This window comes from Sorghum bicolor, chromosome 10 (genome assembly GCF_000003195.3).
Source record: "Sorghum bicolor cultivar BTx623 chromosome 10, Sorghum_bicolor_NCBIv3, whole genome shotgun sequence".
NCBI lineage: Eukaryota > Viridiplantae > Streptophyta > Magnoliopsida > Poales > Poaceae > Sorghum > Sorghum bicolor.
Genome location: NC_012879.2, coordinates 4,726,439 through 4,867,921, shown reverse-complemented (window position 1 = coordinate 4,867,921; position 141,483 = coordinate 4,726,439). Strand labels below are relative to the sequence as shown.

Sequence of the window (141,483 nt, the reverse complement as noted above, 5' to 3'; positions counted from 1 at the left end):
GGCATCTCTAGCGAGCGACAGCATGGACATGCGGAGGACGGCTCCAACATCTATGGCGGCTTCCCTGACTTCACTGGTGGCGAGTATATTAGTGAAGAGCACGAGGTCGCTGGATCTGGAGTTTTGTGCCTCCTCTGGGTCTGGTCAAGTTCGTCTTTTGCCCCTCCCTTATCTTCTTCGGTGATGGCACTGTGTGACTCATCTCGCAAAGATGTTGGAGGTATGTCCACAAACTCGTCGTGAAAACCGAGTTGGTTCTTATCTACCATATGCTCTAGTGGTTTCATTCCCCTTTTGGGTGTGCCGCCATCTAGTGTGGGGGAAATGTTGGTAGCTCTTGATGCGCCAGATTCCTTGTAGTGGCTAGCTGTCACTTTTTTCGCTCTAGGCATTCAGCGGTCACAAAGTTATGACATACTTCCTCTATCCCAAATTGTAAGTCATTTCAAGAATCTTGAAGAGTCAAAGCATTTTTACGTTTGAACAAAAGTATAGAGTGAAATACTAATATTTGTAACGTAAAGTGAGTATACTATAAAAATATAATTAAAGAAGAATCTAATGATATTTAGTTGGTATCATAATAATTATTATTTTATTATATGAATTTGGTCAAACTTTGAAAAGCTTGACTCTCCAAGATTCTTGAAATGACTTACAATTTGGAATGGAGAGAGTACTACTTTTGGTGCCAATAAAAGCTTATGTTGAATCGTCGAGATGGAGGTCGGCTTCAAGCTCCAAGTTGCTCCAACCGCCTGTGACGAGGACGTCAGGAAGGTGACTATGCAAGGACTATGCTGTAATTTTTCCTTTCTTCTAGGGTGACTTTGCAAGTCTTGGAATGTAAACTTTATGAAATATATGAATACGAATCCGTTTTTTCATCAAAAAGATAAAAGAGCTGCTGTAAGCACCGAATTCAGTTATGGGATTAAGTGAATCCCAAAACTATCCCCCAAACCGTCTTCTTCCTCGCCTGTCTCCCTGCTTGTTCTTGCTATTCCTCTGCTTCCCGACACTAAATTATTGCTAATCTGCCTCAAATTCCGCTTCCTGCAATCTTGCTTCTCTGTATCACGGTGAACGTGACAATGACCACGCCGGCTTGGCTCATGAGTCCAAGCTGCCACGTGCAGCTCCTCGCCGAGATGCCGCAGTTTCAGATTCCTGCCGTCGACGGCGGCGTGCAGCATCATAGTTCATAGCTACAACGCTGATCACGCCGCTGTTGCTGCAGAGTCGATGGTGGATTGGAACCTGCTGCCGCCCGCGCAGCTGAATTTATAGTGCAGGCATGAACGCCAATGGACAAATGATGGTAGTAATACCCCCGTACCCACCAGTTCCCGACCTGCTTCAAATGGATAAACCCGTACGTAAGTCTGGACGAAAAATTCGAAGCTTGTATCGCTCGGTTCGTGGCTAGCTCGGTTCAGCTCGGCTCGTTAGGATAACGAGCCGAGCCGAGTCAAGATTTTAGCTCGTTAGCTATAACGAGCCAACTCGAGCCAGCTCGCGAGTCTAATGAGCTACAGTATTAGAGAAAAAATCATCATAACTTATAATTATTTTGTATTATTTCATGTCTTATACTTTATAAATGGTTGATATGTTAGCTCATATGAATATTTTATTGAACTTAAAACAATTAGATATATTATTATTTTATTATTACTATTTTTAAGCTTTAGATGAATATAAATATTATATTTTATATACTCTTTATATCTGGCTCGCGAGCTTAACGAATCAGCTCGAGCTTTTAACGAGCTAAGACAAACAGGCTTTTTAGCTCGTTAAAATAATAAACCGAACCAAGCTAATTTATTATTCTAATGAGCCAAAACGAGCCGAGCTAGGTAGCTCGTGTTTCTTACAGGTTTGGATATGGGGAACGGGTATAGATACCCAACGGCATCGTTAATGCAACAGAATTGCTATATGTCATCCGGTTGATTTGTGGTTTGCCATCAACCGAATTTCTTGGCCTTTAGATCTGAATCGTGTGGCTCTTCTTTGGTTTGCATCTTGCCTTTCTTTTTGTGTGTCTGTCATGTGGGGCTCATCTGTCGGCACCACTGTTTGATTTTTGGGACTCGCGCCCGGTAGTGATCGTTCTGTTCCGCTTCTCACTCCTCATTTCATTTCGTCCGTTCTCTCTCCTGTCGTTTGGGCTGCTCTCGGTGGCGACTGGCGATTTTGCTAGGATTTCCGAGGTTCGTCCGTCTTCCCATTTCGTGATTCCTTTTCTCCGAGGTTCGTCCGTCTTCCCATTTCCTGATCCAACATCTCCGAGGTTCGTCCGTTTTTTACGTTATTTTTTGGTTTTGAATCTCTTCTGTGTGTTGGTGGATGCGATGTCTTTGTTCATAGATTGCCGCTTATGGTTTCATGTGGTTAGTGTAGGGTTTTTTCGTAGATTTCAGGTTTTGATGCCCCGTGTAGAGGAGGTGTTGGATCTGTTGTTTAGTTTGGGGTATGTCGTTGTTTGATTCATTAGGATGCGATTGGGGATTTGGTTCTGTTCTTACCGGATATGTTGATAGATTTACCTATATTGCTGTGATTTCGCCCTAGGTTGGATGGTGATTTCGTGTTTGTGTGCTCAGATCTGATAGCTGATTGATGATATTTATAGTTTCATTAGTAATGATTCGTTATCAGGTCGTTGTGCCGCCTCTGGTTATGTTTATGTTGTCATTGAGTGTTGGTTTGGACTGAATCTTATTTTTGTTTATGGGTATTTGCCTAATTGAATGGATTCAGGTTCAGTTAATGGGAAGACAAAATTATTTCTGTTCGTGGGTTCAGATTCAGTTAAGTGTACTTTTTTATTTTTGTTCATGTATTGTCTATGTAGCATGTTTTCAATTTATTTGTGGTGGCACTTTTACTTCCATTGGTGTTGAAGTTGGATAGAGGTTTCGTGGTTTATATTGTGGTGATGGTGTGCTGATAAATTTTGTAGACGGCTGCTTTTTGGTTGTTAGGAGTTGTTTTATATCTTTGAATGAACTGTGCATATTTATGTTGTTATGGTTATCTTTATTTTACATTTTGGTTGTGTTTATGAACCTATAATTTGTTTGGTGTAATGATTATTGTTTAATTTTTATTCTTTTTCTACTGAATTTGTAGTAGAATTGACATAGTCTTAGTTTAGTTAACTGATTATTTTACTACTTATTAGTATATTTTTATTTCTTCCTTTATTTGTTTTATTTCATATATGTCCTAATAATTTTGTAGTTAATTTTTGGTTTAATGTAGTGAAGATGGTTCGGAAAAGGCCTAGTGGTGTAGTTGATTTGTCTAGCTCTACTGATTCAGAAACTGATGGTTCTGAAGATGTTCAATGTTCTCAGTTACCTTTCATGGATGATGATTCGTATCCATCACTTTCAGGATCAGAGCTTTTTGCAGAAGTGTGTTTATTGTTTGTTATTTCTTAGTTATTTGTTCATTGTAGTTGCATTGTGTATACATTTATAATTTCTTTTTTTTGCAGGATGATTCGTCCAGTGACAATTCAAGCTTTGACTATGATTTGTATGAGAAGTGTATAAGAGATGTAAGTCTGTTTTTTATGTTAATTTCTCTTAAATTTTGTATTTTTTTTCTAATTATTTTTTTCAGTATAAGAAGATTAAGAGTATGAAGAGAAGACTTCAGATGACATTAAAGCACAAGGTTACTTGCATTGTTTTTTTCTAATTTTTTTTTGTTCTTCAAAACTTATTGTTTACAATTACTTTGTTTTTTTCAGTCGAAGAAGCTGAAAACTGGGAACAAGACTAAAGATGGGTTTTCAAGGTTTTCTGCCACTGCTTTCTCAAATGTGATATCTGCTTTGTCCCCTAAGGAGAAGGGTGTAATTGAGAGATATGGTTTTGGTTCTTTGTTGCTGTTCAACAAGTGTTTTGTCCCAAATAAGTTTGCTAACTGGGTTGCCCGTTTAGTCGATTCCAAATCTGGTGACATTATTCGTGAAGGAAAGGTTATTTCTCTTAGTGTGGAGTCAATTCATCTAGTTCTTGGGCTTCCTTTGGATAGAAGAGCATTTCCTGTTGATCCAAGTGCTGGAAAGGATGTTGTGTTATCAAAGTTTGGGAAGGATAAGATTCCTCCTATTTCTTTCTTTGCTGATAAGTTGATTAAGAAGGAAAATTTATCTGATGAGGATATGTTCATTTGCTTTATGGTAGTTGCTTTGAGTAGTTTTTTGTGCCCCAACACCAATATTGTTCCAAGTCCTAAATATTTTGGTGTTTTCCAAGATATTGATCATATCAAAGATTTCAATTGGTGTGGTTTTGTTTTGGACTGGTTATTGGATCACATAAAGGCCTTTAACCGTGGGAAGAATGATAGACTGAAAAGGTGCCAAGGTCTTGGAGGCTGCTTGTACTATCTTGTGGTAAGTTTTATATGCTTCAGTTTGTTGTATGTTGTTTCTTTTTTTAGTTCTTGGATGTTTTAATTATTACATTTGTTTTTAGGTTGTTTACCTCGATCACATTGATTTTAGTCAGAGACAAGTGGATGATTCTATTCCTCGAATTTCAGTTTGGAAAGATGATATGATTAAGTTTTACTCTAATCTGGATCTTAAATCTCCTAGTGTTTATGGTTACAGACCATTAATTGAGTTTGAGAGAACTTGCTACTACAAGGTTAGTTGTATACATATATGTATATATATTTCTTCTTTTCTTTTATGGCGAGTGGGTGTATATTTTGTTTAATTGTTTATTTATTTTTTCCACAGTCTCTCCATGTTGCATCAGTTTCCTGTGTTGATGATCTTGATGTTGTTTTCTTTGAGAAGATGGAATCTGTATCTGGCTGTAAACTTCCTTTTGCTTTGAAGATGAAAATAGCAAGGTTGATTGAGGAGCATTCATTTAACTGTGGTTTGTCTTTGAAGTTGGATGTGAAATCTCTTGGCAATGTTTCTGTAACACTCTCGTGTTAAGCGAACTAAAAATGGGACATGTCATCATGAGCATTGCATCAAACATATGTTAAACACACACTAATGCATTAACCTAAAATAAGTTTATTTTGGATGAATGTGTTTAGGAATTTAAGTGTGTTTATTTTTGGATGCTTGTTTTGGAGTTTAAAAACCTTGGGTGAAAGTTTTTCCGAAAAGCTTAGGGGGGAAAACCCTAGTTTGCAAAACCCTAGATTTACCCCCTTTTGTGTAATTTAAAAACTAAGCAAAATTTGAAGTTGAGTTCAAAAGCAAAGTTGTAGATCTTGTCAAGATGTACAACTTTGGTGTTTTGAGTTTTTGAAGTTTCAGTACAAAATTTAAAGTAATTTTGAAAATACAGATTTCCGAAAAGTGTCCCCTTTTCAAACTTAAATCTTCAATTCAAAATCTGTTTGGAATTTTGAAAAGTGGTCAACATGAAAGTTGTAGAGCTTGAAGAGTTGAACAACTTTCATGTTGGGAGTTTTTCAAGTTGTTATGCAAAATCAAAAGTAATTTTGGAAACTCTGTTTTGTCCCAATTCAAAAATTTGGAATTTAGATTGAATTTCAAAACTGTTTTGGCAAAATCACTAGTTTCCACTCAGAATCAGTTTGGGACACCTAAATATGTTTTGTAGCTCACAAAATTTTGCACAAGTTTCTTTTTGGTGAAAATTTGACTTCTGTTCAAATTTTGGTTGTTTTTCGCTAAAGGACAGAAAGGGCTTTTGGGGAAGGGGGGGGATAAGTCCTAGCCCCTGTTCACGGCGGTGGACCGCCGAGCTTGGGCCGGCGTTTGCCAGCGCGTGAGCGCCGTGTCACCTCGTCCCAGCACGCATCCGTCTCCGTGGCATCGAGTAGCAGCTGCTGGCGCCTCTGCTTGCTTCGTGGCGTTCCATCCTGAGCTTGCCGACCTTGTCTTGCCACCGGAGCACCGACGGGCAGCGACTCGTTCAACTCCAAATTCACCGCAGCGGTTGATCCTCATCCAAATTCACCTAAGCCATAAAGTGGTTACCTCCTTGTGCACCTTCCGAACCTATCCTTTCTGTCTCTCTCGCACCAGGGCGCCGGAGTTCGTCGTCTTTCTCTCCGCCGGCGACAGAGCGCCGCCGTGGGCACTTCATCGTGGCCAGGCCATCCCGTAAGGCTTTGAGTCGAGGTGAGGGGCGTTGGAGCTTCATCTTAATGTCCTTCAACTCATGCTCTCTCTCTTTTTCTTTGGGCGCGAGCAGGATCACCGGAACGACGCCTTTGAGCTCGGAGCGTCCGCCCGACGGCACCGCCCCCGTCGCCCAAAGCTTCGGTTAACTCCCCGGGTCTCGCAATGTGAGCACCGTGCTCCTCTATCTACCCCGAACCTCCCTGTCTATTTCGTTTGCTCTCTACCGGGCCCTAGTGGCCGGCCAACAGTCGGCCATGGCGGCCGCCCGCTCTTCTCGTGACCGAGGTGGTAGAGATAGGGTAGAGTGCGGTTAGAAGGTGCCAACGGGGTCGCTAATTCGAGGCGAAGCTGATGCGCGCGCGTGCGGGGGTCGAAGGCCTCGCTACCGGCCGTTGGAGCGGCGGCAGCGTTGCCGTGCGCGTTGAAGAAGGAACTGACGGGTGGGGTATTCCCGTCAGTGTCTTGCAGAGAGAGGGGAGTGGGCAGGTGCAGCGCGCGGGCCAACTTGGGCCGTGTCCAGGCAGGCCGATCTGCGGGCCGCTTTGGGCCGGGTCCAAGCAGGCCGACAGTGAAGCAGTGCTGTTTTTCTTTTTTCTTTTATGCAGATTTTGTGTTATATTTGAAATTGTGTAGTAAATTTTGTGCTGGTTCAAAAATCATGGAAATATTTGTGTGGGTTCCAGATGATGTAAAGAGTGTAGGAAAAATATTAAATTTTGTTTTATGATAGTTTGTATATATCTTTAAATTGCCTTTGTTTATTAATGAATAAACCTTCCATGATTTTTAGTAAATTATGGGTATATCCAAAAATCATGAAATTTAATATGTGATCTTGTGTTAGTATTATTTAGCTTCATGATTAATTTCAGCTCTGTTTGATAAAATATGCTCTGTCTATTAATAAAGTTATTTAAAATGCTTATAAAAGAAATAGAAATAATTAATCCCTTTAGGGTTTGAGTGATATTTTGGATTGTTTGACAACCATGGTTACTCAGCATAATATGCTCCCTGGTTATGATTTATTTTCATATAAATAATCTTTATGATATGATAGATTCACAATATTGCCCAATAAAGATGATAAAATTTGTTTAGAAATAATCTATGTTTTTGGGTAGCTAAGTTAGTTGTTTCTATACCGTGAAGGTAAATTGTACTCGAAATAATCATAGTTTGTTGTTATTATTCAAGCACATATAACTTGTCTTTATCATACTTTGAGTATATCATAATCATGCATATGCACTTTTACGTATAGAATACGCTCCGGAAGAATCTGATCCCCAGTGGGTTTCTTCCGAGTTTGTGGATTCTTCGAGTGTTGTTGAGTTGCCGAACGTCCCTTCCGGTCAAGGCAAGCCCCGGACAGTTAACCCTATCCTTGTATTTTCATAAAGTTATTTATATCACTTGAGTTAATATGATGCATTAGGTGAATAGGAGTTGAGTGAATCCTATTTGCTGCATTATCTACCTTGATGATTTCCATATTAACCTTGATACCCGCTTTATGAAAATGCTTAGTATGCTTAGCCATGCTTATTAGATAAGTTTTCAAATGAGAAAGTTTGAAGGGTTGTTGTGGAATACTTTTATGGTTAATGATGTTTAACTTGAGACCGGTTGGTGGACTTGCTTTAAGAATGGAGTCTTAAAGTAGTGTCTCCAACTGTGTCGATTAAGGACCGTACCGTTGTTGGCCTGTTGTGATTGGGACCTTTGAGTACAGCCCACATGCGCTGGTAAGCCTTACCTATAGCTATTCCGATACTTGAGAACGGCTAACCGCGTACTGGGAGTGGAGAGATGGCGAGAGTAGCGTGTACCCACCTTACGAATCTGAGATGACCGGGAAACATCTAGATTGGCTGTAGGATGGTGGTGTACTGTACTCTCGGGTGACGCTGGACCCGTTCTTGTATGGGAGGATCTATAGAAAAGGTTGACATATGCAAGATTAAGTTCTACATATGTCGTGTGGTACTGAATCCCCAGCTGGGTTTAATCGATTCGAATCGCCGTGTTTCCTCGGATATGGAGCCTCAATCCTCACACCATCATCGTAGTAATAAGTGAATCTTTGGTATAAGAAAAAGGTGTTTTGCTTATGAAAGTTGGATAATGATATTGGCTAGTTATAAGTAATGATCTTGAGTTAAAACTTGAAAGTAGGCTTTACTCGTAGTAAGCTTTTATGCAAAAAGAAATACTTGATCTTGTTAAAGCTTTACCTTGAATCCCCATAGCCTGCATACCTGAGTCTTCACCTCTTTTATAGTCGGTTAAGTCTTGTTGAGTACTTTTGTACTCAGGGTTTCTTAACCCATGTTGCAGGTGAACCTCTTGATTATCCTTTTGATGGTCATGGTTATTTTACTCTTGTGGAGGAGAGTGATGAGGATGAACCTGATGTGTGACCTTGGGCAAGTAAAAGTTGTTGTGTGAACCTACGGTTTATGTAATATAAAGTTCCGAAGCTTTTATGTATTAAATACTTATGGTTTGTAAACCTTGAACTTAAGTTTTAATCTATGTTATGTAACCTTTCCGCTTTTACTCTGATTTCTCTTATCTATGAAATGTTGTAATACTGTGATGCTTGATGAGGGAAATTCCTGAAAGGAATGTTACGTGGATGATTCGGGTTTCCCGAGGACACCCGACAGACTCCTTGAGTCATTTGGAACTCGTGCACGCCGATCAGAAGTCTTTGGGACAATGATGTGTGCATGTGGGCCACTTAATTCAGGAGGTTCTGCCACAGCTGGTATCAGAGCAGGTTTCCCTTAGAAAGTATAGCAGTATTCGATTTTGAAAACTTCAAAAGCTTTTGAGTCAAACTAAATTCCAAATTAGTTTGGGTCCAAATTGCTTCTAAGCTTGTCTTATGCTTCTAACTTGTCTCAATTCATTCTGTAGACTTATCCTTCTATCTAAATGGATATGTTCTTAGTATAATTATGGTGATATTTATATACAAGGAACAATGCTTATGATATTATAATATTGCCCTATTTATGAAAAGAACGTTTATGCACTTTTATATCAAGTGACTAATTTAAAGTTAATTACTTGTTTGATGTATGCTTTGTTCGTAAGTACGCTTCATGCATCATTAATGATAACATGTAATTAACTTTCCTCCTTAAAGTTGTTAATAACTAGGGGTAATATGTCCATCTAATTGTAAAACTCTATCCTTTAACCTTGGAACATATATAGTTCTAATATTCAAAATAAAAATATTTTGGCAGATGGCACGTACCCGCCTAACCGCTCGCAAGTCAACCGGAGGTCGTGTTCCCAGGCACCAGCTGGCACCAAGGGATCCGCCACCCTCCGATAGTAGTGACAGCAGCTCTGACAACTCCAGCGATGGAAACGGAAGTGACACCAGCGGAGGTCCTCCTTCGCCAAGGACCTACAGGCTTATGAAGAATGATCTGCGCCTGATGCTCACTGACAACATCAACATGGAAGTTCAGCTGTACCATATGGCAGGGTATGTGGTCACTCTTGAGGCTTATGCCAACACCCTCCATGAGGAAGTGCACCAGCTGCAGGATGCCCTCAATCCACCCGAGGCTCCTGAAGCAGCAGAGGAAGGACCAGTTGTCATCCAAGTGGATAGTGATACTTCTGAGGATGAAGCAGAGGAGCCAGGAACCCCCACTCCAGATGAGGGTGTTACCACCAGTGACTCGGAGATGGATGACGACTAGGTGTTGAGAAGGCAAGAAGTATGACCGAGTGTGATCTTCTGACTTTGTAACTTAGTTAGTCAGAAAACCTCTAGTATGGGAAGTGTGTAAGATAGTGGTTTCAAGTAGTCCTGCCCGGGAGCGGACTTGTATGATAAATAAGATGAACTGTTTGTGCTATGTAAGCCATGATGTATGATGGTTAAGTATGCATGTTAATTAAAGTGTGATGTGTTTTTAAACAGATGTCTGCTAACAACCATGGAGCTAGTTCTTCCCAGGGTGGGGATGATTTTCCTAATGCACCACCAGTTCCACCCTCTTTGGCTGATGCAATTGCAGCATTGGTCAATGCAACAACTCTATTAGCACAAAATCAGAATGCTGGTCAGCGTGGCCGTGGTCGCCATAACAGAGAAGAGACCACATATGTTGACTTCACAGATACTCGTCCCCCAGTATTCACAAAAGCTGATGAACCTCTTGAAGCTGAGGATTGGCTTCGCACTATGGAGCAAAAGTTCAGTCTCATCAACTGTACTGAAACTCAGAAGCCAGTTTTTGCCGCTCAGCAGTTAAGAGGAGCAGCAGGAGTTTGGTGGGAAAACTTACTGGCTGTTCAACCAGCCCGTCACCGAATCACTTGGGGAGAATTCAAGGAAGCCTTCAGGGCTCATTACATTCCCAAGGGAGTTATGAAAATGAAGCTCGAAGAGTTCTTAGCTCTCCGTCAGGGGGATGACTCAGTTATACAGTATATTGGAAAGTTTACTCATCTGTCCCAATATGCAATTGAGCAAGTCAACACTGATGAAAAGAAGAAGGATTGTTTCATGAGAGGCTTGAATACAAAGCTTCAGCTGATGATGGCATCGTGTGGCAATATATCTTATCATGAGGCAGTGAACATTGCTATCTCCAGTGAAGAAAAGAACCGCAAACATAAGGAGGCTAAGAAGAAGAAGGGGTTTGTCTCAGGGTCTGGATCATCTGGCGGCAACAAGAAGCGTCAGAGGCTTGTATATCATCCAGCTCAACAGTTCCGACCATCTTATCGTCCTTCTTATCAGCCACCTCAGCAGCAGAATATGCAGAGGAATTTTGCAAGGCCGCCAATGCCATTCAATGTTCAACGTCAGCCAAATGTTCCTACCATTCGTCCGCCAATGCCACAAGCTGCAAACAACCCTTGTTACAATTGTGGGAAGAGTGGACATTTTTCTCGTGAATGTCCATATCCAAGGCAAAATATTCCAAATGCCAATGCACCAAGACCAGTTGGAAATCAGCAAGCAAATTCCAACAAGGGTAATGCCCAGAATCAGCAGAAGGGTAAGGGTACTCAGAAAACAGGAAGGGTTTTCCATACTCAAGTTGAAGCTATACCTGAGGGAGAACCAGTGATGCTTGGTATGTTCCCTGTTGCCCAACACCCAGCACTTACACTTTTTGATTCTGGTGCATCACATACTTTTATGAATAGAGCATTTGCAGAAAAGTATAATATACCTATTGGTGCAACCAAAGATGAGTTCTTTATACAGTCACCTGGGGGTCGACTATGCACTAAAGAAATGGTACATCAGGTACCAATAGACTTGGGTGGATATATATTTCCAACATCCATGATAGTGTTAAAAGATCCGAGTATAGATGTGATCTTGGGTATGAACTGGATGAGTCAGAGAGGTGCAGTTATAGACACCTTAAATAGAACTATCAAGGTCAACTTACCTAATAGCAAATCTCAACTTCTTATCCATCTTCCTACCCTTAAGAGAGCAGTTGAGCAAGTATGTGCTACCTCTGTTAAGGAAATCAAGGATATTCCAGTGGTCTGTGAGTTTCCTGATGTGTTTCCAGAAGATTTACCTGGTCTGCCACCGGATCGTGATGTGGAGTTTGAAATAGAGCTCAAGCCAGGGACAGCACCAATATCTAGAAGAGCTTATAGAATGCCACCAAAAGAGTTAGCAGAATTAAAAACTCAGTTGCAAGAATTGATGGATAAAGGTTTTATTCGACCTAGTTCATCACCCTGGGGTTGTCCGGCAATCTTTGTGAAGAAAAAGGACCATACCTTGAGGCTATGTGTAGACTATCGTCCTTTGAATGAGGTAACAATCAAGAATAAGTATCCTTTGCCCCGTATTGATCTTCTATTTGATCAACTAACTGGTGCTAAGGTATTTTCAAAGATAGACTTGAGATCTGGGTATCATCAAATCAAGATCAAGCCAAAAGATGTTCCGAAAACAGCATTCACTACCCGATATGGTCTGTATGAATATCTGGTTATGTCTTTTGGTCTGACAAATGCCCCAGCACATTTTATGTATTTGATGAATTCAGTGTTTATGCCAGAGTTAGATAAGTTCGTGGTGGTATTCATTGATGACATTCTCATCTATTCCAAAACTAAAGAAGAGCATGAAGAGCATCTCAGGATAGTGTTGACTCGCCTGAGAGAACATCAGTTATATGCTAAGTTTAGCAAGTGTCAATTTTGGATAGATGAAGTTCAATTCTTGGGCCATGTCTTGTCAGCTGAAGGTGTTGCAGTAGATCCAAGCAAAGTTCAAGAAGTTCTTGACTGGAAGTCACCAACTTCAGTACATCAAGTTCGGAGTTTCTTAGGATTAGCGGGGTATTATCGCAGGTTTATCCCTGACTTCTCCAAGATCTCTAAACCAATGACAACACTGCTGAAGAATGATACCAAGTTTGTGTGGTCATCCGAGTGTGAAGAAGCTTTTCGGACTTTGAAAAAGTTGTTGACCACTGCACCAGTGTTAGCTCAACCTGATATTGAAAAATCTTTTGATGTGTATTGTGATGCTTCAGGCAAGGGCATTGGGTGTGTACTAATGCAAGAAGGCAGAGTTATTGCATATGCTTCACGACAACTTAAGCGTCATGAAGAGCATTATCCAACCCATGATCTAGAGTTGGCAGCTGTAGTCCATGCTCTAAAGATCTGGCGACATTATCTATTGGGCAATACTTGTCACATATATACTGATCATAAGAGTTTGAAATACATCTTTACTCAGTCCGAATTGAATATGCGTCAGAGAAGATGGTTAGAACTGATAAAAGATTATGATATTGAAGTACACTATCACCCAGGTAAAGCCAATGTAGTGGCAGATGCACTCAGTCGAAAGAGTCATTGCAATTGTCTGGAAGTTAAGCCGATAAACCTTACCTTGTGTTATGAATTTGAGAAGTTAAGTCTTGAAATGATTCCACAAGGAAGTCTTGCAAATATGACAGTTCAGTCATCTATCAAAGATCAGATTATTACCGCTCAGAGAGAAAATAAGGGTATAATCTTTTTGAAAAGAAAGGTTCAGTCTGAACCAAATTCCAAGTTCAGGATAGATGAAGCTGGAGTAGTTTGGTTCAAGGATCGTTTAGTGGTTCCAAAAGTTCCTGAACTTAGAAAACAAATTCTTGATGAAGCTCATGCAACAAGACTTTCAATCCATCCAGGCAGTAATAAGATGTATCATGATTTGAAACAAAGATTCTGGTGGACTAAGATGAAGCTTGAAATTGCTAGTTATGTGGCTAGATGTGATACTTGCCAAAAAGTAAAAGCAGTTCATCTTAGGTCTGCTGGAGAATTGCAACCGTTGCCAATTCCATCTTGGAAATGGGATGACATTAGTATGGACTTCATAGTGGGTCTACCCAGAACATCGAGAGGGTTTGATTCCATATGGGTCATTGTTGATCGTCTGACCAAATCAGCTCATTTCATTCCAGTAAGAAAGGATTATCGAGCTTCTGAATATGCTAAGATATACTTTAACAGAATTGTGAGTCTACATGGTGTTCCAAAGACTATTGTATCTGATAGAGGGACACAATTTGTAAATGCTTTCTGGAAGCATCTGCATAAGTCCTTGGGTACTAAACTTCTGCATAGTACAGCTTATCATCCACAGACTGGAGGTCAGACTGAAAGAGTCAATCAGATCTTAGAAGATATGTTAAGATCTTGTGTGCTCAGTTATTCAGAGAAGTGGCACGAATGTTTGCCTTTAGCAGAATTCTCTTATAATAATAGTTATCAAGAGAGCATTAAGATGGCACCATTCGAAGCTCTGTATGGCAGAAGGTGTAGGACACCTTTGAATTGGTCAGAACCTGGAGAACATAGTCTCTTCGGGGTTGACTTAGTCAAAGAAACCGAAGAAAAAGTCAGGCTCATTCGAGAAAACATGAAGGTAGCACAGTCCAGGCAAAAGAGTTATGCCGATAAGAGACGTCGATCTCTTAGCTTTGAGGTTGGTGATTATGTATACCTCAAAGTGTCACCTATGAAAGGAGTCACTCGTTTTGGAGTAAAAGGAAAGTTGGCACCTCGATATATAGGTCCATATCAAATCCTTGAAAGATGTGGAAAGGTGGCATATCGTCTAGATTTACCACCACAATTGTTATCAGTACACAATGTGTTCCATGTCTCTCAGTTGAAGAAATGTCTTAGAGTGCCTGATCATATCATTCATGTTGAAGAAATTGAGTTAAAGCCTGATCTGACATATTCAGAGTATCCTATCAAGATTTTGGATCAAAAAGATCGAGTCACTCGTAGAAGAACTATCAAATACTACAAGGTGCAATGGAATCAACATACCGAAGATGAAGCCACGTGGGAATCTGAAGAGTTTCTCTTGGGAAGTTTTCCTGAGTTTCTTTCTTCTGTCTTATCCTTGTAATCTGTAGTGTAATAATCTATCCCTGTTTTTGTAAAGGTTGGTTTTGGAAGTGCTTGACAAACTTCCTTTTCCATTAGTTAGACTTTAAGGTAAATCTCGGGACGAGATTTCTTTAAGGGGGAAAGAGCTGTAACACTCTCGTGTTAAGCGAACTAAAAATGGGACATGTCATCATGAGCATTGCATCAAACATATGTTAAACACACACTAATGCATTAACCTAAAATAAGTTTATTTTGGATGAATGTGTTTAGGAATTTAAGTGTGTTTATTTTTGGATGCTTGTTTTGGAGTTTAAAAACCTTGGGTGAAAGTTTTTCCGAAAAGCTTAGGGGGGAAAACCCTAGTTTGCAAAACCCTAGATTTACCCCCTTTTGTGTAATTTAAAAACTAAGCAAAATTTGAAGTTGAGTTCAAAAGCAAAGTTGTAGATCTTGTCAAGATGTACAACTTTGGTGTTTTGAGTTTTTGAAGTTTCAGTACAAAATTTAAAGTAATTTTGAAAATACAGATTTCCGAAAAGTGTCCCCTTTTCAAACTTAAATCTTCAATTCAAAATCTGTTTGGAATTTTGAAAAGTGGTCAACATGAAAGTTGTAGAGCTTGAAGAGTTGAACAACTTTCATGTTGGGAGTTTTTCAAGTTGTTATGCAAAATCAAAAGTAATTTTGGAAACTCTGTTTTGTCCCAATTCAAAAATTTGGAATTTAGATTGAATTTCAAAACTGTTTTGGCAAAATCACTAGTTTCCACTCAGAATCAGTTTGGGACACCTAAATATGTTTTGTAGCTCACAAAATTTTGCACAAGTTTCTTTTTGGTGAAAATTTGACTTCTGTTCAAATTTTGGTTGTTTTTCGCTAAAGGACATAAAGGGCTTTTGGGGAAGGGGGGGATAAGTCCTAGCCCCTGTTCACGGCGGTGGACCGCCGAGCTTGGGCCGGCGTTTGCCAGCGCGTGAGCGCCGTGTCACCTCGTCCCAGCACGCATCCGTCTCCGTGGCATCGAGTAGCAGCTGCTGGCGCCTCTGCTTGCTTCGTGGCGTTCCATCCTGAGCTTGCCGACCTTGTCTTGCCACCGGAGCACCGACGGGCAGCGACTCGTTCAACTCCAAATTCACCGCAGCGGTTGATCCTCATCCAAATTCACCTAAGCCATAAAGTGGTTACCTCCTTGTGCACCTTCCGAACCTATCCTTTCTGTCTCTCTCGCACCAGGGCGCCGGAGTTCGTCGTCTTTCTCTCCGCCGGCGACAGAGCGCCGCCGTGGGCACTTCATCGTGGCCAGGCCATCCCGTAAGGCTTTGAGTCGAGGTGAGGGGCGTTGGAGCTTCATCTTAATGTCCTTCAACTCATGCTCTCTCTCTTTTCCTTTGGGCGCGAGCAGGATCACCGGAACGACGCCTTTGAGCTCGGAGCGTCCGCCCGACGGCACCGCCCCCGTCGCCCAAAGCTTCGGTTAACTCCCCGGGTCTCGCAATGTGACACCGTGCTCCTCTATCTACCCCGAACCTCCCTGTCTATTTCGTTTGCTCTCTACCGGGCCCTAGTGGCCGGCCAACAGTCGGCCATGGCGGCCGCCCGCTCTTCTCGTGACCGAGGTGGTAGAGATAGGGTAGAGTGCGGTTAGAAGGTGCCAACGGGGTCGCTAATTCGAGGCGAAGCTGATGCGCGCGCGTGCGGGGGTCGAAGGCCTCGCTACCGGCCGTTGGAGCGGCGGCAGCGTTGCCGTGCGCGTTGAAGAAGGAACTGACGGGTGGGGTATTCCCGTCAGTGTCTTGCAGAGAGAGGGGAGTGGGCAGGTGCAGCGCGCGGGCCAACTTGGGCCGTGTCCAGGCAGGCCGATCTGCGGGCCGCTTTGGGCCGGGTCCAAGCAGGCCGACAGTGAAGCAGTGCTGTTTTTCTTTTTTCTTTTATGCAGATTTTGTGTTATATTTGAAATTGTGTAGTAAATTTTGTGCTGGTTCAAAAATCATGGAAATATTTGTGTGGGTTCCAGATGATGTAAAGAGTGTAGGAAAAATATTAAATTTTGTTTTATGATAGTTTGTATATATCTTTAAATTGCCTTTGTTTATTAATGAATAAACCTTCCATGATTTTTAGTAAATTATGGGTATATCCAAAAATCATGAAATTTAATATGTGATCTTGTGTTAGTATTATTTAGCTTCATGATTAATTTCAGCTCTGTTTGATAAAATATGCTCTGTCTATTAATAAAGTTATTTAAAATGCTTATAAAAGAAATAGAAATAATTAATCCCTTTAGGGTTTGAGTGATATTTTGGATTGTTTGACAACCATGGTTACTCAGCATAATATGCTCCCTGGTTATGATTTATTTTCATATAAATAATCTTTATGATATGATAGATTCACAATATTGCCCAATAAAGATGATAAAATTTGTTTAGAAATAATCTATGTTTTTGGGTAGCTAAGTTAGTTGTTTCTATACCGTGAAGGTAAATTGTACTCGAAATAATCATAGTTTGTTGTTATTATTCAAGCACATATAACTTGTCTTTATCATACTTTGAGTATATCATAATCATGCATATGCACTTTTACGTATAGAATACGCTCCGGAAGAATCTGATCCCCAGTGGGTTTCTTCCGAGTTTGTGGATTCTTCGAGTGTTGTTGAGTTGCCGAACGTCCCTTCCGGTCAAGGCAAGCCCCGGACAGTTAACCCTATCCTTGTATTTTCATAAAGTTATTTATATCACTTGAGTTAATATGATGCATTAGGTGAATAGGAGTTGAGTGAATCCTATTTGCTGCATTATCTACCTTGATGATTTCCATATTAACCTTGATACCCGCTTTATGAAAATGCTTAGTATGCTTAGCCATGCTTATTAGATAAGTTTTCAAATGAGAAAGTTTGAAGGGTTGTTGTGGAATACTTTTATGGTTAATGATGTTTAACTTGAGACCGGTTGGTGGACTTGCTTTAAGAATGGAGTCTTAAAGTAGTGTCTCCAACTGTGTCGATTAAGGACCGTACCGTTGTTGGCCTGTTGTGATTGGGACCTTTGAGTACAGCCCACATGCGCTGGTAAGCCTTACCTATAGCTATTCCGATACTTGAGAACGGCTAACCGCGTACTGGGAGTGGAGAGATGGCGAGAGTAGCGTGTACCCACCTTACGAATCTGAGATGACCGGGAAACATCTAGATTGGCTGTAGGATGGTGGTGTACTGTACTCTCGGGTGACGCTGGACCCGTTCTTGTATGGGAGGATCTATAGAAAAGGTTGACATATGCAAGATTAAGTTCTACATATGTCGTGTGGTACTGAATCCCCAGCTGGGTTTAATCGATTCGAATCGCCGTGTTTCCTCGGATATGGAGCCTCAATCCTCACACCATCATCGTAGTAATAAGTGAATCTTTGGTATAAGAAAAAGGTGTTTTGCTTATGAAAGTTGGATAATGATATTGGCTAGTTATAAGTAATGATCTTGAGTTAAAACTTGAAAGTAGGCTTTACTCGTAGTAAGCTTTTATGCAAAAAGAAATACTTGATCTTGTTAAAGCTTTACCTTGAATCCCCATAGCCTGCATACCTGAGTCTTCACCTCTTTTATAGTCGGTTAAGTCTTGTTGAGTACTTTTGTACTCAGGGTTTCTTAACCCATGTTGCAGGTGAACCTCTTGATTATCCTTTTGATGGTCATGGTTATTTTACTCTTGTGGAGGAGAGTGATGAGGATGAACCTGATGTGTGACCTTGGGCAAGTAAAAGTTGTTGTGTGAACCTACGGTTTATGTAATATAAAGTTCCGAAGCTTTTATGTATTAAATACTTATGGTTTGTAAACCTTGAACTTAAGTTTTAATCTATGTTATGTAACCTTTCCGCTTTTACTCTGATTTCTCTTATCTATGAAATGTTGTAATACTGTGATGCTTGATGAGGGAAATTCCTGAAAGGAATGTTACGTGGATGATTCGGGTTTCCCGAGGACACCCGACAGACTCCTTGAGTCATTTGGAACTCGTGCACGCCGATCAGAAGTCTTTGGGACAATGATGTGTGCATGTGGGCCACTTAATTCAGGAGGTTCTGCCACAGTTTCAAAAGAGTTCCAAGTTATGTTTGCGAAGATGATGAAACATATGTGTAGTATTGATGTTATAACCAAAGATTTGGTTTTGGAAATTATGAAAGCTATTGCTGAGACTGATCCTAATGTTGATGATAGTGGTGTTTCAGTTTATGATTCAACATCACAAAGAGTAGGTGTTGTTGGTTCTGGTAGTGCTCCTGAACAAGTTGATGTTCGTTATGCTAAGGTATTATTAGTTTATTTTTTTTGCTCTTATTTGTTTCCTAGTTTTTTATTTGATCTCAATACATTTTTTTTACTTTTCAGGCTGCAGTCAACACTTTTGTTCCTTCCACATCAAAATGTGCTCAAAAGAAAACTGTTCCTGTTGTTCCTGATAATGTATGCTTATGTTTTCTCTTTGATTTGTATTTTAATTATTTTATTGTTCTTTATATCTTTTTTTTCCTTTCAGGTTCATTTGGTTGATTTGGAGGACGATATGCCTAAGATGAAAAAGAGTAATGTTTTTTTCTTGTTTTGTTTTTTATGTTGTCTGGTTAATTTTGTCTTATATATTATAGATTGTTGTCTTTATATTTATTTATTTTAGTGTGTTTATATATATATTGTCATGTTTGTGACACATTTGTTTTCATAATTAGTTTATCAATGATTTTATGTAGATATGTTATTTTTCAGTCAGAAAGTGAATTTTATGCTTGTGCTTTTGTTGTCTAATGTAGCCACTCCTGGGAATACCACTGTCCGTAATCCTTTGCGTGATATAAGCAATAATGGTTCCCAATCTGCTACTCGTGGAAAAAGTTCTGATCTCGAGAAAGATGTGATTCTGATTGATAAAGAGAATATTGTTGTTCCTGATTCTGTTTCTCCTTCTCCTTTTCGGCGTCGCTCTAGATTTGTTGGTTTCAAGGTATTTTTTCACTTTTTTTCAGATTATTTACGTGTTTTTTCTCTACCTTTTGTTTTTATATTGTTGGCTTTTCTTTTTAGATCTCTGAAGATTCTGAGAATGTTTCTCCTACCAATAGAGATGAGGTTAGTAACTTTTTTGTCAGCTATTATTAAAGTTACTTTACTGCTTTGAATTTTTTGTATTAGGTTTCCAAAATGTTTTTATTTGTTTGTAGGGCTGCTTGTTCATGCAATCTATTCCTTTTACTCCTGAAGGATCTCCTCATATTACTCCCAAGCTTTCTAAGAAGTCTTCTATCTTTCCTGTCATTAATAGTTCTGGCAATAGGACTCATTGTTCTTCGGCTAAAGAAAATGTTAGTTTTCCTATGTAATTATTCTTTATTTGTCTTATATTGTATTATTTATTTATTTATTTATTTATTTATTTATTTATTTATTTATTTATTCTTTCTTATTAAACTTTTGTGCTTCATTTCTTTTAGGATTCTTCTCCAGTTATTTGTACTGGTTCTAGGCCTTTTGCTGAATCTGTTCGAGTTCAGATTAAGAAATCAGAGGCTATGTACAATAATAAGTTTGCGAAATCAGATATTAGCATGCATACTCCTGCTGTACCGTTTGGTAATACTCATGGATTTCCAGCTGATTCTTCCATTGATACTCATAGTTTGGCAACTCGTTCAGATTTCAAGGTGAGGAGCTCTTCAACTGGTGGCAAAATTCCTATTCATGGTCCAAGAAGGTTGGTTTGTCCTAGTAGAGGTCTTATTGATGACTTTGTTATTACTGGTGATAAGTTCAAGGTTTCTAAGTCTGAAATTGCAAACTACAAGGCTATGTGTGGTTTGGCAAAATCTCGTTCTAGCAAGTAAATTTCTTTGTCAATTATTTTTTTCTCTGCTTTAATGTTTCATTGTATTTAGCTGTTGAATGTTGTTTCTTATTCGTATTTTGTTGTCTAATGTTACTCTTTAATTGTCTGTTTTTTGGTTCTTTTAGTTTGGATGCTTTGTACTTTGGAGGTGTTCGTGTTACCTATTGGTCTCTTGGAGAATCTATGAAACCTGGTGGTAAAGTTAACAATTTTGTTGTGGCTGCATTTTGCTATCATCTTTTCTGTCGTCCTGATGGCCATCCAGATATTTCTAAGCGCCATTACTTCTTTTCAAATATTTCAGTAAGTGTTTGTTTCTATGTGTATTCAATTTGTTTAATTTATTTGTCGTAAGTAATTCTTTATTTGTTAGGACAATCTTCTCAAAGATCATGATGAAGTTTCTGCTGATGTGATGATGAGAGCTTTTGAGCGTTCTGCAAAGGCTAGGCCTCTTTTCCAATCTGACTTGGTAAGTTTTTTATTAATTTATATTAGTATTTTAAATTTTTGCCACTTTGCTTTGGTTTTGTATTCAATGAATTTAATTATATCCTTATTTTTGTAGCTGTATTTCCCAACTTTTTATGAGGATCACTGGTTTGTATTTGTTGTGGACATCAAGGATAGGAAGTTTGTCTTTCTTGACTCATTTTATTCAGAAGTTCATTCTTACCAAGAATATGTTCGCGAGAAGATGGTAATTATCTTTGTATATGATTTTTTTTACTTAGTGTAAGTTTTTTGATTTATTTATTGTGCTGTAGATTCCTGAGTTTCAATTCTGGTGGGACAAGTTTGTTAAGCGTGACATGAATTTCAAAGATTATGGTGTTTTATACCCAAGTGTGCCCAAGCAGTCTCCAGAAAATAAGTATGTTTTTGTACCATATTTTTGTTGTCTTTTCTAGTTTTTTTGTTTTGATATGATTATTTTTAGATTTCTAGTTGTATTCTCCAGCAGTTTTCACTGATTTGTCATGTAATGTGTTTTTTTGTAGTGTTGATTCAGGCATTTACACTATGATGTTTCTTGAACATTGGACTTCGCCAAGATCATCTCTTTTTACATGTGCCATGTTATAATTTCTTTGTTTTTCTATTGTGCCATGTTATAATTGTCTGTGGTGGTGGTGATTTATGTGTGTTAATTGACTTTGTCAAATCTTCTTATTTATGTTGCTCCCAATTAATTAATATTTATTAGAGCATAATCTTCTTCTAGTTTTTCATATATATTTGTTTCTATATATTTTTGATATTGTTCACATTATTGTTGTTATTGATATTGTATTTTTTTAGATGGCAACCACTGGTGTCTTTGAAAGCAGGGAAGTTTCTGATTATGTCATAGATGTTCTTGGTTTGACTCCTGGCAAGCAGTCTCGTCTAATAGCTGTTAAGTTTAACAAGGCTGTTGCTGATCCTGTGTCTATTGTTGCTCATGCTTTGAAATATATTGAGCACAAGCCATCAACGATGCGAACCATTGTGAATGATAGCAAATTTTGTGTTGATGATAAAGATGGTCTTGTTTATGTTCTAGTTCACTTGGAACATATTCCTTTTCGACTTCGCAAGTGGGTTATAGGAGTTGCTGATGTTGTTGTTTCAGTATTTGAAGTTCAAAGTATTGCATACAGGAGTGGCTCTTGCAAAGCTTTCATGGATATTCCAATAAGGATCAAGGTATGGTTTTTTATTTCTATTTCTTTTTTACTATTTTTTGATTGTTTTGTTGTTTTAATTCCTATATTTATTTTTTTTCTAGGTCGTTTCTGCAAAAAATTCAATTGTTCCTGAAGCTGTTGTACCATTTACTTTAGTAGATGAAGAAGTATCTTTGTTTGTTGTGGATAATCTGGATTTAGTTGTTGGAGATCAATCTCAGCTTATTGCTGCTAAAGGTTTGTGCAGTGGTAACATGCTAAAATTAGTTGCTCGTGTGGTGAAGCAGAATCGTGGTCGTGAGTTCCTTTCTGTGTTTAAGTTTGCCTATGATTCGAAGAATGCTACAGTGTATGTCAAGGTAACTGGAGTAGAGGATGCAAATTTGATGGCTGGTAGATCATTTGAGGTTGCAGGTGAAAAGATGTCTTTCTATCGTGTTTTGAGTATTACTCTTCGTCCAGCAGAAGAAGACTTATATCAAAGTGAAGATTGCCGCAAGATTTTTCCTTTCTAGTCCTTTTGTCAAGTTGGATTGCTTCTTCATGTTATGAAATGCTTCAAGTTATGTATCTGGATCTTTTTATTTTGTACTGTTGAGTTCTGTTTGTAATAATTGAACAAGTTTTACTTTATGGATCAAGTCAGTTTTTATTTTTATTCATGTTTTTTAAGAAATATATTTATTTATACATGCTTGCCTACGCTGGCAAATATTGAGATGGAGCTAGTACAAATTTGTTGTTCTGATTTTGTCCTTAATTGCGTCATGCTTTGATTACTGATTGATGTCCATGGTGATTGTGTGGATGATAGAGTAAGTTCATTGTCCTGTTCTTTGGTTTACATTGTCTTGTAACTATATTTATAGTTTTATATTGCTATATTTACATTGACCTACTCAATGTAAATTTTTGAATAGGTTGATATAAGCTGGGTATAGTTGGCCTTTCTTAGCAAGGTCTCTATCTGTTTAAGAATTTGGTAGTCATGCCTATTGAGATCCATTTGACATCACTTCCCAGGTTAATGTAAGTTTGTTTATATGTTAATTTTTTACATGTTTTTGTTCAAGTTATTTTCTGGTTTTGTTCAGCTCAATTGTATTAGATTTTATCAGGTCCTATAGTAAATCATCATTGACATATGCTTGGTTTTACATTGTGTTCTAACTATGGTTTTTGTTAATTTTTAATGTCTTTTAACTATATTTATATTTTAATATTTCTTTATTTACACTGATTCATGTAGTGTAATTGTTTGGTCTTTTGATTGTAAATTTCTTCTTCTGTTTTTGTAATTTTTTTTGTTATATTTGTGAAGTATCTTCTTTTTTGTCTTTGTATTTGGCTTCCATAGAAAACATTTGGATTGTGGTATTTGTTTTTCTTTTATGATTATATTCATGTTTCATGTACTCCCTGTCTTTGTAGTATTTTTAGCATTCATGGAATGGAAATTGAGATTTTAGAGGCTTTTGCTTCACTAATTTGGAAAGCCTTCCTGTTTCTGAAAGAGTGGTTTGTGTCTCTTTCCATTTATTTCCTGCTGCTCCATTTTATTTATTTTTGTTCATCTCTTAGGTAATAGGTACTGTTTGGAATGTTTGGTTGAGATAGCCATCTTGACATAGTATGATTTAGTTTTACATTGTATTTTAACTATGTTTACATTTTAATATTCATGTATTTACACTGATTCATCTAGTGTATTTGTCTTGTCTTTTTATTGTAAATTTGTTCATGTGTTTTTGTAATTTTTTTGTTATATTTTTGAAGTATCTTCTTTTTTGTCTTTGTATTTGGTTTCCATAGAAAACATTTGGATTATTTATTTTGTCTTTGTTTTCTGATTATATTCATGTTTCATGTACTCACTGTGTTTGTAGTATTTTCAGCATTCATGGAAATTGGGATTTTAGAGACTTTACCTTCATTAGTTTGGAAGGCCTTCCTTTTTGGTGAGAGACTGGTTTCTGTCTCATTTCATTTACCTCCTGCTCCATTTCTTTTATTTTTGTTCATTTCTTAGATAATAGGTATTGTTTGCAATGTGTGGTTCACATAGGTATCCTGACATAGTATGATTTAGTTTTACATTGTCTTTTAACTATGTTTACATTTTAATATTTTTGTATTTACACTGACTCATGTAGTGTAATTGTCAGGTCATTTGATTGTAATTTGTTTCATGTGTTTATGTAATTTTTCTGGCGTATATTTGTGAAGTATCTTCTTTTTTGTCTTTGTATTTGGCTTCCATAGAAAACATTTGGATTGTGGTATTTGTTTTTCTTTTTATGAATATATTCATGTTTCATGTTACTGCCTTTGTTTGTACTTTTTTTCAGCATTCATGGAAATTGGAATTTTAGAGATATTACCTTCACTAATTTTTATTTTATTTATTATGTAAAATTGCTGGTACATTTTTTATTGTTTAGTTATTTTTTTTCATTACAATTTTTTTGTAAGTGTGATTTTTTTCATATGTTTTTTTGATATTTTTTATACTTTTGAATGTTATTTTATGACTCATCGTTAGATTTGGATCAGATGATCTAAAATTCATATGATTTTCTGTCTTTATTCATTTGAATGTTGCTGGACTCAAATTCGGTTGATTTGGCCTCATCCATCAACCGAATGATAGAATAGGCCAAATCAACCAAATGATAGGTAGACAGGTCCTAATGCAAACAGTCCGTGGAATTTCTACAGATTTCAGTGATCTTCTCCGAGACGCGAAAATGACGGCTCGTCTTCATCATCGTGCTAGCTCAGCTGCCAGCATGTTCCACGAATCTGAATTCTTAAACTGCCCGGCCGGATGGGTCCGTGCAAAAAAAAAAAAAAAGATTATTCAGCTAGCGTCTGATCCGTGGTGGCTATCGGTCCACGACCCAGATCAATGTTCTTTCCAGTCTGGTGCATGTGGATAATGTGGATGTCAGTGTCATCATTCCCTTGATGAGGCGATCGGGCCTGTACCATTTGGTCACTCGATCTTGTTTCCACCCTGTAATGTATATGTGTCGTGTCGTATGTATGGGCTTTATTATGTAGTTCCATCAGAGATTGTTGGCAAACTTTGAAGGGTTCTGATTAGCTAGTTTTGGTCTGTGTACCAAACTTCGGTCATAGTTTTGGAAGGTACAAAACTATAAATTGATCAAGTATATATGCTTCGGTTCATGATTATTCTCCCTGTTTTGCTTTCGGCAGGACGCAGGAAGAAGGACTGAGAGAGACAGCAAAGTGAAAGGCCAAGCTGGGCAGCTGGTCCACTTCTGCAGCTCTCTGATTGCGTCCCGTTGCAGAAGAACCATGTGGCCAAAAATAAAATGGAAGCTGGGGGCACGGTGATGATCACTACAAATGGGCACGAAACGAGCTTCTGAAAAATAAACTGAATCTGGACATGTCAAAACTGAAAGGACCATGCCACCCAATCTGACTTAATTTATTAATTCAATCTTAGTATTAGAAGGATTCAAACAGTTACTCTTCACGAGACACACTATTTTAAGTTTGAAATAGTATGCTAGAAAGGTCATGTCACAGCTGTAAGATCTCCTAGGACGCTCACCTGAAATATGTCGTTTATATGGTTAAATTCTTCTTTTGCGTATTCAAGAAACACTATAAGAAAAAATAGATTATATAAATACTCATAAGATTTAAGAACATTTGCTTTTATTGGATACTCCCTCCTTCCCTAAATATTCACGATTAAATTAAAATTACTATATACACCACCATGTGGACCAAATAAATATAGATACAACAAAAAAAATATTTTAATAGTTTATCAATTGTGGAAATATATTTTGACAAACCCACGTACACAGTGGCGGTTTACTTTAAACTATTTCAATACTCCTAGGCAATATTTGCAAACCGTTATCCATCCATTCTAAATTGTAGATTGTTTTTAGCATTATCTTAAGTTAAGCTTCTCTAGTTTTAACCAATTTTTAATAAAAATACATAATCATCTATAACATCAAAGTAGATTCATTAGATACACTCCTGAAATGTATTTCTATAGTGCATTTATTTGATATTTTAGATTTAATATGTTTTGTAAACTTTGTCAAAATAAGATAAGGTTGGATTAGAACACTTCAATTTAGAGGTTCAATTTATTCATAACTTTATATAATGTATAAGATATAAGATTTTAGGCTATACCAAAACATGGCCATACGGTTTCTCGGCCAGATCAAGATTAAGTGGTTTATATTTCTCTGCATTCTAATTCTTTGCCTTCCTTCTTTCTTGTTCACTGTCACCGTTCTTGCCCCAGCTGTCTCCAATGGCTCCCACCACACTTAACAATCAATGTATGTGTAAATCACAAGCTAATACCATCGTTTCTGGTTAGTTGGAGTGATTTTATTTGCTTGCTAGTTGAAACCAACCGTGAGAGGAAGCACACACAACGGAGGACTAACAATGGCCTCCTCGGATCAACAAGCTGGTAGCCGCCACGGGACGCCGCTGGTGTTCGACGAGGTACGGTGGGTGGTCCAGATCCGTCACTCTCTCCAGGACGACGACGCCGCCGCCGGCGACGACGATGACGACAACGGCATCCCGGTGTCCGTTTTCAACGTCCCCAAGCAGCTGCGTGTGCACAAGCCGGAGGCCTACACCCCTCAGTTCATCGCGCTCGGCCCCTACCACCACTGGCGTCCCGAGCTGTACGAGATGGAGCGCTACAAGCTCGCCGCCGCGCGCCGCGCGCAGAAGCGGCTCTGCGCGGGGCTCAAGCTCGACGGCGGCCTCGTCCAGCAGTTCGCGCGCCTTGAGCGCAAGATCCGCGCCTACTACCACCGCTACCTCGACTTCAACGGCGAGACGCTGGCGTGGATGATGGTCGTCGACGGCGCGTTCCTCCTCGAGTTCCTGCAGATTTACGCCGTCGCCGGCGACGGCGAAGGAGACGGCGGCAGGGCGCTGCGGAGGGTGTCGTCGAGGATGGCGCACCTCGTCGACTTCACCGGGAGGAAGTCCGCGCACAACCTCATCCTCCGCGACATGCTCATGCTCGAGAACCAGGTCCCGCTCTTCCTCCTCCGCAAGATCCTGGAGCCGCAGCACCCGTCGTGCGACGACGCCGGCGAGACGCTCGCGCGCATGGTCACCGGGCTCATGAAGGAGCTCTGCCCGTTCAAGATGATGGACAACTTCCCTGCTGGAGGTGCTCTACTACATACTCCTGCCGAAGCCGGCAGCAGATGACCCCACGGAGGAGGCCGACGCCGCTAACGGGACCTTCCGCGACGAGGGTTACGACATCGAGGAGCAGGCCGCGGACGGCGGCGGCGCGGACGAGCAGAAGACGGCGGCCGGCGGCTGCGAGTACGTCAAGCAGCTGTTCCTCGCCGTGTGGGGCATCGTGTCGGGGCTCAACACGGCCGGGCCTATGCGCTACGTGACGAAGCCGATCGAGTTTGCCATCAAGGCGCCATGGAAGATGCTCGCCGTCGTGCCGGGCGTGGGTTCCTTCATGTCAGGCGACGGGAGCAACGATCCCCGCGACCCGAGCTCGTCCGCCGCTGGCGCTGGGTACCTCACCCGTCCGCCGCTGATCGAGGAGATCATGATCCCCTCGGTGTCCGAGCTGGTCAACGCCGGGGTCAAGTTCCTCCCGACCTCCGGCGACCTGTCCACCATCGCGTTCGACGCCAAGACGGCGACGTTCCAGCTGCCCGTGGTGACCCTGGACTCCAACACGGAGGTGGTGGTCCGGAACCTGGTCGCCTACGAGGCGTCGGCGGCGTCGGGCCCGCTGGTGCTGGCGCGGTACACGGAGCTGATGAACGGCATCATCGACACCGACGAGGACGTGGCGCTGCTGCGGCGGCGCGGGGTGGTGCTGAACCGGATGAAGAGCGACGGCGAGGTGGCGAAGCTGTGGAACGGGATGACGCGGTCGGTGCGGCTCACCAAGGTGGCGTTCATGGACAGGACGATCGAGGAGGTGAACCGGTACTACAACTCGCGGTGGCGGGTGAAGACGAAGCGGTTCATGCGAAAGTACGTGTTCAGCTCGTGGCAGCTGCTCACTTTCGTCGCCGCCGTCATGATGCTGCTGCTCACCACGCTGCAGGCATTCTGCTCAGTCTACACCTGCTCGCGGTGGTTCGGCGCCGTCACCGTCGCTAAGGCAGGGTGATTTTAATTTCTACTCGTGCGCCTTTCTTGATCGGGTTACGCGACATGGTTTGCATGGGGGCTTGGCAATTTGCTGCTGTGCTTTTGATGTGCAAAGTAATTGGTTGTGACGATTTTTTACATTATTTGTAGCTCTGATGACTTCTGCAGTGCTAAACAGCACGTGTTAATCGTTGTGAGCTTTCGTGAAAATGGGTGAGAATGTGAGATAATCATACTCCTATGTATGTCCATTTGTAATCTACCTTGTTTCTTCTTAAGATGAAGTCATGAAGTAATTTGTTTATCTGTTGAACATCACGCCTCCTTTTTTTCTCAAATAGGCAAGAGAATTGTGTATCATTGCATTAAGAAGATATGATTTGAGTACAAAAAGACCGGCTTATAGTCGGGGAACCGTGAGGCTACATTTTAAAGTAACTATCAACTGCAAAAAAATGGAGTTTGGACTCTTAACCATCAGCTAACGCCCTTAACCCCAGTGCCCCTGCATCGATCCAGCAGGCAGCCAAAAATTCATACATCATGCACACAAGGTGCTCTGTTTCGTTTTAGAGTTAGGCATTTTAGCATGGGTAAATTAAATTGGTGTCATTACAACTATCGCAAATTTAAAAACTAATTAACATTAGTATTTGTGATATTGAAAACATGTTATTGCAAATTCCTGGGTACTTGAAACCTACCACTTCATACACTTGACGACCCTAGGGCCCATCTGGATGCGAACTAAATAGTCCCTGTTCTCCATGGTCATCCCATTCCCCCCGATCTATCTTCTCCCCCTCCCTCCCTCCGCCATGCAAACTTGCGTCGTTTGCCTCCCCCCTCTCACCGCTGCTATGCTCAAGCTTGCTACCTCCACGGACATACGTGTCACATCTTGTGCTTGTCCACACCGCCCGGTGGCGGCGCATGCTCGTGGACCTCTCTCTCTCTCTCAAGCAAAGAAGAGATGAGATGAGGAGCAGCCACAAAATGAGTTAGAGGGGACGCGTGTCATCCACTAGCATTGGGACGAGGGTGCGGCACTACGGATGCTGACGCATGGAGGAGGGCAAAGCACAACCATTGGCATAGGAGGAGAGTAGGGCCTACGAGAGCACAACCAGCGTTGGATCAGGCAGGACCGCAAGAGCGTCGGTGCCAGCTCTAGAAGAGAATGTAGAGCTCGTCTACCAATGTTGGAGGGGAGTACGAACCTCAGTCGGCTGTGTTAGAGGGGGTGAGATGGAGTGTGACCACTAGCATGAGTGGGGCGGGGACGAGACATGGCTCAGGATGGGCACGTGTGGTGCACGATGCGGTGTGTGGTCCCCGGTGTTGCGAGGAGGAGGGGCTATCAACGTGGCTTGAGCTCTAGGGCAGTGACAGGTCTAGGTCCTCATAGGATAGAGGCAACAATGTGGTCGGGTAAAGAGGCAAGGGCAGCGGTATGCTGAGTCCGCGAGGGGCAAGAGGTAGTAGCGCCAACGACCATGGGCGTGAAGGGTCAAGGACAACTGCCTAGGGCGCGATGGCCTCCATGGCTCAAGCTTTTGAAAGAGAGAAGAGAGCGGTGAGGATATGTCTTATAATGGGCCAATGGCAGTGGCACATGGAACCCGTGCATCGGTGAATGGAAGGACAAGGGAGTAGAGGATTATTTTTGTCTATGCGAAAATACGGTAGCCTAAGAGCGAGTCAAACCGAGTTAACGTGAATCCCAAATCTATAGGTAGTCATACCTCAGGTAGATGATGAATTATAATAGCATGCTTTTGAAGTATAATAGTAATAGTGGTTCTCCAATCTACCATAGTTGTAATGACATCAATCTAATTAACTCTTTTAGCATTTAGTGGGAGGAGTTCACTATTGGTCCGCTTCAAGAGATTAACTTGGGAGGGGGGGGGGGCAATCGAGCGTCTCAGGATGGATGACTCTGTAAAGATGACATGCGATGAACAAACAGTAAGGCGATAAGAGATTTGCTGGTCATGGACGATGGTGAACAATTAGTTTACTGGCGGTGTGACATAGTATTGGTGGATATAGGAGAGAGTATAATATATCTAACTAGAAAAATAAAAAATACTTAGTATCATATATTGTCTAACTAGAAAACCTAAAAATAATTTACACCATATAACTAAAAACAAACCTAAAAGCTAGAAAAGCCAGAAATAATTTACAAAGTTGGGATGGAGAAAGCACGTGATTTGTAGGAGTAATATTTAAAACAGAGGGCTTAGTTATTCCCATGTAAATCTTTTTGGTAATCAAAGTGACTTAGGCTTGAGAAATTTTTTAGATACCACGTACGATTAAAGATAACTCGCGCAAAGCATGCCGCGAGTTCCTAATAATCTTCCCGTCGTCACAACTTGTATTTCCTGAAAGAGACAATACGAAAACGAATTATTAGTTTAGAGCAACTCCAGTGGGCCTCCTAAACAGGCCCCTATTCTAAATTTTGAGAGTTTGAGTAAAAAAACAACTCTAATGGGCCTTCTATCTGGCCTCTTATTTTAGTAGGACTCTCAAATTCTAGTTTCAGACCCCTAAAAATAGGACCCCTATCCTCTCCCTCTCCCTCTCCCCCGATGCCCCCGATGCGGCCACCGCGCCCCGACGCGGCCGCGGCCACCACGCCCCGACGCCACGAATGTTCCAGATGCCCCAACATCAGCGGGTGCTTTAATTCGACCAGTTCTTCCAGATCGAGCTCGCGACGTTCCCCACAGCCATGCCACTGCGCTTCGCCGCCGCTCTGCTTCTTCTCCTGGCCACGGCGACGTCGTGGTGGTGGTTCGTAGAGGTCGCTGCTGCCGGCCGCGTCTTCAACGTCTCGGACTTTGGTGCCGTCGCCGACGGGCGCACAGACGATTCCGAGGCTTTCCTGCGGGCGTGGACCAAGGCGTGTGCGACACCGGGGAGAGCCGCGGTCGTCGTCCCCAGGGGCGATGTCACACCCTGGCTTTTAAAATAAGACCAGAGTCGTCATATGTGTACCCAGGAAGTCCACACATATAACAAAAGAATAGAAATATCAGAATCAATGTTATATATAGCGGAAAACATATTTATAATAACACTTACAAACATCAGAGTACGCGGAAACAGTAGCTAAACTTCTTAGGCTCCATTCTTCTTAGGGACGGTTGACTGGGGGCTCCGTACACCAAGCACTTCTGATATACTTCTAGAAAACTTCATGACATCTTTATCCTTCTTCTGAGCGGCACTTTACTACACACTGGGGGTGTGGGGGAAATAGCAAGGGTGAGTTCATGTCGAACTCAACAAGTACAGACGGAAAGTAATGACATGCAAGGCTTAAAACAAGGTAAAGCTGACTTGGTTTGACTGCGGTAGCATTTTAGTTGATCACTTTTAATTATGACTATTATTAGAACAACCTACTACTAATTATGAGTAGCATAAACTCAACCCTTTATTAGTGTAAGTAGTAATTAGCATCTTTTAAATGACTATCCTAATAATTATAGTAGCCCAGGGAATAACCCCAATTATTAACACAGGATAGCAATCCTGCCAACACGGAATAGCCATTCCGCCAAAACACGAGGTAGCAACCTCACCAAGTTCCGTCTTCAAGTATCCAGTGAATCCAATTTACTCATCAAGTGAGGGTCTGGGCCGCTCGTGACCGTGAGCACGGCTGATATATCAGTTTTACACTCTGCAGAGGTGTGCACGTTCACTCCAAGTCGTGATTCCCATTTGCCCGGGGTCATGACTCCCCAAAACACTGCCAAGGTGAGCAGGCAGGGTCTCACTACGAGACCTTTCACAGGGTCCAACTAATAGGATGCCACTCGCAAGTTTTCGTCGGGGCGCTCGACAGTCGATACCCATAGCCATGGCGTACCGAGCAGCCGCTAACTTAATATTCATTACCCAAGTTACTTCCTCACGCCTACCCGGAAAGTAACACCCTACTAGTGGAGGTCCTGCTAATTAGTCAAGCCAGAGCCATATAGCTTGGAGCTGCACGGTAAGTCCCAGGGGGCCGCTCCCTGACTAAGTCCTTACGGAGAGAAGAGACGGGTACGCCCGGCAAATCGGACCACCAACAGTACCCGCTCCCCCTGTCACCACCATCATCACGATGCTCGTAAGCATCCAACATCGCCATCACCGCAGTGACCAAAGGTTCAGCACAGTTTAAGCATCAAGTTAAGTAGAGAGTAATTCTTGTTTAAGCATGTGTATAAGATGAGTAGAGCAACTAAGCAAACCTAGTATAGCCTAGACTACCCATATACATAACCCCAGGTGAACAAGGAATGATAAGTAAAGCTAGTCATGTCCTTAGGGTTTGCATTCGTTGGACACATGCATGTAAAGTAAATGACATTAATAAGTAGGTTCAAAATGATCAAACGGTGTCTGCACTTGCCTTAATTCCCAGTGTATATCTGCTCAGAATTCTTTGACTTCTTTCTTCTGATCTCCAACTTCTGCTTCGACTGTCGGTCCTCAGCTCCTGGTCTTCACTGTTGACGAACCACGCTTCTACTCGTAGCAACCAAGCAACACAAATAGACAAACAAACAATCACTACTAAGAACAAACATCAATCACAAGTAAAGCTTTGAAAGGGCGCACTAACGACACGACTTATTGCTACGATCGAGACAACGCAAGAACGATTGAGAACGGAGCTACAATTAAATAGACACGACTATCGAGGATCGAAGTGTAACAGAGAAGACGACTATACGCTGGTCGTATTTTATTTAATGAAAAGAGATAATGGTTACTTAATTGAATTAACCAACTTATAAAGAATGGTAAAAGTCATGATTAAACTTTAGTCATATTTTATTTATAAACATTTAATATTTATTATATTACTTTATTATTTATAGTTAGATAATAAGGAATTAGTGACATAAGTTAAACAAGACATTTATGAACTGAGATTGGATTAAGTAGATCACAATTAAAAAGGTATTATGTTGGTATTAATAACATTAATATTTGTTTATGAAAAACCAAAGTTATAAACTTAAATTACTTGCATAGATTAGAAAGGCATTTAATTAGACACTAATCATTTTATATTTATGGCGAAAACCTAAATGGTCAAATGAGGTAACTATTACTGCTAAAGAGTAGTTTACGTCGATACGAACCTAATGTGACAAGAACGGGCTCAATCGGAATTAAAACGCGGATTCTATGGCCGAAACTAGGTCAGTGGCAAAACTGTGAATAAACAGAACTATTTTTCGTATTTTAAATAATTAAAACTGAATTTTAAAAGCATAAAGGACCAAATAAATAAATACTAACGGCGCCAGGGTCCTAACTGTTAAAAACAGGACCTAGATTTAATTAGTTTCGAACTACTTTGGACTGCGGGTTTATTTCAAAAAACGTCAGGGGCCTCTTTGCAAAATGGGCAGGGTCAACAGTGGTTCGCCGGCTGACCGGCCACGTGGCCGCGCAGGAGAGGGCCGGTCCATGGGCTGTTCGTGTGGACCGGGCCAGGGCATGGGTCCACCGGTCCACCGTGGACCGGCGAGCCGGGCGAGGCTCGCGGGCGGCGGCGGCGTGGTCCGCGGCGGCGGCACCAAGGCCGCGGTGCTCCGGCTCGCCGTGGCAACACTACGGGGCACGAGGGGCTGTGCCGAGGGCACGGGTGTGCCGCGCATGCCGAGGCGAGCGCGATGCGCGTGCTGGCCGTGCGAGGGGGAGGCCGAGGAGGATGAACCGCGCGGAGGGGCGGTTCGGCGGCGGCGGTGGAACTACGGCGAGCTTGTTCGCGCGGCAGAGAGGGGGAGGGAGGGAGAGAAAGGCACCGATGCGATCCTCACCTCGTTGCGAAGCTCGGGCAAGTGTTCTCGTTGTCGCGGTCCCGCGGACTCGTGAGATCGACGGTGGCGCGGAGCTCCACTCGACGGCGGCGGCAATGGCGGCGGCGCAGCGGGGCTAGGGCTCGAGAGATGCAGGTAGGGTTTCTAAAGGGGGGCGGGGTGCAGCCGAGGGTCTTTAAATAGGCTAGGGCGGCTCGGCGATCCTCGCAACGCGCGCAGCGCGGACGTCGGAGCCGGTGGTTGCGGCTGTTTCCGATACAGCCGGGGGTTAGGGATGACAGGTGGGTCCCACTCGCGGGGCCCACCTGTCAGCGGGCGGGTGCAGGGTAGGAGGCAGGCGCGTGGGGGCTGGGCCGCGGCCTGGCTGGTGCGCGGGCGAACTGGGCCAGAAGCGCTGGCGGCCCACGCGGCAAGAGAGAGAGGTGGGGGGGAAGGGAGCTGGGCCGGGGAAGAATGGGACGGCCCATAGAGGAAGAAATCCCTTTTTCTTTTTATAAACATGATTTCTAAACTATTTTACTAAACCAAATTTCAAAACCCTTTTTAATTCCTAATTTAAGATTATTTAAGAGCTTGTTTTCCTTACTACTTTTAGAACAAAACATATTTTCTTAATAACACATTTTTAAATTGTTTTTCAACTCAATTATAAATTAGTTTTCAAAAAGGACTTTTAGTGTTTTATTTTTCCGAAAACCGAAAGGACTTAATCGTGGCTCGCTGGAAATTTTATAATTCATTTTTGTCACACAAGCCAAACAAAGCTAGGGCACAAAGCACACAACAACAAACAAAACACTCATCACTTATGTTTATAAAAGTTTTAAAATTCCACATTTTTCTCTCTTTTTGAATTCAATAATTAAATAAATCTTGGAATATTTTAGAAAAAAAATTTAAATTCTTATTTAATTTAGTGTTTTCTAATAACAATCCAAAATTAAAAATTTTGGAGTGTTATAGGCGACTACCTGCTGCACCCGCTGGTGTTCCGGGGCCCGTGCAAGGGCTACGTGGAGGTCCACGTCGCCGGCGTCCTCCGCGCGCCGCCGGGACTCGCCGCCTTCCGTGGCTGCCGCGAGTGGGTCCACTTCTCCAGCATCGATGGGCTGCTCGTCACCGGAGGCGGCACCTTCAATGGCCGCGGCGCCACGTCGTGGCCACTCAATCAGGAGGAGGCGTGGACGCCGCGGTGGACGCGGCGATGGACAGCTACGAGGCCGCGCTGTCGCGGCTGCTGGTGGAGGCCGACGAGCTGAGGATGGCGACGTCACAGACGCTGCGCGGCAAGCGGTGGAGATGTGGCGGCGGACAAGCACCTGCGTGGACGAGAGGGCGCCGAGGGGGACGCTGCGGCGGCGCCGAAGCAGCGGCGGAGGAAGCCCCGGGTAGCGTCGGGCGTCTTGGAGGTTGCGTTGGAGTTGGACTCAATTTTGGGCTCCTATTGTATGTAGCCCAGCATGCAAATGAAAAAAATAGGAGCCAAATTTGCATGCTGGGCTGGAGTTGCTCTTAGTCCAATAAATAGAATAAGGTTTGCTTGCAAGGGTCGATCTGACATTAATAATTCAAGATGTGTTTTGTATAGAGGTTGTTGGACTGGGCCGTATCCGCAAGGCAGACAGATACGTGTCAGCTCTAAAAAAATTAATGTATCCAATATTCATAAAAATAGGGGGGAGGGGAAATCAGATACTTTGAGGATACTTTAATTATCAGCGGCATATCGGATATAGTAGAATAAACATAGAATATACTAATGCTCCATGTTTAGACAGATATTTATATTATTTAGAATATACCATTAGCTTATATTATGTTCAATGTTTTTATGTTTCCCTGTGTTACGTTTTCCTTCTAAACACCTATTATATTTTCCATGTGTTTTTCCATTTCTCTGTTTCTATCATAAGTTCATAACACCCTCTTTTATTCCAGCGGTTTTTTTTTTTTACATTCTTCTGCTTTATATTTCTGTGTTCCATACAGACAAAGAGTAGTACTTGTAGGACGTGATTGTGGGCTGTGTTGACTTCGATCATTGTACACCAATATAATGAACCACAGGCCACAGCGCATAGCTAGAAGGTGGCCGATCGAGAGAGGATGGACGCTAGATGGCCGAGCTGCCGTGGCGCGCAGAGCTGCGCAGGGTCGACCTCCGCGGCGGCGTCCGACCGGGCGCGCCGGGTCGGGTGGAAGCCTGCATGCGCTGCGGTGGCTGCAACTGCATCCATGGAAGAGCTCGGCAGCCTGCGCATCTAGGAAGCCACGAACGCCGTCACGCCGGCAAAGTCCACGCGTTCACCAATCTAGCTCGTTTGGCCCCATGGAGACAGTGCTTCTGGTACGCAAGGATATACCGTATGCTCTTGCAGAATACTCCCTCCATTGACTTACAATTTGGAACGAGAGAGTATATCTGAATTTTGCTGTCATTATGCTGCCTGCTATATATAGCGATCCATGTGATGTTTGCATTGCAGCGACACGGCAGAAGCGTTTGGCAAGGGCATGCTGGACTTAGAACCACACAGTGCAGAAGATGGTTCTGCAGCACGAAGGACTGCAGCATGGTGACCAGACCACGATCGCGCAGCACGAAAGTAGTAGACTGTCATACCGAGTCATCTCTAATAAATTTTAATCAATTTTGTTAAAAACTTTGATGTGCAAATATGAGGCTCTAAATTATATAGGTACCTTGACTATTGACATGGGTTGTAATACTAGGTTATCTCAAACAAATTTTAGTCAAATTAGCTAAAAATAATGTGCGATCACAATATATATATATATATATATATATACTATGTCTAGGTTTTGAAGTGATCTAACATGTATCTATAATAGTTTTGTCATTACTGGATCATTTTAGACGCATTTAGATTTAATAACAGTTTTGGTTGGACTCGACATGAGTCATCCTGTGTTGTGTACAATTGAACTTCATGTTTTAATTGAATATTTCTATATGGATCTGAATTCTAATATATTATCTTGTCTAATTGTACCCAATCAATCTCTACTTAATCGCCAAGCACTATATCTATACATAATAATAAATTGTGAAAATTTCAGTTCACCATATCTTTATATGTTCACCATGTCTTTCATCAGTATCCGTGTATATATATAGGTATCTTTATATGTTCATATCTTTCATCAGTATCCGTGTATATGTAGGATTATATGTGATTTACAATTAGCAGTCTACAGTGTCCCTATACGAGTCCATCGACCGGGCTTTCAAAAGGCAAAATTTCAATCTCTTTTTTGTTCGGAACTATTTTTCGTCTGGCCTCTCCCGTGAACCAGCTTGAACTCGCTCAATAAAGGGTGGCGATGCTCCGGCTGGCCGGCTCCTTCCCTCGTCTGTCCTCTCCCTTTCCCGTGCTTCTCCCCAGCCCTCGCCGCGTCCACGCTCTCGCGTCGCCGCACTCTCCTCCTCCTCCTCCTCTCCTCCTTCGGCATCGGGGCCTTCTCCTGTTACCGTGGTGCTTCCTTTGTAGAGATGGCGGCAGCGCCGCCGGTGGCCAAGAAGGTGCTGTGCCATATCATCGAGCATGGCAACGTCCGCGTCGACAACTACTACTGGCTCCGCGATGACTTCCAATCCGACCTGGACGTCCTCGCGCACCTCTGCACCGAGGACAACTACACCGCCGCCATCATGTCTGGTCAGTCAGGGACTTTGTAACGCCAGATGCATCTGCGCTCTATCGTTTTGACGTCACAAGCGGTGCTTCCAACTTACCTGATTAATTTGTGCTGTTGTTATTATTATATTATCTTTTGGAAATTGGAATGTAGCTGTATATCGTCTGTTCAGACTTCTATCAATCTCAATTGGCAGATCTCGCATTGAATTTGGATACAGTCCTCGCGGTCCGCGTGGGGAAATGTTGTATACGGGGGCATACGCCATACGTCACTTTCAGAGTATTCAAGTTGAGGCAATCTTTTGCTAATTTTCTATGCAAGATTAGTTTTTTATTGCTCTAACATTTGATACGAGCCTTGAAATTATTTGGTCTTAGGTTAGACAAGACACAACTAAATCCAACAAAAAATAGCAGCCTATTATTATTGATAAGAGCACCATACAATAAGTACTATCCATATGTCTTGTTGCAACGCACGAGCATGTTTTGCTAATGAAAAACTTAAAGCCTAACACCAAGACCTGCCGAGCTAAAGTGGGTAGCAACTAACGTCTTAAAGGACCATACCCAATCAATAAACATGGGCTTAGGGCCGGGGGATAGAGAACCATTCCCATCCCTGCCAAATCCTTTGGGATGTCTTTTCCCTTATTTATATCTCAATGGGAGGAGAATAAGCCCATCCCCCATAGATAATATAATTCCCATGGGAAATTGAGATCGGGGCCCTATTGACATCACCATCAATCCATCTTCTTGGCATCAATTCCATCTGACTAGTTTCAAAAAAAAAATCCATCTGACCTCCTTAGTTATTCTGAAAGTCCTATTTTTCCTCTCAATCGAAAAACCTGATTTGTAAATCCATCTAACTTTTGAAACCATCTAATTATTTACCTTATTGAGTGGTTTTGGAAATGATTTTGGCTGATGTGGTAGGCGGGAGTCGTTCTACGTGGCATCCCATTAGTCCCACCTCAAAAAATCAACTTTTTTGATAACTCAAGTGATCAATTAGACTTTACAAAAAACGCTACAAAAATATATCTATTATTTTAAAAATATTTAAATCAAATAAATTAATATTAGAAAAGATTAAATCAGATTTTAGTATTTTTAAATAAAAACTTTTTCTAAAATATATTTGGATAGTGTTTTGGAAAATTATTTCAAGAGTTTTTTTATAAAGAGTCTAATTTACTCACGGAACTATCAGAAAAAACAATTTTAGTTCCCTTGTGGCTGTCGTGGAGTCATATCAACCAAAACCATTTCGAAAATCGTTCAGGATTAGGAAGAAAAACCAGGCAGTTTGAAAAATCAAGGAGTCTAAAAGTCCATTTCTTTAATTAAAAAAGACAAATCAGAACTTTGAGAGCATCCCCAACTATTTTGCATAGTTTATTTGGCAAAAAAAAAGAAAATTTGCCAAGTCCTAAAAATATGGCAAAGATGAAAAAAGACAATCTCTAATGGTTTGACATTAATAACTTGGCAAAATAGAAAATTATGGACCCACAAATTTTTTTTGCCGACCTCTTTTCCTCCTCGCGCGCCGGGTGATCTTTGTGACATTTGTTTGCGCCGAGGTTGCTCGCGTAGGGTCTTTTTGAGTTTTTGTGCGTGGCCGGGCCGAGCCCTTGGTGGCTACAGTTCTTGCCGACAAAGCGATGGCCGGCACAATGGATCGCCCATGCACTCCTCACCGATGGCGCAAACTCAAGGTACAATGGATCGGAGGCAATCTATATCTCTTATATAGATAAACTCCACTAGCTAATTCTCTTGACATGCAAAGCATCTACATCATCATCCACTAGAGCATCCCACTAACTAATGCTCTTGTCATGCAAATTGTCCACATCAACATCTACTAAATCATCCCACTAAAATATTACCCCGTCAGGCAAAGTGTTCACATCATTATCCACTAATAAATTGAACTAACACATATCATTTATCGTACATCTATGTTATTCATATTAGCAAACCACATTATTTTCTAACATATATTTAGTTGTCCATGCTAGAATACTAAAGAATCATCCACTAACATATATTATGATAGTATAATTTTACTGGTAATTTCCGTAACAACGCGGGGGTATTCTCCTAGTACGTAAACAATTGGGAGGACATCTGGAGTACCTGCAGTTGATGTTCCGTCCGTGATCAGTTCGGGGCAAAAACTGGTGGCAGGAGATCAGAACACCAGGTTCCGTCCGTGGCCAGTTCGCGGCAAGAAGGACGCGGACTTCACGCCAGGTTAGGTTTCAAATACCAAGTGCGGACGGTCTAGCATATATACCAATCATTTATTTCTACTTGTTAAATTAATAAAATTACAAAGCTAATTGTTAAATTATTGAATATATTTTTTTATGATTTTTTTTAAATATATGAATACAAGATTTATTTGCAAAACGGTTGAAAAATGCTCTTACATTAGTTGTTTGATTGAGATCAAACGGAACTTTTCCTTGAAAACTTTCGAGCCCACGGGCAGGTCAGCCGCACGGGCCCATCACGCCTGCTAATAATAATCCTTGATCCACTCCACTGCGCCGGCGCGGCCCACAAAAAATCTGCCGCCATCACATCGCAATTCGCAAGCCCTGAGAGAGATCTCGGCCACACGCCGGCCGGTGCCGCCGACCGTCGCCATCGAAAGCTCTGTTTACATCCACTTTCCCCGCTTTTCTTCCCACCTCCGGGCTGCCTCCGGTCCTCCTCCACCCACGCGTCCGTGCGCAGACGGCCCCCCACCGCCACCAACCCAACCCAGCTCCAAGCGAAGCCCATCGCAGCTCCCAAAGTTCCAAGCCCACCCGCCACCGACCACCGTCCGGCGGGGGCGCCCTCGGACAGCCGTCAGGCGTACTGTGCAAACCCCCTCATAAAAAACCCACACCGACCCGCGATCCCGAGTCCCGACCGCAGTTCCCCCTCCCCGTCCCACCTCCGGGCCTCCACTGTAGTGTACATCCACCGCGCACGCTGCCGTCTGCTCCCCTCAGCGAGCGAGATCGATGCGGGGGCCGGCGTCAGTGAAGGCGGGGAGCCGGCCGCCGTGGCTGGGTCTGGGTGCGGCGGCGTGGGTGCAGGTCGCGGGCGGCGCCAGCTCCACGTTCGCGCTCTACTCGCACGCGCTCAAGGTCGCGCTCGGCGCCGACCAGAGCCGCCTCGCGCTGCTCGGGGTCGCCTGCGACGTCGGCGAGAACCTCGGCCTGCTCCCCGGGGTGCTCTGCAACCGCCTCCACCCGGCCCTGCTCCTCCTCATCGGCGCCGGCGCCTGCCTCCTCGGCTACGGCACCGCCTGGCTCCTCGTCTCCGGCGTCGCGCCCGCGCTGCCCTACTGGCTGGTGAGCTGCCGACCCCCACTGTCGATCTTCGTTTTGCTAGTGCTTCTCATCAATTTACTGACCGATTTTTGTTTTGCGAAAGACATTAGTGTTCGATTTTTAAGATCCAGTTTATGCGTTTGTGAAACGGAAGTTGAGTTACTCTAAGTTTTTCGTGGAAGGCATTGTTTTGTGGCAAGTTGTCGCTTTTTTTTGGCACTTTTGCGCTGTGCAAGTAAACATAATAAATGGATTATTATTATATGCTGGTGCTGGGATTTATTCTCCATTACTATATTACTCTAAAAATATGGTGTAATCTTGAGGGAAAATAGATGTCTATTTCTGAGATTCCATAAACAAAAGGGGGCAGTCTACGTGCCATACATCTTATGGTGTACTAAGCTTGAGGGAAAATAGATGTCTCTTTCTGAGATTCCGTAAACAATGGGGACAAGCTGCCTGACAAACGCTAGCAAACAAGTTCTGACTGCACTTGGGTCAATAAAAATGCAGCATTTCACTGCAATAATGCACGTATTTAGGACTTTTACACGCCAGATCTCACTGGAGGATCGGGTGTTCTAGGATTAGCACCACTCTTCTTTCCCCTTTAAGGCTTTAAATGACGTTAGCTTTTTGCTAGTTTCAACTTGAGACAAACTTTGTCACCTACTCTAAGCAGTGTATTTCCAGTCTGGGATTTATTTTATTGGACATATAGTGTAAATTGGCTAATGACCCTACTTACAGATATGGTTTGCGTTATGTCTTGCTACCAATGGTGGTGCATGGTTGGCGACTGCCGTTCTAGTGACCAACATGAGGAACTTCCCACTCAGCAGAGGTGCTGTTGCTGGCATTCTGAAAGGGTACTCGGGTTTAAGTGCAGCTGTTTACACCGCAGTATACACTGGAGTGCTCCGTGATTCTCCCATCAACCTTTTGCTCTTTCTCACTCTGGGAATTCCTGCTGTGTGCCTTCTGGCAATGTACTTTGTTCAGCCTTGTGAACCCTCTCTGGTGGAGACGAATGCAGAGCAAGTCCATTTTTTATTTGCACAAATGGCGAGCATTCTTCTTGGGGTTTATCTGGTTGGGGCTACGATATTGGATCATGTCGTGACTCTCAATGACATTATCAACTATTCTCTGCTTGTCATTATGGTTCTTCTCATTTTTGCTCCCCTGGCAATACCATTGAAGATGACTTTATTCCCAAAGAAAAAACGTCCATCAGATTCACACTCTCCAACAAATGATAATGATCACACAGAAGCACTTTTGCCTTCTTCCTCTGAATCAAACCTTGGTAATCTTGAAGAAGATGATTCCTTTGACATTGATATTCTCTTAGCCGAGGGCGAAGGGGCTATAAAGCCGAAGAGAAGAAGACCAAGAAGGGGAGAAGATTTCAGGTTTCGTGAAGCAATACTGAAGGCCGATTTCTGGCTTCTCTTTGCAATATGCTTTGTTGGGATTGGATCTGGAATCACTGTTGTTAATAATCTAGCACAGATAGGAATTGCTGCAGGTGCTGTCGACACAACCATCTCACTCTCTGTCTTCAGTTTCTGCAATTTTTTTGGCCGGCTGGGAGGTGGTGCTGTTTCTGAGTATCTTGTCAGGTAATAGAATATCTTATATTTTCTCAACTATTTACTCTTTCAGATAATTGATTCCATGTGATGGGCCATTCTTGGCTTTAATAGCTGTACCAAATTTCACATTGTTTTTTGGCCTAGTGGGCACTGACTACTGAGAGATATCTGGTTGCGAACCAATGTGTCTTTATAGCTCCTAACTGCTCAAATTTATTAACCATGTTGACCCCTCTTTGAATTATTAGAAAATTGCATTGCAGTCTCAAGTTTTGAATTTCTGTCCTGAAGAGAAGTTCAGTAGCAGCCCTATGGTTGATTTATCTTTTAATGCATCTCCTCTCATGTTAGTCAATAGCTTGGGTAAAAATTGTGAATAGGGAACATGAAAGCCTGACAAACTAGTGATGGGTCTATTTTCTGAAGGCAAACAGTAATGAAAACCTGAATCCCATGTGTAAAAACATGTAGGGTGTGGCTTTCTTGTTGTGACTGATAGACATGTGTTTGTTGAAATTCGAAATTGTGGCCACTGCATCCTCGGGTCAACTTACAGGCTTCTTTTGCAGGTCCAGGACACTTCCACGAAGTGTTCTGATCATATGCACCCAAGTAGTGATGATAATTACATACCTGCTCTTTGCATTGGGTCAGCTTGCCACACTTTACGTCTCTGTCGCCTTACTCGGGATATGTTATGGTGCCCTGCTGTCCGTGATAATCTCAACCTCATCAGAGCTCTTCGGACTAAAGCACTGGGGAAAGATATTCAACTTCATCATATTGGCAAATCCAGTAGGCGCATACCTGTTTAACACCCTTGCGGGATATGTCTACGATCTCGAAGTGGCAAAGCAGCATGCCACAACATCAGGGTCGGATATTGCATGCCATGGCCCTAATTGCTTCAGACTCACATTCTGTGTCCTCTCTGGCGCGGCTTGCTTGGGCACATTGCTGAGCGTGGTTCTCACAGTGAGGGTCCGGCCAGTGTATCAGATGCTCTATGCGGGGGGATCCTTCAGCCAGCCCAGGAACTCTGGACATTGAGGGACGACGATACGGAGCTGTAGTGTTCTCTGCATCTACATTAAATCCATATGATGTCTGAATAGTTTGATAATGATCTATTGTAATTCATGAGCACGCACCTTATTTCAGTGCTCTGTGTTCTAATTTTGGGTCCCTTTTGGTCTACTATGAAGAGGGGGCGATGGTCACGTGCAGCTATTTGTACCAGATGCTCGTGCTGTTGCTCCAGGTTAATGTGCTGAGGCCTGAATTTTAGGTGTGCATAACTGAAATCCCTACTTATGTAGAACGCTGGTGCTTGTATATTGATAAGACTCTGCATCTTTCTCCAAATCTGAAATAAACTGCATCTCAGGTCTTAATCATGCTATCTTTAAAACTTGGTTTACTTGTGGCCTTGAACTGGGGCAGTGGTCGGCAAGTTAACAGGTCAGCATCAGCAGTTGATCACTGAAATTTTTGAACAGGGTAGTGGTTGAGATCTGACCAGGGTTGGCCAGCTAACCTTTGCTGAATCCGACAGATCTACATCCGTGCATTCAGCAGACGCCATGTCCCCAGTTTGAATCTTTGAGTGGAGCGGCGACTGTCAGTTCAGATCTGGACGATACCTCGGCTCATTTTTGGCGCCACGCTTTGTTTTTTGTCTCGGTTTGGGAACATGGCCCTCTATCTATTCCATCCTGTTGTCGGGGCTCTACACTAACGACAGACGTGTAGTAGTTACTAAAATATTTTCACAGCAGGAACGAAAATGCTGCAGGCATTTCTGATCGTTATGAACTCATGATCCGATCTCACAAGGAACGAGATCCAACAAGGTTCATCATGTGTGCGTGAACATGGATCGATTAATTCCAAGCTCAAATTTTCAGAGAATGACACATGGCATTATTTTTCACACTCATTTACACAGACAGTAGCAATAACAGTAACAGGCAGCAGGTAAGTGACCACTGACCAGTGGCCAACTGCCCATCATGCACGTTGTCTTCGCTCGCTGTACGTACACGGCTGGATGGCGAGCGCGTCTCGGCTAAGTGGGCTTGAGATCCTGGAACATGGACTCCCACCGCATCTCCTCGCCGACGTCCACCACCACCACCTCCACGTCGCTGCCGCTGCCGCTGCCGTCGTCCTCGTCGCAGCTGCAGACGTCCGTGCTCATGAGGCAGGCGGCTATGGACCCAGCGGGCGCGGGCAGCGTCCTGCCCGCCGCGCCGTTGCCGTTGCTCCGCCACTTATCGGCGCGGCTGTTGGTGAGCAGGATGGGCCTGCTGACGACGTGCGTCGGCATCATCGGCAGCGCCGGCAGCGGCAGCTTGCCGCCGCCACGGACCGCCACGGGCGACGCGATCTTGGTCCAGCTGCTGTGCGCGACGACCTTCCCGCCGCGATGGTGCCGCAGCAGAGGTGGCAGGCGCGGCGTGGCGAGGACGGGGACGGGGACGGGGACGGCCGCCGCGCGGTCCCGGTCCCGGGCGCGGGACGACACGGAGGCGCGGAGGCGGCCGAGCGCCGAGCGCGCGGACCGGTGCACGGCCGCGGCGAGCAGCCTGGTGGCGCGCCACGGCAGCGCGGTGATGGCGCCGGCGGCGGCCACGGCGGCCCTGCCGCCGTGGGAGGAGGAGGACGACGAGGGATCCTTCCTGGCGAGCTTGAGGATCTCGAGGCGGTGCTTGGCGACGGCGACGCCCATGCTGAGGAGGAACTCGTGGTCCATGTGGCGCACGTCGGCGGCGCCGAGCTCGTTGCGCGCGAACACCAGCGCGTACTCGAACGCCACGTCCGGGTGCAGCCCCGCCCTGCAGAGCCACGCGTACCAGTCCATTCCCGCTCCGGCGGAGCGGAGCGGTCGGCGCGGCGCGCGCGCGAGCGGCAGCAGCAAGTGAGCGGCAGCAGCAAGTGAGCGGCACTGGGCCGATGGACTGGCTGGCGGGTGGCGTCACGCCACGTGAAGCCGATTTCCTTATAAAAACGGGCGAGCGCCGGCCGGGGCGAGAAGTTGTTGGCGTCTGTTGGCTTGGATGGTGGCAGACTGGTGCCGCCGTGCCGGTGCACCGTGCACGGACCGGTGGGCCGCCCACCCACGGAAGAGGGGGGGCGCGTGCGTGCGGGCGCCCGTTTCGTGGGGATCAGGTGGCGGATACGTGCGCCAACGAGCCGGATCATCCGGAGTGCCGGAGACGCCGGGTGCGCCGCACCGGCAGCGGCAGGCAGTTCCTGCAGCACCGCACCATGTGCACAGCTTCGGGCCTCAGTTCATGCTTTCCGCGCCGCTTGCCACACCACGCAGGTGGCGATTCGAGGCCTTGGGCCGGACCAAAACACATCGTAGTGGCTGGATTCGGGGTCGCCCGGCCCAACCAAACGAGTCCCCTCCTCCTCCTCCCGGGTGGCGAGAGCCCGCGAGCCCATGACGAGGTGGCGAGCTGCTCTTCGGCATCGACGCGACGATTGAAAGATGATATTTCTAAAAAAGAAAAAGCAATTAAAGATGATGCGTCGATTGAACAAAACCAAAAAAAAAAATATGAGGAACACAACTGCATCTCCTTGTGTTTGTATGCTAGTATGCTAGCATTTCCTCTCCATGTCCTGTCATTTGGTACTCCATGTACTTCTGTCGTGAGTGACTCGTATGAAAAAGAAGAAACAAAATAAACAAATGAAAGACAAACGGGGGACGGAAAGCATGAAGAGTATCCGAAAATAAACTCGGCACAAGTACGATACAACCAAATGTGAAATGTGTCCATCCAACTATATATGTATATATAACAAAGCTGTAATAAATTGGAACAAAGCTGTAGAACGTTCTTACGCTTTATTACACTCTACCGGTGCTTCCCTCTGGAAGCTACGGAGTACATTCCAGTAGCTGTAGATCGCGTGCCCCGGCTCGATGTAAACTAGGGGCTTGTTTAGTTGTGATGAGGATATCGTCACGCTAGACACATTGACACTATTGTTTTTTTAAGTTGCAATTTATCTCTAACTTAGCTTTCACGTTATTCTCGAATTTAGCACATACAATATCAGTGTTTTAATCATAACTTCTTTATACGACATCGAAACAGAATGATCTTGGACTCATTGGAAAGGAGACGACGACGACGCCGTCGTTTTGAATCTGGCCCCAGCTCCAAATCATCCGTGGAATAATCTGTGTGGCCACGACAAGGTGCTGCGTCAGCTATTTTGGGCCAACTTGGCCATGTATCGAGTCGGGCCTTAAGCCCAAGTTGTGAGCGCCTCTCCCTAGTGGCCTCCAACCCTAGGATACATCTCTTTTATATTCCACGCAACCGCCGCTGTTTAGACTTGAGTTTTGTTTAGAGTTTAGTTTTCCATCGAAAAACTAAATTGTTCATTGTAACTATGGTGACAAATCCTTTTATAGTGATCCAGGACCCCGTTCTTGATCTCCCCCAGTGTGTCGATTAGTCCTTTGGAACCGAGTTCTCGAACCCTCCATTGATATTCGCGTCATTCATATTTGTAATTTCAGATTGTATGTTTATACCTTCTTGCTTGTGTTCTTCGATTCGCTTGCAGGAACAGCCTTCTTGGCAAGGTCAATCAAGTTGTGCTGGGTTGATAACCAACAGAGAGTGGTGTAATGGTTGCAGGGTTCGAATCGTGTCTGATTTGAAGCCGGATCGCCAACGTCGAGATCTCCACAAATCGAATTTACCATCTACCTCTCGGAAGATTGAGTCTGGTCCTCATCAATTGGTATCAGATATTTCAGGTTTACCACGAGGTATAATCTCGTTTGCCATAGATTCATATTTGTTCATTACCTAGAGTCCACAAAAAGCCAAAAAAATAGTTTAATTTCCGCTGTCCTATCACTCGTTGTGTCTTGCAATTTTGTTTTCAGATTTGCTTTGTTGAGTTTGTGTCCATGGTTGAGTCTAGTTGCTGATTTCAATTGTGTTCGTCGTCGTAGTTCAATGCACCGTTGTTGTTCTTTGTTTCCGCCGCTATCCCATCCACCGTTCGCACACAACAAGCCAAAGCCACCACATTACTCGACTTGCTGAAAGCCCTAGTTTGGTTTTGGATAATTAACGAAACCCTAGTACTAACCTTTATACTAAGTGTGTGTAGACTTAATGAGGTTGGTACATGCCAAGTGATGAGGCAAGAGATGATCATGGTGATAATGGTGATGACCTCAAGATGATCAAGTGCTCAACTTGGAAAAGAAGAAAGAGAAAATCAAAACCCTATGGAGATCAAGGCAAAGGTATTGCTTAGGGTTTAGTTTTGGTGATCAAGACACCATAGAGAGTGTGATCATATTTAGGATAGATAGCCGTACTATAAAGAGGGGAATTTTTTGGCTAAGCGGTTATCGAGTGCCACTAGGTGTCATTGTTCATGTGCATGCATTTAGAATCTAGTGAGTTAACTTAACTTCTTTAAAGAAAATGTTTGTGAAAATGCTAACACACTTGCACTTGTTGGTACACACTTGGTGGTGTTGGCATACTTTTAGAAGGAGGTAGAGTTTGTAGGGTAGAGAGGGTTTGGATTCCTCTCTCCATCCCGCCGAGCAAGCTCGGCGGGATTCGACGTTTTTGAGAAAATGAAATGCATATTTTCTATTGCGCCGGTAGAAAGTTTGGAGAAGTCGCCGGAGTGTTTCTAAAAAAACACTCACCGGACGCTCTGACCGTATGGCACCAGACGCTGAACCTGCGCATCCGGTGAGCGAAGATAGCAGCGTGCACCGGACGCTGAGCACCGGACGCTGCTGCGCCTATTGGCCGCTACTGCGTTTGCCTGCGTGCTTCGCGCTTAGCACCTGCTGCTGTCTTGCTACGGCGCGAGCGTGCAGCCCCGCATCTCGACAGCTTGTGCATGGGGGTCCATTCATCTCCATGCATGCATGCGTGTATCATAACCTGGTGGTGCAAAACACCTAGTTGTGACTGAATTCATTGGGTGTTGGTCCGCTGTAGTATTTTACATGCGTGTACTTTTAACTATAAAATGCGTGGCCATTTTGGCACTGATCGCTCGTTGCGTGCATGCTGGCCGACTACTGGAGGTGGCCCATATAACAAGAGATAGACATCGATAATGGGTGAACAATGCAGCGTGAATGCTCGTGAGTGAGACTGTGAGAGTGTGTGCGGATACAACATATATACTGTAACCAGGTGAAACAATTGAAAAATACCTTTGCAACATGTATATATATATTGAACCGAGGAGGTTTTCTCCCCCATTCCCATGCACAGTGCACATGGAAATACAGCGGGCGCCGGGTTCATTGGTGGACCCAAGGGGGGGCTGGGGTGGCTGCAGCCCCCCTCTTGGACTCAAAAATCTTTTAACAAGTTTTCTTTTTTGCAAAAGATTTTATATATTTAGTATTTTTCTATGCTTATTCTACGAATCTTTGTCTTCGAACACTTTGAATCAATATTGAATTATCAATCTTAGCTATATCTATTAATGTACTGCATTGAGCAAGCAAAAAAAATTTTAGCCTATGTTATTTAGCCCTCCTCTTGGTCCGTTTCTGGGTCCGCCACTGGTCGGGCTTGAACCCGGGGTGGCCATATATATATATATATATATATAATATCAAAATAAAATACTTGCAACATACGTCTGAAATAAGTGAAATATTAAAAATATACAATTACAACATATACTTATAGTTACTAAAACATATGAAATACTAGACTAAAATATACAACATTCAAATAAAACATTAGAAAAACACCATTGCAACATATGTCTATAGCGACTAAAACATTATTGCAATATATATGTGTATAGCGACTAAACGTATAATACAGTTGCCATGTGTGCTCATCTACTTCTTGTTGGCGCCGCAATAAAGGCTGGTTGACGTGGGCACGGAAGCACAGTGCGATACACTAGGCAGTGTAGGCACGAACGGCGCGAGGGAGGAGCGGGGTGCACGGCATGAGGCGTGAGGCGTAGGGGCGCGTTGTGCAAAGCGAGGCCAGAGGCGCAGCCGCGTGTGACATGAGACGGTTTCTTTCCGATGGAAGCATTCAGATAGTTTTTTAATAGGTAATGATATGAGGCGAGCGTCCGTTCCGTCCGGACACCGCGCGCTTGGCAAGCGGCCCAACTAAACCTGCGCGACCGCTATACAGCAGAATAAAAAAAAGACTACGTCAATTCCTCATTCCGCATCGCAACTTCCACCACACGCTGCTTCTTCTTCGTAGCTGTGGCCGTCACCTCTCTCTCCACTCCATGCGGTCGTTCCCCTTACTTCATGATGGCTCAAGCAAACCTCCTCCCCTCCCCTCCATGGATCCAGCCACCCTTCCTCCACGTACAACTTTCTAATCTAGATCTGAGGTCTCTCTCTCCCTCCTTTCCCCACAACATCCATGGCCATCAGAGATGGGGAGCTATGGCGGGTGACTTCCGGTGAGCCCACACGTCTTCCCTTCCTCCCTGCTCTCTCATCCTCGTGCGTGTGACCTCTATGCATCTAGAGACGAGGACGATGGCGTGGCTCCGATGAGGTAGGTAGGGATGGATCTAGATCTGAGGTTTCTCTCCCTCTCTTTTCTCCCACTGGATCTAGATCTGCTCCCTCCTTCTGTACCTCCTCTTCTTCTCCTTCTAGATCTAAGAGTTTGGTGGTAGCTAGTGCTCTGGCGAGTCAGATCTCGTCATTGTTTTGCAATGATTCATTTTTAATGTTGCAACAGATGATGTGGAATGTTGCAACGGTACCTTTTTTTGGTTTTTGCAACAGGCGTTTCTCTGATGTTGCAGAGCAGTTCTTGAGATGCTTTATTTTGCTTTTTTTCGTTGTTGCGGTAGATTCTCCCTCGATATTGCAGTAGATTTTTTTTGTTGCAACAAGTGTTTTTTTCGATGTTGCATTAGTAGTGCTTGAGATGTTGTAATAGCTTTTTCTCATTGTTGCAGCAGATTCTCTCCCGATGTTGCAGTAGATTTTTTTGTTGCAACATGCGTTATGATTGCATTAGTAGTGCTTGAGATGTTGTAATAACTTTTTCTTAATGTTGCAGTTGATTCTCCCCTGATGTTGCAGTAGATGTGTTTTGAATGTTGCAATAGAGTTTTTTTGATGTTGCATTTCATATTTTTGTTTGTTGCATTAGATATTCTGTTCGTTGTTCTAATAGCTACTTTTTGTTTGTTTTAGCAGTTTTTTCTTTTTGTTGCATTTTAGATGTCCTTCGATGTTTGCAATAGCCTTTTTTCATGTTGCAGTTAGATGACAGACTATGGTGGTGACCTGGTGGTTGGATCAGATGTTAGGTTGGCACGGTTGGGGGCGACCAGATCCATGCACGTGATGGTCGCTGTTGTTCTCTGTGCGGGCGTGGGCGGGAGTCACTTTCTGTGGAGGCCACAGTTGGCGGATGTGCTAGAGGGCAGCGAGGTGAGAGGCTGGGCGGATCCTGTGCTCGTGGAGGTGGGGACGAGCTCTTTGCGCGAGGAGCGGACGAAGAAAAGTCCTCCGCACGGGTAGAGTTGGTTGGGGGCGGATGGTTTTATTTTTTTTTCTATATGATGTGGGTGCAGAGCTTGGCGTCCGGATGAGCTGCTGACACCGGACGTCCGGACGCTAGCAGTACCGTTTTTTAATTAAATGGGCCAATAAAACTCGGTCCGCAAGGTCTATGAGCACGCGTCCGGCCGCTCGGACGCTCGGCAGAAAGCATTACTGAATTATAAAGCCAGAAACACCAAAATTCTTTTGGTCAGGTTTTTGACGTGGGCGTCTCGCCGCCATCAATAACTTAGATTTCTTTCAACCTTTAAACCTTATTCCTCTTAATAAAAAATGGATGAAGTCTCAGTCGCGAAAAAAAAAACACCAAATCTGCATACCACCTGAAACTCTCTCGAGCTTAGCTTCGCTGAACACGGCGTCGATGTGCTTCTTCCCAGTGACGACTTTGAGAAGCATTACCCCATATCTAAAAAAAAGCTGAAAATGTCGCTCTTCCTTGATGCTTTACCGGTGAAAGTATACTATGCTATGCTAACATTTGAATGTAGGATTGAATAGGCGATGCTATGTTGATGTTGTAGTAGTGCTACACAACTACAACATTAACACCAATATTGTAGGTCTAGATGTTTTTATTCTTAATTTTCACGTCCAACCAACTCAAGCTATCTACATAAAGGCTCAACTGAACAATTACAACTCTGTTCTCATGGGTGAAGCGGCAGCTCTGGCTCTTAGAGCGACAATCATCAAAGCACTACAATTACATTCTTGCAACTTTCTTTCAGATTCCCAACAACTGGTGCATTTTCTTCACCAAGACCAGTAGGATCACCCTCCACAGTGGAGGATCAAACCATATACACAATCATATTCCAACATTGCAGGCATCTTACAAGCACAACTCTTCAAGATTAGTAGACAGGCAAATGCAACTGCAGATATTTTGGCAAAACAAGCCCAAAGTTCTACTCCTACACAAGTCTTTCATTGTAATATATCTCAATGTGGATCAATATGCTCTCTCCTTCAGGCTCTACTCAATGTAGACCTCACCAATGTAACTATTCTCCCAACAGCTTGCTGTTGTTAATAAAATTTAGTTGTTGTAAAAAAAAAAGCTCAGTAATTATTAGTGTTTCTTTTTGGAAAATGAAATACAGAAAAAATAATTCACGCACAATTTTCTTTTGTCTGCAAAATGCTTTCCGGTTTTCGCGCCATCAAACATTTCGCTTTCCCTCATTCTTTTGGGCCAACGAAACCCATCGCTGCTCCCTAGTACTCCGTATTTCCCACTCCACTCCAGCAGCCGCCGCCGCCACCGCCGCCCATGGAGGCTGCGCCCGCCGCCAAAAAGCAAAAATCCGATCTCAGCCAAGAACCACTGGGGAGTGGCAACGTCGTGGAAGAAAGCAGTCTCGATATCATCAGCCGCCTCCCCGATGAGGTACTGGGCACCATCATCTCCCTCCTCCCCACCAAGGCCGGCGCCCGCACTCAGATCCTCTCCCGCCGGTGGTGCCCTCTCTGGCGCGCCGCGCCTCTCAACCTAGGTGTCGACAGAAACCTCAGCGGCCAGGACCGGAAGCGAATCATCTTCGTCTCCAAGATCCTCTCCGACCACCCGGGGCCAGCCCGCCGCTTCGCCGTCCCCGGCATCCGCCTCCGCGACCGCTACGCCAAAATTGATGGCTGGTTGCGCTCCCGGGCCCTCACCGGCCTCCGTGAGATCGAGTTTCAGTATTTGATGGAGAACCCGCAGCTGCCCTACCCGCTACCGCCGTCCGTGTTACGCTTCGCGCCCACCCTCTGTGTTGCCGACTTTGGCAGCTGCGATTTCCCAAGAGAGATGGCGCCATTGTTCAAGTTTCCCTGCCTCAAGCAGCTCTCCCTGCATTACGTCATCGTGTTGGAAGATGTTCTTCACAGTCTGCTCTGTGGTTGCCCTGTTCTTGAGAGCCTCTTGCTGTTTGGGAGTGTTGGCTTTGGTCGCCTCCGCATTAACTCGCCCACTTTAAGGAGCATTGGCTTCATGGTTTCTCCCTGTCGGAAGAGAAAAGGAAATCATATCACGCTCCAAGATCTTATTATAGAAGATGCCCCTTGCCTTGAAAGATTGTTACCACTTAGCCGGATCCATGGTCTGGCAACATTGCGGGTCGTGCGGGCGCCAAAACTAGAGATATTGGGCGAGCTGTCCGATGGCATCACTAAACTTGATCTTGGAACCAATGTTTTCCAGGTACCAGTAGGCTTCAATTCTTCCATCTTGTATTCTGGATTTATATTTGCTATTGACTAATTGTGATGTCTCCTTATTCTTGTCCAGAAAATGATTGCCCTAAGCTTGACAACCTCGATGCGCACTGTAAAGGTTTTGTCCCTTGACACTTTGGGGCCTAATCTGGACTCAGTTGTTGACTTCCTCAAATGTTTCCCCTGCTTGCAGAAGTTGTATATCATGGTGAGTATTTGTCTATGCTTCCTTCATGTGCCAATATGAAAGTTGATGTATAGTGTAGTCTAGTGAGCTACTGTGTGACATTGCCGACTGCGTAGTAACTACTTTCATAATGTTTTCTTTCTTTATTATCCAGGCTGACCTAGAGGAGAGTAGGAAAAATAAGCGGAGCTATAATCCACTTGATCCAATTGAATGCCTTGAGTCTCATCTTCGACAAGTGGCCTTGCTGAATTATTGCGGTATAAGACCTGATGTTGACTTTGCCAAGTTCTTTGTATTGAATGCAAAAGTTCTAAAGACAATGGTATTTGGATCTGAGAAAACCAACAGTAATAAGTGGATGGCTAATCAACACAGACGACTTCAACTAGACAACAAAGCTTCTCAAGGTGCTCAATTTAAATTCATAAGAAGTTCTTGTTTGACTATAAACTCATGCGCCCAGCAGACACATGATTTGTGGATGGATGATCCCTTTGACAGTCACTTATTCAGATGATGCATGTAGATTCAATGCCTGTTCAGAAGATTATCTTTTCTTTATGTGTAATGTCCAAAGTTTAATTTTCCTGCTCTTATTCTTAGCCTTTAATTTGTCGCTTTGCAATTTTTACACTCTTTTTGATGTTGCAAACAGTATCAGTATGTGTGGAAATTTGTTGCAACCCATCTATCTTTTGGAGACATACTGTTTTTATGTGGTATCAACCTCAATTCTTGTCTTAGCAGCTGTTTGCTTAGAACACCATATGTTGAATTCTGGTGTTGGTTTTCATTTATCTGTTGCTTCCTTTTTTTTTTCTCTACACAAAAGTTCACCATGTCAACCATTTTAGTTAATTAGATTCCATTCACCTTATTGACAAAACATATAAAAGTTTGGGGAAATGTAAACTTATTTTTTCATTAATTGCCCCAATATATCTTCAGATATTACCTATGTATATGAATATTGAATTATAAGATTATTAAAATTTTAGTTAAACATATTTGAATAATTTAATTTCAACTACTTATCAAGGATCGTAGAAATAAACAGAGTTATATACCTAGTATACAAGTGATGAGATGGTATGAGTTACTATCAAGTTGCAGACAGTTACTACTACATACCTGGTGCCATATAATCAATTGTTCCATGCATGTTCCTCGAAACTATGGAAATATCATCACCCAGCAGCAACCTTGCGATGCTGAAGTCGGCTACACAAGCCATAATATCTTGATCAATCAACACATTGTTTGGCTTGAGGTCACAATGCAGGACTGCCTCCAAGGCTCCAAGTGCTCATGGTGAAGGTAAGCCAGTGCCAGAGCCACATCTAACATGATGCTGATCCTCTCGGACATCCTAGCCCGCGGCGGTTACTAAGGAACAACCATTCATCTAGGCTACCATTTGGCATGTATGGGAGCACTAGTGCCTTGAAGTCAAGATTGGAGCAGGTGGTGAGTACCATTTTTGGTGTTGAGCCATGCGAAAGCTCATATTGGCTCTTTCCAGTTCCATGTTCATCTAGGCTACCATTTGGCATGTATGGGAGCACTAGTGCCTTGAAGTCAAGATTGGAGCAGGTGGTGAGTACCATTTTTGGTGTTGAGCCATGCGAAAGCTCATATTGGCTCTTTCCAGTTCCATGTTCAGGACTTTTATTGCGACCATTTGCCCGTCATCCAACATGCCTCTGAATACTTTGCCAAATCTTCCACTTCTAGTTCCTAGCAGGTTATCGTTGTCGAAGTTATTTGTGGCACGGGCAAGCTCAAAGTAGGTGACTACCATGGTGTTCGCCTCCTCGCTAGCAGCCGGCAGCTTCTTGGACGTCTTGTTGACATAGTTCTGATCTAGCAGGCCGCTCCGTGAAGTGAAGGCACTAACCACGCTGCTCAGGCCAGGCTTCGTGGAAACGTGATGCAATTGGCCAGATTTGGTTAGGAGTTAGGAAGCAGGTCTGCATCCCCGCACCGGTGCCCACTGGTGCTCCAGCATCACACCGATAGCGCTTTATCGGCCTGGCCTCCACCTTCGGCTGCGCCAAAGACTGTCATATGCGCCGGATTCCAGCTCGATTCCACAAGGATGGCAGAGTTGTCCACCCCCACAGGACAGATGCTCACTCGCCGCGAACCGCCCCATCAGGAGCTCCAGGAGCGCGCTGTTGCCGTCGGGTGCACGGAATGTCGTGGAGCTAGCCACCGCCGCCGCGGTCGATGACGACCCAAAACGTGCCATGGTCGTGCATCCGGATCTCACCGCGGCTGGCAGCAACAAGTCCGCGTGGGGTCAACGCCGTGGAGATGGCGAGAGGCGCGTGAAAAGGCGGAGAGGGGTGAGGAAGAGGAGGCGGGAGGTGGAGAAGCTTTGTCTTCTATGGCGGTCACAGGCGTCCTCTGCCGAGCACCTGTTCGACAAAATGTTTCAATGGCGAGGTAAACTTATGTATACAAAAAGTGGCCAACCAAACACACCCATAGAGAAGCCAGACTAAGCTAACCATTGCAATCAAATAAGTGTATCTTGCATTGTTGAAGCCAGACTTTAGCTCCTCAAGCTTAGTTGGCTAGCTTAATCTTAACACATTAACCGAACACGCCCATAAAGCCAAGAACACCAAATCTACAGAGCTGAAGATCCACTCCATTCCTGACTTAGCTGCATACGGGCCATCTGAAACTGCAAAAGCATTTAGTAGCATTTTGCAGTTGCCTACTCTAATCGCCGCAATGGGGCCTGACTGAACGAACATTTGGTCATATGAACACATCAATGTTAACTTTACAGTACTGTTCAGGATTTTTATTTTGAACAAATTGTTCAGGAAGTTTGAGAGATACATGGCTGCTTTCAATCATCGAGAGGATACTAAACTCTCTTTGATCCTTGCGAGCTTGGGAGCGACATCCTTCATTGACACCCTCTCCTCAGGCAAGTCACATGAGCACCGTAAACCCAAGTCCAATATCTGTGCTAGGCAGCTCCAGGCGCTGGATGACCAGCCGGCGCGTTGGACATCTCCACTGCTTGTTGCCGCCTCCTCATCTAGAAGAAGGATGTTATGGTCCACGACATCAGCAAGTCTTGTCGGAATAGCTTGGCTGACCCACTCCCTCAGGCTTAGCTCTTCGCTGAACATGGCGTCAGTGGGCTTCTTACCAGTGACTACTTCAAGAAGCATTATCCCATAGCTGAAAACATCACTCTTCCTTGATGCTTTACCGGTGGAAGCATACTCTGTTATGCCAGTCCACAGCAAAGCAAACAGAGACATTGTTAGTGATGCAACACAAATGATGAGATAGTATGAGTTACTATCAAGTTGCAGACAGTTATACTGCATACCTGGTGCCATATAGCCAATTGTTCCATGCATGTTCCTCGAAACTATGGAAGTATCATCGCCCAACAACAACCTTGCGATGCCAAAGTCGGCTACGCAAGCCGTCATATCTTGATCAAGCAACACATTGCTTGGCTTGAGGTCACAATGCAGGACTGCCTCCAAGTGCTCATGGTGAAGGTAAGCCAATGCCTGAGCCACATCTAACATGATGCTCACCCTCTGGGACAATCCTAGCCCACGACGGTGGTTACTAGGAAACAGCCATTCTTCTAGGCTCTCATTTGGCATGTACGGGAGCACTAGTGCCTTGAAGTCAAGATTGGAGCAGGTGGTGAGTATCCTAACCAGGTTTCGATGTCGAGCCATACGAAGTGCACGACACTCAACATCAAAGCTCATAGTAGCTCTTTCCAGTTCCATGTTTAGGACTTTTATCGCGACGATCTGCCCATCATCTAGTATGCCTCTGAATACTTTGCCAAAGCTTCCAGTTCCTAGCAGGTTACCATTGTCAAAATTATTTGTGGCACGTGCAAGCTCAAAGTAGGAGACTGTCATGTAGTTGTTCGCCTCCTCGCTAGCGACTGGCATCTTCTTTGACCTCTTGTTCACATGAGTTCTGATCAGGATGAACAAGCAAGCTCCTATTACTATCGCTGCTACAACACTTGGAAGTATAAATTTTATGACACCAGATCGATGGCGATGGTTGGACTCATCATTTTGGCAGAGTGGGAACCCAAGGTGTGGCAGGCCACATAGTGCAGTGTTCCCTTCCAACGACTGTAGAGTGATGTTTGAGAACACACCGCCATTTGGGATTTGTCCATACAGTTTATTGAAAGATAGATTCAGGCTTGTGAGATAGCTGAGATTGGCGAAGGACTTTGGAATTGTACCAGACAGTGAGTTGTATGAAAGATCCAATGTTTTCATGCTGCTTAGCTTGTTGCCAATTGCATTTGGTACTTGATCTTGGAGCATGTTCTTTGATAAATTTAGGTTGGTCAGTGTACTGAGCACTCCCAGTGAAGGGGGTATTTTTCCATGGAGTTTGTTGGAAGAAAGGTCCAACAAAGTTATTGCTTTCAGATTCTCAATACCTTCCGGGAAAGAGCCACTCAAGGCATTGCGAGAGAGATCAAGTTTCACAATATTCTCAAGGCCCCATAGCCCCAGGGGTATTGATGAAGTGAATTGGTTATTTGATAATCCTAATTCTTGTAGCTGGCTCAGGTTTCCAATGCTATCTGGTATAAGGCCATTGAGTTTGTTGTTGGACAGGCTCAAGCCAAACAGCTTTGTCAATTTGCCGATGTGTATCGGGATAATCCCAGACAAATTATTGCTAGACAAGTCAAGACCTCTAAGGCTCTTCATTTTTGTGATTGATTGTGGAATTTCCCCGCTTAATTGGTTGTTACGAAGATCAACAAACGAGATGCTGCTCGACATGTTAGGGATGTGTCCTGTTATTTGGTTCTCAAATGCCCGAAAGATCTCAAGGGAGGAGAGGTTGGCCATCATAGAGCTGGGGAAGCTACCAGTGAAGTAATTGTTGTTCATGACGATGTATCTGAGGCTCTTGCAACCTGACAAGTCGGCCATGAAACCGACATCTCCACTGAGCTTATTCTCATCGATGTAGAGCTCGGTGAGAGATTCCCCAAATAATTTTCGTGGCACAGGTCCAGTCAGGGAGTTGTAGGATATGTCAAGGATGGAGAGCATAGAAATGTTCTGGATGGAGGCCGGAATGATACCTGTCAAGCTGTTCATTTCCAGGTTGAGCCACTGCAGCTGCGCCAACCGGCCCAGCTCCGGCGGGATCTCCCCATGCAACCCACTCGTGGTGAAGTCTAGTACGGTGAGGCCGGTGATGTTGCTCAAGACGCTCGGGATCTCGCCGGCAAGGTCGTTGCCACCTAGGGAGATCTGCGTCAACTCAGGTAAGGCTGACAACCACAGCGGTATTCCGCCGGTGAAGCGGTTGTATGCCAAAACGAACTGCTGCAGGTACTTGCACGACCCAAAGCCCGGTGGCACCGTGCCGGCGAGCTCATTTTTGCTGAGATACAAGCGCTCCAACATGGGGAGGTTGAAGCTCTGGTTGTCTGGTGGCACTGATCCTGAGAGATCGTTCTGGGAGAGGTACAGCCCTATCAGGTTGGACATGTTGAACAGTGAGGACGGGATCTGCCCTGAAAGCTGGTTCCCCGACAGCTCGAGGAACTGAAGGTTTGGAAAGGAGCCAATGGCACTAGGAATGTTCCCTGTCAGGCTGTTGTCTGCGAGGTTGAAAAAGCTCAGCTGAGATTGAGACGTTCCGTTGAACAAGCCCTGGGGCAATGGTCCACTCAGGTCATTCCCGCTGAGAATAAGAAACCCGACGCTCTGCAGATTGCCCAGCTCGTGTGGGATTTCACCGGTGAGATTGTTGGAGTCGAGATCGAGGATCTCGAGTGTGGTGAGGTTGCCAAACGAAGCCGGGACGGTGCCCGTGAGATAATTGCTGGAGAGGTCGAGGGAAAGGAGGCGTGGCAGGGTGCCGAGACTGGTTGGAACGTGCCCCGTGAGTGCGGCGTCGCTGAGGTTGAGGATGGAGAGGAAAGTCAGGTTGCCGAGCTCGGGAGCCAGCGCGCCGGCCAGCCGCACGCCGGGGAGCGCCAGCGCCGTGACGCGCAGCCTGTGGCGGTGGCTGCAGGAGACGCCGACCCAGCTGCAGTACGGCGTGCCGGGCGTCCAGTTGCCGCGGAGGACGCCGCCAGGGTCGGAAAGCCTGTCCTTGAAGGCGAGGAGCGCCGAGAGGTCGGCGGTGGCCGTGGCGTTGGATGCTGAGACGAGCGCGGGTGGTGCGGGCGTGAGCAGTGATGAGGCCATGGTTAGCAAGGCGAGGTGGAGGAGACTGAGCGCCATGATAGAGACCGGAGAAACGAGTCAGCTGGCTGGCCGTCTGTGCGTGGTGAGCGAGCTGGTGGCAAACTGGCAATGCATGAAAGCTGTGGCATGATGGCACGCACTTATAAGTGTCTATGTAATGTGAAGTCTGAAGAACTGCAGAATTCCATGGGGTAGGACGGGCAATCCGGCATGAAGACTCGCCCGATGCTTCTGGATGGACGAACTGCACTGCCGCGCCATGGGGGTATCTGATCTTGCCAAAGAAAACTAAAAGCAGTATGAACGGAATATTGCTGAATTCAAAGGTTAGTCTTCGTCTGAGGAGGAGAAAGCAAGAGGACTGATGAACTAATGAAGTGACAGGACTCGCGAAGACTTACTTTCAAAAAAAAACTTTTCAAGATTCCCCGTCGCATCAAATTTTGCAGCACATGTATGAAGCATTAAATATAATCAAAAACAAAAACTAATTGCACAGTTTGTCTCTAAATCGCGAGATGAATCTTTTAAGTCTAGTTAGTCTATAATTAGACAATATTTGTAACAAACAAACGAAAGTGCTACGGTGCTTTGAACCAAAATTTTTTGGAAACTAAACAAGACCTGACTGTTGGAGCCAGCCAGGAATCGATCGAACTCGGCTGAAGCTCGAAGGAATCAAGGAAAGCTACCGGACTGAGACGGACAGCTCTAAGCGTACTCGCCAGGGTGAAAGCGATGGGACTGAAAACGGGAGCGTCAAGCACTCCCCGAGCGGCCACTCCAAACCACACGCTCGCATGGCTCAAGTCATCGTGTACTTGACCTGAACATGGACCGATACACACAAGATAGATTTAGAACCATTTGACGGGTTCGAACGTTGGAAATTAAAGGGTTGAGCCTGAACGCAAGCTACTAAAAACTAGCGTCTCAATCATACTGTACATGTTTAGTAGCACTTGAGACTTGAGAGGGATGGGAGTACAGAGATCAGAGAAGAGCGTACATGGGAACTCACTGACTAATTGTCATTTCAACGGGAAAGTCCGTCTGCAAACCGGCAACGACGGAGTGGAACGGTGGAAGATCTGAATTCTGCTAACAATGAAGGGCAAGTTAGTATTGGGCAAAAACAACTTATCTTTAGGTTTGTTAACTGTCTCTAAAAATGACATTTTAGGGGGCTCTTGGGTTTAATAACTGTCTCTAAAAAATAGTTTATTTGTATTTTTATATTTAAAACTATATCAATCCAAAGCATACGTATATTTGTGCTCTTTTTTTCTCTTGAGGAACACGTATATTTTTGCTAAATTCAAAATTAATCATTTAACAGTATTTGATAGCCGGGCTGTCGGTCCAACCTGGACTAAAGCCCCAAGAAAGAAGTCTAGTGTGACAATCCCAACCCGTCCCACGCCTCCAAAAGGCCCAACCAAATCCTTCTCCATTTTGCCGTGGGGCTCAGTTGGGCCTTGTTTACTTCCACCTAAAAATCTAAAATTTTTCAAGATTTTTCGTCACATCAAATCTTTAGACGCATGCATAAACTATTAAATATAGAAGAAAATAAAAACTAATTGCACAGTTTAGTCGAAATTTACTAGACGAATCTTTTGAGCCTAGTTAGTTCATGGTTGAACAATAATTACCACAAACAAACGAAAATGCTACAGTGTCGTGAAATTTTTCACATTGGGAACTAAACACGGCCCTAGTAAAATATCCTACCAGTGGCGCTGCGGTGGTGGCGGCGGCGATGCGGCTGCTCTCTGGCGCCTCGGCGTCGCGCCTTCCATCTCCTCTTTTCTTACACCCCCGCGCAAGGACAAGATGCACCCTAGCGTCCTCCGTGTCCTGTCGGGCAGCCTCTTCATCAGCCATGGGCACAGGCGACGGCGGCGCGCGGAAGCCATGGCTCTTCGTCGGGCTGGGTAACCCCAGAAAGGTGTACTAGGGAACTCGCCACAACGTAAGCGCCTTACCTACCCTGTTATTCGTGAAAACTTCCGTTTTCCATGGTGGCAAGTGGCAGCTCCCAAAATTTTGGAGTCTTAAAACTTTTCAAAGACGAAGGTTGAAAGTTATCGAAATGTACTAGCTATTACGGTACTGCTAGCGCCTGAACATAAGGCGCCAACAACGCGTCCGGACGCCGAGCCCCCCCACCCGTGCCACAGAAAAAAAGAAAACCCCATCCGCCTCTAACCAACTCACCTCTGCCCCACTCGCCCCGCCCGCAAGACTGTTTCTTATCCGCTCCCTCCCAACCAACTTACCCCTGCCCCGCTCGCCCCACATAGAGGACCGGACTTCGTCTGTTCCCCGCGCAAGGAGCCCATTCTCCGCCCCCACGAGCATGGGATCCGTCCCGCCCCTCGCTTTGTCGGCCCCTAGCAGATCTGCCTGTCGCTAACTCGTCCCTACAACCTATCCCCATACTTGATGCTGCAACACAATATGTATAATAGTACAACAACACCTGACATACTGCTACAACAAACAAGAACAACTGCTGCAACAACATGCAAACAACTGCTACAACATACAGATTGAAGTATTGGATAGAACAGCTGAAACACCATAAATATAGTATTACAACAACAAAGAACGGCTGTTGCAACAACATGTAACAACTAATACAACAACATATGTTGAAGCATTGGATGGAGCAACCAAAACACCATATACATAGTATTACAACAACATCGACCAACTGTTGCAACAACATGCAACAACTAATACAGCAGTGCAGATTAAAGCATTGGATGGAGCAACTAAAACACCATGGACATAGTACTACAAAAACACCGAACAAATGTTGTAACAACATAAAACAAACTACTACAACATGCAGACTGAAGCAACTGAAACAACATCTCAAAACACAAAACTGCAACAACGACTAAAATCTACTGCAACGTCTAGATAGAACCATTGCAATAATGATGAGATCTGAACCTGAGAACTCGCCGGAACCCTATCTTACTGCAACATCACCTGAAAAACATACTGCAAAAAACCAGAGAACACCATTACAACACGTACGAGCACTGAATCCCAAGAGCTCGCCGAAACCCTAGCCAACACAATATCCCATAGATCTAGATCCAGAGGAAGAGCAGGAGGAGCAAGAGGTGGAGGAGGAGCAGAGGAGGGTTCAGATCCAGATCCACAAGAGGAGAGAGGGAAAAGGGAGAGAAAGGCTTCGGATCCAAATCCCTCCCCACCTACCTCGTCGGAGCCGCGTCGTTGTCTCCATCTCCAGATGCATGGAGGTCACGAGAGCGAGGGAGAAAGAGCAGGGAGGAAGGGAGTTGCGCCGCTCATTGAAAGCTGCCACCGTCGTGCTCTACTCCGGCGGCATGGAGGGCGTGTGGGTCGTAGCGGGGAGGGAGGGAGAAAAGCAGGGAGGAGCGGCTCGCGCATGGCAGAAAGTGCGTCCGCATGGTGCGAACGGTGGAAGTGGCAGCGAGATGTGAGAGAAGAGTGGGGATAAAAAAATGAGTGGATAAGAAGACGTGGGGGAGCAATAAAATGAGTGGACAGCAATGTCCGGACGGACGGACGTCTTATAGATATCATTACCGCAATTGCATCCCTTTGTTGTTAGTGTAAGGTGTGTATACTTTTCACTGTCCAGTAACTATCCAATCATGACTAGTGCTACTGTGCTAGCGCACAATAGTGGATTGTAGTTCACAGTTGACAGTAGGTCGAAATATAGGGTAGGTGAAATTTGGGAGCTGGTGGTCAAGAAATGACTTCTTATTGATATGTTTGCAAAGCAATTTATGTCATAGTTACTACTAATTACTAAGTCCATGCCAAATTTATTTTTTTTCCAGTTTTACTTATGTTAGGACAACTAATCTGAAGAATGCACGAAGAAACTATCTGGACTTTCTTTACTCATCTGTCAAGATAGCTAGCAACTGGTGTCGGAATCTCCCTTCGAAGTCTTTTTGCATGTTTTTAAAGCCCAAGGATTTGCGTACTTTATTTATTTTTCTCTCCTCATTCTTGTTCAGTGATTTTATAAGATCCTGGCTTTTCTTTGGCAAGATTTCAGAAGATGTAACACCACCTGCACCTGTATTGAAGGCACTGAGCATATTGTCATGTCTTCTTCCTGAGGCGAAGTTATTTCCGCAGAAAGATATAGGAGATTTGGCATTTAGAGATCCAAGGAAAAGGAAAGTAGTAAGTTTCTTGCACAGTTTCCTGAGGCAAAGTTAGTATCTTCAACTTGATTTGCACGAATGTTATGTAACATCTAGCATATATCCTAGTATCCATGTGTATTTTGTGGTTTGCCTCGCTTTGCAGTATTTTAATCGTATGTGCAAGACTAAGTCTCGTACAATTTGCCTTTTTCCATAACCTTCTAGTGATAATTTATGTTAACTCTAGAAAATGAATCAATACAGCACTGCTGGTTGAAATATTTATTGAAGTTATTTACCTTGGCATTTTCATTTTCAGGCTGAGTACAATGCCATCTCATATTCTGACCAAATGAGATTAAGAACAGCAGTTGAACTTTTAAAATCCACGAAGGACATTGAAGCACAGTTGGAGAAGGTCACTATCGCTTGCAACTTTTTTTCATGGATCTAGAGCTCTCTGTTTTATATGTTTAGACATGATCTGGATGCAAGTCATGGGACATTTCTTCTCGTTGTTTTTTATATGTACATTCCTTCTCGTTGAAGTACCTAACACAAAAAACACTTTTTATGATATTCCTATATAGATCTCCTCCCCATTGCTGATTCTTCATGGAGCCGCGCAGACATGGTAACCGATCCTCATGTCAGCAAATTCCTTATGAGAAAGCCAGCACGAAGGACAAGACCCTCAAGCTCTATGAAGGCAGCTACCACTCAATCTTAGAGGGAGAGCCAGATGACCGGATTTCAACTGCCATTAACGACATTATTTCATGGCTAGATTCACACTGTTAAATACCTTTTGCCTATAGCCGCTAATGTCCTAATCCATTGTTTTGGATTTATAGTTCCTTAGGGTACTATAGGACTTTTAGTGCTTTAAATTTTGTTTGAGTATTCGAGAAAAAAGTGCTTTAATTTTTGTCATGGTATGCAGAGATAAGTATCTCTCGAATTTAATTAGTTGTACGTGCTTGCTATCTTGTTGACGTTCTTAAGTGTTTTTTCTTTGTTAAATTGCGGACACCGCATTGTATAATTTCGTTGGTACTTCTTACAATGGTCAGTCCTCAAACCAAGGTTTAATATAAATCTGCTAAGAAGATGGTACCCATGCGGGATTTTCCCCCACAACGACAATACCTGGTAAAATAGCTGTTTATATAGCATAGTATTTTTCTAGAAATACTTTTGTCCAATGAAAATCTAGCACGGTTTTTTTTTACGAAAGAAGAATTATATTATATTATAGTTAGGTGCATTAAGATATTAAACCACTTTGAATAGCAATAAAGTACTTACACTGTGAAAAAGAATAAAGTACTTACGCTGTAAAAAGCACAACTCAAGATCTAACCCTTTAAAATGCTTCAACCACAAGAGATACCGGTCATACCCGTACTTATGTCATATGTCAAAGCATAAAAATATTATATTATACTGCATCCGGTTTCCTAAAGAGTATCGTTTTGAGGTTGTCTTAAATCAAATATTTTAAACTTTGACTACAAATAAATTCTTTTGGGTTGAGTTTAGAAACATGAAAGTGATGGAGATTCATCTGAAATGTAGTTTCATAAAAGTATATATTGACTATATTGTATAGCAAAAAGTAACGGTCAAAGTTGGTTTTTTGAGACTGTGGTGTTGTCTAAAACAACATTTTTTAGGAAACCGGAGGGATTATATGGCATAAAGCAATCAGAGGGAGTATATAGTATGAGCTGCTACAGAGAACCTAGTTAGCTCTAAAGTTTTTTTTATCATTATTTACAAGCTACATCTAGCTATGTATTTGCAAATTGGCTGAGCACGTACTTAGAAACCCATTGTTTCACTCAATTAGTAAATATAAAAAAACATTTTTGGGGGATTTTTTTTAAAAAAACATCCATCTTTCCTCAATCCTCGTCGACTCTTAAAAAAAAAAAGAAAACGTCGACTCCTCCCACCTCCCAGTGACATCTCCAATCGCCTCCGTCCCCGGCGGCAGGCGGCGCCCCTCTCGCTCTTGCCCTCGGTACGGCACCTCCTACATCTCTGCCTCATCGCTTTAGCACGGTCAGTCAACCACCACGCCCGAGTCCCGACTGCGCTAGATTCCACCCGAAGCCGGCGGCCATCATACCCGTGCGCGCTTGTTAGGCTGGATCTCTCACCTCCACCGCCGGCAAGCGTGCGTGGTCTAGCGCCTCAGTGGTTTCAGCAACCTTAGTTCGGCCCGTAAGCTCGGGACCGACCTCAGATTCTTCAGCAACCTTGTTCGCACGCTACTGACATCAAGCTGTTAACATCTGCGGGGCAGCCTTGGCGAAGCTGCCGACGATGTCGTCTCTTAACTCGCTCTTCAACCGATCCACCTTCGGGCTTCGGCACAAAATGGTAATTCCCCGTTTCGATTAAAGGGTGTATTTTAACTTTCTAAGATCGTGAATTTTAGTGTGCTTTCTCATGAGATATCCGAAGGATACGAGTCTTTCCTTTCTTCGCCCCTTCTCTCTCATAGAAAAGCGAATTGGCACTTTAATTCTCTATATGTTGGCATGTTAGATGTTGTGGTGCAATTCAATGTATGCCTGAAATGTGAATTAGGATGAAAGACATCTTGCTTCAGGGCTTCCACATGTTGTTGAAGATGTTATATGCTCTTAATTTAACACGGTAATGGAAAGCTTCATTTTTGGTAGTAAGGATGACTGCTTCAGTAAAGATATCTGAATCCACCATGAACCCACGGAAATTGACTAGTATTGAGCTGGAAAAAATAAATTAGTAAGTACCCCTGTGGCCATAGGTCCACTGCTTAAACAAAAGCCGATGGAATTTGATGACTTACTTTATTTCTGTTATGGAATTGATCATTGGTCACGAGGAATTAGTATATTACTATGTTCTTACCCAGTGTCAGTTGATGTTCTGTGCTAGTGCTTACAGTGTTATCCATTCACAAACATTGTGTGATTTGGAGGAAACAAAAGTTCTTGCTGTTTAAATCTTTAATTAACTTATTTTCTGTGCTTTATGTAGCAAAACATGTTTACATCTCGTCATTTCGAGGATCAAGAGCTGCTGCGCAACAGGAGGGAGTTACAACTAATAAATATGCGCAAAGAAATGGTTCAATATCTTCAGACTGGCCAGGAATCGATTGCAAGGATTCGAGTAAGTTGGAGTTATAGCATCCTTGGCATAGTTCTCACTATTATATTGGAAAAGGACTAAATTACTCGCTCCACATATGAACATTGTTTGGATAACCTCCTGAACCAATTTTTTGTTCAATCTACACCCCCTTCCCCAACAATTTCAATTGGTAAAATCTACCCCTTAATTGCCATTTTTGTTCTTTCGTACAAGCTGAGTGTTTAGTTCAACTTTTGTAGTGTAGAGAACATCATAACTTGTGTTAGAAAAATACATTATAAATATTTCGCTATTATTATTTATAGGTTAGTACATCTTGTAATAATTAACCTAGATACAAAACCTATCTAAAAATAATGATGAAAAATTCACTGTATTTTTGTAAGATAATGCTCTCCCTCCCTCCCTCCCTCTCGCTCACGTGCGGTGGGGGCGAGTAATTTGGACTTTTCCTTTTTTTTTTGTTCTTAACAGTTTCTAATGGTATCATTATTAATCATAGGTGGAGCACATTATTCGGGAGCAAAATATATTGGCTTCCTACGAGATCGTAGAGCTTTTCTGTGAATTTGTTCTGGCAAGAGTCCCAATTGTTGAGGTCCAAAAGTAGGTTCGCACTATGAACTGTGATCGAATTACAATTTCTAAGCCATGGCTCAAGATTCTTTCTTTGTCACTTAACAGAATATAGTTAACACCTATTATCATGGAGCAGGGAATGCCCCTTAGAACTGCGTGAAGCAATTGCTAGTATAATCTTTGCATCAGGAAGATGTTCAGACTTGCCTGAGCTAATGCATCTCCGTAATTTGTTTACCACCAAGTATGGGAAGGAGTTTGTTGCTGGTGCTATGGAATTGCGCCCTGACAGCGGTGTCAACCACACAGTAAGTGGAAGCTCAAACTCAAACATGTGCCTTTTCTATTTCAGAATTCAGAATTGTTTGCTCTTACAAGTTACAATTATTGTGCATCTTTTATACAGATAATCAAAAAGCTCTCGGTGAAGGCTCCATCAGGTGAATCAAAGCTAAAAGTCTTGAAGGCTATTGCCCAAGAGTACAATATTGAATGGGATTCGTCTAATACTGAAGCAGAATTCAACAAGAAATATGAAGATCTACTGGTAGCATTTGCTAACTCAATACTTATTCCCTGATTATTAGACATGAATGCATATGAAAGGTGTTTCTTGTTACATCCTCGAAGCAGGTGTTTGCATTACTGCTTTCTAATGCTTGAAGAACTGCGTGTTTGATATTTCGTGGTTGGGCTTAACTTAGGCCATTTGATGTTCCAGTTGAAGGAATTCAGTGTACCTTTATGCTTATCCTGAGAAACCATTAGCTCACAAGATACCGTTTTCTCTATCTAATATTCAGCTATTTTATGTCCCCATATTTCTCATGTAGGTGCCGTGGCGGTCTTTGCAAGTCAGAGTATGTACGAGCCCTGAAGCGCTCGATTGCAGCCACCACCGGATGCGGCGGTGCAGACGAATGAGGGCAGGTGCTCGGTCGCCGGAAGAGGGCGATGAGGCCGACGACGACGCAGCAGGCGGCGGCGAGAGCGACTCCGCCCAAGAGCTTCAAACGGCTTCCATGGACAGGGAGGCCGGAGATCCATACTAAAACACAACTAAAAACTTGTAGCATTAAGGGAATAATACAAGGAGGGATAGAGGAGAAAGGAGGTGGGGAAGGAGGAACCGGCCCTCCTTGTCGCCGGCAAGCTCGCCGGAGAGAAGGCAGGGGGCCGGCGGCGGGTCTAGCTACGACTCTCTACTGTCGCACGGAGGTGGCTCTCACTCGCAGGAAGGCGACTCCCCTGGTCAACAGTTGGAATTGGAATCACTCATGTCATCTTCCTTCCACATGGCAACCGTTCTGTCAGTAGGACACGCCTAAAATTTATTATTAATTTTACAACTCATGTCATCTTACACTTCTTTTTACAACTCATGTCTATTATTGGTCGTGGTCTACTTATCGTGTACCCCGTATCCTCGGTCTTAATCGTGCCATTTAGCAATTGCAGAATAAATCACACTTGTCTTTTATCTTATCTTACTAACAAAACAGGAGAAAAATTGTCTAATTGGTATTCCCTCCGTCCTAAAAAGAGCGTCGTTTTAGAATTTCAGACATCTTATTTGATCATTCGTCTTATTCAAATTTTTTACATAAATATTATATATTTTGTTAAGATTTATTTTATCATTAGAGATACTTTACCCATGACTAATTTATTTTATAATTTACATAAAATTTTTGAATAAGACAAACGGTCAAACACGATGTCTGAAAGTCAAAAACGTCACTCTTTTTGGAACGGAGGGAGTACGTGCCCTTTTTCAAGGATTAAAAACTAAAAGTTACAAGAATTAATATTGTTAATTAAGTTTATCATACCCAGACAGCTACACGCTTTGCTTACTACATTATGTAACCGACAGAAAGGCTGATAAAATGAATGGAATGGATTGCAAAAACCAAGCAAGTTGTAGATTACTTTGGTGCTCCCATTTAACACATTAAAGCATAAAAATAAGCAGACACGTAATAAAAGAATATAGAACTCGTGTACCTCATAATATGTTATATTTCCCTATGCACATCACTAAAATCATGTGATGTCATTTCAGTAATCAGTAAAAAAAGTAGTGAGCATTTAGAAGAACGGTTCAAGTGATCACTTATTTAATCTATAACAAACTGGTGATGCACTTAACTCATTGCATAAATCTCTCGAACCTCGCAAGAGATTTGCGTGTCATTTCATTAAAATAGAGAAATACAAGACATGCTTAGAAGGAAACCCAGCAAGCTGAAAAAACTAAAAACCACACCCACCCAAACCGAAAAGAAAGGGGTGGGGGTGCTCTATACATGATCAGGGTCATGAAATCAGAACCACGAAAAAACAAGCTTAATTACAACTACCATAAAAACAAGTTTATTTAGAACCGAAGTCAATGAACATTGATCATGGTAGAACGTCGGGCTTTAGATCACAGGAAGTAGGGCGGTGAGACTGGAGCGTGAGCGCGGGAGACCTTGCGCAAGAGGGCGCCGTGATCAAGGATCAATCCCGAGCAGCAAGAACAAGAACAGAGGCAGACAGAAAGCACAGCCAGGTGCCCGTAGGGAGATACCCTTCTCATTAATCAATGGGGACTCTTATAGTCCTTACATGACTCCATAACGATGACTTAACAAACTAGATCTCCTAACAAATATAACTAACCAAATCTGATAAGTATCCTAACTATCCACTGGTCGTAAACGACCAGGACACCCCGTCGTGGTGACCGCGCACAGGCTAGGCCACGGTCAGCCACGTTCCCTACGCTTGTATGTTTCCCGAACATAACAGATCAAAAGTTGAAAATTACCCCCTTGATCTGGAATCGAGCAAAAAGAAAACAGGAGCTTAGTTCCTTGCACCAGAGATAGAGCTATCCACAAATGTATATTGAACAAATGTTATTGGGTGGTCAACAGCCTTAGACTCCTACTGACCTATTCCTTTACACTAGTATAATGCACATAAAAATAACTATTAATCCATCCCAAATTATAAGTTTTTTACCACCCGTCTTATTCAAAATTATATGCAAAATATCACTTTTCTTGTCATGTCTTGACTTATTAGTAGAAGTTCTTCAAGAATGACTTAAATTTAACTATATTTGCATAATTTTTTTTGAATAAGACGAGTGATCAAACTTGAGGTAAAAAAAGTCAAATATCTTATACTTTGGGATAGAGGAGTATGTGTAAATATGATTTGCTTCTTGCAATTGCACATAGTAGCAGATAGTTTGGTTGCTTTCAAATATTAGTCTTACCTTACAAAATAAATAATTCACATAATCTCTGGTAATGGAAGTGAGATAAATTAGTATTTACATCAGTTTAAATTCCAAATTTACCAAGGAAAAAAAGACAGAAAAATCCATCCGAGCATATATAGGATTGTTAGCTAGCACCCATCTCTTGGTGCTTCGCAACCAAGGTGCATTCAACACAGATCCATTCATCTATACCCCTAACATGAATACATTATGGGTTTCCACTTTGATCATCTGCTTTATCTCCATGTCTTCTAGGAATTACTGGTAGGAATTACAGTCAATCTGAGTTTGACTTCCATCCGGCTACATTATCTTGCTTTCACGTAGTTAGTGGTTCCTTGGATAGCATCAGCAATAAAATTATTAAATCCAACAGTCCAATTTTTTTCTAATGTGTGTAAAATTTTAGGAGACAAAATAAATATTAAGTTAAAAGAAAATTAACCACAATATAGGCTCAAAATGTAAAGTACCCATCCTTCAATCAGTTGAAGTCAACACTATTGATGGGAGGGCAAGTGGGAAAAAGTAACTAATGTCTAGAAAACCAATTAGTGCAAAACAGAAATGGAATTAAAGAACTAATTTAAGCACATTTAACCAACGAGCAGTGTGGGTGCAAGAAAAACCAGCATAGTTTTGCATCATACGTTTGATCTTCACAGCATACAATGTAAACAATAAAGACATGCTTCTAAATACATTTGAAAGAACATATATTAAAATGGAAAAAGTCTACGTAACCCCCCAAACTATCTAGTGTGGAATACTTCATCCCCCAAATTATAAAACCGGATATTCTACCCCCTGAACTTTCAAAACCGGTCAAATAACCCCCTCGAGTGGTTTTAGAGGGTGGTTTTGTCTTTTTCTTTTTTATTTATTTCCGTTGAATCTTTGAAAAATCATAATAAATCACCAAAAAATCATAAAATAAAAAATTCAATTTTGTTAGACTCCCGATGAGTAGATCTACACAGTAAATATATAATATAATATACTTTAGTATAAAGTTTTTGCTGTAGCTTTAAATCTATGTTTTTTCGGTAATTAATTTGAATAATTCATATATGTAGTTCCTATGGTCTAACTATGGTAAAATTTTTATGTGGGCTCATTATTATATGCTTCAACTATGGTAAAAAATTTGTACTCATTGGATCACGTATAACTTAGTTATATATAAAGCATATATTTAACAAAAATAAAGATAAATAGATATATAACTAAGTTATACGTGATACAATAGGTATGAAACTTTTACCATAGTTCAAGCATACAATAATGAGCTCACCATAAAAAGTTTATCACAATTGAACCATAGGAACTACATATATGAATTTTTCTTATTAATTATTGAAAAATATAAACTTAAACCTACAACAAAAACTTTGTACTGAAGTATATCATTGTGTAGATCTACTCATCAGGAGTCCAGCAAAATTTAATTTTTCATTTTATGATTTTTCTATGATTTATTATGATTTTTTCAAAGATTCAGCGGAAATAAATAAAAAAGAAAAAGGCAAAACCACCCTCTAAAACCACTCTAGGGGTTATTTGACCGGTTTTGAAAGTTTAGGGGGTAGAATATCCGATTTTATAGTTCGGGGGATAAAGTGTTCCACTCTAAATAGTTTAGTGGGGTTATGTAGACTTTTTCCTATTAAAATTAACAAAGGTGAAAATTTGTTGCTTACAGTAGCTTGTATATTTTAGATTTGGTTCCAGGCGCCATATACTGAAGTACATATACATTTGAAAATTTGTTGCAGCGCCATTGTCCTCATGTTTGAAGTCCTTGATTTCATATTTCTGCAGAAACAATGCCATATGGTCAGCTCCTGGATGTTGAACCTGGTCAATTCCTAATTCATTATGACATCCAAAAAAATTGAGGTTTTAAATGGCTGTTTACAAAACACATAACAATATTACTAACCCTGCCGGCAACGTCTGTCTTTGATAATTTAAGCTTTGCTCGATGCACCTAACAAATATGAACCAAAATAAAACTTGGAAATTATCTAAAAAATTAGTGAGAAAATAAACGATCTGTTGCTAGTACGTATATGATGTTATGTTACAAAGAAATACCTAAGCACAAATGTTACCCCACTCCCTAGATTTCACAGATAAAGAAAAATACTTAAGCACAAACCTGTACAATAGAAGCACACTCAACAGGCTCAACATCAAAGAATACGAATATGTCATTAGTGCCAGCTCAGGTTTTGCTACCTGTTCAAAATCAACTAATTCAATGTCAGAAAGCACACGAATCATAACATCATGATATCTACAAAGCACCACCACAAGTGAATTCATAGTTACCTGAAAAAATCAGATCGTAACCTTTTTTGGGTGGGTGAGTGTGAGGGCATTTGAAAATGTAAAACAAATATCCATGTAGGAGACCCCAAAATGGAAGTCAAATTGCAACACAAATAGTTTAAAGGTTGCTTCAAGGTTGAAGCCTCAAGGTTGCTTCCTTCTTCTTCCTTGTTAGTCAACACTTACACTTGACACCTATACACTGTCGTTACCTGCAGTGTCGCATTGCAGCTAAAGGTCAGTGTGGAAACAACTGCAGAATAGCATCACAACAGCAAAATTACCCTCATTTAGGCCAGTACTTTTGTGAGTTCGGAGCAATGCAACTATGGTGCCAACAAAAATAATGTGGCCACCAAGACTGACATCATACTTATTAGTTCCTGTAAAAAAAATAGTTCAGAAATAGTTTAAAGGGTGAACTGTTCAAAGTTCAGAAATAATTTTGACTGAAAAAGTAAAGATGCACAACACTAACATACCACTTTGGTAAGAGAACAAAGACCTGACATCCAAAGTGTTGAAAGGCTTGAAGAGCTAATACTGAACAAAACCAAAGCCTGCTGCAGCCATCTAATTTAGTATATTGCCTGTGCTAACGCTACGGTAAAATAAAAAACATAATATATTTTAAAAATAAAGAAAATAGTGAGATACATTAAGATTCATGCCAAATAGCAAGCATTACGTACATGTTGTATATTCATTCCTGAAAGGTTTCCTTTTAACAATGTGGTAAAGCCTACCAGGTACATAGAGGCGCCTTGGATCTCTCAATATCACATATAGCAATGTGGAAAAGAAATTCCAAGAAACCAATAGTAAACTGCTATTGATATTAAAAAACAAATATTGGGGCTTGCAAATCCATGAGCACTAACAAAATCAGCTCAAGAGCTCTCTTTTGACATAGATTTGGGGAAACAAAATCTTGAATGTAACAGATTTTTTACTGAAAGAACACAGATAGTAGAAAGTCATTTGTCAGAAACGCTGCCCAAAGTTAAGACAGAACTTATTCTTTTTTTATGTGGTCGTGTGCCCAAAGTTAAGACTTGTGATTATACTATGGCCTCCAAACCTACAGGTTTGTAAACTATTGATTGTTTATCTGAAGTCATTCTTATCAGGTAAAACCAGTAGGGGTAAACACCCTCTCAACTTAGCTGAAATCACCTGACCACATATTTTCACCGCTAAAAAACAAATTCATATCAGGAGTTCCAGAACTCCTCTAAAGAACTATTTTGCCAATCTAGAATATATATTTCATTGCTGCAAGTATAATATGCTTCAAAGAAATTACAGCGTGCACTCAGAAAGGAAAATAAACTAAGCATGATACAAGCAGAAGTTTACTTCTCTAATGGCAGATGTGTGATCTTCCTCATCTTTATTCCACTTTCCACAAGGAAAGCTCCAGCTGGCCTCACCTTTCCATCCCTTAACAAGCAAGCACTGTAGAGAAGAGTGCCCGTTCTACTTGGAAATTTTTATTGTCAGTTCATTTTGTTTCTCATCATTCCATGCAAGTCGATCTATGAAAACAGAGAAAAGCTTTTTTGAGAAGAAAAAAATTCCTACAACCAATCAATTAATTAACGAATCAGTAGCTACCATTGATAGAATGCTAACTCCTTCAATTACCAACAGGAAAGCGATTAGAAAATTTAACCAGGCTGCTTGGCGAGACACGGATGCGACCTGACAGCAACAACAAAGTATTAGTAATGAAATGGAATCGATCAGTAGAATTGTCGTGGGGTCAATAATCATCTAGAGATTTACAGGTCCGGGAAGTTGGTGCTGCTAAAGAACTCGAGCACAGTGCCGGTGGCCAGCGACGGCACGGTGGGCATGGACAGCAGCAGGCTGCTACGCGGGCTCGGCGCGAACGGCGCCTGGCCCAGCCTGGCTCTGGCGGCACGGGGGCCGGCATAGGGGAGGAATGGGCTCAGCTCGCTCAGCCACGACAAGCAGCTCGGGTCGAACGACATCAGCAAGAAAAGCCCTGTGGAGGCCGTCGAAGGGAGCACCGCGAGGGAGAGGATACAGGGTCGGCCGGCGGCGGTCCACTACCCGCACCCTCCCTTGTCATACCGAATCGAAGCTCCAGGGGATTTAGAATGGGAGCAGAGGTACCTTGGTTAGCAGCCATGGAGTAGGTTGCGCTCGCCGCAGAGGCCCCGTCCGTCACCGGTACCGCGCCCACCGCAGACCAAGTCTAGCATCGGCTCCATGGCACCGCGCGCAAGGACCTAATCCCGTGCTACCGAAGCAGAACCGATCCTTGCTTGGCGGCTGACACCCTTGTCCTGCCCTAGCGGTCGGCGCTCGCCATGCCTTGGTACCCTGGAGGTGGCCTGGCGCCCTCGGGGAGAGGAGTTGCTGAGTGCGCTGGGGAGAGGAGTCGCGAGGAGGCGCGCGTGCGTTGGGGAGTGCGTGGGGAGAGGAGCCGCGCGGGATGCGCTGAGGCCTGAGGCGGCTGAGGGTGAGGGATGAGGTGAGTGATGAGTTTGATCCCAGCGTTTATGACCGTTGGATGTGATTGAGTTATTGGAATGAGAGATTAGAGTTAATTTTGTCTCTTAATTTCAAAAGATACAGCTTCCTGGGTGCATTTTTTTGGGTGCAATTAGTGTAGCTTATGACTGTAGTAGTAGGTTATGTGGTGCATTTAGCTAAGTTCAGAACTGGTGGATTATATAGCAGTGGACTCGATTGCGAATGAGTGAAATGGATTTGCTGCAGCACTGACCTACTCCTACTGACCTATGTTTAAGTAAAGAATGATCCAAAAGTGAAAAAACAATTCTGTAAGGGTAACTTTTTAGGAGGATCGGTACAAGCTTTTTATCTTAGAAACAAAATACTTAAACATAGAAGCAGAAGTCAGCCCCTGAATTAAAAAGATGAAGTCCTGGATGCAGGGCATGCATGCATCTACGGTCCACCATTTTAGTGGAGCCAGATTCAGTTACTTTACAGAGCAAAGTCGCGTCGTAGCTAGCCAGTTCGAGTCATATCAAGGAATAAAAGCTGGCAGCATTATGCATTTAAAAATGCCTAGACATCGAAACTTCATTCTGCTGTGTGCATCTTATCTATCAGACAAGCCAAATATGTTTCTCAATTATACAGAAAAACAATCAAAATCCCATAATCAATTATGTAGTTTTTTAGTCTTCAAACTTGTGAAATATCTTATCTTACTAGCATAGGATAAATACAGAATGATCCCAAAAGAGAAAAAAAACTCTGTAAAGATAAGCTTTTTATTTTAGGAGGATCGGTTTGCTTTTGATCTTAGAAACAAAATTCCGTAGTTGTGAGGCATTTCTATGTAGGATGAAGCACCTCCCCACACACTAAACTTTCTGTATAACTTCTTAAGCTTACACACTAAAAAAATGTCAGAACTGATTCCTCATTGTTGTCACAAACTGAACTGTACAATGAGAACATAGCAAGGGATTCACAGAATCGTTTGAGATTACACATTTCAAAACATAGGAAAGCAACACACCAATAATACCCGAGTTTATACATATTGTTCATTACACTAGACATTAAACACTGAATTAATTAAAATAGCAACTGATTAACAACTGAGTGACCACATAGAAAAGCTAACAAACACACATGAGCTAGCACTGAATCCACGAAGAACAAACTAAAACATAGAAGCAAAAGGCACACCTGAATGAAAACATAGCAGCTCTTCTCATGACTTTAGCATTTCACAGCCAAAATGCCACGGGATCCATACAGACGGAACCAATCCTTGCTTCATGAGGCAGGCTGTAGCAACAACCCTGACCCTTGCAGTTTTTAAGCTTCAAACAGTCTGCTTCAGAGTCATAAGTGAGGGTGAAGGTCTTGATATGATACATACAGCGGCCGCCTTGTGGCCCGCCGCCCACACAAAACCAAGGCCTTGACCCCAGCGGCATCTTGAACTCACGAGCCCATGACTCCCTGAGGTCCTGACCAGTCCTTCTGCTGTCAACAGAGACACACTCCACAAGGCAGAATTTGCGCGGGTGTATGTGCACAAGGGTGGCACTTACATGCTGCCTCTCAGTGTACACCTTGACATTGGTGCGCTTGTCGTGAGGGTTAGTCCCGGTGGTGCTGGCAGCCATGGTGCGGCAGCAGAGGTACCCATCTCTGGAGAGACCGACAAAGCCCCCCAGGGAGGTGTCATAGTGGCCACGGCCGGAGAAGGGCAACACCGAACTACTGTATGGTTTCCACACATAATCCTCCTTGGTGGTGTCCAAGATGAAGGTGCGTGCGTCACCAATAGTACTGACGAGGATGTATCCATCGGGGTGCACGCCATAGGAGGAGACATCGGCCCTACGGAATGGCGGATAAGGGAGGATCTGCCACTCCCACGGTTCTTCACTATGTTCCGGCGCCCAGAGGTAGCAATCAAAACTGCCAATGTCCAGAATGAATAGCCTATTGCAGCCGACGGGGAGGTAGATTGGAAGGAAATTAGCGCTGCGGGGCAGAGGTCCAAAGGTTAAGGCCTGTTTCTGGACGTCGATCATTGGGATGCCCTTGGTTTCATCAATCTTGAAGGGATGCATCACCATGATCTTAGCGTCAAAGGCAGAAGTGAACAAGTGGGGTAACCCACGTCGCGCCTGGATGTGCATGAAAACTTGAGGCAGGGGCTCAACGCCTTGTTTGTCTGAGCCGGACGATAAGGGCTCCTTAGCACGTTTGTCTGATCTGCGCGACAAGCTCACCTTGCGGATGCTGTATCCAGAGTCCCAGTCATCAAACAAAAGGTAAAGGTGCTGCTCCCGACCCTCTTCCTTACGCGGCTCCGCCATCCTCGCCTTTCGTTTTCCTGGATTAGTGCTGGTTCCTACGAAGAAGAATCGATGGTCAAATTTCAATCAGGACCAATCGTCCTACTACAACTCAACCCAACAAATCGAAAATCTTAATCGAGGGCAAAAGTGATTCGAATTCGAAGAAGAATCCGATTGTGTCAGATAGAATTCAATCAGGCCCAATGGCAACTCAACTCGACAAGTCCAAGAATCCAAATCTTAATCGAGGGCAACAGAGGAGAAGAGGGAATCGAAGGAACGTACCGAAGATGTTGCTGCGGCGGCGGCGGCGGCGGAGGTCGAGATCCCGGCCGATGCGGAAGGGAAGGAGGTGAAGGGATTTTTCACGTTTCTTTCTTTCATAGGGATGGTATATAAAGGGAGGAAGGAAACCCTAGGAGTAGGAAGTTTTTCCGCTGAGGTGAGGAGGGCTTCTCGTCTTTTGGAGGGTGGAGGTGGACCTGTGGTCTGGTGGAAGTGTTGTGGCCGCCGCGGTGGCAGTGGGAGTAATTGCCTGGCCGGAGTGGAAAAGGGCCCGTTTTCAGTTTCCTACTAGAAGCTGGTGCGCGGATCAGAGGCTTTGCGTTGACAGGTCGTTGTGAGCTTAGTACGTACCACAGGTGATCTACTGTGTCAGTCTTTTGCTAACGAAGAGAACTCCAATGTCTGTTGTCCAGGCAAATAGTTCAACTTCCCATTTTGTTCAATGACTATTTCCAGGGAAAAAGTCATTCAAAAAATACAATGGTCTATATCCGTTGTCATCTTTCTAGATTTCCATTCACTCAATCGTCCTTGAAAGTATGGGAATAAATTGATTGTATTCCATGAATGTACATCGATACATATAGAGGCCGGGGTGACGTATAAGCCAACCACACAGGCGTGGTACATGCCACAAATCCCCTCACCGACTGAGTTTTTAAGGCTAATGACAATATCTTTATTTTTTATGAGTTTTTATTTTATCTATGTGTATTAGAGCATCTCCAAAGGTTTTGCATTTGAGGTTTGCATTTGAGTAATTTGTCAAAAAGCTCTAAAAGAGGTATCCAACGGTTTTGCATTTGGAGTTTGCAATTTGGGCAACTTGGCAAATGAGGGAGCAAACTTGGCAAAAATGCCAAGTTGTGGATGACTTTGCAAACCCAATTGCGCGAGCAAAGTCACGCGCGAGGAAAGCGCGCACGCCTGGAGACCTTCTATTTTTATCATTTGTCAAGTCCAAATATCAATTCCCTTGGAGATGACCTATTTTTATCCTTTGCATTTTGTTATGTGAGTTTGCAAATAACAACAAATGCCAAGTCAATTTGTCAAAGCCTTTGGAGATGCTCTTATATATTTATATTTTAAATCCCTATATGCGCATAATTATGTTTTCCTAATAGCACATTAATATATGCAACTCGGTTATCACTTTTTATGAAAAAGAACAAGTCGTGCAGCGGCACCCGGCGCTCCTGCACCTCCTCAATTTTTTACAATTTGACCCTTTTTTTGAAAAAAATTCTCTTTTGGATCTCTGAAAAACTTAAACTCAATTTTGGACCCAGGGGGTCGACGCCATGCTTCATGGCGTCGAGGTTACACGTCTCGACGCCTTGGATCACGGCGTCGAGCTCCCTGGGCGAGCCCAGCGTGGCATCCGACGTGGCAGAGAGGTCGACGCCGTAGATCACGGCGTCGAGCCTTCGACTACAAACCAGCAGACGCCATCGACCTGGCGTACCCCGACGACCAGATCTTCATGCTCGACTGGGTGCGCCGGCTGTCCGATGAGGGGAAGCTGCTCGACGCCGCGGACGCGAAGCTGCCAGACGACGGCGCCTCCGCGCTGTTCGACGTCGGAAGGGTCATGCACCTCAGCCTCCTCTGCTCGCTGCACGACCCCAGGGCGCGTCCAACCATGAGGTGGGTGGTGGAGAACCTCTCCGACGGCTGCTCCGGCGGCGAACTCCCGCGTCTGCCGTCGTTCGTGGCGCTCCCGAAGTACATCTCCCTCACCACTTCGTCGGCCTCCGACTCCGGCGCCACGACCGTCACCACCGACAGGAGCACGGCGACGACGTCTCTGTCCAATCCCGTCTACGCCACCGCGGCCGCGGACACCATCTACCACACCGCGGAAGACGGGAGTAGGGCCGGCTCTAGGTCCGCGTCCGCTGACTCCGGCTCCGGCCGGCGGTCGTCGTCGCGGCAATCTCCCGTGGCGACGATCCCACACGTGGACATGCCGCGTGAGATACCCTACAAGGAGATCGTCGCCATCACCAACGACTTCTCCGAGTCACAGGTCGTCGCGGAGCTGGACTTCAGGACAGGGTACGAGGGCTTCCTGGACACCGGCCACGGCCGCGTCCACGTCCTCGTGAAGCGCCTGGGCATGAAGACGTGCCCGGCGCTGCGCGTCCGCTTCGCCAGGGAGCTCTGCAACCTGGCCAAGCTCCGGCACAGGAACCTCGTGCAGCTGCGCGGGTGGTGCACGGACCACGGCGAAATGCTTGTCGTCTACGACTACACCCCGGGGAGCCTGCAGATTTGTAGTTGAAGGCTCGACGCTGTAGATCACGGCGTCGACCTCTCTGCCACGTCGGACGCCACGTTGGGCTCGGCCAGGGAGCTCGACGCCGTGATCTATGGCGTCGAGACGTGTAACCTCGACGCCATGAAGCATGGCGTCGACCCTTTGGGTCCAAAACTGAGTTTAAGTTTTCCAGGAGTCCAAAAGAGAATTTTCTTAAAAAAAAGGGCCTGTAAAAAATTGGGCTGCACCTCCACGTCCAGGAGTCGTCCCTCCTCCGCGCCCTAACGCGCCCACTGGTGGTCAACGCAACGACCGTCGTCACGGACGCAGTGGTCGCGGCGGCCCCTCGACCAACACCAGCGGCGCGACCTCCGCCCCTCCCACTGGTGCGCCCTATGGTGGACATGGCAGCACCTCGCCCATCCTTGGGCGGGCACCGTACGTATGTGGCCATACAACCCGTCCGGGCGCCCGACACCACCACCGGCGTTCCACGCAGTGCCACTATGGTGGCTTTAGCGGTCCTCCTTACGGCGCTTCATACGGCGCTCCACCTCCTCAGTAATACGGCGTGTACTACGGGGGTACTGCTCCATCGGTGTTCCAGGCACCTGCGCGGCGTATCAGGCGGCGTCCTGGAACCCCATCCATGGTGGGTCATGGAACCAAGACTCCCTGGCGCACTCGTTCAACACCATGACGTTGACCTCGCCGGCCTCGTCAACTGAGTGGTATACCGACTCTGGTGCTGGCTCACACATGACATCGGATGCTGGTAAACTCTCCACCCTTTCCCCACCTATTTCATCTACTCCTTCATCTATCATCGTGGCCAATGGTGCTTTGCTTCCGGTCACTGCCACTGGATCACACACTTTTCCTTTCCCGCATCGTAATCTTGTAGTACTCCTGTTGTTGGTTTACTCCAGTTCAGTCAAATTTTTGTTTCATCCAGGCAAATAGTTCAACTTCCCATTTTGTTCAATGACTATTTCCAGAGAAAAAGTCGTTGAAAAAATACAATGGTCTATACCTGTTGTCATCTTTCTAGATTTCCATTCACTCAATCGTCCTGACTTTCAGAGTAGTTGGTCAGGCATGCATGGTGGGTTAACTCGATCACGAACCGGCGGGCGTGCACGGTTAATAAACTAACAAAGTTGTGTACGTATAAAGACCGAGAAAGAGACTCGGCCTCGTTTTAGCAATGACCAGAGACTCGAAAGAAGTAAACTCTCTGCAAATTTGTAGACTGGTGGCTCAGTTGAGCTTGCATACAGACAGAAAATAATCAACATATTACCCAACAAATTTACATCTATCTATTTAATAATGGGAAACTGTACATTATTTGGGCTACAAAACCACATTCAGAACATAATAACAGATAACTGGAGAAGGAAAAAAAAACAATAGCCGCCAAAACTTTCAACTGTTTATCTATCGTCAAAATATAGAAGGGCTTTCATTCCTTAATGAGCCCGGATTCATCTGTTTCTTAGACAACTACAAGAACAGTATTTGCTGTGAGGAAGCACAGGATAAACTGACGACAACCTACAACATGTCCAGGGCTTCCACCGTGTACCTGGTGTACATCAGTTAACTATTAGAAAAAACTTGAATCACCAACAGGTAAATCAGTTAACTATGAGCAAAACTTCCTTGCTTACCCAAAGGCCTTCAGTGGGGTCAAAATCCCATTGATACCAACATCATCCTTGTCCTCATTCTTTCGCTGCACCAAATTGTGAGAGTTGTAACTTGTAAGTGCTACCCAAGTTGTCACTAATGTTGGTGCATGGTGAAGGACTTACTGGAAGTGAGCTACTAGAAATGCTTGGAGCAACTCTATCGGTTTCTGGCACTGATTCTACAATATCCTTGAGGGGTATCTTTTGTTTCTTAAGCCATTCCCCATACGGATGAGCTTTAGAGTATTGTGCTTTCAGAGCTTCATCATCCACTACAGTGTGATTCTCAAAATCAACCAATAGCATCATTCCAGGGTTTAGCCTGCCTTTTCTCAGCACGTCTTCAGGAGGAACATCAACAACACCGACCTCACTACCCATGATCACACGCCCACTGTGTGTCACATAAAACCGACCAGGCCTCAAACCGTTACGGTCCAGGGTAGCTCCAAGGTAACGGCCATCAGTAACTGTAGGTGAAAACATAAGTTAGGATTGGGTAGATCGAATAACCGGTCAGAAGAATCAGACAAGGTAAGTGAAATAGAATATATTTACAAGATACTAGAGCAGGCCCATCCCAAGGCTCCATATAAGTGCTGACAGGAACTCATAGAGAGCTTTCTTTTCAGGATCCATGTTTCCATCATTTTGCCACGCCTCAGGGATCATCATCATCACAGCTTCTGGCAGGCTTCGCCCACCTCGGACAAGAAGCTCAAGAACATTATCGAATGCGCCTACAGTTAACATTTTTTCCAAGTAATGAGTTTCCAAAAGACAGATAGGCATTTTTCATTTGCCATGTGTAACTGCACATCACAACACTGAAACATTATGTGCTCATACCAGAGTCAGAAGAGGTAGCATCAACAATTGGCAGAATTCTTGAGAGCTGCTCCTTTGATAATCCAAGCTTCTCAGCCTCTAAGAGACCCTCACGTGCTATCATCCTGTCATAAATTCAGATTACTTAAAGACAAGCTAAGGACAATAAAATCCAAACAGCATAAGAATATCCAGATGACTGTGTTCACACCAAACTACTATGAAACTACGTACTGTTACAGCACATGTAAAAAGGTTTAGCGAGATTACCAATTCTTGTTTCCTCTGAGGGTATTGATCTCTCCATTATGACCTAAAACACGCATTGGTTCGCTAAAAAAAAACCTGTTTTAATATATGGATTTAGAAATCATATTACAGCCATAGTTTGCAACTTTAAGATGCTGAATAGGACATCAGAATGAAGCACTAGCACTACCAAAAAGAAAGCGTCAGTTGCACAGAAATTCATGCAAAACAGTTGGGAGCCCTAAGCTACCTCAAACCAAACACATTTCCTTCCCACCACCTAATCGGAGGTCACATCCTGATGAGTCGGGCATAGCAGTCGGCCATAGCAGAACTGCAGCTGGACTCTGCAACATGGTTATCGGGTATCAACTAATAGAGATTTCTAATACTTCACTTTAAGGCATCAAGAACCAGGACTGAAATAGCATATATGAGTACAGCAGTGATGGTAAGACAGTTCAAAGTTTGATGCCTGCATGGAAGCGTATCTTCTTACAACAGCCTTGCTATTATTGGTTGCCATCTGCCGAGACTATGATCATGACAATTTTTGTGTAGGACTGTAGGAGTGTCAAAGTTTTGTATTTACCAGAGCCATATAACTCATGAAGTTTTCATGACCTAGGTCTGCATTGTAGTACCCCTTAAGCTGGTTCGGTTTAAAGCCAGCCAAGCCACTGTCAGGCATTGGCTATTATGATGCGATTTCGCGCCCACAAGGAAAGCGAAACGAAGCTGTGACAGGCATGGATCCTTTTGTTGTGTGTAGGGTCCCTTCCCTTCCCTTTGGATGGGTAATTGGACGAGGACGATGAATGGGGGTTTGAGGAGGACCAGTGGAATGGTGCACTACTACTGCACATTGGCCTTGGCTACAGCGTAAAAGGGGCCCTTGCCTATTAGGCTTGGGCCATTTGGAACAACAGGAACAAGATGGCTATTGAGCACAAGTATCCAAAGCCCCCGTCTCACATCATCTATAATAATTTCTGCAGAAGTGGAGTGTGCTCTTCAAGGAGGATGATCGCCAACGCATCTTGCAAGTGAAGGACGAAATCCTGTGTTGGATGAAGAATTTTAAAATAAAAAAGGATCGGATACGATATTATATTTGTTTTTATATTTGTATCTAGATTAGGGCAGGTACAATAATGGACTTATAGCCAAGTTAATGCTGATGTGGATGAGAGAAGGGATGAGAGATGATAGTTTGGCTCTTATGTAACCACCAAGCTGGGCACGGATGTATAGGTAGTGGTGGGCCCAAATAGCAAGTGTTGTGAGAATGAATAGGAAAGAGAAAATATTTTAGAGACAAGTAATAGACAACTTATTGTATAACTTGGCTCTAATCACTTGACTTATAGCCACGTACTTGACTCTATTATTGATCTTGCTCTTAATACGAATAGTGTGAACTATGTTAGATAAGATACGATTAGATGTTATCATCGTAAATATATGATTTGAGTATCCGGATACGGATACGACCCCACATATTGAAATACTCGGACTTGGGTATGAACGGATATAAACCTCTTTAAACGGATTCGATCTCGAATATAGTCGGAATAATATGTGAAACCTTAATCATGTACTAGGCTTCCTTTATGTTGCTTTTGTTATCACGAGAAACTGGCTTCTCTAGTACTTATATCATATATTGCTTTCTTAAGACCTAAGGTTAAACTCTCGTTAAAAATGCACATTGACCTTCTCAAATCTTTGCAAGTGTTCTTTTATCTAGTCTAATAGTTTTAGTCTGTTCGCTTGGCTGATAATACGTAGGTAAAAGTATTGTCTCGTGATTTGTTATGTGAGAAAAATATTGTTGAATGCGAGGACGCTGCTGCCCTGCCACCCATCTAAATATTTGTTGGATTACGTGCATGTGTATTAAAATCCACTAGAATCCTCTCCTGTTTCGAGGGGATTATAGGATTATACGACTTCTGTTATCCGGAATCCTAGAGTCCCATGGTAACCAAACGCTGATGCCAAGGCCGGGAGGCAAGCAGCAGAGGCCAGCCAGAGTGGATGCGGGACTTCGACCACCATATATTCCGCCCTCTAGCCAAAGAGATTTGGAACCTTATGCTGACCTTGGAGCATTTTCATGTGCAACTAATCCAGCCACATGTCTAGCCAACAGAGCGGCTGCCACAATCTCAAAGCAGCGATGACGACATTTCAATAGGGTGGTGATTTCCATGTGGAATATTTGGAAAGAAAGAAACAGAATTTTTTTTTAAAAAAAAAAACACTACCATGGATACAAGATAGATGACCTCCAAAACCAAAGAAGACATCAATCTTCACTCACGGTTCTCTAACAGCATAACTTATTCCCCTCTGTTTCTTCCCTAAGGGGAGTGCAAATCGTTTCTGTACTTTGATTGTGCCCTCTAGGGCATTTTAGGCATTTGACCTTTTTTTATATACAAACATTTATCTTTCATTAACTGAGAGGCAGAGCTCGTGTCTACTGTCAAGTTTTAAAAAAAAAAACAGACGGACGGACATTGCGAGCGTGTGTTCAACCCTTTTCTTTTCTCTGTGCAAGCATGTGTCAATCCTAAATGCACTGTTTTTTTCTCTCTCTTGTAGTATGCTGATTGCTCTGTTTGGAACATTGCGATTCACGCACCTCTTCTCAAGAAGAATGCGAACAAATCAGCAGACTCCTCCCGTTGTCGATTTTCACCGGCACAGCACAGGCCTAGACCAAAAGACTACCCGCTGCTCCAGCAAAGCACCGCAAGGCCGGCGGCCGGCGGCCGGACGACTAGGAAACAAAGACCGCAAGCAAGCACGGGACCGTGCCATGCCATGCCATGCCGGGCCGTGCGATGCAGCCTGCGTGTCTGCAGCAACAAGACAATTCCTTTTTATTACTGCCGCCTTGTCCTCAGTCCTCACCACCACGATGGCAACAGTGCTCTGCTGCTCACCACCACGGTGGCAGTGGCTCATCCCCAGTCAAAACCTGAGCTCACCGCACCGGTCATCTCCCGCGCGCCCAACCGCTAACGGCAAAAACCGAACTCGCCGGCCGCCGAGCTTACCGCGTCACGCACCGTGCATGGAGACGATCCCGCGAGCTCGGAATAGCAGAGGGCAAAGTCTCGCATCGCACGGTGGAGGTGTCCTCCGGCTCCACTGTCCACTCTGCCTCCATGCCTTGGCGTCTAGCATTTACTATTTAGCCGAGGTGCGGGTGGGCAGCCAGGGCGGCAGCAGCGTCCTCCTTCCTCCCGTCCCGCGTGCTCTCCACTCCTATTTGGCCCACACACACACAGCCGCGACACTGCTCCGACGGCATTGCCCTGCCTGGTTTCTTGGCCGCCCGCGAGTTGGCATGGCCGCCGCGGGGACGCGGCAGCAGCTGGGTCGGCTTCTCGGCGGTCTCTGGTTCCTCCTGGCCGCGTTGTCGCTGCGTGCCGCGGCCGGGCAGCCGGCGGTGGCCACCGTCGATGCGCGGCGCGCCGTCGCGGCGACCGGGGAGGACTTCGTGTGCGCGACATTGGACTGGTGGCCGCCGGACAAGTGCGACTACGGCACCTGCGCCTGGGGCCGCGCCGGCCTGCTCAACCTGGTGAGTGAGTGACAACCGACGACGCGGCCGCGTAATTGAGACCCTGTTTGTCCGTGATCCAACCAAGCCCACGCGAGCTCACCCAGCTGACGCGCAGTTTCTGTCCTCTCCTCTCGCGCAGGATCTCTCCAACAAGGTCCTGCTCAATGCCGTCAGAGGTAGGCGACCGGCGACCGGCGACCGGCCGTGGCCGCTCCGCTCCGCCGAGGGGTTCTCCCAATCCCATACATCCCAGTAGTAGCTTCTTTGCCAATCCGGTGGTGAATTTTGTTTGTTTCAGCCTTCTCGCCGCCGCTGGTGCTCCGCCTGGGAGGGTCGCTGCAGAACAAGGTGGTGTACGGCACGGCGGACCTCGGCGGCCGGCCGTGCGCGCCGTTCGCCAAGAACGCGTCGGAGATGCACGGCTTCACGCAGGGCTGCCTGCCCCTGCGCAGGTGGGACGAGCTCAACGCCTTCTTCCAGAAATCTGGGTGAGTGTTCAGCGATTCCAGCCACTGAATTTTTTTTAGTTCCCTGATCCTCTTTGGGCTACGAGAAATTCATCGGGCGGTGCATGTTGTAGTGCCAAGATTGTGTTCGGGCTCAACGCGCTGAATGGCCGCGTTCCATTGCCGGATAAATCCATGGGAGGGCCATGGGATTACACCAATGCGGCCGCACTGATTCGGTATAGCGTGAACAAGGGCTACCGGATTCATGGGTGGGAGCTCGGTATGTTGTTTTAGTGTGCATTTTATCATGCTAGTTGTTTCGAAATTCCCCTACTGTCTGGTCTGAAAGTGAGAATTTTTAATGATGTATGTATAACTTGTTTCTGAAAGGCTCTTTTCAGTATGTCTATTTTATTTTCAGAGAAGGGCTAGAGTGTTTCTGAATGTCTCTTTTCATATGTCTGGTCTCAAAGTGAGAATTTTTAGTGCATATAACTTGTTTCTGAAAGGCTCTTTTCAGTTTGTCTATCTATTTTCAGATAAGGGCTAGAGTTTCTGTTCAAACATCTTTTCAGTGTTCTCTAGTTTTCTGAAATTGTTGATGTTGACATGTGGCATGTCTAATCTTCAGGACAGTAGCATGTGTGGTTAGGCTGCTTAATTCCAATTTCTGAATTATCCACAGCTTTCACACTTAATAATAAATAACATTTTGGGACCTCGATTTTGAAAATAATTCTCCAAAAAAAACATAGAGTCACTAGCTACAATTTCAATAAAAAATACAGGAAATGAACTCAGTGGTACTGGAGTCGGAACTCGAGTTGGCGCAGAACAATATGCTACAGATGTGATCGCCCTAAAAAAACTAGTCGACGACATATACCGAAGCAATCAAACAAAACCATTGGTGCTTGCTCCTGGAGGATTCTTTGACCAAGCCTGGTTTAGCCAACTTATTGCCAAAACCAAGCCAAATCTACTGAATGTGATCACCCACCACATCTACAATTTAGGACCAGGTATACTCACAGCTAGTTACTCGTGGGTAATTTTGTTGATACATAGAGAGACTGAAAAACAATGTGCTGAACTGAACATCGCAGGAAAAGACACACATCTGATTGACAAGATCTTCAATCCATCAATCCTCGATGGAATGAAAGGTACATTCAGCAGCCTTCAGGGGATGCTGAAATCTGCAGGAACATCGACTGTCGCATGGGTTGGGGAAGCTGGAGGCGCTTACAACAGTGGCCGGCACCTTGTCACTGATGCATTTGTATTCAGCTTCTGGTAAGCTAACAAGTTCTCCGGTGTCAGATTCTGTAGCTGTTCTTGGATAATATGTTTTTGAGTTCGTTTTGGTGATTTTTTTTTTTCAAGGTTTTTAGATCAGCTTGGGATGTCAGCAAAGTATGACACAAAGAGCTACTGCAGACAGAGTTTGATTGGTGGCAACTACGGCCTGCTAAATACCACAACGTTCCAACCAAACCCTGACTATTACAGGTAAAAATACATAATTTTCATAATGGCTAAACAAGTATATAGTAGGTATAAACACTTACAAAAACTTAGCCTTGTACCGACGAAAAGAACTTTTCTTGTGCTGGAGTACAAGAAGATTTGATGCATCGAACAAGATACAACCCATTGTCCTAAATGAATAGAACTTACCCCAATTTCTAAAGAGGTTGATCTTGCTTGCAAAACAAAAAATGAAAAACAGAATTGCCGATTTGTCACTTGAATGACAGAATTCCTCCCAACTTTCTGTGCAGTGCTTTACTGTGGCATCGCCTCATGGGAACCAAAGTTCTAGCAACAACATTCAACGGCACGAACAAGATCCGCGCATATGCGCACTGCGCAAGAGATTCAGTAAGCAATTCTCCCTATTCATCAGCAACATCACATCGGCTGATGGGGAACAAAAAAGATTAAAAAAAAAAAGCTTCATCTCCTAGAGAATTCACGCTCAATCTTTGCCTTGTGTGCGTCCTCTTCGTCCAGCCAGGAATCACTCTACTGCTGATCAACCTCAGCGGCAACACGACGACCCAGGTCTCAGTGACGGTGACGACCCAAGGCCAAGGGGCCGTGGCGGCGCACAAGCATGGCGCGAGGAAGCACGTCGGCGGCAGGAAGTTCGGGCACGTCCACGGCCCCAGGTTCACCGGCGTCGACGAGGCGGCGGCCGGCGCCGTGAGAGACGAGTACCATCTCACCCCCAAGGACGGCAACCTGAGGAGCCAGGTCATGCTGCTCAACGGCAAGGCGTTGGCCACCGACGCGGCAGGGAACATCCCGGCACTGGAGGCTGTCAAGGTGGACGCGGCACAGCCCATCGCTGTGGCGCCCTACTCCATCGTGTTCGCTCGCATTTCACATTTCAATGCCCCGGCGTGTAGTTAGAGTAGTGGTTAGATGGGTGGTAGATTCATAATGGGTTTGGCGTGATTGGTGGTTATGGACAGCTAAGCTTTCCATCTGGTAAGATGAGGTGAAGTGAGGTACAAGGCATCTGTCGAAAGGGATGCAATTCAAGGGTGAGTTTTTTTTTTTTTTTTTGAAGGTAAAAATACTGTGGGAGAGATCCCCACAAAGGGTTTGTTTTCTTTTGAATCTTAGAATTGTAAAAGGTTTAAATTATTGTGGTACACCAAAATAAAAGGATGATTTGACTTCAAGATTCGGGGTTGTTTGAAAGGGAGGATTGCAAAACAGAGAAAATGAATCAAACATAGGAATAGGAAATGAGTATAGGTTAAAATTTGAAAAATAGAGGATTGAAAAACACAGAAATTTTATAGGAATTTGTGTTTTGAACATGGGAACATAAGACATGTTTATTCCTCCATTCTACTGCACTAAACAAGGACTTGCTCATCACTCCATTCACATATAGGAAAAGTTTCCAAGAGTTTAGAGTGGATACTTTATTCCCTTTATTTCTTGAAAAGAAAGCATTTTCATAGGAAAGGAAAACTTTATTCCTCCATTCCAAACACTATGTAATGCAAGCAAAACAAAGGAATTAGATTCCTTTGAAATTCCTACAATCCAAACAGGCCTTAGGTTATCTTATGAACTTGTCGGCAGCAGCCATGACAGTACAAGCAGCATTCGTATTCCGCTATAACCAGAGCATAACATTGGGTGACTGGAGCAGAGCATAACATTGGATGATTGGAGTGGCCGGATGGGCATCAACAGATACGGAGTTACCAACAGTACAATGCAACAATCATGTATCATTGTTCAAAGATTTCAACATCATCGCCATCATCAAGGGACTGGGAAAATTTGCCAGACGCAGGACATCTGCTCTCTTCTACGTGGAGCTACAGGGAGTAAGAGTAAGGCTAACAGTAACGCCTCCAGGAGGCCCAAAGAGAAAATACGAACAGCAGCAGCAATCCTGAAACAATGAGACCAAAAAAACAGCAGTGCAGCTAGACAACTAGCGCACAATACACAAGAACTGGCAATTCGGCAGGAGTTATTCGAGATGTCCATGGTCGGTCGATCATATACTTCTCCTGTGCTTGGTGTGGCCCTTACAGGTACTTGAACAGAATGCCACCTTGGGTGGCGAAGAAGGGGGCAAACACAAGGGACTCCACGGCCATGAGCTTGATGAGGATGTTGAGGGACGGGCCCGAGGTGTCCTTCAGGGGGTCACCAATGGTGTCACCGATCACAGCAGCCTTGTGGCAGTCAGATCCCTTGGGGCCAAGGGTCCTTGCATGCTCGCTGGCACCAGCCTGAAACAAGTAGGGCGAAGTTGAGGACAAAGTTAGCACTGACCATAGATGATGAGACATGGTGTTCATCCAGAGTTTTTCAGAACATTCACCTCAATGTACTTCTTGGCATTGTCCCATGCACCACCGGTGTTGGAAGCAGAGATGGCAATCTGTCAAAAGCAGGAATCCATAAATCCTAGAATAAGCAAACACATTGAAGTGCACAGAGAGTAGAAGGCAAAGCACACACCTGCACTCCAGAAACCAGGGCACCAGCAAGAACGCCAGAGAGAGTCTCAACACCGAAGAGGGTTCCAACAATGAGGGGAGTGAGCATGACCAGAGCACCCGGGGGAATCATCTCCTTGATGGAAGCATCGGTGGAGATCTTCACACAGGTTGCATAGTCAGGCTTGGCAGTTCCCTCCATCAACCCAGGAATGGTGTTGAACTGCCTGCGGACCTCCTCCACCATCTTCAGGGCAGCACTTCCAACACTCTTCATGGTCATGGCAGAGAACCAGTAGGGAAGCATGGCTCCAACAATCAAACCAATGAAAACCTTGGGGGAGAGGACATCGACAACCGTCACTCCAGCTCTGCTGACGAAGGCGCCAAAAAGCGCCAGGGACACAAGAGCAGCTGAACCAATGGCAAACCCCTGCAAGGGATACAGATGAATTAAGTTACCAGAGGAGTATAATTGTTCTTTTGTTGCAGATTATCTCCTACGTAGCGGTACAGATGAATTAAGTTACCAGATGAGTACAATGGTTCTTTTGTTGCATATTATCTACTACTACTTCATTATCATAAGTCTATTAAGGAATACATAACCTACCAACAGTGTCAATGATGACAGTGGCAAATGAACAAGTTGAGCCAACAAATGTATAAAAAGCATTTTTTACCTTTCCAATAGCGGCAGTTGTGTTGCCAGCAGCATCAAGAGCATCAGTTCTCTCACGGATTCTGTGGCTCATTCCAGCCATCTCAGCAATACCACCAGCATTGTCACTGATGGGACCATAAGCATCAATGGCAAGACCAGTTGCGATTGTGCTCAGCATACCAAGAGCGGCAACAGCGATGCCGTACATTGCAGCAATGGAGAAACTGACATAGATGCTAACAGCGATAGCAAAAATCGGGATGATAACTGACTTGTATCCAAGAGCGAGACCAAAAATGACATTAGTGGCAGCACCGGTTCTGCACGAATCCGCGACATCTTGCACAGGACTGCCACAGAATAAACATGTTAGGATTAAAACATCATCAAAAAGAAATGATGACACAAAAAATATAATAGAGACTGGTAGGATTCAAACCTGTATGCATTGCTAGTGTAGTATTCTGTGACAAAACCAATAATCAGACCAGCCCACAGACCAATTGCAACACAGAAGAACAAGCCCCTGCAAAGATATGGCAGTTGTCAAGACAGTACATTCCATTGTTCAAATAAATGGCAAAGGCTAACAAAAAAGAAAGCATACCAGTTGGAGACATCCTTCTGAGTACCGAAGTTGTAGATGGTGAACTTAGCTGGAAGGGCTAACCAGCTGATTACAGCAATACCAACAGTCATCAGGGCGGTGGAGATGATGAGCTGCTTCTTAAGTGCAGGCTCAATTTCTTTCACAGCCTTGACTTCAAAGAAATCAGTAGCAAAAAGGGTGGTGATCAAGCAGACGATGATACCAACAGAGCTAACAAGGAGTGGGTAGCACATCCCAGTGAAGTCATGGTCAATTCCGAAAGATGAAATAGACGCAACAACAAGGGCAGCACAGGAAGACTCAGCATATGACCCAAAGAGATCAGATCCCATTCCAGCAATGTCACCAACATTGTCACCAACATTATCAGCAATCACCTGCGAAATAAGATCTAAAAGTTCAGGGAAGGAAATGCCATGTATTAATGATTGTATAGCTACTAGAATTGTCCTAAAATGAACACTATATGTCAAGAAAACTTACAGCTGGGTTCCTAGGATCATCCTCAGGAATGTTCCTCTCAACCTTCCCAACAAGATCGGCACCAACATCAGCAGCCTTCGTGTAGATACCTCCACCAACTCTTCCGAAGAGAGCCATGGACGACCCACCAAGGCCATAGCCAGTGATAGACTCAAAAAGACCCTCCCAGTCATCACCATAATACAACTTAAATACATTAATGGTGATGTACAGAACCACAAGCCCACTTGATGCAAGCAGGAAACCCATAACAGCGCCAGAGCGGAAAGCAGTGATAAAAGCCTTGCCAACACCCTTCCTAGCTTCCAGGGTAGTTCTGGCATTCGCATATGTGGCAATCTTCATGCCAAGGAAACCAGATACCAGAGAGGTGATGGCTCCAAGCAAGAAGGACACAGTGCTGAAGAGGGCAGTGAACAGTGCAGGCTTGCAGTACTTGTCCTTGCTATAGGTGCAGGGCTGGCTCTTCGTGCTGAATCCCTCAACCGAACCAAGGAAGAGGAAGATCACAACGGCGAAGATAGACATGAAGATACCAACATATTGGTACTCAGTGAAAAGAAACGATGTTGCTCCTGTCCATAAAAGGGAAGACATTTTTAGATAGCATTCGTATGGTTACGGTCACTAGGGTGAAAATATAACACCACACAATATTATATCGCACTGCATATGCAAACTATGTACAATACAAAGGCACACTAGTCAAGCAAGATCAGAAAGAACACCAAAACTATTGGTCCAATTTTATCTTTCCAGTATCAGCAAATAAATAACGAGTGCCTAATACAGACTGACACATCTAACATCCATTTGTCAACAACACAGGGAGAAGTAACAAACTCATGGCCCCCCAACCAGATAACTCCAAAAGTGCTTATTTTCATGTGTCCCCATCTCAATCATAGAAAATAGCACATCCGGTCAAAGGTTGGTGACACGCTTAAAACAAAACCCCACGTATGGGGCATGTATCTGATAAGCACTAGGCAATCCATGCTGATCTAAATGGAAGCTCAGAGGTCAGTGAACAAATGACACGTGAGTGACAGATGGCAGAAAATCCCCATCCCTTACCCAGGAACTTCCAGGTCCAGATCTACCTAGCACTAGAGACATTGGAGCCCATGTATTGATTAATGGTAGCTTAAGTCAGCGAAATGGTGCTCTGCCTAACTTGCTACGTGTGTACATATACAGTTTGTGACAGATCCATCACGCACCTTCCACCAATACCAAGTTTTGGTATAGGAGAAAGGCGTCAGGCCAGATCAGACCATGTCAACTGAAAGCTACATCTTTACTGCAGCACCGACACATGGCAAAAACACCACTAGCTATTAAAAGAGCACTTCATCAAAGCCTAGATCCACCAGCCACTACAAGCATCCAAAGCCAAAGCCCAGATTCACACTTCCAAGAATGAGAAAAAGAAATTATTTGCCAGCCCCACTTGGGACCCGTGAACCGAATACTAGCAAAACAACAGTAACATATCACATGAGCCCCCACTTGAAAAAATCCACATTTGGGACAGGTGCCAGTAGTGACCAAAATTATCATAAAAAAGTACATAGTTTGGACTCTGGAGGGGGGAAGAGGTAGTACATCAATTGGCAGCCCCCACAGAGGTACCAACACCCCCCACATAGATATTTGTCTTCCATTCCGTAAAAAACATGCAGTCTGAAACTCGTTTCAGTCCTAACAAAATCATAAACTTTTGTTGTCTAAGCAATTGCTATGGTCCCCCAAAATAGAATGGCATTTGAGCTCACCCAGGCACCCATCCTAATATTAGCAACTTCACCGCCAGACCAGATCAGCGTGAAATCTACTAAATAAACGAAGGGATAACAAAAGCCCGCACCTTTTACCCCCCGCAAAGATCTCTCACTTTTCGAGAAACGTGTGTATATATCCTATAATAAACGAAAAAAAAACATACTAAAAACGTAATCCTCGGTTGGCAAACGCGCCAGAGCAGCGCGAAATGCGCGGATCTAAGCGGACGACCCAGCGGCAGCCCCCAGATCTGAGGAAAAATCCCCGGGCTCACCTTCGGAGATAGCGTTCTGGATCTCGGCGCACTTGACGACGACGTTGTGGTCGTTGAGCCCCTCCTCCTCCTCGATGAGGTAGTCGCCGTAGCCGTTCTTCCCTCCGCCGGACGCGGCGGCCGCGGTCGGGGAGAGCTTCACCCGCGACACGAGCACCCACTGCACGACGGCGAAGACGATGCCGATGACGGCGGCGACGGGGATGAACACCTCGGTGGCGAGCGGCGAGAGGATCGCCATGGCGGCGCGGCGTCGACCGCAAACCCTAACCCTACGCGGTGAACGAACGAACGAACGAACGCACGGACGCGCGGCGGCGGCGGGGTGGGGGAGGCGACGGACGGATGCGTCTCGCTCTGCACGCTCTCTCCCCTGTGCTCGGGGCGCGTGTTCTTATATAGCGGGGAAGGGGTGCGTGGAGGGGGGGGAGTGTGGAATGGACGGAGGTGGCCAGGAGAGAGAAGAAGGAGGGGGGCGGGTGGTTAATGCGATGAACTTGGAGGGGTTAGGTGTAAAAGTTGCGGGCCTTGTTGGTGTGGTGGGCTGGATTTTTTGCGCTTTTCCTGGCCCGGGATGGTAGGTGGGCCCAGGGGATAAGTATCTTTTTATCTTTTTCTTTTCTTCTGCGTTGTATAGGCGGGAAAAGATCTGGATCAAGGGTGAGGCCGCGAGGGAGTGAGCTTGCACTGACGTGGCATTTGCTTTCAACGTTGGATAAGAGCATCCAACCGTTTTGCATAATTGGTTTGGCAAATGAGAGAGTTTGCCAAGTCTTAAAAAAATATGGCAAAGGTGAAAAGAGGCAATCTCCAATGGTTTGACATTAATCATTTCGCGCCAATTTTCTAATGCCAAGTGTGAACATGTTTGACATATATGCCAATCATTTCTCTCTTTTTGCCAAGTTAACAAAATTGCAAAGTCTAAATGCCAAACTGTTGGATAAGTATTTTTAAGACTTTTTTGTAAATACATGAATGTAAAACTTATTTGTAAAACGGTTGGGGATGCTCTAAGCTAATGATCTTGGATACTGCATTGGCAAAATGTCTTTACTCCGTCTTCCGTCTTCCTCCCTATTCGTAATTTGACTTATGCTGAAACATTACGAAAGGTAAAACACCGCTCGTTCGCTAAAAAATATCGCTGAAGTAGTGCAGTAGAATACGGTTATTCATTTACAAATTAGTAATAAAAGTAGAAGAAAATACAAGAGAATAATCATGTAGGCTAGGCCTTGTTTAGTTTGCAAAATTTTTAGGTTTCGGCTACTGTAGCACTTTCGTTTTTATTTGACAAATATTGTACAATCACGGAGTAACTAGACTCAAAAGATTCATCTCACAAATTACAGGTAAACCGTGCAATTAGTTTTTATTTTCATCTATATTTAATGCTTCATGCATACGATCAAAGATTCGATGTGACGGAGAATTTTGAAAATTTTTGCGAACTAAACAAGGCCTAAAGCTATGGAGAAAACAACAATAAAACAAACTAGAAAAAACTACATCAGCCATAGCCAAAAAGAAACCACTTGGACAATCGTTGCTAAAACCATTGTAAACCCATCTTAATTTCTTAGGTGGTTAGGCCCTCTGCAGTGTTAGTTTTGGATTGGAGCTTGAAATAGAGAGACAGAATGTTTGCGAATCGCTCTGCGCACTATAACAAATGATGCCGGTTCTAGAAATTTTAAGAGGGGCACAAGTACTTGCCACGGTTCTAACTTGACGAGGACAAACTACATCAAAGTTGTTAGCCGGCACTAGTAATGCCATCAAACAATGGTGCCTTTTTGGGGCAGTGGGACCCATTATTTTCTAAGCTCCACATATTGCTATTTAAAAGCCTTCTAGTTCTAATGAGAATTATACCTTAATGCTATTTGGCTATTTTGAAACACGGGTTGTTAAAATACTCACATACTCCCTGTCGACGAAAGCTAGTCGGCAGTCTACCTTGGGGTATACCCACGGTAGTAGTTTATCGGTAGACGGTGCGCAAACTACGAACTCGATGGTGACGCAAGACACGGACAAGCTTTTTATCCAGGTTCGGCCGCCGAGTTGGCGTAATACCTACGTCCTGCGTCTGGTTGTATTGGATTGTGTTGAGAGATAATCTGTCCTAGGGGGGTCCCTTGCCCCTCCTTATATAGTCTGGCGGGCAGGGTTACAGATCTAGAAACTAATCCTAGTCGGTTACAATTGCCATAGATAATTCGATATCAATTCCTATTCTAACCGACTAGAATCCTGCTTGATCTCCACGTCTTGTTTCCTTGTGCGAAACTCCGAGCTGTCAGATCAAGCCTTGAACTCGTCTCGTAGTGGGCCAAGCTTCCTGGCTAAAGTATAACCGTAAGGGTATAGGGGTTTATACCCCCACACTCCCTAAGTCCATAAATCGGCGTCGTCTGAGAAAAAAAAATGCATTTTTACGAGTTTGCATTGTCTAAAGTGGTAACTCATGTTTCCTTAGGCCTTGTTTAGTTCGCAAAAATTTTCAAGATTTCCCATCACATCGAATTTTTGGTCGCATGTATGAAGTATTAAATATAGACGAAAATAAAAACTAATTGCACAGTTTATCTGTAATTTGTGAGATGAATCTTTTAAGCCTAGTTACTTCGTGATTGGATAATGTTTGTCAAATAAAAACGAAAGTGCTATAGTAGTCAAAAACTAAAATTTTTGCGAACTAAACAAGGCCTTAGTCTTAGGTCGAGCGATGCTATGCAAAGTTACGGCGCAATCCTCCTCCTCCCGTTATCCTCAAATACGACTCTAGCTATCTGCTCCGTTTTCTCCGCAACACCGATGTGCTGCAAGTCAATCCACATCATCGTGGTACCCCGTCGTCACGCCACCGTTTCACTCCACGACACCACGCTGATGCTTTTGTGATGGAACAGTAGGACAACATTGATGAGGTGCAAGCCGTGCATGGTGTCAACTGGGCACTAGTTTCCAGCGACAAAGATGACGAGTAGCACAACAGTTAGTTGCAAAATCGGCATGCCATTAGTGCTCCTTGGTCACTGCGTCAGAGGCTAAATGATGCCGAATTAGCCTTATTCGTTTAAGCTTATTCATTCAGCAGTGTTTTTCTTTTCCAACAAATCAGCCAACAGTACTTTCTATCAACCAAACGAGTACTTTCTGCCACGGTTTATCAACCAAACGAGTACTTTCTGCTACGGTTTATCAACCAAACGAATAAGTTAATGCGAATTATGCCCTTGTGAGGCTTATCCTTGCTATATTTAACCACAGTATGTGTCTTCCCCACCTTTACACAGCAATGCAGCGAAAACTGGCTGCACGGTGAGCCTAAAAAAAGGTCTTCTTTCTTGACTGCATCTAACCGCACCCACAGGATGAGTAGCCCTTCTTTTTGGTTTGTGTTTGAAACATCAACTAGCCCTTCTGTGGATTGCCTTCCACAACCACAATACTAGTGTATCAAAATGGTGGTACTAGTGATAATAAAGGCCTTGCAATTGACACGTCGTGGCTGATTGATGGATAGGAAGACAGCTCCTCTCAACCTTTTCACCACTTTGCACCTGCCGCCTAAAAGGTATTTCCACCTTTTTAAATTTGTGCAAATTATTACTGTATCAGCTTTTGCACTTTTACTATAATCTTCTTCTCACGCCACTTGAATTACTGTTTCCTATCTCTTATATGGTAAGGCCTTGTTTAGTTCACTCCGAAATCCAAAAAGTTTTCAAGATTCTCCGTCACATCAAATCTTACGGCACATGCATGAAGCATTAAATATAGACGAAAACAAAAACTAATTACACAGTTTGCTTGACTGTAAATCGCGAGACAAATCTTTTGACCCTAGTTAGTCTATGATTGGATAATATTTTACCACAAACAAACGAAAGTGTTACAGTAGCGAAATCCAAATTTTTTTTCACATCTAAACAAGGCCTAAGTGGTGTGCCAATGCTAAACTCCAAACTTATTCGGACACATAAAAAAAATCTCTAATTCAAGAAGTCGTAGAAGAAAATATGTGGAGTATACGTATCATAATTCTGATCGAGAGAATATAACTCGAGTCAATTTACTCCCTCATGCCATGGAGCTATCTCAACAGCAACGTTTTGGGAAGTTATGGGGTGCACGTCCACCGACTGTCATGAGTGGTTAGTTTAAGTAGACCTTTCTCCTATAGCTGGGCCGTTCCCGTTCGGTACACTCTCCTCTAATGCTTGATAGGGATCTCCATCCTACTGCTAGCTCACTGATAGTGCTTTTTTATATATATAATTCAGTGGTTGTTGCACATAATAAAACCACACACATGCATGGCCCTTTTTGCGTTGTGTAATAAATTGTGTACCAAGTTACATTTTCAGAAGTTGGCTGGTCCTCTTTCTTGAATCCCCTCGCAACAACATGGATATATATGTTCACTGCTAGCATTGCTCAAAAAACTTTCATTGACCTAACCGTACTTTTGTTTATGATATATATAATACTTCATATGGGTGTGGTGCGGCTCGTGAGATGTCTGGACAACTTGAGTAGCTATTACGCTATTTTAAGGTTTCTGATCCTAAAACTTTGCACTTAAATGGCGATCATGCGAGTCTCAGTAAAGAGTTTTATAGCGTTGTTTTCAAGATTGTCATATTATATGAAATGAAATACAATTTTTAATAAAGAGTTTCGTTCCATGGTTTCATAGACATTTAATTTCAAGACTCATCGAGAGTTAGTAATCGTGTTAAGAGAGTTTCATCTAGATGAAACTCATTTCTTCTCTCTCTTCTTAAATATATTGTCATGTCATTCAAAATGCTTATGTGGCAGCATATTTAATATGAATGAAACTCCCACTAAGACTGGCCTTAGACCAGTCTCAATGCATAGTTTCATTTGAGTCTTGCGACACATGCATGAAACACTAAATATAATAAAAAAAATAAAAACTAATTGCATAGTTTATCTACAAATTACGAGATCAATTTTTTAAGCCTAGTTACTTAATGATTGAATAATATTTATTAAATAAAAATAAAAGTGTTACAGACCCGAAAACAAAAAATTTTAGGCCCAAGTCGATCGATCTCCAGCTATGTACTCGTAATAATTAATGCATGATCCCCTACCACGCGCGTACATTACGTTCAAAACGTCGAGGTCGATGGATGATCCCCATCGCTCGCGCTCCGCTGCTAGTTGCACGTCGTCTTTGCTGTCAAGCCATGTGGCCGGATCTCAACAGCGCGCCGTGGAAATCATGAGCGCCCAAACAAAGACCGACCGACACCGGACAGCTTGGTACACCAGCATCGCGCGCACTAGCTAGCAGCTCGCGATCCCCGTGCATGCATGGGGGTGGTGGCGACCGACGACGACCGACGTGACACGCGCGGGCGACGGCAGGTGTTTCAGGTTCGTCGGAACAATCCGACCGGGGGGCCTGCTGCCTGCCATGTGCCATGTGCTGCAGCTGCTGGTGTGGTGTGGTGTGGTGTGACGGCGCGCGTGAATTTTAGCGGTGGTGTCGCTGTCGCGTCGTCAACCGCGCGCCGCCCGCGCGGACAAGACAAGGCCACGGAACGGAACGGAACGGATCCGGCCGGCGGTGATCCGATCGGCAACGCGCGCGGGCGCCACAAATGCGCCGCCGCGCGCACCCGGCTTGCTCGCCTTTGCTTGCGCCGCGTCCGTGTCCGTGTCCGTCCCGTCCCGTCCGGCAGGGTTGTGTTGGGGGCACGGTCACGTACTGCCCGTACTGCCAGTCTGCCTCTGCCTCGCCGGATCGGGGCAGAAATATCTACTCCACGTAGGCCTTGTTTTTAGTTCCAAAAATTTTGCAAAATTTTTCGGATTCTCCGTCACATCAAATCTTTAGACGCATGCATGAAGTATTAAATATAGACGAAAATAAAAACTAATTGCACAGTTTGGTCGGAATTGACGAAACAAATCTTTTGAGTTTAGTTAGTACATGATTGGATAATATTTGTCAAATACAAACAAAAGTTGTACTATTCCTATTTTACAAATTTTTTTTGGAAGTAAACAAGGCCGTAGTGGTATGTTTTTGGTTCCATCCAGGCACTTTATGAAGGTTATTAGTATATTATACTGCAAGGTTTTCTTCTAGATATGGATGCTCGCTCGAGGAGAGGAGCTCAGCCCAATTTTGCGATAATGAGCCTGTTCAATTGTTTTTCTCTCATAATAAATTAGCAGTTATGACTTTTTAGACCAGCGAACAGACTCAACGTCGACAAAGAGTGTGGACGTGTTGCGATATGTCATATGCGGGTGTGTGCTCGAGGTCGAGGTAGGGGCGTATATACATGGCTGGTGGCCGGTGTCTTTGGCGCTGTGCTGCAGTAATAACTTTACTGCGAGACCGTATGTGCACAGATGAACTCGCCCGCCCACTTGCGGTTGAGGGATGGCATGGGATGGGCGAATCGGCAACCCTGGAGCTGGAGCACAAGAATGCACATGACATGCTTCGTTCAAGACACAGACCAAGTTCAGTCGTTCGATCTTGTGCTGCCACTGCTACCGTATCCAAACGCGATCTAAACATGCATATAAATACCTGCAGAAATGCATCGGGGAGGCAGTGACGGGCGTTTTCGTGTGCCTGAGATGTGAACGTGCCGCCGTTTGGTGGTGCTGCAGGCGGAGCATGCAGCACAGCAGCGACCCATAAAATAAAAAGAAAAAAAAGGAAATTGCGTGAGCGGCCGGGCCGGCACGCTCATCCCCACCCTCGACGGCAGACGCTTCCAAAGAGCATGACATGCGGCGCGGACGCCGAGGCCGCGCGATAACGTGGTCACACAACACTCACTACAGCTAGCCTAGACACACACCCCTGCCGCAAGCGCCAACACGACGCACACGACATCGCTGTCGATGACGAGGGCCGATGGGCATCCACCGATCCATCGATCGGGCGCGCCGGACGGCCGGAAACGCAGCGGGCGGAGGACGAGAGCGACGCGCATGGCGGCCAACGGCACGACGCACACGCAGACGCGCGCGTTCGTCGGTGCGGCGCTCGGCCTCGTGCTCCACCTGCCGCCCCGCTGCGCGCTGGCTGTCCACGTCCAGTGACGTCCAGTGTTCTTGGGTTGGACGCAAACGCAACCGGCTATCACTACCTACCCACTAGGGTCCGTCGTCGGCACCCGCAGCAGCCATGAGCCCATGACGATGAGGGGGGAGGTCGAGAGAGGAGATCAAATTTGCTTCTGTTCAGTCGTGCAGTGCAGAGATGGGTGGAGCAGTTGGACAGCGTGCATATATATATATATATCCGTTCGCATCGATCGGCGGTGAGGAGGCCATGGATCTTTGTCGCTCGTCGTCCATCGGTCCATGCTAGTACGTACGCGTTTGCAAGCACGCATTCGAGATCTGCTCGTTTCCTCGTCGCGCTCTGTATGCTCGTCATTGAGACTACTCTACTGAAGTGATTGGCATCATCGTCATCTTCGTCCCTCAGAAACAACTCGTAACTACCGTCGACGTCGCCGTCACATGGATAATAAATGGATCAAACATCAAAGGATCTGGATCCTATGAGCAGTGTACTACCAGCAAGCAGTACCAGTAGTGCCGCCTTGCGAATTAGTAGTAGTACTGACTAATGGCCATTTTAAAAAAAAGTGCTCCGCGGATTAAACAAGTCCGGCAGCCCGGTCGTCGTGCCACCACCACCGGTGGACGACAGCGCAGACGGTGGTGTCGTGACCGGGTTTATCATTTATGGCAGCGGAAGGCCCCCTCTTTGCCGTTCTGGTGGAGGCGTCATCTATCGTGCCACGGATCGCGTCGCGCCCTTGGATCCCATTCCCTGCTGCACTGCACTGCACAGGGCGCAGCGCAGAGCCACTGCCAACAGCTAGCTCCGAGATCCGCAGGAAGCTGGATGGATCATGGATCAGCCGCGTGCTCCTGGTCGTGGCTGCATCCAGGAGCCCAGGAGCAGGATTGCTAGCGGACTCCACTGGACTGCTATGGACACTGGCAAAAAAAACGCGGGACACGGTGTAGCAGTGGCAGCACTGGCACGTTCCCTGGCTCTTTTTCTACTACTCGACATCAAGACATTGATCAAAGCGACGATACGGACATACAGGCCTTGTTTAGTTGACCCAAAAACTATTTTTTTTTTTAAAAAAAATTTCAGTCATATTGAATTATACGGCACACGTATGAAACACTAAATATAAATGAAAATAAAACTAATTATACAGTTTATCTATAAATTATGAGATAATATTTTGAATTTAGTTAGTTTATAATTAAACAATAATCGTTAAATAAAAACAAAAAAAGTTACAGTTAAAAAAAATTTCGGGAAGGCACGGTACGTAGTACGTTGGGAGGGCCTAGGCGTAGCATCTTTGTTGGGTTGTGTCGTCCCGTGCGTCCTGTTTTTTTTTTTTCGATTCGGCGTTGGCCAGCTCACGGGCGCGTGGATTCAGGTCGCTCACGTCGGTGCTGCCGGGGGAAGGGATAGATACCCTCGGCCCTCGGTATATCCCCCGCGGCAGCCGTACCGGCATATTCCACCGGACCTGGCGTTCACACACACCTCACACGGGCACAGTGCACTCGGCCAGGGTTGCTTTGCTTCCAGCTGTTGGCAGCAGTGCCAGCGCCCAGCGACAGGCCAGCATCATCAGTGCGGCGCGGGCACTACGTTACTGTTTGTATTTGGAATGTAAAATGGAACTATAAAGTACCAAATAAGGCCTTAGTTTATAACAAAAATAATTTTTTTTTCAAAATTTCCCGTTACATCAAATTTTGGACACATACATAAAACATTAAATATAAATAAAAACAAAAATTATTTGCACAGTTTATCTATAAATCGCGAGACGAATCTTCTAAATCTAATTACTATATGATTGGATCATATTTGTCAAATAAAATTAAAATTGCTATGGTGTTAAAATACAAAAACTTTTTTAGATCTAAACAAGACCTAAACCATATGTCCTTTCATTGATCTTAAGAACGCTATATGAGAGTGCTCGCAGGCAACCGTCCATGGCGCCGACGGAGCGGGAGCGGTTCCCGTCCTTAGGCCTTGTTTAGTTCTAAAAAATTACAAAATTTTTTATATTCTCCGTCACATCGAATCTTGCGGCATATGCATAAAGCATTAAATGTAGATAAAAGAAATAACTAATTGTAGAGTTACCTGTAATTTGCGAGATAAATTTTTTAAATCTAGTTAGTTTATGATTAGATAATATTTATCAAATACAAACAAAAATACTACATTATTCATTTTGTAAAAAAATTTAGAACTAAACAAAGCCTTACTAGGTGTTGATGCAAAATCGATCTGCAAACACAAAGGGCTAATACCCGATTCAAACGTTAAGGCGTGCCAGCCGATTTGACCTTATTATCGGCAAAGGTGATAACTCGAATATTTTAGTCCTAACAACAGCGATGCGCCCGGATGTCACGGCTAAGAGGTACTCACGCGGAACTCGAGAACACGCCGAGCTTAAGTCGACGAATTCCTAAGAACTCGTAGTAAAAGAGAAAAAGTATGACGAAGTCGTCGAAAAGTAGATGCTAGAATATATGAGTAAAACGTGTGTTTGATTGATTGATAGATGTCTCATTACAAGGCCCTAGGGTTCATATTTATACCCTGCTCAAAGAGCTACAACTAAACACGACTAGAATTCGAATTCTAAATTACACGGAATCCGTATACAAAACGATTTAAATAAATAAGGAAATAACAAAGCTATCTCCCGTGACGAACTAAAATTCTTCCATAAACCGATCAGCAGTTTCCGGACCCTTCCTCCGTATCATCGGCAGACTCCTTGTCATAGTCATCGGCAGACTCCCCTATCGGCATAAACACATCACTGCCTGCAGACTTAGTCACATCCGACCTCTCCTTCATCGGCAACCATCCTCATCGGCAATTCATCTTGTAAATAGCATACTGCCACTTTATCCTGCCATCCTGGATACATGCCCAAAAAACGGTGTCAACACATGCCCCCCAATTTCGGAGTATAAAACTATTAATGCTCCGAAATTCTTTGCGGTAATGATGCCTTCTTCCCGCAATTAATGCTCCTAATTTGGTAACCGACAACCTCAATCTGAACAACTCTGATCCTATTCTCCCGCAGATTCCTCGAAATCTCCAACTTTCTAAATGGGCATTTCTTTCTCTACCGTACATCGGCAATAGTACCGTTACGAAGATCTGCCGATATACTGACCAGGACGTTCGTTCAAACGGCTACCTCCCCTTTATTCGCCCATCGGCAATATGACCGTTATAGACCTCTGCCGATGGACCGACCAGGAGATCTCGCACAGTAAAATATCTTCAGATAATGACCGCTTCCCGTCAAATCATCTGCGCAATCCCTTGATTATCGTGCGAACAGTTACCACATCTACCTGGGTACCCTCGGATTTCTCGGAGGCGGCAAAGAGATAAGTCAGATTTGCCCTTGCCCATTTTGTCCTATAAATAGTTCCTTCTCGGGTACTCCTTCCCCATCATATCATTCCACCACCCAACTTTACTTTTCCAGCGGCGGCGCCATTCAAAACTCCCAAGACCTCCGACAAGCACTCCTCCTCATCAACTCCGGCGCCCTCAAACGCTCTCTTCACGGCAAGATGGCCATTGGCTTCGTCGTCCCTGAGGTCAGATCTCCATCCCGTCTCCTGTATTTTTCTTCGTATCCCTGTTCATCCGCAATTCATTTTACTGAATGTCTTCCTTTTCTTTTTCTTTGTATTATTTTTTATTCCCCAAAACACTAGGAGTTGTCCAACAAAATTGTCATCCCCACCGATCAACCACACCTCCAATGTCTCGGCCCTCTAGGAAATCCAGATCCAACTGACCTTATCAATGCAGAAACCAACAGGATTCCCTTTAGAGCCGAAAATTTTTCTTTAGATCTGTGGAAAGACACCTTTCGCTCTTGGCCCAGCCCTACTGTAGGGTGGAAAGATTGGTTCTTGAGAGTCAGCAATTCGAATGAAGTCCAGTGGGGTGAAAGGAAGCTAGCCCAATGCATCAGGCTATCTATCGCCGATATGCATAAGAACGAATCGCTGTTGATAGCTGCGTCTTATTTTTGGTCAGATACCCTTAATGCTTTCGTCTTTGGCCACGGCCCTGTTTCTCCCACTCTTGCCGATGTAGCTATGCTCACTGGTCTAGACGTCTCTTCTACCGATAGCACCCACTTCTTTGATACCGCTCCTAGTGCCAAAGTGGAGACTCGCGCTATCGGCGGTTGGTCGGGGTACATTCAGAAGTACCGTGGGAAGGGGCCTGTCACCATAAAGGAACAAACCACCTTTCTGAACATGTGGCTGGACAAGTTCGTATTCTGTGGTCGATCGGCAGGACCGACTTCAGTCTATCTATCGGCAGCAGAGAGACTAGCTAACGGTGGCCAATTTCCTCTCGGTCGATACTTGCTTGGCGCTGCTTACCATCTTCTCCATCAAGTAGCCCAGAAACTCCTGCTTGGTCAGTCTATCGGCAACTTGGGAGGTCCCTGGTGGTTTATTAATATGTGGCTCAATCTGCACTTGCATAAGCGCCTTGACTTCAACTTGTTCACACAGCATTTCCCAAGAGATATAGCCGAAAATCATGTGTTGGGCGAAGAGGAATCGGCAACACGTGCCCCCCTGAACTTTGGCGAAGCTGCCATAGTTCTACCTGGTTCAGGGAGTAATCCGAATCAAATCGGCCGATTCTTCCAGACTCTGTATGAGGGACTGGCCAGAGATGAACGACCATGGTTGGCTTATGATGACCCAGACAGCATGCTCCCTCTAACCTTCAATCCATTTGATGAGGCTCTTGATAGGGATAATGAGGTGATGATGGCAATTGTGACTCCCAGAGCCATACCAGTGAATTTCTTTGGTAGCACAAAAACCTCTCCCCAAACCTATGAATTTTACAATCCATCGGCCTTAGCCCGTCAGCTAGCTTTCGGCCAGTTGCCGATTGCACTTCCTTATGCCGATGTGATAAAACCCAGGGAGCCCATCGCCAACTTTCTCGAGTGGATCCGAGTGGCCCAGCTACCACCAAATGCCGATACAGATGCAGACTTGTCAGAGTGGGTTCCGGCCGCCTTCATTACCCAGGCATATAAATTGTGGTGGGCAGAATGGAAGGAGCATCTGTTCTGCAAATCAGCCTCCTCGTATCGCGGCATGATTGATCCCGAGTACCAAGTTTCCGATGACGCTGTAAGTATTCCAAACCGATATTCCATTTTTTTATTCTCATCGGTAACTCACCTTCGTATCCCCTTTGCAGGTCGACGACATCCCTCCATCGGTCAGCAGAAGTGGTAAGCCGATTGACCTGTTTCCATCAGGTCCAATTTCCTCAATCGGCCGCAACGCTCCCACTCTGGCTGCCATCGTGCACCGGGGTGTGCGCCTCAAGAAAGTTACCACCAAGAGGACTCAAACATCATCAACGGTAGCCGCTTCCACTTTGGCACAAGCTTTCAAGGCAATTTGTCAACCCATTTTTATTTATACCAATCATTCTTATATCGACTGCATTTATACTCATAAACTTTTCTTGTCATTGCAGCAAACCAGTGCATCGGCAAAAGCCACACGCCAAGGTGCCGATGCCCCCCAGTCCAGCCAGCCAAAGAGGAAGGGCGCCAAGAGTACCAGGGCCGAAACGAAACGCCAAAAAGTGGCAACTCCCCCTCCTCCTCCGGTATCTCCAATTCCGGTGGAGTCTTCCCCTTCTTCTCCAGACGTCCAGACACAACAAGCACCATCTCCCCAACCAATGCAGGAAGCACCACAGATGGAAGAACCCCAACAGGAAGAACCTCAAACAGAAGGTACATCAGCTGATGTGGGTGAACAAACAACTGGTCCGGTGGGTCCAATTATATCATCGACGGTTCCCCCGATCCAGACAACTGTTGTTCCTCCTCCAGGTAACATACTTTAAAAATACCGTTGCCGATGAACTTATTCTCATTTAGTCTCATAACCCTTCTTGTCTTCTTTCAGTCGATATCGTTCCATCGGCAACCTTAGCCGATCAACCTGTAGTTCCGTCAGCATCTCTCAGTCAAAGGCAAGAGCTCGCCTTGAAGCAAGTAAGTCACCGTTTACTGTCAGCATTATTTGCCGATTCTCTGAGTATGAGCTAACCTTGCTCTCCCTCCCAGGAACAAGATTCTCCCGATAGCTTGTTCTCCTTCGCCATCGATCTCTCTGAAGAAGAAGGCGAGGAAGCAAGCTCTTCTCAGACAGTTGGCATTACATCGGCAGAGATCAGGGCCAGGCTGGAAGAATTGTCAGCTCTCCTCCACCAGGACACAGCGCAGTTGGTCGATGACTCCGACTCCACCAAGACTCTGTTCAGAACTCTCAGAGGCCAAATCCCAGCTGACGTCGAAGAAATTCTATTCCAAGCCGCTCATTTGGAGAGTCGCCAGCTGCAGTACCAGAGAGCTTCTCGGCGTCTTGCCGATAGAGCCGCTCAGACTCAGCTTTCCGATGAAATGAGGAAAGAGAAACTCCTGACCGATGAGAAGCACAAGAACATCGGTATCCTGAGATCTTCAGGAGATGCGCTGAAGCAGAAGATATCCGATCTATCGGCAAGAAGAGAATCCCTGTTGGCGGAACTCAAGAAAGTGGAGAACGCCTTATCCCAAGCCCAACAGGAAGAGAGCCAATTGCCAGAGACCATCAGGCTTCTTGAGCACGAGCGAAATGTTCATGGTCGCAAGGCACTTCAACTGAAGAAGAAGCTGAAGCCGATAGAAGGTTCTGCCGATGATGACATCAAGGAGATAGAAGCAGCCAACCAAATTCGGCTACGCGCTATATCAGCAATCCAGGCGTTGCTTAACACATAAAGTTTTCATCGGCATTATATCTGTGCTTTCCTGCTTCCTCAGCTTTTAGTCTAGCCGATAGGACTGTTATCGGCATCTTTTGAAACATCAAATCCATCCCCAGATACACTTTAATCCAGCCGATAGGAATGTTATCGACATTTAAACTTTTATGCATCGACCCATATGCTAGGGTGGTACTTCTTTAAATATTTGCCGTTTAATGCTCTGGGAAATTCAACTCCTTCGAGAGTTTCTAGAATATAGGCATTACCAGGAGCCGATCGACTTATCCGATAAGGACCTTCCCAATTAGGAGACCACTTTCCAAACTTCGAACTTTTAGTCCCGACTGGCAAAATCAATTTCCATACCAAATCCCCATCGGCAAACTCCTTAGCCTTCACTTTCTTATCATACCATCTAGCAACTCTCTTCTTATTTTCTTCTATACTCATTAAAGCTTTTAACCGATGCCCTGCTAGATCATCCAATTCATCGGTCATCAAAGTGGTATAATCATCGGCAGTTAATTGATCTTGAAAAGATAATCGCCTAGATCCAGCCTTAATTTCCCAAGGCAACACCGCATCATGTCCATACACCAATTGATAGGGTGACACCTTGGTTGATCCATGACAAGCCATCCGATAAGACCACAATGCTTCATTTAATAATGTATGCCACCACTTAGGATTTTCTTCAATCTTTCGTTTAATAAGCTTGATAATTCCTTTGTTAGACGCCTCGGCCTGCCCATTGGCTTGAGCATAATAAGGAGAAGAATTCAACACTTTAATCCCCATACCGATTGCGAATTCATCAAACTCCCCCGATGTGAACATAGTGCCCTGATCGGTAGTAATCGTTTGAGGGATCCCAAATCGGTAAATAATATGCTCCTTCACAAAATCAATCATATTGGCCGATGTGACTTTCTTCAAAGGAATAGCTTCAACCCACTTAGTGAAATAATCAGTGGCAACCAGAATGAACTTATGCCCTTTGCTAGATGGTGGATAAATCTGGCCGATCAGATCGATAGCCCATCCCCGGAACGGCCAAGGCTTTATTATAGGATTCATAGCCGATGCGGGTGCTCTTTGAATATTACCAAACTTTTGACAACCTTGACACCCCTTGAAATATTTAAAACAATCCTCAAGTATGGTCGGCCAAAAATATCCATTCCTTCGAATCATCCACTTCATCTTAAAAGCTGACTGATGCACTCCACGCACTCCTTCATGGATCTCTCCCATCAAACTTCTAGCTTCATCATTACCCAAGCATCGGAGAAGAATCCCATCAATAGTTCGATAATACAATTCATCTTCAAGGAGCACATATTTGGTTGCTTGAAATCGAACTCGTCTTTCAACTTTCTTGGATGGATCCTTTAGATAATCAATAATTTCCTTCCTCCAATCATCGGCACCGATTGCCGATATTGCATTAATCACAGGCTGATATCCCGAGGCATGCTGAGCTAACCGATTGGCCTCTTCATTATGCAATCGAGGAATATGCTTTAATCGAAAATCTTTGAATTCCTTCAACAGTCGCATGCTTTTCTCGAAATGAGTTATGAGAACTTCACTTCGGCATTCATAGCTCCCGGCCAATTGACTTATAACCAACATAGAATCCCCAAAAATTTCAACAGCATCAGCACGAACTTCTCTTAACAACTCCAATCCCTTGATCAGAGCCTGATACTCAGCCTGATTATTTGTCGATGTAGCAACAATCGGCAAGGAAAATTCATACTTCCTCCCCTTAGGGGAAACTAATACAATGCCGATTCCTGCCCCCCGGTCACATGTAGATCCATCAAAGAAAAGTGTCCAGGGCACAATTTCCAAGGCTTCCACTACGCCGCAATGCTGAGACACAAAATCGGCCATAATCTGCCCTTTGACTGCCTTAGCCGATTCGTAACGTAGATCGAATTCCGACAGCGCTAAAATCCATTTACCGATCCTGCCACTCATAATCGGCATGGATAGCATGTACCGGACTACGTCGTCTTTGCAAACAACAGTGCATTCGGCCGATAGCAGGTAATGCCTTAGTTTGATACACGAAAAGTACAAGCATAGGCATAATTTCTCGATAGTCGAATACCTGGTCTCAGCATCAATCAACCTCCTGCTCAAGTAGTAAATTACCCTTTCTTTCCCTTCAAACTCTTGAACTAAAGCTGAACCGATAACCGTCCCATCGGTAGACAAATACAATCTGAAGGGCTTTCCTTGCTGAGGTGGAACTAGAACTGGAGGATTCACTAGATACTTCTTGATTTCATCCAGAGCCAATTGCTGTTCTTCTCCCCAAATAAATTCTTGATCGGCTTTCAATTTAAGAAGAGGACTGAAAGCACGAATCTTACCAGACAGATTAGATATAAATCTCCTGATAAAATTTACCTTGCCGATCAAGGACTGGAGCTCGGTTTTGTTGGTAGGGGCCACTATCTTATTGATGGCATCAATAGATCTTCGACTAATTTCAATACCTCTTTGATGTACCATGAAACCAAGAAACTGCCCTGCCGATACACCAAATGCACACTTGTTGGGATTCATCTTCAATCCATGCTTCCTTGTGCACTCTAACACTTTTCGTAAATCGGCAAGATGCTTCGAGAAATCTTCAGACTTAACCACCACATCATCAATATAGATCTCCACCAGCTTACCGATGAACTCATGAAATATAAAATTCATAGCCCTTTGATAAGTAGCACCAGCGTTCTTCAATCCAAAGGTCATGACTATCCATTCAAATAACCCAACATGACCAGGACACCTGAATGCGGTTTTTGGAATATCTTCCTCTGCCATGAATATTTGATTGTACCCTGCATTACCATCCATAAAGCTAATGATCCGATGACCAGCCGCAGCGTCAACCAGCAGATCGGCAACAGGCATTGGGTATCCATCCATCGGCGTAGCTTTATTGAGATTCCTGAAATCAATGCACACCCGAAGCTTCCCGTTTTTCTTGTAAACTGGAACAACATTGGAAATCCACTCGGCATACCGACACTGCCGAATAAACTTAGCTTCAATGAGTTTGGTGATTTCGGCCTTAATATCAGGTAGAATGTTAGGATTACATCGGCGAGCTGGTTGCTGATGTGGCCGAAATCCAGACTTGATGGGTAACCGATGTTCAACAATTGATCGGTCTAAACTAGGCATCTCGGTATAATCCCAAGCGAAGCAATCTTTATATTCTTTTAACAAGCTAGTTAATTGTTGCTTACACTCAGGATCTAATTTAGCACTAATAAAAGTAGGCCTAGACTTATCACCACTACCTATATCTACTTCTACCAAATCATCGGCCGATGTGAATCCCTGGCCTAATTTTCCATCATCGGCGAATCTATCCATTAAAAACCGTCGTCGGAACCGACTGCTTGGATCGGTGGAATCTCGTAATCGGCAACTTTGAGAAAATCTTTCTCCCAAACTTCTCCTGAAATGCACCTGGTCCTCTCATAGGTATCCGCCTCCGCCGATGCAATGACATAAGAAGAATCTCCCGGGACAATCTCAATCTTGTCACCTACCCACTGAACCAAGCATTGGTGCATTGTAGATGGGATGCAACAATTAGCATGAATCCAATCTCTTCCCAACAATAAGTTGTAAGCACCCTTTCCACTGATCACGAAAAAAGTTGTCGGCAAGGTTTTGCTGCCGATGGTCAACTCCACACATATTGCCCCCTTGACTGGAGACACGTTTCCTTCAAAGTCTTTGAGCATCATATCGCTCTTGATCAAATCCTGATCCCCTTTCCCAAGCTTCCGATATACTGCATACGGCATAATATTAATAGCAGCTCCACCATCAACTAAGATCTTGGTTATTGGCTGCCCATCAACCCTTCCTTTGACGAACAGAGCTTTGAGATGCTGTCTCTCGTCATCGGCAGGTTTCTCAAAGATAGCCGTCATCGGATCCAGAGCCAGCTGAGCTATCTGATCAGAGAATTCCAACTCATCATCACTGGATGGTGCAAGAAACTCCATCGGCAACATAAAGACCATGTTGACTCCTGCCGATGGACCTTCCTTCTTAGTGTCTGATGGCTGCTGACTTCCAGATTTCTCGCCCTTGCTCAGCTCCTCTTGCCTTTCACGTTGCAATCTCCTTTTCTGTGTCTTGGTTAATCCTTCAGGACACCATGGAGGAAGTGGTTTTTAACTTGCCGCCGGGCGTCGGTTCTCCCTTGACTCCATACGATGCGTGTTAGCATCTCTGCAAAATATGAACTCATCGGGAACCCACGCATTAGCCATCTCCTCGAGCTCTTCCTGGTTCCTGGGAAAATATTGGACACGGTCACCAAGCCTATCGTGCACGCTAAGCCTGCCCCCCAGCCGATCATGCACTGACGCCCTTCCTCTGATTGGCCCATTAAATCGCCGATCATCATCATGATAACGCCGATCGGTCCTATCGTACCGATCATAACCGTTGCACTCAGGGCAGTCTCTGACAGTAGGAAGCTTGATATTTTCCTCCCAACAATGGATGAAGAACGGACAATTCCAATGATCTCTGTGCCGATTCCACTCCTGTCGGCGTCTTTCTTCTTCCCGTCGATAATCTTCTTGCTGGCGCCGATACCGATCCTCCCGTTGCTGCCAATTTTCTCGAGGCCTTCTATGAGTTATAACGATACCAGACTGATGAGGCCTTCCTGAGCTAGTTCCTTCCTGGACCAAGCCCTTACTTCTTGCATCGGTAGTAGTAACTTGATGCTGAGGATCTACCGATGCACTCTTCTCAGCTGTCTCCGATGTTAAGACCTTAGCCTTCCCCTTGGCATCCAACATGTTTGTCGGGAAAGGATGTTGGTCTATTTTCATCGGCTTCTGGGCCTTGGAACTGTCAAACTTGATTCTCCCAGACTCTATAGCCGATTGCAGTTGCTGTCTGAACACTTTGCATTCATTGGTGTCATGAGAAGTTGCATTATGCCACTTGCAATATTTCATCCTCTTTAACTCTTCAGCCGATGGGATCACGTGATTAGGAGACAGCTTGATCTGACCTTCCTGAAGTAGAAAGTCAAATATCCTATCGGCCTTAGCGATGTCAAAAGCAAAGTTCTCTGGTTCCTTCTGCCCAAAAGGGCAAGACATTGGCTTCTTGTTTTTTACCCATTCTGCCAAGCCGATGACTGGTTCCTCATCAGAATCTGAACTTGTTGCTTCATCAACAAACGACACCTTCTTGTTCCATGCCCTTTTGGGTTCAAAAGGCTTGACGTCCTGATCAGAAATTCTTTGCACTAAATGACTTAAGCTTTCAAACTCCTGAGAAGCGTACTTATCCCTGATGTGTGGCAACAAACCCTAGAAAGCCAAATCGGCTAGCTGCCGATCATCTAGAACCAGACTATAACATTTATTCTTGACCTCCCGTATCCTCTGCACAAAACCCTCAACTGACTCATCATTACGTTGCCTCAACTTGACCAAGTCGGTGATTTTCTTCTCATGAACCCCAGAGAAGAAGTATTTGTGGAATTGTTTCTCCAAATCGGCCCAAGTAATCACTGAGTTGGGAGGTAATGATATGAACCAGGTAAAGGCCGATCCAGACAATGATGATGAAAATAGACGAACCCTCAATTCGTCCCTATTACCGGCTTCTCCGCATTGAATGATGAACCTGTTGACATGTTCCATGGTTGATGTGTCATCTTGCCCAGAAAACTTAGTGAAATCCGGAACCTTGTATCGATGCGGAAGCGGGATCAAATCATATGCAGGAGGATACGGTGTCCGATAAGAGTAAGTGTTGACCTTGGGTTTTATCCCAAATTGATCCCTCATTACTTCAGCGATCTTATCGGCCCAATATGCATCGGCATCCTGCCGATGAGGCGGCTGCGGGTTCGGCACCTGGTGGCGAGCCTCCATGTGTCTGTTTGGGGCATGCTCTGCACGGAACATTGGATTACTCATTTGTCCTCCAATCTGCGGACCACCAAACTGCTGTCCACCGATTTGCTGCCCCCCGAGTTGCTGTCCCCCGAGCTGCTATCCGAAATTCATTGGCTGGTTGGGAATCTCCTGACCTTGGAACCCGGGATAGACCTGTCCTTGCTGGAACCCTGTAGTCTGGTAACTCTGCTGGGGCGATTGTGGAAAGACTTGCTGTCCAAGCCATCCATTATTAGCATTCATCGGCATAGGTGCTGCCGATGATTGGTAATTGGGTACCATCATTGAATTGACGTACCCCGACTGTGCCATAGACCTCTGTTGCATCAGCATTGAATCTGCCGATGCATTAGGCATTTGGAACATTGAATCTTGAGGATTTCCAGTGTGAGGCCTTGCAGTAGTAGTTGTGGTATACCGAGGACTCTGGTTCACCGACGCATTGGGAGGCGCCGATGTCATAGGAGTCTTGCCCCTCATGTCAGTTATTTGTGATGTTCCTGGCGTCAACTCTGGAGGCATACCGTAACCCCACCAGTTGGGAGGAGGAGTCAACCCTGACATTGCCGATGCCAACATATCTGTCGTCAGTTTATGCTGCCCAATTGAAGTCTGTGGGTTGGTTATCATCGGCACAGATAGTGCGCCAGTAGTTCCCGACGTACTTGGAGGGACGGCAGATTGAGCACTTGCAGCCGTCAAAGCAGCCGATGGAGCCGTGACCTCTGGTGCCGTTGGCTGATGATGAGAGGGGCCCACATAATCTGGTGGGATTTGTCCTTCCTTGAAAGTTCTTGCCACGGCATTGAAAACCGTATTAGACAGTACACCAGCTTGGTTGATCAAAGCTCGGTTGATAGCGCTGTCAACCATATCTTGAAGCTTGCCAGGATTGGCTTCGAAGGGAATTTGCCGTGGTGCCGGCAGTGCATCTTTCTGGATCACCTCGCCGCTCCTGCTTATGCTGAAAGACCTCAGGCATTGCAGCTTGAACTCTTCCATGGCTTGGGCAATAGCCTGCTTCTGCTCATCCTTGAGATTGGCCTCCGTCACGGGGATGACGTTCTCCTGATCAAGGTCAGAGATCGACATGTTGATCTTGATCTTGAATCTAGTCCCACTGGGCGTGCCAAAAGATGTGTTGATGCAAAATCGATCTGCAAACACAAAGGGCTAATACCCGATTCAAACGTTAAGGCGTGCCAGCCGATTTGACCTTACTATCGGCAAAGGTGATAACTCGAATATTTTAGTCCTAACAACAGCGATGCGCCCGGATGTCACGGCTAAGAGGTACTCACGCGGAACTCGAGAACACGCCGAGCTTAAGTCGACGAATTCCTAAGAACTCGTAGTAAAAGAGAAAAAGTATGACGAAGTCGTCGAAAAGTAGATGCTAGAATATATGAGTAAAACGTGTGTTTGATTGATTGATAGATGTCTCATTACAAGGCCCTAGGGTTCATATTTATACCCTGCTCAAAGAGCTACAACTAAACACGACTAGAATTCGAATTCTAAATTACACGGAATCCGTATACAAAACGATTTAAATAAATAAGGAAATAACAAAGCTATCTCCCGTGACGAACTAAAATTCTTCCATAGACCGATCAGCAGTTTCCGGACCCTTCCTCCGTATCATCGGCAGACTCCTTGTCATAGTCATCGGCAGACTCGCCTATCGGCATAAACACATCACTGCCTGCAGACTTAGTCACATCCGACCTCTCCTTCATCGGCAACCATCCTCATCGACAATTCATCTTGTAAATAGCATACTGTCACTTTATCCTGCCATTCTGGACACATGCCCAAAAAACGGTGTCAACACTAGGTAGTACGTTGTTTATGAGATCAACTTACGTTTTTTTTGACAACACAAGGCGACTACCCAATCCATTCCAAATTGTAAGTCGTTTGACTTTTTTAATATCAAGTTTGACCACTCGTCTTATTCAAAGTTTTGTACAAAATATCACTTTTTTTTGTTGTGTATTGGTTTATTAATAAAAAATCTTCAAAAGTGACTTAAAATTTGACTATATTTGCACAAATTTTTTGAATAAGACGAGTGGTCAAACTTGGGGTAAAAAAAGTCAAACGACTTACAATTTGGGATGGAGGGAGTACGTTGTACGCAACAGTTACGACGCCGCCTGCCCCGAGTGTCCGTTGGTGCATTCGCTTTCATCTGAGCTGAGACGTCGTGGGCTCGTGGCGCGGTTCACTGCCCGCGCGCACCGCGCACGGCTGCCGCCACCCGTTGGCCGGGAGTCGGAGAAGGCAGGCGCATGCCGGTGCGGGCTGCCTGGGCCCTGGGGGCGGCTGCAGGCGTGGAGTCGTGCCGTGGCCGCGGGCCTCCGCCCTGTGCTTCGCTGCACGTACGCTACGGGGCTGATTGGTAGGCAGGAGAGGTTGGTCCTAGGATGGTTTAACTGAGTGGTTTCGTTCCAGCGTTTTGTTTGGTTCTTCACTTGAATCAAATCGATGCATGCGACCATACATAAGAGGCTGTCGTGATACAGTTTTTTCATACGCAGAAATTGAGCTTCCTTCTCCATACAGAACGACTTGATTCATGCAGGATGCAGGGAGCCTACATGTCAGACACCCAGAACTTTGATCTATACATGTAACCAAACACGATCCCGTTTCGTACTGAACCGATGACAAAGACAACCAAACACGACCACATGTACGAGTTCAACTCGGCTCCTTTGGCCCTGCATAGTCTGACCATCCTGGATGAAGGCACCTTCTGCAACCAATCACACCCTACACGACGGGCGACGGCTCGGACCGAATGATCGGCGCCGATAGGCGGGCGGCCCGTGCTGTCCTCAAAGTGGCCCGCGGGCACATAACCGAACCGATGCGACCTTTTCGCCCGTTTCAAATCTTAGTGGGCCGGTCCATACACGGCCCAATCCAGCCGACGGCGAGCCTGACCCAGCGCGCATTATGAAACCTCTGCCCCGGGGCTAGGGTTTTCCTCCCCGCCGCCATCGCTTCGCGTCCGCCGCCAGGAGAGGAGAGGAGAGGTAAGGTAAGCCCACCCACAACCGCCGCCGCCGCCCTGCTCCCACCCCATTTATCGTCCGGCCGTCGTGTTGGGTAGCGCTGGCTCGGCCGGTTCGTGGGAGCGGTCGGATCTGCTCTGTACGCGGTCGGTTTGCCGGCGGGAGTTCTCTCGCGAGGCGTAGCTCGCGCGTCAGGGTCTCTTTTCGCCTTGTAGATTTTGTGTATCTGCTCTCTTATCGATAGCTTTTGGTGTTAATTGTGAGAAGTTTTTGCGACGAGTCTCTTTGATCCTAGTACCCGATACTATCGGGGCCATGATATGTAGGGATGCTGTCTATATTAGCCATGGTTGATTTGGCCATGAGGTAGATTTAGTAATGGTGTTTCTAGGATTCTGTTTTTCATGCTAGCTTTGGTCAACACTAGACTGGGATTTCTGTTAATAAATAGCTTTCATGTTGGACGACAAGATTCTTCTGTGGTTCATTTCCACTTCTCATGATTTTGTCTTCCCCTTTGCATCTTCAGCCGCCTGACATATAATGAATGATCTTTCTCTGTTTGCAATTCAGGAGGGAGTTTTGAGAAGCTCAAATGGCTCCTAAAGGTACAAGCCTAACGTTGCATGTTTCTATTTGTGCCACACTTGATCAACAAATGCCCTGTGTCAACATTTAAATTGCTGTAAATTGAGTGCTCAGTGTTGTGCAGTTCCTGTTTCCCTTGCATGTGTGTCGCCATTGTTGAATTGTGTCTGGTCTTAGTTGGGTATTTGTACATTTAGCACTCTGATATAACAACTACCTGTTTGTTTTACTCATGCCTTGACCAGAACATGGGAACCATCTCAAAAGGGGGAGTATAGGATTAGCAAACTCTTACTACTGTATTGTCCCTTGAATATGGATGGGATCTCTAAGGCAATCTTATCAATAATATATTGGTAGTCTGTCTATTGTTGGGCATAATCAGTAATGACCATGCTAAACTTCATGAACTATATCTATTTGATAGGCTTAGTATAAGTATGCCTGACCTGACTACTTAACTAATTGCGTTGTTTGATTAGCCGCTCCTGCCAAGAAGGCTGACGCCAAGGCCCAGGCCTTGAAGGTTGCCAAGGCTGTGAAGTCTGGGGCAGGCAAGAAGAAGACCAAGAAGATCCGCACTTCGGTGACATTTCACCGCCCCAAGACCCTGAAGAAGGCCAGGGACCCGAAGTACCCAAGAATCAGCACTACCGGAAGAAACAAGCTTGATCAGTACCAAATCCTCAAGTACCCACTCACCACAGAATCAGCAATGAAGAAGATTGAAGATAACAACACTCTGGTGTTCATCGTCGACCTCAAGGCAGACAAGAAGAAGATCAAGGCCGCTGTCAAGAAGATGTATGACATTCAGGCAAAGAAGGTCAACACCCTGATCAGGTTAGCACTCTGCTGCAGTGTTATTTTTTCTGCATAAATCGTTATTTGTGCAACTATGAGTGATTCCTACTGTGTCTCTGCAGGCCTGATGGGAAGAAGAAGGCTTATGTGAAGCTGACCCCCGACTACGATGCTCTTGATGTGGCCAACAAAATTGGCATCATCTAAGTTACATGCAACTGGATTCGGCATCTGTGTCGTACTAGTTCTATGTGAGACGAGAGTTTTTGTAGCTATTACTTTCTATGGCATTCAGTGGATCCATTACCATGTCTTGATGCACGCTTATGAGTTTGATATCATCCAAGTGACCGATTGAGCTAATTTGAGCTTATACTTATGAGCATACTGTCAGATTTTCCTATTACTATTAGTATTTTGTTTGTCATATTGGGATGGTTTTCGCAACTAAGCCTTGTTCTAAGCCTCAGAGTCTCAGACTACATGTCTGTACTGAGTTTCTGGTTGCTGATTATCCATTTTGAAGTGGCATTTTTCTGCCTCCGTATAATAGCTGAATCTGTTGCGGAAACTCGATCGCCCTGCATGGTTTGTGAGGTTGATGCCTAACTAACCATCAATCTGCATAGAGGCATGCTTAAAGATATCATACCCCCAAATTAACCGAGGACAAACTTGCACAACCCCTATGAAAGATGCAGAATCTGGCTCTGTTGTACGGTGTAGATGTTATTTTGCAAATAATGTACTACTTCATGGATTGTATTCCCTCTTCTAAATTATAGAATGTTTTGACTTTTTAGATGCATTGCATTTAGAAAAATTAAAACTTTTTGAAATGGAGAGAGGATTTTAGTTTTTTTACTTTATTTCCAGTTACATATTAGAAAATGAATTTTTTTATAATTTAAAATAGAGGGAGTATTTTAGTCTTTTTACTTTATTTATTTCCAGTTACAGATGAGGCTATTGATTGAGAAAAGGGGGAGAATATGGTTATCTGGGCTCTTTCTCCCCTAAACATGCTAGGTTGGGCTGTTAGTTTCCGAAGGCAGACGAAAATTTTAGCCGAAATTTTATCTCCTTAGTATTAGGGATAGATTAGTATTAGGGATAGATAACTATTTGATTTTTTGAACAGTGAGAATCTGTTTTATTTAACGGGTGGAGAATCTCCGAGTCGATATGATGTCGCTTAGGCCTTGTTTACATCCAAAAACTTTTTGTATTTTGACACTGTAGCATTTTCGTTTTTATTTGACAAACATTATCTAATCATGGAGCAACTAGGCTTAAAAGATTCGTCTCGTGATTTACAAGTAAACTGTGCATTAGTTATCTTTTTTATCTATATTTAAGGTTCCATACATGTGCCGCAAGATTCGATGTGATGGGAAATCTTGTAAAGTTTTGGATTTTTGGGTGTATCTAAACAAGGCCTTAGCCTAACTGAATTGATTAATCGAGCCTGTAGTCAAGAATAAGATTGCGGTATGACTAGATATAAAGTGACATTCACAGACACAGAGATGGCGGCCGTATAAGTGAGGAAAGCAACCAAGGAGGCAGCCAGAGGAACAGATCAGTCGAAGCGAAGGAACATCTCCAGAAATCAAGCCCAATGGCGGATGAGTCGTGGAGGGTGCCGAGCCTTGTGCAGGAGGTCGCAGCTACCGTGCAGGAGCCGCCGAGTCGGTACCTGATCCCCGAGCAGGACAGGGGCGGTGACCAGCTCGCCGGTGCGGAGATGCCGGACCCCGTCCCGACCATCGATCTCCAACGCCTGTTGGCGTCCGACTCTGCCGCCGACGAGGAGGCTACCAAGCTCCGCTCGGCGCTGCAGACCTGGGGGTTCTTCCTGGTGAGACTACCAGCTCCGTTCTTGAGCTTCTCAGAGTTAATTGACCATCAATGGATTTCTTGAGCTTCATGGATGGAGTTCTTGCTCTTCGGTCCAGGTCACTAACCATGGGATCGAGAGCTCACTGATGGATTCTCTCATCGCCGCATCACGCGAGTTCTTTCGCAAGCCGCTCGAAGAGAAGCAGGTGTACAGCAACCTGATCGAAGGGAAACAGTGGCAGTTAGAAGGGTAGGGGAACGACCCTGTGAAAACCCAGGATCAGATCCTGGACTGGTGTGACCGGCTGCATCTCAGGGTTGAGCCGGAGGACGAGAGGAACCTCGATCGCTGGCCCGGACACCCGGAAGTTTTCAGGTAGTGGATCAATCATTTCTGCAATACTGACACGGAAGAATTTCAGAAACAGCTGATTCCCTGAAGCCAGAATTTTTTTGGTTAACAACTGAAAACGCAGGGGTCTTCTGCACGAGTACACTCAGAGCTGCAAGCGAGTCAAGGACGGGATCCTCCGGGTCATGGCAAGGCTTCTGGAGCTCGACGACGACGACGACGGCGGCATCCTCGGCCAGTTCGGCGACAAGGGCTCCACCACGAACGCCAGGTTCAACTACTACCCTGCCTGCCCGAGACCTGAGCTCGTGCTCGGCATCAGGCCTCACAGCGACGTCTGCGTCCTGACGCTGCTCCTCGCCGACGAACACGTCGCCGGGCTGCAGTTTCTGAGGGACGGCAACTGGTACCGCGTCCCGCCCGTGCATGGCCGGGCGGCCTTGCTGGTCAACGTCGGCGTCTCGTTGGAGGCAATAGCCGTCTCTCTGAACTTGTGTGATATTTGCAGTCATGTATGCAGATTATGACTTTCTGATTTCTTGGCTGTTTTCGTCGGACACTTGTGACCGAGATGTGCAGATAATGTCGAACGGGATCTTCAAGGGGCCGGTGCACAGGGTGGTGACGAACTCTGAGAAGGAGAGGATGTCCCTGGCCATGTTCTACGCTACGGATTTTGAGAAAGAGATCGAGCCGATCGCTGAACTGGTAGATGAGAAGCGGCCAGCACGGTATAAGAAGATCAAGTTCAGGGATCTTGTGGCTGCTCACTATGAGTACTTCTCAAGAAGGGAGAGAGTCATCGAGTCGCTAAAGATCTAGTTAAAGATTTAAAGTCATGTTCCTCGTAGACTTAAGGGTTGGACATAGTTATAAACTCTTAAAATGGACATAGTTAACCCCAATATTATTTTAAATGGTTGAGTGAATCACTTAAGGGCTTTGTTTTGGATGCCCATATATCGACCTCAATCCGGTTGGAGTAGTTTGGTGTGGAGTTTAGTTTAACTTCCACACCAAACTACTCTAACACACATGGATTGAGACACATGAGCATCAAAACTAAGGATGGCAGCGGGTCACTTTTGGTTCGGATATCCGCGGGTTTCGGGTCCAGTGGTTCTGGTTTTGGTGGTAGTTTTTCATCCACGGTTTTCGGGTTCGGGGCCCCGAAACCGATCGGGTTTGGTTTCGGGTTTGGTTTTCCACCCGTGGATATCCAATGGATATCCGAAATAAGTCATTTGGAATTAAAATTTATATTTTATAATATGATAATAATAATAATTTATTTACTTAGATTATTAAATTTATTCAAAGTTAACTCATGAAAATATCTATATTTGTTGCATCTTGTTTATACATGTGAATATGTGTCTATATATCCGCGGGTTTCGGATAACCATTCGGGTTCCAGGTATCCGTTCGGGTTTCGAGTATCCGCGGGTTTGGTTTTAGTGCTGAATTTCCACCCGAATCGGTTCGGTTTGGTTTCGGGTTTCGACTTCGAGTTTTGGTTTTGGGTGCACGGAGACTCCACCTGATCCAAACCCGACCCGTTGCCATCCTTAATCAAAACAAGCCCTAAACAGGCTTAATTAATGACATGTATTCTCACTTTGAGAGTCTAAGAGTATCTCCAACAGTTTCTCAATACCTTCTCTTATCCCTATAAAACTGTAATATTGAGTTATGTTTTTTCTTATTCCAGCAGTTTTCCAATACTTTTTTTTGCGTCCACCAATAATTTTTCATCTCCCCTCAAATGAAAGAGGAGATACAACTCCCCAAATACCATGGGGACCATCCCAACTATCACTTTTTAGCCATTTTTTTTCTCTTACACTCTTATATGGTCCACCTTCCATATTGGTATTGGAAGAAATATATTGGGTACTGCTACAACAACTCCTCTCGGGAAAAATTATTGGCGAAACTGCTGCAGATGCTCTAAGAACCTATTTATGAATATGGGAAAAAAATCCATGTCTCTCTTTACTCATTTAACTGTCTAGCAAACATGATAATATGTGTTTCTATTAATATTAGAACCGGAGGTCACCCCTGTTTCTATTAACCATAACAGAAATACAACAGGTTCAAGCTGAGATAACAGACAAATTCAGAGCAAAGGAGAAAAGGGGGGCATCTAAGGGCTAGCATACTAAGGCTACCACCGACCAACCAACAATCCAAAGGGCCTGCACTCAGATAGATGACGGTATCAACCACGCTTGTGCGCTTATGACTCATTGGGCAGGTCTCTACTCGGTGTTTCTATTAATATGGAAAAGAAAGACTACTACAACACACTGGTGGTAGTGGGAGTAAAAATAGAAAAAAAAATGGAAACCCCGTCTAGAACAATTAGTATTTTACCCCTCAAAATATTAAAAATCATCTAAATAATACCTTGGGGGTGGTTTGAATGTGACTTTGCTAATGTGGCATATTACGTGGAGAATGCATCATAGATTCATTAGCTTTTGAGAGATGTCATCTAGGTCCATCAACTCTAAAATTGCTTTTCTGATATGTAAATTCTTCAAGTGGTTCTCTTTAGATCCACACCCCTTCACTTTGACCCTTGGATCTGACGTGCCATGTACAATCACTAGTAGTCGGTGTGGATAAGGGATGTATAAAATGCAATTAGACCCTTCTTCTCCCCATATCCTCTCTTTTCCGTGCCTCCTGCGTCACTACCACCGATTCACCACCGTCACCGCCACCACTCTCCAAGCTCGTACGTGTTTGTGCCTGCATGGTCATCGTCAGCTATGCTCGTGGATTGGCAGTGTGCACGGTTAGTGACAAGGAGATCGACGATGACTCGGGATTTGGCCCTGAGCGACGCGAGCGTGAGGGAGGTTGCATAGAGGATGTGGATCGGAGGCAGTCGGCGAGGAACCTAGCGAGAGCCATGGGTTGAGTAAGAGCAGGTTCAATAAGCTTGGCTATTAGACAAGCCATGTCATTTAGAGACAAGCTTAATAGACTAAGTATACAATAGCAAAGCGCTTCACACGTTCTCTAATATTTATATTTTATTCAAGGTGGACGTGAAGCTGGCAAGGAATGAACATACGCGTGCTGAGGTGTTCATGGCTGCACGGGAGCCTAGGAGGTAGCGGGTCCACAAGTCACGGGTATCTGTGCAAGCGCTCGACGCTGCAACTGGCGACAAGCTGCTTGTCTCTGCCCGTTTCTCTCTCTTCCACGTAGATTTTTGCTGATATGACTTGGCTATAAGACAAGCTGACATGTATTATTGTACTTGCTCTAAGAGGGTAAAAGGCTACTAGGCTAGTATGCGATGTGAGAGCAGAGCATGTGGGCCTCAAGTGTTTCGGCGCACTCGATTTCCTGGCCATGCCATGCGAGCGTGAACGGAGCACGATAAACTGTCGTAGGCCTTCGCAAGAAAGTAAAATTTAACTAAGGACACATGCCCTACTACTATAAGCCACAAGAGTTTTACATTAAGATTCGTGTCTAATAGAAAAGAGACAATATTTTACATGCATGTGCAGCGTTGCCTAGAAACAATAGGCGTTAACCTTATCATGGAGGTATGTATGCATGCACATCTTATTAAATTATATTTTGCTATTTCTGTACGAGCGTAAGTTTTGTGTTTAATTGATATAAAAATTAGAGTAGTCATAATTACTCAATACTTTTTTTTTACTTTTCTTTTTTAAAAAATTGTATGTTTATTTGGTCCCCCTTTGATTTTTTTGTATCGTTTTTGGACCATATTTTTTATTTGGTTTAATATTTTTGTATTATTTGAATATTTTTTGGTTTATTTGATTTGGAATTCAATGATCATGACAAAGTGTTGCATGGATCAAAAACATATATTCTTTTTTGTTTGCCTTCTCAATCAGAGCCTTGTTTAGTTCCAAAATTTAAAATGGACACTGTAGCATTTTTATTTGTATTTGACAAATATTGTCCAATTATGGACTAACTAGGCTTAAAAAATTCATCTCGCAAATTACAGAAAACTATGTAATTAGTTATTATTTTTATCTATATTTAATGCTTCATATACGCGCTGTAAGATTTAATGTGACGAAAAATCTGTTTTTTTTTTAAAATTTTAGAAACTAAGCAAGGGTGTCCAGGGCCTATCCGACACTCGGGTGTCAGGCTGTCAGCTACCCCTAGAACACCCGAGCAGCAGTGAGTAGATATTGGCGTCTTGTTTAGTTCCAAAAATTGAAAAGTTTTCGATACTGTAGCACTTTCGTTTGTTTGTGACAAATATTATTCAATCATTGACTAACTAGGATCAAAAGATTTGTCTCGTGATTTACAGCTAAACTGTGTAATTAGTTTTTATTTTCGTCTATATTTAATATTTCATACATGTGCCATAAGATTCGATATGACGGGAAATTTTGAAAACTTTTTGGTTTTCAGGATGAACTAAACAAGGCCTGGGTCATTTTTCTGGTTTTCATGGTGTCTCGTCTTGCTCGTGCGCCTGAGCCTCGAGTATCGTTGTCGCCCCTCCGCATAGGCGCATATCACCGTCACCGTGCCCATACGGCCAGCCTCCGCCCACGTCCCACCTCTCTGGGGGGTCTCCTTGCACGCTACCGCCCTGCACGCAACCCGCCGCCACCGCTGACCTCTCCACGCTATATGCCCCTCTCGCCACCACTCAATCGAGCCTGGAGTCAAGATAGAATCAAGATTACGATGTGACTAGACAGAGCGACACTCACAGACAGGCAACACACAGGAACAGATCAGGCCAAGCAAAGCAAAGGAGGAACATCTCCAGAAATTCAACCCAACAATGGCGGACGAGTCATGGAGGGTGCCGAGCCTTGTGCAGGAGCTGGCGGCCACCGTGCAGGAGCCGCCGAGTCGGTACCTGATCCCCGAGCAGGACAGGCGCGACGGCCAGCTCGCCGGTGCGGAGATGCCGGAGCCCGTCCCGACCATCGACCTCCAACGCCTGTTGGCGTCCGACGACGACTATGCCGACGAGGAAGCTACCAAGCTGCGCTCGGCGCTGCAGAGCTGGGGGTTCTTCCTGGTGAGAGAGACTATCTACTACCACCACTACCAGCTTCGTCCTTGAGCTTCTCAGAGTTACAGTAGTTAATAATCTATCTTCCAGTTTCAGTTTACTTCATGGATGGAGTTCTTGCCCTTCGTTTTTTTTTTCTGTCCAGGTCACTGAGCATGGGATCGAGAGCTCTCTGATGGATTCTCTCGTCGCTGCATCACGCGAGTTCTTCCGCAAGCCGCTGCAAGAGAAGCAAGCGTACAGCAACCTGATTGAAGGGAAGCATTGGCAGCTAGAAGGGTATGGAAATGAGCAGGTGTATACCCAGGACCAGATCCTTGACTGGTGCGACCGGCTCCATCTCAGGGTTGAGCCAGAGGACGAGAGAAACATGGATCGCTGGCCCGGACACCCTGAATCTTTCAGGTAATTAATTTCAGAAACAATTGAGTTCCTGAAGACAGATCGCATGTCTCACTGACCTGCTGGAAATACGTGTGTGTAATTTGCAGGGGTCTTCTGCACGAGTACAGTCAGAGCTGCAAGCGAGTCAAGGACGGGATCCTCCGGGCGACGGCGAGGCTTCTGGAGCTCGACGACGACGACGGCATCATCGGCCAGTTCGGCGACAGGGGCTCCATAAACGCCAGGTTCAACTACTACCCAGCCTGCCCGAGGCCCGACCTCGTCCTCGGCGTCAGTCCTCACAACGACGCCTGCGTCCTGACGCTGCTCCTCGCCGACGAGCACGTCGGCGGGCTGCAGTTCCACAGGGACGGGACCTGGTACTGCGTCCCGCCCGTTCATGGCCGGCCCTTGCTGGTAAACGTCGGTGGCTCCTTGGAGGTACGGTACGGTAGCCTTCTCTGAACTTGTGTGATATCTGCAGTCATGTTCATGTATATATGTATATACAGATTCTGAGAATTCCTGGCCATTTGCGTTGGACATGTACTTGTGATCGAGATGCAGATAATGTCGAATGGGGCCTTCAAGAGCCCGGTGCACAGGGTGGTGACCAACTCTCAGAAGGAGAGGGTGTCCCTGGCTATGTTCTACGCGACGGATCTTGAGAAACAGGTCCAGCCGATCGCTGAACTTGTAGATGAGAAGCACCCAGCACGGTACAAGAAGATTAAGTACAGGGATCTTATGGCTGCTCACTATGAATACTTCTCTAGAAGGGGGAGAGTTATTGAGTCGCTGAAGGTCTAGGTGTCATCAGGTCATGTTCCTCGTAAAAAAATTATAAAAGTTGTAAGGTGACGTATCTTTTAGTTTCACGTACGGGCAATTGTGGCCGTGTAGGGGAACGTTTATTTATTGCGTGGTCGTTTGAACAAATTGTGGCCCAGAGATTAATGATGTGCAGCTCGAAAAATTGATATAATGGTCATGTCATGTGTCTCATTACGTATTGGGATCGAACTCCATATCATCGCTGGACATACGAACACGTGCAGTTCTAACTTGTATAAGTTTGGATCACATAAGGAAAACAAAGGAGTATGAAGGTATTATGAGGAGTAAAGAAACGGATGGAAGACGAGAACCACTTTTCTATTTAATATATATTATTACAAATAGATATAGATTATACGACGCCCATGCCAAATAATTAAATATACTCCCTCCATACCTGAATTAGTTGACGTTTAAGATATGATTGTGCTTACCAAGGAGTCATTAACTGAGGGCTATTCTTCCATGTTTAACCCTATTAAATAGGGCTGCGGATATCCTATATACAACAATCGAGGCAATGCTAGGATGGCTAGGTTGGTGTTCTTCAGCTAGGTGGGCAGGGTTCGAATCCCTTCAGCGATGCTTTTTTTCCCTGTCCACGTAATTTGATTTTGCATGGTGCGCGCGTGGCCGAGCTTTGTGGGCGCGCGTTCAGCCGAGTTTTTAGGTGGTTTTCGTTTTTTTGGTTGCGCGCTCGACGCTGCGATTGTTGGCGCTCGACACTTCTAATTTTCGCGCTGCCTTTCCTTCTCAACGCACGGTTATTTAAGTGCGATCTTTCCTTGCAAACGAGTGAACTTCCTTCTCAGTCGGCTGGCCTTCCTTCTCAACCATCTATTCTTGCCATATTCTGGTTACATAACCGAGCAATGAGTGATTTGTTCCATGCCTTTGATCTAAACGTGCGTTTAGAAGATGACGACTACGGCAACAGTTTCATCGATCTCAACGAGCTAGTTTTGGAATATCAGAACAACGGTAACGTCTTTTTCTTAGTTTGTTCTTTCTCATTTATATGAACAGCACCCGCATGCAAATTACTTTCTTTCTTTCTAAGTGTGCTCTTTCCTTTTCAACAGAAATAGATTTGAACTTATCATTGGATCAGTTCGGTGCTGTTGACTTTGATTAGGTACAAAACCTTACTGGTACGGTCCTCTCACTTTGTACTAGCCATGCCGTGACTACTTTGTACTGGTCATGTCGTGAATATTTATTTGCTTCTTGTCTTTACTTTTGCTAGAACAAGAAGTCGAGGCTCCCGTTCAAGTAAACCCACCGAAGCAAGATTATTCTGAGCAAGTTAGGAAGCAAGTTTACCAAGCCTTGTTGGCTAGAAGCAAGAATGGTAGACTTGGCAAAAAAAAACACAACAATTGTCGCCGGTCAATTTGGAGTAAAAATTTGATCGGTTCAGCGCATTTGGAAGAGAGGTAAAAACCAACTTGCTCAAAACATTCCGGTCATGGTTCATAGTCTAAAGAAAGGTAGATGTGGCCGTAAAGCAAGCACTCTAGATTTGGAACAATTGCGTGATATTCCTCTCAAACAAAGAATGACTATAGAAGATGTGTCTAGTAAACTTGGTATTAGCAAATCTAGAATACAAAGGTATTTGAAAAAGGGTTTGCTTAGGCGCCACTCTAGTAGCATAAAACCTTACCTCACCGATGCAAACAAGAAGACTACGTTGAAGTGGTGCATTGACATGATCGTTCAAGGTTTGCTAGATGATCCAAAGTTTAAGGATCTTTTTGACTTTGTGTTTATTGATGAGAAGTGGTTCTATCTTTCTCAAAAGTCCGAGAGATACTACTTGCTACCTGAGGAAGATGAACCACATCGCACATGCAAGAACAAGAATTATATCCCTAGAATCATGTTCTTGTGTGTTTGTGCTCGGCCAAGATTTAGAGATGGAGAATGTGTGTTTGATGGCAAAATTGGCTGTTTCCCACTTGTAACATTTGAACGAGCTATTAGAGATAGTGGCAATCGTCTTCGTGGAGAATTAGTAATCAAGCCAATTCAATCTATCACAAGGGATGTAATAAGAGATAATTTCATGATTAATAAAGTGTTGCCTGCAATTAGAGCAAAGTGGCCACGAGAAGATTTGAACAAGCCGATTTTTATACAACAAGACAATGCTCCTTCTCATTTGAAAGTGGATGATCCAGAAGGAACCTTGCTGGCACATCATAGTCTGCATGCAAAAGGCCACAACGGGCACACCTGTGAGCGTTGCGGCGAGCTTGGAAGCAGGCCTCTCCGAAGACGCCGCCGGCATGGAATTGTGCCCGTATAGGGGAACGTCTATTTATTGCGTGGTCATTTGAACAAATTGTGGCCTAGAGATTAATGATTTGCAGCTCGAAAATTTGATATAATGGTCATGTCATGTGTCTCAATAACGTATTGGGATCGAACTCCATACCATCGCTGGACATACGAACATGTGCACAGTTCTAACTTGTATGAGTTAGATCACATAAGGAACACAAAAGGAGTATGAAAGTATTATGAGGAGTAAAAAAAGGATGGAAGACGAACCACTTTTCTATTTAATATATATTATGAATAGATATAGATAATACAGTGCCCATGCCAAATAAATATATGAGCTAAGAAAAGTATGTCGTAAAGCTTTTTTTGGATTATCGCCCAGGTTTATAAACTCTTAGACTGGACAAGTGGACATAGACCTTCAGTATCTTAATTGGTTTAGTGAATGGCTTCAAAAGGTTTAATGACACAGATCCTCACTTTGAGAGTGTAAGGACTTAGGCCAGTCTCAATGCACAGTTTCATGACACAGTTACCAAGACTCTAAACTAGGTAACCGAGCCAGAGGAGTTTCATGGGAATGAAACTCATCTCTCATCTGATGAAACTCCTTCATTTAATGACCCTGCCAAGTCAGCAATTTTGCTTATGTGACACCCTATTTAATGTGCATCACACTCTCATGAAATATGCATTGAGACTGGCCTTATGTGTGAATATGGAAAATAAATCCATGTTTACTTTACTCATTAATTGTCTAGCAAACATGATAATATATGCTTCTATTAATATAGAAAATAAAGACTACTACTACACTGGTGGGAATGGGACTAAAAAAAAGAAAAGAACTTCTAAACCCTGTTAACAATTGGTGTTCATCTACTTCATTCTCCACCTAGAATAGCAGGTTTTCACCCCTCAAAATATTAAAAATAGTCTAAATAACACCTTGGGGTGATTTCAAGGTGGCTTTACTAATGTGGCATATTATATGGAGAATAGACTGGAGATTCATTAACTTTTGAGGGATGTCATCTATCAAGCAATTCTCTGTAGATGCACACCCCTTCGTTTTGGCCCTTAGATCTTCTTTCCCACATGCATCTTAGTACACTGACTACACATCCAACGAGTCACATATCCCACTCCTCACTCGATCTATACTCAACACAACCACCCACCAGCCCAGTCCAGCCGAAGGCCTATCGGTTAGGCCTGTGGAGGTATAACACCCCAAAATTGCTATTTTGGGTTGTTATTTGAAAACACTAAATAAATGATTAGTTTTTAATATATGTATAAAATTTGCCAATAATAGTTTAGATTTCTATATATTTTTATCAAAGAAAAATGGTGCTTTTCAAATATTTTGGGAAATAATTAGACGAGCTTTAGTTGATGTGATGCTTGTCTATTACTTGAGTTTATTGTTTTTGTGTGTGCTAAGATTTTAAAAACACGTTTAGATGTCGTCCGATCCTTTACGAGATTTTTCTAGACTTTTTCGGGCTTTTTCCCATTTTTCCTAGAGCAAAATGTATTTTTATATGCTCTAAAATTCTTTTTCATGGACACCAAAAACTTTATTTGGATTCATAATATCCTAATCTATCTCTACTAGATTTTATTGAATTTTTGGAATTTTGAAAATATTTTTTTTAGGGATTTAAAATGATTTCAGCTTTTTCTGGGATTTTTTTTAACTGAAAATGAATTTATGAAAATCCCGAAATTAATAATTTTCGAAACTTTTCCAAACCCTAGACCTATATATATGCCGGCGTAGCCCTCGAAGCGCTGGTTCCAGAAGTACGATCGCTTTCCCGAGCCGCCTTTCGTAGCCCCACACATCCATCGCCGAAGTTTTGGATCTCGTTTCCGGCGAACTTTTCCGCTGAAAGTTCGGCGAGGTTTTCCGGCCAACTCCGGCGTCCTCTATGAAAACCGTCACCGCTGCGAGGTTCGTCTCGATCTTCTCTACACCGGCACGCCGTTTCTTTCGTGAATCCTTGTTTATTCACAGTTTCCCTAACCCTATCTCTCTTTTCCGGTGAACCTCCATGGATGAAACGGTAGCTTCCCATCTTCCCCTTCCATGCACACCGCGCGCCGCCTCTAGACCTCGGTCGCTGCCCTCTTCGCGTGCAGCCCGCGTCTGCTGCTGCGGCGCCATCACCGTGGCTGCTCGGGCCTTGCAGTTCAAGCCGCCGCGGCCTCATGGCTTGGTCCGGCTCGTGGGCCCTGGGCCACTGTGGCCAGCCGCACCGCTGGCCGGCGCCCCTTACACCGGCCGTCCCTGAGACCCTCCAGTGCGATGCAGCAGCAGGAGCTTCCAATGGCTGCGTACGTGAACACTGTGAACAAAGGTAGAGGACGACTTAATTACAAGTTTGCCACTGGTTATTAATCCTTCGCCATTTAATCGTTCTAACTCCGTTTCAATTGCGTTAGTTTCGTAACGTTGCGCTCTACGCAGTAGTGCTAACTTTTATTATGTCATATATTTTTATATATATTTAGTTGAATATTAGATTAATTAATATATGCACCTAATTTTATAATTAAAAGCAATATAGAGTTATAATCATGATTTCTATTGTTTTATGACCATGGCAACGTAAATGACTTGTTAGCGATACTGTTTTCCATGTCCCATGTTTATAAATATAATTAGTTTAATTAATTTTTATTGAGTGTCATTTTTTTAATTAATAAAAAAACAATTTAGGTTTACACTTTGGTATTTTTATAATCTAATATTAACTTGATTAATGTTAACTTAAATATTTATTAATTATAATTCTTTTAGTTAGACATAAAGTATATAATTAATTTGTTTAATATTTATTTAATGTCTTTCTGGATTAAAAGTAACTTATGTTTATAATTTAGATCTTTTATAAATAAATAAATGTTAACATTATTAATATCAACTTAAATGGTTCTTTATTAGTTATAACTTGTTTAATATAAATGTGACGCATGTTAGGATTTGATTAGTTGCTCTCACTTGCTTTGTGTTTTCTAAAATTACAAAGGCGTAAATGGCTTAAATGTATATAATCATCTACAATTAAAATATAACTGAAATTTAACTCCAGCTTTTATAATTCAACATAATTTGGTTAATCTAAAATTAGGATAGTTCTATTAAATGTCTGTCATTTTATTTCATTAAATAAAATACGACCAGCGTGTAGTCGTCTTTTTCGTTACACTTCGAACCTCGAAAGTCGTGTCTGTTTAACGATAGCTCCGTTCTCAACCGTTCTTGCGTTGTCACGATCGTAGCAATAAGCCATATCGTTTAGTGCGCTCTTTCTAAGCTTTTCTTTTGATTGATGCTTGTTCTTAGTCGTGATTGTTTGTTTGTCTGTTGGTGTTGCTTGTTTGCTACGAGTAGAAGAAGCGTGGTTCGTCAGCAGTGAAGACCAGGAGCTAAGGACCGACAGTCGAAGCAGAAGTTGGAGATCAGAAGAAAGAAGCCAAAGAATTCTGAGCAGATATACACTGGGAATAAAGGCAAGTGCAGACACCGTTTGATCATTTTGAACCTACTCATTAATGTCATTTACTTTATATGCATGTGTCCAATGAATGCAAACCCTAAGGACATGACTAGCTTACTTACTCTTCCTTGTTCACCTGGGGTTATGTTTATGGGTAGACTAGGCTATACTAGGTTTGCTTAGCTGCTCTACTCATCTTTTACACATGCCTAAACAAGTAATGATCTCTACTCAACTTGATGCTTAAACTGTGCTGAATCTTTGGTCACTGCGGTGATGGCGATGTTGGATGCTTACGAGCATCGTGATGATGGTGGTGACAGGGGGAGCGGGTACCGTTGGTGGTCCGGTTTGCCGGGCGTACCCGTCTCTGCTCTCCGTAAGGACTTAGTCAGGGAGCGGCTCTCTGGGACTTACAGTGCAGCTCCAAGCTATATGGCTCTGGCTTGACTAATTAGCAGGACCTCCACTAGTAGGGTGTTACTTTCCGGGTAGGCGTGAGGAAGTAACTTGGGTAATGAATATTAAGTTGTCGGTTGATCGGTACGCCATGGCTATGGGTATCGACTGCCGAGCGCCCCGGCAAAAACTTGCGAGTGGCATCCTATTAGTTGGACCCTGTGAAAGGTCTCGTAGTGAGACCCTGCCTGCTCACCTTGGTAGTGTTCTGGGGAGTCGCGACCCCGGGCAAATGGGAATCACGACTTGGAGTGAAAGTGCACACCTCTGCAGAGTGTAAAACTGATATATCAGCCGTGCTCACGGTCACGAGCGGCCCAGACCCTCACTTGATGAGCAAATTGGATTCACTGGATACTTGGAGGCGAAACTTGGTTGAGGTTGCTACCTCGTGCTTTGGCGGAATGGCTATTCCGTGTTGGCAGGATTGCTATCCTGTGCTCTTAATTGGGATTGCTATCCCATAACCTTAATGGGGTTGCTACCCCGAATTAATTACTATCCGAGGTTGCTATCTCGGAGATCTTAATAATAATAATAATTATAATGATGAGTAATAATATTGTTAATATACTTTCATCTAATTAAGGGTTGGGATGCTTCACTCATATTTAGTAATAGGTTGTTTTAATAAAAGAATTGTAATAAAAGTGTACCAACTTAAAAGCTCACCTGCAGTTAAACCGTGTCAGCTTTTCCTTTGATTAAGCCTTGCATGTCATTATACTTTCCACCTGTACTTGTTGAGTTCGACATGAACTCACCCTTGCTATTTCCCCCACACCCCCAGTGTGTAGTAAAGTGCTGCTCAGAAGAAGAACAAAGATGCTATGGAGTTTTCTAGAAGCTTATCAGAAGTACTTGGCGTACGGAGCCCCCAGTCAACCGTCCCTGAGAAGAATGGAGCCTAAGAAGTTCTAGCTACTGTTTCCGCGTACTCTGATGTTTTGTAAGTGTTAATATAAATATGTTTTCCGCTATATATAACATTGTTTCTGATATTTCTATTCTTTGTTGTATGTGTGGACTTCCTGGGCACACATATGACGACTCTGGTCTTATTTTAAAAGCCAGGGTGTGACAGAAATGGTATCAGAGCAATGTTGACTGTAGGACGTATGCCTAGATAGCACTGGCCGATTTCTAAAGCTTATTTTAATATAAAACTATTTTCTTATACCTTGACCCTTTGATTCTGACTATTTTCTCATCCTTGTCATATTGTATCCCCTCCTTGAATAGCTTCCTTTGAGCTATTTCTATTTATCTCCTTGGCTTTTGTTTAGTTGTTTTACTTAAGTTTTTAAAACTCGCTTTATACCAAAATTCGATGGCCCTTCATCATCTCAGACTTACCTTTTAGGATGACCACCACTGTTGAAGAAGCACGTGTAGTATCGTTGATGTGATGTGTGCTTGTTTTGCTTGGCTTGTTGTTTTGTGTGTTGTCTCTGCTCTTATGTTCTGAAGGAGGCCTAGAAGGTGACTTTTCGAGGTTTAGTTTGATCTGTGTTAAGTGGGGTAGTGTCGTCTCTTATCTGATCTAATTTTTATCAATCTTGGTCCTTATCGTCTTTTCTCTTACACCATCCCTACCCACTCTAGTTTTTGATGCCTTCTTCTTTATCACAACTTAATGGAGGAATCAAGACATGAAGATGCCCTAATAGCAGCAAGCCCTAGAGAAAGTATTGCCTTCAACAACACAAGTGGAACAAAATTCTTGTTAAGTGGGGTAGATCCTCTACCACTCTTGATATCTTGAACGAAAGGAAGTTTGAAGATTGAACATTGTCTCTTGTTTATCTCCATTGCCTCCTCGAATCTCAAGACAAGATTCTTGTTAACTTGGAGGGTGTTACATGTTGTTTCAAGTGGAGAATCCCCTAAGCTAGTTTTCCTACAAGATGATGTTCACATATATGTTCTCGAAGATAAGCCATACTTTGTCAAAGTGGGGTAGCGTCCGCTACCATCATATATCTCAAGTATCCCCAGTTTCAAGACACGAAGAACTAAAGATCAATCTTTATCTTTCATCTCAATTATTTTTGTCATCAATTTTTATCTTTCTTGTCAATCTCTCTTTACCATTTGAGTTATTGTTCTTCATCTCTCTTATCACCCTTTGCGATCTTTGATGGTTATTTCATTTCATAAAATCTCGGAACAATCTTAAAGAACAACCTTTATTTTCTTATCAACCACTGTCAATCTATAGTCCTTTTATCATCTCTCATCAGTCACCATATGTGGCAGAACCTCCTGAATTAAGTGGCCCACATGCACACATCATTGTCCCAAAGACTTCTGATCGACGTGCACGAGTTCCAAATGACTCAAGAAGTCTGTCGGGTGTCCTCGGGAAACCCGAATCATCCACATAACGTTCTTTTCAGGAATTCCCTCATCAAGCATCACAGTATTACAACATTTCATAGATAAGAGAAATCAGAGTAAAAGCGGAAAGGTTACATAACATAGATTGAAACTTAAGTTCAAAGTTTACAAACCATAAGTATTTAATACATAAAAGCTTCGGAACTTTATTATTACATAAACCATAGATTCACACAACAACTTTTACTTGCCCAAGGTCACACATCAGAAACCTCATCGTCACTTTCCTCCACAAGAGTAAAGTAACCATGACCATCAAAAGGATTATCAAGAGATTCACCTGCAACATGGGTTAATAAAACCCTGAGTACAAAAGTACTCAACAAGACTTAACCGACTATAAAAGAGGTGAAGACTCAGGTATGCAGGCTATAGGGATTCAAGGTAAAGCTTTATCAAGATCAAGTATTTCTTTTGCATAAAAGCTTAATAAGAATAAAGCCTACTTTCAAGTTTTAACTCAAGATTATCACTTATAGCTAGCCAAGATCATTATCCAACTTTCATAAGCAAAACACCTCTTTCTTATACCAAAGATTCACTTATTACTACGATGATGGGGTGAGGATTGAGGCTCCATATCCGAGGAAACACGGCGATTCGAATCGATTAAACCCAGCTGGGGATTCAGTACCACACGACATATGTAGAATTTAATCTTGCATATGTCAACCTTTTCTATAGATCCTCCCATACAAGAACGGGTCCAGCGTCACCCGAGAGTACAGTACACCACCATCCTACAGCCAATCTAGATGTTTCCCGGTCATCTCAGATCCGTAAGGTGGGTACACGCTACTCTCGCCATCTCTCCACTCCCAGTACGCGGTTAGCCGTTCTCAAGTATCGGAATAGCTATAGGTAAGGCTTACCAGCGCATGTGGGCTGTACTCAAAGGTCTCAATCACAATAGGCCAATCAACGGTACGGTCCTTAATCGACTCAGTTGGAGACACTACTTTAAGACTCCATTCTTAAAGCAAGTCCACCGACCGGTCTCAAGTTTAAACATTATTACCCATAAAAGTATTCCACAACGACCCTTCAAACGTTCTCATTTGAAAACTTATCTAATAAGCAGAGCTAAGCATACTAAGCATTTTCATAAAGCAGGTATCAAGGTTAATATGGAAATCATCAAGTTAGATAATGCAGCAAATAGGATTCACTCAACTCCTATTCACCTAATGCATCATATTAACTCAAGTGATATAAATAACTTTATGAAAATACAAGGGTAGGGTTTAATGTCCGGGGCTTGCCTTGACCGGAAGGGAAGTTCGGCAACTCAACAACACTCGAAGGATCCACAAACTCGGAAGAAACCCACTGTGGATCAGATTCTTCCGGAGCGTATTCTATACGTAAAAGTGCATATGCATGATTATGATATACTCAAGGTATGATAAAGACAAGTTACATGTTCTTGGATGATAACAACAAACTCTGATTATCTCGAGTACAATTTACCTTCACGGTATAGAAACAACTAATTTAGCTACCCAAAAGCATAGATTATTTCTAAACAAGTTTTATCATCTTTATTAAGCAATGTTGTGGCCCTATCATATCACAAGGATCATTTACATGAATTAAACCATAACCAAGGAGCATATCATGCTAAGTAACCATGGTTGTCAAACAATCCAAAATATCACCCAAACCCTAAAGGGATTAATTATTTCTATTTCTTTTATAAGCATTTTAAATAGCTTTATCAAGAAACAGAGCATACTTGATCAAACAGAGCTGAAATTAATCATGAAGCTAAATAACATTAACACAAGCTCACATATTAAATTTCATGATTTTTGTATATACCCATAATTTACTAAAAATCATGGAAGATTTATTTATTATTAAACAGGGGCAATTTTCATATATATGCAAACTGCCAAAAAAATGGAATCTAATATTTTTCATGTGTTCTACTCATTTTAAGAAAGCCATACAAAAATTCTCATAATTTTTGGATTAGCACAAAATTTACTACACAAAATCAAACATCAACCACTTTTGAACAAAAAGGAAAAAGAAAAAGAAAACAGCGCAGTGAAAAGGCCTGGAAACTGGGCCGCAGACCGGCCCACATCCGCACTTCCGGCCCGCATCCGCTCTGCGCGCGCGCCCTCTCTCAGCGGGACACTGACAGGTAGACCCCGCCTGTCAGTTCTATCCCCTACACGCGCGGCGGCTCGGCCGCGACTCCGGCGGCCGATAGCGAGGTCCTCGGCCTCCGCGCGCGCGCATCGGCTCCGCCTCACTTCCGCGGATCGATCTCTACCCCTCACTCGCGCTCTACCGTCCTCTGTCTATCGCAACCACGTCACCGGCGGACGGCCTCCATGGCCGACCATCGTCCGGCCATCAGGATACGATAGAGCGCAAACCGACGGTCTAGCGAACTTCCACAGGGGTTGGGAAGGGTGGTGCTCACGCTGCAAGGCTCGGGGAAGCAGCGGATGTCACTGGCGACGGAGACAGCACGATCGGGCGGGCGCTCCGGCTCCGGCGAGCTCGTTCCGGCGATTCTGTTCGCGCCCAAAGGAAAAGAGAGAGAGCATGAGCTACTAGAACACAAGAGGAACTCGAAACAGCTGCCAGGGAAACATGATACCGACTAGAACACCGTGGCCACGGTAAGAGCCCCACGGCGGCAGTTCTGGCCGGAGATGGAGAGGATGGAGGTGTCCCGGCGATTGAGAGGGTTATGGGGCGAGCTTGGTGGTGTTCTGGATTCGCAAGGAGGTGGCGAACATCGTGGACGGCTCAATTTGATACGAGGAGGATCGAGCACGGCCAATTTGGATGGGGACGAGGTGCTGCTCTTCGGTGCTCCGGTGGCGGAAAGGAGGTCGGTGCTCGCGGGAGAGAAGGGCACGTCGCGCTCCACTTCGCCAGCAGCTGCTCCACTTTGCCACGGACGCGAGCACGTGCTTGGACGAGATGAAACGGCGGTTCACGAGTCGGCAAACGCCGATCGACGCTCGGCGGCACACCGCCATGAACAGGGGCCGAGCTTATCCCCCTTTTCCCCAAAATACCCTTTCTGAAAACTTAAAATTACTCTGAGATTTTGAATAGAAGATGAAAATATGCCAAAATAAGAGTTGTGCAAAATTTTGTGAGCTACAAAACATCTTTTGGTGGCCAGAGCTAATTCTGAATGGAAAATAGCTAAATTGGCCAAACAGTTTGAAATTCAAGCTTAATTCCAAATTTTTGAATTGGGGCAAAACAGAATTTCTAAAATTACTTTTGATTTTGCATAACAACTTGAAAAACTTCCAACATGAAAGTTGTTCAACTTTTCAAGCCCTACAACTTTCATGTTAACCATTTTTCAAAATTCCAAACAGATTTTGAATTGGAGATTTAAGTTTGAAAAGGGGACACTTTCCGGAAATCTGTATTTTCAAAATTACTTTGAATTTTGTACTGAAACATCAAAAACTCAAAATACCAAAGTTGTACATCTTGACAAGATCTACAACTTTGCTTTTGAACTCAACTTCAAATTTTGCTTAGTTTTTGAATTGCACAAAAGGGGGCAAATCTAGGGTTTTGAAAACTAGGGTTCCCCCCTAAGCCTTTCGGAAAAACTTTCACCCATGGTTATTAAGCTCCAAAACAAGCATCCATACATAAATTAAACACACTTTAAATTCCTAAACACATTCATCCAAATTAAACTTATTTTAAGTTAATGCGTCAGGGTTTACTTAACAATAAACTATGCAATGCTCATGATGACATGTCATGTTTTAGTTCGCTTAACACGAGAGTGTTACAGCTCTTTCCCCCTTAAAGAAATCTCGTCCCGAGATTTAACTTGAAGGCTAACTAATGGAAAAAGAAGTTTATCGAACACTCCCAAAACCACCTTTACAAAAACAGGGGTAGATCACTACGCTATAGATTACAAGGATAAGACAGAAGAAAGAAACTCAGGAAAGCTTTCTAGGAGAAACTCTTCGGATTCCCACGTGCCTTCATCTTCGGTATGTTGATTCCATTGCACCTTGTAGTATTTGATAGTTCTTCTACGAGTGACTCGATCTTTTTGATCCAGAATCTTGATAGGATACTCTGAATATGTTAGATCAGGCTTTAACTCAATTTCTTCAACATGAATGATATGATCAGGCACTCGAAGACATTTCTTCAATTGAGAGACATGGAACACATTGTGTACTGATAACAACTGTGGTGGTAAATCTAGACGATATGCCACCTTTCCACATCTTTCAAGGATTTGATATGGACCTATATATCGAGGTGCCAACTTTCCTTTTACTCCAAATCGAGTGACTCCTTTCATAGGTGACACTTTGAGGTATACATAATTACCAACCTCAAAGCTAAGAGATCGACGTCTCTTATCAGCATAACTCTTTTGCCTGGACTGCGCTATCTTCATGTTATCTCGAATGAGCCTGACTTTCTCTTCGGCTTCTTTGACCAAGTCAACCCCGAAGAGACTATGTTCTCCAGGTTCTGACCAATTCAAAGGTGTCCTGCATCTTCTGCCATATAAAGCTTCGAATGGTGCCATTCTAATGCTTTCTTGATAACTGTTATTGTAAGAGAATTCTGCTAATGGCAAACATT

The 141,483-nt window shown here is 44.1% G+C and overlaps 11 protein-coding genes, 1 long non-coding RNA gene and 2 pseudogenes across 31 annotated transcripts; 9 read left to right on the top strand and 5 right to left on the bottom strand.

The window, feature by feature from the left end:
• Positions 26,348 to 28,605, top strand: LOC8065396 (annotated as a pseudogene).
• On the top strand, positions 40,484 to 44,142 carry LOC8076194 (protein NUCLEAR FUSION DEFECTIVE 4). The gene is made up of 3 exons (XM_002437902.2): positions 40,484 to 41,165; positions 41,898 to 42,772; positions 43,315 to 44,142. Exons 1-3 carry the CDS (start codon positions 40,833 to 40,835, stop codon positions 43,793 to 43,795), a joined length of 1,689 nt encoding a protein of 562 aa, XP_002437947.1. The 5' UTR covers positions 40,484 to 40,832; the 3' UTR covers positions 43,796 to 44,142.
• Positions 44,611 to 45,821, bottom strand: LOC8065394. Its single transcript, XM_002436552.2, has one exon. It carries the CDS (start codon positions 45,606 to 45,608, stop codon positions 44,814 to 44,816), a length of 795 nt encoding a protein of 264 aa, XP_002436597.2. The 5' UTR covers positions 45,609 to 45,821; the 3' UTR covers positions 44,611 to 44,813.
• LOC8076193 (FBD-associated F-box protein At4g10400) lies at positions 52,557 to 56,385 on the top strand. Its single transcript, XM_021448785.1, has 3 exons — positions 52,557 to 53,520; positions 53,608 to 53,742; positions 53,876 to 56,385. Exons 1-3 carry the CDS (start codon positions 52,609 to 52,611, stop codon positions 54,239 to 54,241), a joined length of 1,413 nt encoding a protein of 470 aa, XP_021304460.1. The 5' UTR covers positions 52,557 to 52,608; the 3' UTR covers positions 54,242 to 56,385.
• LOC8065393 (probable LRR receptor-like serine/threonine-protein kinase At3g47570) lies at positions 56,513 to 60,353 on the bottom strand. Its single transcript, XM_021448784.1, has 2 exons — positions 57,083 to 60,353; positions 56,513 to 56,974 (listed from the first exon to the last, which is right to left on the bottom strand). The coding sequence occupies exons 1-2, from the start codon at positions 59,997 to 59,999 to the stop codon at positions 56,592 to 56,594; spliced, it is 3,300 nt and encodes a 1,099-aa protein (XP_021304459.1). The 5' UTR covers positions 60,000 to 60,353; the 3' UTR covers positions 56,513 to 56,591.
• Positions 66,037 to 69,339, top strand: LOC8076192 (IST1-like protein). The gene is given in 8 exon segments (XM_021448682.1): positions 66,037 to 66,505; positions 66,507 to 66,520; positions 67,166 to 67,202; positions 67,205 to 67,300; positions 67,785 to 67,888; positions 67,998 to 68,169; positions 68,268 to 68,408; positions 68,695 to 69,339. Coding segments are annotated over 8 exon segments (825 nt in total). The 5' UTR covers positions 66,037 to 66,463; the 3' UTR covers positions 68,914 to 69,339.
• LOC8065391 lies at positions 70,401 to 78,774 on the bottom strand. 16 transcript variants are annotated; one of them, XR_002448731.1, is made up of 11 exons: positions 78,587 to 78,771; positions 77,172 to 78,354; positions 75,090 to 75,176; positions 74,832 to 75,010; positions 73,955 to 74,035; positions 73,775 to 73,855; positions 73,473 to 73,684; positions 73,300 to 73,379; positions 73,081 to 73,128; positions 72,839 to 72,953; positions 71,056 to 71,475 (listed from the first exon to the last, which is right to left on the bottom strand). XR_002448731.1 is itself a non-coding variant. In XM_021450245.1 (2 exons), exon 2 carries the CDS (start codon positions 78,317 to 78,319, stop codon positions 77,213 to 77,215), a length of 1,107 nt encoding a protein of 368 aa, XP_021305920.1. In that variant the 5' UTR covers positions 78,320 to 78,354; positions 78,587 to 78,770; the 3' UTR covers positions 76,881 to 77,212. The 16 variants fall into 16 exon arrangements, 1 of the variants encoding a protein (XP_021305920.1); XR_002448726.1 differs by having other exon boundaries at positions 73,473 to 73,703; positions 73,757 to 73,855; positions 73,955 to 75,010; XR_002448724.1 differs by having other exon boundaries at positions 73,757 to 73,855; positions 73,955 to 75,010.
• LOC8076190 (receptor like protein kinase S.2) lies at positions 80,073 to 80,873 on the top strand. Its single transcript, XM_021449745.1, has one exon. The coding sequence runs from the start codon at positions 80,073 to 80,075 to the stop codon at positions 80,871 to 80,873; it is 801 nt and encodes a 266-aa protein (XP_021305420.1).
• LOC8065390 lies at positions 83,163 to 83,677 on the bottom strand. The gene is made up of 3 exons (XR_002448359.1): positions 83,642 to 83,677; positions 83,393 to 83,496; positions 83,163 to 83,283 (listed from the first exon to the last, which is right to left on the bottom strand). It is a non-coding gene; the product is annotated as an uncharacterized LOC8065390 (long non-coding RNA).
• LOC8065389 (heparanase-like protein 3) lies at positions 86,849 to 90,342 on the top strand. Its single transcript, XM_002437897.2, has 9 exons — positions 86,849 to 87,218; positions 87,340 to 87,376; positions 87,499 to 87,688; positions 87,781 to 87,929; positions 88,438 to 88,671; positions 88,756 to 88,945; positions 89,036 to 89,161; positions 89,434 to 89,533; positions 89,666 to 90,342. Exons 1-9 carry the CDS (start codon positions 86,982 to 86,984, stop codon positions 90,065 to 90,067), a joined length of 1,665 nt encoding a protein of 554 aa, XP_002437942.1. The 5' UTR covers positions 86,849 to 86,981; the 3' UTR covers positions 90,068 to 90,342.
• On the bottom strand, positions 90,856 to 95,838 carry LOC110430849 (pyrophosphate-energized vacuolar membrane proton pump). Its single transcript, XM_021448945.1, has 8 exons — positions 95,446 to 95,838; positions 93,387 to 93,961; positions 92,901 to 93,280; positions 92,733 to 92,819; positions 92,313 to 92,643; positions 91,652 to 92,062; positions 91,512 to 91,571; positions 90,856 to 91,419 (listed from the first exon to the last, which is right to left on the bottom strand). The coding sequence occupies exons 1-8, from the start codon at positions 95,684 to 95,686 to the stop codon at positions 91,213 to 91,215; spliced, it is 2,292 nt and encodes a 763-aa protein (XP_021304620.1). The 5' UTR covers positions 95,687 to 95,838; the 3' UTR covers positions 90,856 to 91,212.
• On the top strand, positions 118,262 to 120,177 carry LOC110431282 (60S ribosomal protein L23A-like). 3 transcript variants are annotated; one of them, XM_021450252.1, is made up of 4 exons: positions 118,262 to 118,384; positions 118,932 to 118,966; positions 119,429 to 119,789; positions 119,873 to 120,177. In XM_021450252.1, the coding sequence occupies exons 2-4, from the start codon at positions 118,954 to 118,956 to the stop codon at positions 119,955 to 119,957; spliced, it is 459 nt and encodes a 152-aa protein (XP_021305927.1). In that variant the 5' UTR covers positions 118,262 to 118,384; positions 118,932 to 118,953; the 3' UTR covers positions 119,958 to 120,177. The 3 variants fall into 3 exon arrangements, with proteins under 3 accessions (XP_021305927.1, XP_021305929.1, XP_021305930.1); XM_021450254.1 differs by having other exon boundaries at positions 118,266 to 118,379; XM_021450255.1 differs by lacking the exon at positions 118,262 to 118,384 and adding an exon at positions 118,453 to 118,554.
• Positions 121,203 to 122,881, top strand: LOC8064052 (annotated as a pseudogene).
• LOC8076189 (codeine O-demethylase) lies at positions 126,493 to 128,386 on the top strand. 3 transcript variants are annotated; one of them, XM_021448618.1, is made up of 4 exons: positions 126,493 to 127,000; positions 127,140 to 127,399; positions 127,486 to 127,819; positions 127,891 to 128,183. In XM_021448618.1, the coding sequence occupies exons 1-4, from the start codon at positions 126,758 to 126,760 to the stop codon at positions 128,044 to 128,046; spliced, it is 993 nt and encodes a 330-aa protein (XP_021304293.1). In that variant the 5' UTR covers positions 126,493 to 126,757; the 3' UTR covers positions 128,047 to 128,183. The 3 variants fall into 3 exon arrangements, with proteins under 3 accessions (XP_021304293.1, XP_021304294.1, XP_002437939.1); XM_021448619.1 differs by having other exon boundaries at positions 126,494 to 127,000; positions 127,486 to 127,824; positions 127,946 to 128,386; XM_002437894.2 differs by having other exon boundaries at positions 126,495 to 127,000; positions 127,946 to 128,386.

Excerpts from the sequence above, each read along its gene's own strand:
- LOC110431282 (XM_021450252.1), top strand. Across the intron at positions 119,790-119,872 it reads AAGGTCAACACCCTGATCAG|GCCTGATGGGAAGAAGAAGG; the intron begins GTTAGCACTCTG and ends GTGTCTCTGCAG.
- LOC8076193 (XM_021448785.1), top strand. The coding sequence starts at position 52,609 with ATGGAGGCTGCGCCCGCCGCCAAAAAGCAAAAATCCGATCTCAGCCAA. Across the intron at positions 53,521-53,607 it reads TTGGAACCAATGTTTTCCAG|AAAATGATTGCCCTAAGCTT; the intron begins GTACCAGTAGGC and ends ATTCTTGTCCAG. Across the intron at positions 53,743-53,875 it reads TGCAGAAGTTGTATATCATG|GCTGACCTAGAGGAGAGTAG; the intron begins GTGAGTATTTGT and ends TTTATTATCCAG.
- LOC8076194 (XM_002437902.2), top strand. The coding sequence starts at position 40,833 with ATGCGGGGGCCGGCGTCAGTGAAGGCGGGGAGCCGGCCGCCGTGGCTG. Across the intron at positions 41,166-41,897 it reads CCGCGCTGCCCTACTGGCTG|ATATGGTTTGCGTTATGTCT; the intron begins GTGAGCTGCCGA and ends CCCTACTTACAG. Across the intron at positions 42,773-43,314 it reads GTTTCTGAGTATCTTGTCAG|GTCCAGGACACTTCCACGAA; the intron begins GTAATAGAATAT and ends CTTCTTTTGCAG.
- LOC110430849 (XM_021448945.1), bottom strand. The coding sequence starts at position 95,686 with ATGGCGATCCTCTCGCCGCTCGCCACCGAGGTGTTCATCCCCGTCGCC. Across the intron at positions 92,820-92,900 it reads CAGAAGGATGTCTCCAACTG|GGGCTTGTTCTTCTGTGTTG; the intron begins GTATGCTTTCTT and ends ATATCTTTGCAG. Across the intron at positions 92,063-92,312 it reads CAACTGCCGCTATTGGAAAG|GGGTTTGCCATTGGTTCAGC; the intron begins GTAAAAAATGCT and ends TATCCCTTGCAG.
- LOC8065393 (XM_021448784.1), bottom strand. The coding sequence starts at position 59,999 with ATGGCGCTCAGTCTCCTCCACCTCGCCTTGCTAACCATGGCCTCATCA. Across the intron at positions 56,975-57,082 it reads AATTGGCTATATGGCACCAG|AGTATGCTTCCACCGGTAAA; the intron begins GTATGCAGTATA and ends CTGGCATAACAG.
- LOC8076189 (XM_002437894.2), top strand. The coding sequence starts at position 126,758 with ATGGCGGACGAGTCATGGAGGGTGCCGAGCCTTGTGCAGGAGCTGGCG. Across the intron at positions 127,001-127,139 it reads AGAGCTGGGGGTTCTTCCTG|GTCACTGAGCATGGGATCGA; the intron begins GTGAGAGAGACT and ends TTTTCTGTCCAG. Across the intron at positions 127,400-127,485 it reads GGACACCCTGAATCTTTCAG|GGGTCTTCTGCACGAGTACA; the intron begins GTAATTAATTTC and ends TGTAATTTGCAG.
- LOC8065394 (XM_002436552.2), bottom strand. The coding sequence starts at position 45,608 with ATGGACTGGTACGCGTGGCTCTGCAGGGCGGGGCTGCACCCGGACGTG.
- LOC8065391 (XM_021450245.1), bottom strand. The coding sequence starts at position 78,319 with ATGGCGGAGCCGCGTAAGGAAGAGGGTCGGGAGCAGCACCTTTACCTT.
- LOC8065389 (XM_002437897.2), top strand. The coding sequence starts at position 86,982 with ATGGCCGCCGCGGGGACGCGGCAGCAGCTGGGTCGGCTTCTCGGCGGT. Across the intron at positions 87,930-88,437 it reads GATTCATGGGTGGGAGCTCG|GAAATGAACTCAGTGGTACT; the intron begins GTATGTTGTTTT and ends TAAAAAATACAG. Across the intron at positions 89,534-89,665 it reads CGCACTGCGCAAGAGATTCA|CCAGGAATCACTCTACTGCT; the intron begins GTAAGCAATTCT and ends CTCTTCGTCCAG.
- LOC8076190 (XM_021449745.1), top strand. The coding sequence starts at position 80,073 with ATGCTCGACTGGGTGCGCCGGCTGTCCGATGAGGGGAAGCTGCTCGAC.